Source organism: Salvelinus namaycush, chromosome 3 (assembly GCF_016432855.1).
Source record: "Salvelinus namaycush isolate Seneca chromosome 3, SaNama_1.0, whole genome shotgun sequence".
Taxonomy (NCBI): Eukaryota; Metazoa; Chordata; class Actinopteri; order Salmoniformes; family Salmonidae; genus Salvelinus; species Salvelinus namaycush.
This window is the reverse complement of record NC_052309.1, coordinates 85,495,760-85,609,764: the sequence shown is the minus strand read 5'-3', so window position 1 is coordinate 85,609,764 and position 114,005 is coordinate 85,495,760. Positions and strand designations below refer to the sequence as shown.

The following is a 114,005-nucleotide window of genomic DNA, read 5'->3' as shown; positions in this document are numbered from 1 at the left end:
ACACACACACACACACACACACAATTCAGTCCCATTCAAAATCCATAATCCAATTTCTGGTCCCCACAAGTATAGTTAAACACATCCACACACGCACACACACTCAGGCTTATCTCTGCCTGGGGATTCATTCCAGGTTAATATATCTGTCTATGTTGCATTCAGCTGATACACCCCAGACTCATCTCTCTATGACATCACCAGCACCCAACAAAGGATAGTGCAGTGCCTGCTGGGAAAATAAATAAACGTTTAGAAAGTAAAACAATATGAGGCAATTAGGTAAACGACTGTATATTCTCACAGGGGGCTGTCTCAATAGTTTTATTAATGTGCTATCTTTCATCATAATTTGTGCTACTCTTGCATGAGGTAATATCTTTATTTTCCCATTATGTTGGCCTGGGAAACTGTAATACATACAAATGTCCTGAAGAGGCCAGTCTTACCATTTGGTATTTTTGGGCAAAGTTAATAGCGCTGAGTGTTTTTAGTGGGTTTAATGTTAATGTCACGTATACTCCCTCTCCAGCCTCTAGATCATCAGGCTGCTGATTATCCCGCACACCTGTCACCATGACTCATGACACTCACCTGGACTCCATCACCTCCTTGATTATCTTCCCTATATCTGTCACTCCCCTTGGTTCTTTCCTCAGGTGTTATTGACTGTGTTTTCATGTCAGTGCGGTATTTGTGTTTTGTGTTTTTTGTTTATTTATTAAAACACTCACACTCCCTGAACTTGCTTCCTGACTCTCAGCGCACTCCTAACAGTTAACCCATTTTAGTGTGTTAATATGCTCTATAAGCCTCGTTCAGATTGGTCCAGTGCTACTGCCAACTCCTTGGCACCTTGGGCTTGTGTCAAACTCAATCACAATGTCCCAAGCCATTATACAATGTGTCCTTGTGAACCACACTGTACTCTGCACACTAACCCTTGTGATTTCGGAGGAATTGCAACAGGGCCGGGCTCATTGTCAGAGAGTATATACAGTTATCACCATGGATACTTGACTTCCACACCACCTCAGCTGCATGAGAAAATACTAAATCTGCGTCCCAAAAATGGCGCCCTATTCCCTATATAGTACACTACTTTAGACCAGAGCCCTATTCCCTATATAGTGCACTACTTTAGACCAGAGCCCTATGGGTCCTATGCTGGACATATTGTAAATGTCAGAGAGCGGCCTTGCTCCCGTTGAAGCCAGGGTGTTGAGTCCTGAGGCCTGTCTCACTATGGGCATGACACCTCCAGTACAATCACACCTGAATCAAGTCATACAGGGTATAATGATTTTTTAACCAGTTAAATATAGGTCTGCTTGTTCTGACCAGATAAAGGGCTGATGATGTTTTTACCAGTTGAATCAGGTGTGCTTGTACAGTGGAACTGGCTGGGGACTAGCTGAGGACAATGGGGGTACTCAAGGAGAGGTTTGAGTTCATTCCCTTTCTTCCTCGAGCATCCATACATGTACCATGTGATGTGGGTTTTCTCATGATGCTCAGTTAGTCAGTGAGCACTGTATGTCCACACAGACAGAGATCGCTCAGACAGGGCAGGCTTATGAGGCCTGTTATATTAGCAGTTAAGACAGACCTGCACTGTGCCTCTCTATAGTCTAACATGAGAATAATGGCCTGCACGGTGCCTCTCTCTAGTCTAACATGAGAATAATGGCCTGCACGGTGCCTCTCTCTAGTCTAACATGAGAATAATGACCTGCACGGTGCCTCTCTCTAGTCTAACATGAGAATAATGGCCTGCACGGTGCCTCTCTCTAGTCTAACATGAGAATAATGTCCTGCACGGTGCCTCTCTCTAGTCTAACATGAGAATAATGTCCTGCACGGTGCCTCTCTCTAGTCTAACATGAGAATAATGGCCTGCACGGTGCCTCTCTCTAGTCTAACATGAGAATAATGGCCTGCACGGTGCCTCTCTCTAGTCTAACATGAGAATAATGGCCTGCACGGTGCCTCTCTCCAGTCTAACATGAGAATAATGGCCTGCACGGTGCCTCTCTCTAGTCTAACATGAGAATAATGGCCTGCAGGGTGCCTCTCTCTAGTCTAACATGAGAATAATGGCCTGCACGGTGCCTCTCTCCAGTCTAACATGAGAATAATGGCCTGCACGGTGCCTCTCTCCAGTCTAACATGAGAATAATGTCCTGCACGGTGCCTCTCTCTAGTCTAACATGAGAATAATGTCCTGCACGGTGCCTCTCTCTAGTCTAACATGAGAATAATGGCCTGCACGGTGCCTCTCTCTAGTCTAACATGAGAATAATGGCCTGCACGGTGCCTCTCTCTAGTCTAACATGAGAATAATGGCCTGCGCGGTGCCTCTCTCTAGTCTAACATGAGAATAATGGCCTGCACGGTGCCTCTCTCTAGTCTAACATGAGAATAATGGCCTGCACGGTGCCTCTCTCTAGTCTAACATGAGAATAATGACCTGCACGGTGCCTCTCTCTAGTCTAACATGAGAATAATGGCCTGCACGGTGCCTCTCTCTAGTCTAACATGAGAATAATGGCCTGCACGGTGCCTCTCTCTAGTCTAACATGAGAATAATGGCCTGCACGGTGCCTCTCTCCAGTCTAACATGAGAATAATGGCCTGCACGGTGCCTCTCTCCAGTCTAACATGAGAATAATGTCCTGCACGGTGCCTCTCTCCAGTCTAACATGAGAATAATGGCCTGCACGGTGCCTCTCTCTAGTCTAACATGAGAATAATGGCCTGCACGGTGCCTTTCTCTAGTCTAACATGAGAATAATGGCCTGCACGGTGCCTCTCTCCAGTCTAACATGAGAATAATGTCCTGCACGGTGCCTCTCTCTAGTCTAACATGAGAATAATGGCCTGCACGGTGCCTCTCTCCAGTCTAACATGAGACTAATGGCCTGCACGGTGCCTCTCTCTAGTCTAACATGAGAATAATGACCTGCACGGTGCCTCTCTCTAGTCTAACATGAGAATAATGGCCTGCACGGTGCCTCTCTCTAGTCTAACATGAGAATAATGGCCTGCACGGTGCCTCTCTCCAGTCTAACATGAGAATAATGGCCTGCACGGTGCCTCTCTCTAGTCTAACATGAGAATAATGGCCTGCACGGTGCCTCTCTCTAGTCTAACATGAGAATAATGGCCTGCACGGTGCCTCTCTCTAGTCTAACATGAGAATAATGGCCTGCACGGTGCCTCTCTCTAGTCTAACATGAGAATAATGGCCTGCACGGTGCCTCTCTCTAGTCTAACATGAGAATAATGGCCTGCAGGGTGCCTCTCTCTAGTCTAACATGAGAATAATGGCCTGCACGGTGCCTCTCTCTAGTCTAACATGAGAATAATGGCCTGCACGGTGCCTCTCTCTAGTCTAACATGAGAATAATGGCCTGCACGGTGCCTCTCTCTAGTCTAACATGAGAATAATGGCCTGCACGGTGCCTCTCTCTAGTCTAACATGAGAATAATGGCCTGCACGGTGCCTCTCTCTAGTCTAACATGAGAATAATGGCCTGCACGGTGCCTCTCACTAGTCTAACATGAGAATAATGGCCTGCAGGGTGCCTCTCTCTAGTCTAACATGAGAATAATGGCCTGCACGGTGCCTCTCTCTAGTCTAACATGAGAATAATGGCCTGCACGGTGCCTCTCTCTAGTCTAACATGAGAATAATGGCCTGCACGGTGCCTCTCTCTAGTCTAACATGAGAATAATGGCCTGCACGGTGCCTCTCTCTAGTCTAACATGAGAATAATGGCCTGCACGGTGCCTCTCTCCAGTCTAACATGTGAATAATGGCCTGCACGGTGCCTCTCTCTAGTCTAACATGAGAATAATGGCCTGCACGGTGCCTCTCTCCAGTCTAACATGAGAATAATGGCCTGCACGGTGCCTCTCTCTAGTCTAACATGAGACTAATGGCCTGCACGGTGCCTCTCTCTAGTCTAACATGAGAATAATGACCTGCACGGTGCCTCTCTCTAGTCTAACATGAGAATAATGGCCTGCACGGTGCCTCTCTCTAGTCTAACATGAGAATAATGGCCTGCACGGTGCCTCTCTCTAGTCTAACATGAGAATAATGGCCTGCACGGTGCCTCTCTCCAGTCTAACATGAGAATAATGGCCTGCACGGTGCCTCTCTCCAGTCTAACATGAGAATAATGTCCTGCACGGTGCCTCTCTCCAGTCTAACATGAGAATAATGGCCTGCACGGTGCCTCTCTCTAGTCTAACATGAGAATAATGGCCTGCACGGTGCCTTTCTCTAGTCTAACATGAGAATAATGGCCTGCACGGTGCCTCTCTCCAGTCTAACATGAGAATAATGTCCTGCACGGTGCCTCTCTCTAGTCTAACATGAGAATAATGGCCTGCACGGTGCCTCTCTCCAGTCTAACATGAGACTAATGGCCTGCACGGTGCCTCTCTCTAGTCTAACATGAGAATAATGACCTGCACGGTGCCTCTCTCTAGTCTAACATGAGAATAATGGCCTGCACGGTGCCTCTCTCTAGTCTAACATGAGAATAATGGCCTGCACGGTGCCTCTCTCCAGTCTAACATGAGAATAATGGCCTGCACGGTGCCTCTCTCTAGTCTAACATGAGAATAATGGCCTGCACGGTGCCTCTCTCTAGTCTAACATGAGAATAATGGCCTGCACGGTGCCTCTCTCTAGTCTAACATGAGAATAATGGCCTGCACGGTGCCTCTCTCTAGTCTAACATGAGAATAATGGCCTGCACGGTGCCTCTCTCTAGTCTAACATGAGAATAATGGCCTGCACGGTGCCTCTCTCTAGTCTAACATGAGAATAATGGCCTGCACGGTGCCTCTCTCTAGTCTAACATGAGAATAATGGCCTGCACGGTGCCTCTCTCTAGTCTAACATGAGAATAATGGCCTGCACGGTGCCTCTCTCTAGTCTAACATGAGAATAATGGCCTGCACGGTGCCTCTCTCTAGTCTAACATGAGAATAATGGCCTGCACGGTGCCTCTCTCTAGTCTAACATGAGAATAATGGCCTGCACGGTGCCTCTCACTAGTCTAACATGAGAATAATGGCCTGCAGGGTGCCTCTCTCTAGTCTAACATGAGAATAATGGCCTGCACGGTGCCTCTCTCTAGTCTAACATGAGAATAATGGCCTGCACGGTGCCTCTCTCTAGTCTAACATGAGAATAATGGCCTGCACGGTGCCTCTCTCTAGTCTAACATGAGAATAATGGCCTGCACGGTGCCTCTCTCTAGTCTAACATGAGAATAATGGCCTGCACGGTGCCTCTCTCCAGTCTAACATGTGAATAATGGCCTGCACGGTGCCTCTCTCTAGTCTAACATGAGAATAATGGCCTGCACGGTGCCTCTCTCTAGTCTAACATGAGAATAATGGCCTGCACGGTGCCTCTCTCTAGTCTAACATGAGAATAATGGCCTGCACGGTGCCTCTCTCTAGTCTAACATGAGAATAATGGCCTGCACGGTGCCTCTCTCTAGTCTAACATGAGAATAATGGCCTGCACGGTGCCTCTCTCTAGTCTAACATGAGAATAATGGCCTGCACGGTGCCTCTCTCTAGTCTAACATGAGAATAATGGCCTGCACGGTGCCTCTCTCTAGTCTAACATGAGAATAATGGCCTGCACGGTGCCTCTCTCTAGTCTAACATGAGAATAATGGCCTGCACGGTGCCTCTCACTAGTCTAACATGAGAATAATGGCCTGCAGGGTGCCTCTCTCTAGTCTAACATGAGAATAATGGCCTGCACGGTGCCTCTCTCTAGTCTAACATGAGAATAATGGCCTGCACGGTGCCTCTCTCTAGTCTAACATGAGAATAATGGCCTGCACGGTGCCTCTCTCTAGTCTAACATGAGAATAATGGCCTGCACGGTGCCTCTCTCTAGTCTAACATGAGAATAATGGCCTGCACGGTGCCTCTCTCCAGTCTAACATGTGAATAATGGCCTGCACGGTGCCTCTCTCTAGTCTAACATGAGAATAATGGCCTGCACGGTGCCTCTCTCCAGTCTAACATGAGAATAATGGCCTGCACGGTGCCTCTCTCTAGTCTAACATGAGACTAATGGCCTGCACGGTGCCTCTCTCTAGTCTAACATGAGAATAATGACCTGCACGGTGCCTCTCCCTAGTCTAACATGAGAATAATGGCCTGCACGGTGCCTCTCTCTAGTCTAACATGAGAATAATGGCCTGCACGGTGCCTCTCTCTAGTCTAACATGAGAATAATGGCCTGCAGGGTGCCTCTCTCTAGTCTAACATGAGAATAATGGCCTGCACGGTGCCTCTCTCCAGTCTAACATGAGAATAATGGCCTGCACGGTGCCTCTCTCCAGTCTAACATGAGAATAATGTCCTGCACGGTGCCTCTCTCTAGTCTAACATGAGAATAATGTCCTGCACGGTGCCTCTCTCTAGTCTAACATGAGAATAATGGCCTGCACGGTGCCTCTCTCTAGTCTAACATGAGAATAATGGCCTGCGCGGTGCCTCTCTCTAGTCTAACATGAGAATAATGGCCTGCGCGGTGCCTCTCTCTAGTCTAACATGAGAATAATGGCCTGCACGGTGCCTCTCTCTAGTCTAACATGAGAATAATGGCCTGCACGGTGCCTCTCTCTAGTCTAACATGAGAATAATGACCTGCACGGTGCCTCTCTCTAGTCTAACATGAGAATAATGGCCTGCACGGTGCCTCTCTCTAGTCTAACATGAGAATAATGGCCTGCACGGTGCCTCTCTCTAGTCTAACATGAGAATAATGGCCTGCACGGTGCCTCTCTCCAGTCTAACATGAGAATAATGGCCTGCACGGTGCCTCTCTCCAGTCTAACATGAGAATAATGTCCTGCACGGTGCCTCTCTCCAGTCTAACATGAGAATAATGGCCTGCACGGTGCCTCTCTCTAGTCTAACATGAGAATAATGGCCTGCACGGTGCCTTTCTCTAGTCTAACATGAGAATAATGGCCTGCACGGTGCCTCTCTCCAGTCTAACATGAGAATAATGTCCTGCACGGTGCCTCTCTCTAGTCTAACATGAGAATAATGGCCTGCACGGTGCCTCTCTCCAGTCTAACATGAGACTAATGGCCTGCACGGTGCCTCTCTCTAGTCTAACATGAGAATAATGACCTGCACGGTGCCTCTCTCTAGTCTAACATGAGAATAATGGCCTGCACGGTGCCTCTCTCTAGTCTAACATGAGAATAATGGCCTGCACGGTGCCTCTCTCCAGTCTAACATGAGAATAATGGCCTGCACGGTGCCTCTCTCTAGTCTAACATGAGAATAATGGCCTGCACGGTGCCTCTCACTAGTCTAACATGAGAATAATGGCCTGCAGGGTGCCTCTCTCTAGTCTAACATGAGAATAATGGCCTGCACGGTGCCTCTCTCTAGTCTAACATGAGAATAATGGCCTGCACGGTGCCTCTCTCTAGTCTAACATGAGAATAATGGCCTGCACGGTGCCTCTCTCTAGTCTAACATGAGAATAATGGCCTGCACGGTGCCTCTCTCTAGTCTAACATGAGAATAATGGCCTGCACGGTGCCTCTCTCCAGTCTAACATGTGAATAATGGCCTGCACGGTGCCTCTCTCTAGTCTAACATGAGAATAATGGCCTGCACGGTGCCTCTCTCCAGTCTAACATGAGAATAATGGCCTGCACGGTGCCTCTCTCTAGTCTAACATGAGACTAATGGCCTGCACGGTGCCTCTCTCTAGTCTAACATGAGAATAATGACCTGCACGGTGCCTCTCTCTAGTCTAACATGAGAATAATGTCCTGCACGGTGCCTCTCTCTAGTCTAACATGAGAATAATGGCCTGCACGGTGCCTCTCTCCAGTCTAACATGAGACTAATGGCCTGCACGGTGCCTCTCTCTAGTCTAACATGAGAATAATGACCTGCACGGTGCCTCTCTCTAGTCTAACATGAGAATAATGGCCTGCACGGTGCCTCTCTCTAGTCTAACATGAGAATAATGGCCTGCACGGTGCCTCTCTCCAGTCTAACATGAGAATAATGGCCTGCACGGTGCCTCTCTCTAGTCTAACATGAGAATAATGGCCTGCACGGTGCCTCTCTCTAGTCTAACATGAGAATAATGGCCTGCACGGTGCCTCTCTCTAGTCTAACATGAGAATAATGGCCTGCACGGTGCCTCTCTCTAGTCTAACATGAGAATAATGGCCTGCACGGTGCCTCTCTCTAGTCTAACATGAGAATAATGGCCTGCAGGGTGCCTCTCTCTAGTCTAACATGAGAATAATGGCCTGCACGGTGCCTCTCTCTAGTCTAACATGAGAATAATGGCCTGCACGGTGCCTCTCTCTAGTCTAACATGAGAATAATGGCCTGCACGGTGCCTCTCTCTAGTCTAACATGAGAATAATGGCCTGCACGGTGCCTCTCTCTAGTCTAACATGAGAATAATGGCCTGCACGGTGCCTCTCTCTAGTCTAACATGAGAATAATGGCCTGCACGGTGCCTCTCACTAGTCTAACATGAGAATAATGGCCTGCACGGTGCCTCTCACTAGTCTAACATGAGAATAATGGCCTGCAGGGTGCCTCTCTCTAGTCTAACATGAGAATAATGGCCTGCACGGTGCCTCTCTCTAGTCTAACATGAGAATAATGGCCTGCACGGTGCCTCTCTCTAGTCTAACATGAGAATAATGGCCTGCACGGTGCCTCTCTCTAGTCTAACATGAGAATAATGGCCTGCACGGTGCCTCTCTCTAGTCTAACATGAGAATAATGGCCTGCACGGTGCCTCTCTCCAGTCTAATATGTGAATAATGGCCTGCACGGTGCCTCTCTCTAGTCTAACATGAGAATAATGGCCTGCACGGTGCCTCTCTCCAGTCTAACATGAGAATAATGGCCTGCACGGTGCCTCTCTCTAGTCTAACATGAGACTAATGGCCTGCACGGTGCCTCTCTCTAGTCTAACATGAGAATAATGACCTGCACGGTGCCTCTCTCTAGTCTAACATGAGAATAATGGCCTGCACGGTGCCTCTCTCTAGTCTAACATGAGAATAATGGCCTGCACGGTGCCTCTCTCTAGTCTAACATGAGAATAATGGCCTGCACGGTGCCTCTCTCCAGTCTAACATGAGAATAATGGCCTGCACGGTGCCTCTCTCCAGTCTAACATGAGAATAATGTCCTGCACGGTGCCTCTCTCCAGTCTAACATGAGAATAATGGCCTGCACGGTGCCTCTCTCTAGTCTAACATGAGAATAATGGCCTGCACGGTGCCTTTCTCTAGTCTAACATGAGAATAATGGCCTGCACGGTGCCTCTCTCCAGTCTAACATGAGAATAATGTCCTGCACGGTGCCTCTCTCTAGTCTAACATGAGAATAATGGCCTGCACGGTGCCTCTCTCCAGTCTAACATGAGACTAATGGCCTGCACGGTGCCTCTCTCTAGTCTAACATGAGAATAATGACCTGCACGGTGCCTCTCTCTAGTCTAACATGAGAATAATGGCCTGCACGGTGCCTCTCTCTAGTCTAACATGAGAATAATGGCCTGCACGGTGCCTCTCTCCAGTCTAACATGAGAATAATGGCCTGCACGGTGCCTCTCTCTAGTCTAACATGAGAATAATGGCCTGCACGGTGCCTCTCTCTAGTCTAACATGAGAATAATGGCCTGCACGGTGCCTCTCTCTAGTCTAACATGAGAATAATGGCCTGCACGGTGCCTCTCTCTAGTCTAACATGAGAATAATGGCCTGCACGGTGCCTCTCTCTAGTCTAACATGAGAATAATGGCCTGCACGGTGCCTCTCTCTAGTCTAACATGAGAATAATGGCCTGCACGGTGCCTCTCTCTAGTCTAACATGAGAATAATGGCCTGCACGGTGCCTCTCTCTAGTCTAACATGAGAATAATGGCCTGCACGGTGCCTCTCTCTAGTCTAACATGAGAATAATGGCCTGCACGGTGCCTCTCTCTAGTCTAACATGAGAATAATGGCCTGCACGGTGCCTCTCTCTAGTCTAACATGAGAATAATGGCCTGCACGGTGCCTCTCACTAGTCTAACATGAGAATAATGGCCTGCAGGGTGCCTCTCTCTAGTCTAACATGAGAATAATGGCCTGCACGGTGCCTCTCTCTAGTCTAACATGAGAATAATGGCCTGCACGGTGCCTCTCTCTAGTCTAACATGAGAATAATGGCCTGCACGGTGCCTCTCTCTAGTCTAACATGAGAATAATGGCCTGCACGGTGCCTCTCTCTAGTCTAACATGAGAATAATGGCCTGCACGGTGCCTCTCTCCAGTCTAACATGTGAATAATGGCCTGCACGGTGCCTCTCTCTAGTCTAACATGAGAATAATGGCCTGCACGGTGCCTCTCTCCAGTCTAACATGAGAATAATGGCCTGCACGGTGCCTCTCTCTAGTCTAACATGAGACTAATGGCCTGCACGGTGCCTCTCTCTAGTCTAACATGAGAATAATGACCTGCACGGTGCCTCTCTCTAGTCTAACATGAGAATAATGGCCTGCACGGTGCCTCTCTCTAGTCTAACATGAGAATAATGGCCTGCACGGTGCCTCTCTCTAGTCTAACATGAGAATAATGGCCTGCACGGTGCCTCTCTCTAGTCTAACATGAGAATAATGGCCTGCACGGTGCCTCTCTCTAGTCTAACATGAGAATAATGGCCTGCACGGTGCCTCTCTCTAGTCTAACATGAGAATAATGGCCTGCACGGTGCCTCTCTCTAGTCTAACATGAGAATAATGGCCTGCAGGGTGCCTCTCTCTAGTCTAACATGAGAATAATGGCCTGCACGGTGCCTCTCTCTAGTCTAACATGAGAATAATGGCCTGCACGGTGCCTCTCTCTAGTCTAACATGAGAATAATGGCCTGCACGGTGCCTCTCTCTAGTCTAACATGAGAATAATGGCCTGCACGGTGCCTCTCTCTAGTCTAACATGAGAATAATGGCCTGCACGGTGCCTCTCTCTAGTCTAACATGAGAATAATGGCCTGCACGGTGCCTCTCACTAGTCTAACATGAGAATAATGGCCTGCAGGGTGCCTCTCTCTAGTCTAACATGAGAATAATGGCCTGCACGGTGCCTCTCTCTAGTCTAACATGAGAATAATGGCCTGCACGGTGCCTCTCTCTAGTCTAACATGAGAATAATGGCCTGCACGGTGCCTCTCTCTAGTCTAACATGAGAATAATGGCCTGCACGGTGCCTCTCTCTAGTCTAACATGAGAATAATGGCCTGCACGGTGCCTCTCTCCAGTCTAACATGTGAATAATGGCCTGCACGGTGCCTCTCTCTAGTCTAACATGAGAATAATGTCCTGCACGGTGCCTCTCTCTAGTCTAACATGAGAATAATGGCCTGCACGGTGCCTCTCTCCAGTCTAACATGAGAATAATGGCCTGCACGGTGCCTCTCTCTAGTCTAACATGAGAATAATGGCCTGCACGGTGCCTCTCTCTAGTCTAACATGAGAATAATGGCCTGCACGGTGCCTCTCTCTAGTCTAACATGAGAATAATGGCCTGCACGGTGCCTCTCTCCAGTCTAACATGAGAATAATGGCCTGCACGGTGCCTCTCTCTAGTCTAACATGAGAATAATGGCCTGCACGTTGGCTCAGCCCCCTTAGTTACACTAAGCCTTGTAATCCACTGGCCTGATACACATTTCATCCTCAAATGCGTTTTCACAATGTGATATTGTGAATGTGTGTAACACTGTCTGTATTGATGAGGCTAATGTGCAGTAGCAGCAGTAGTAACCTTTGTCCAAGTGAATGTGCATCTCTGGGAGTTGTCCACTGTTGTTGTGTATAGGGCTGTGTTTAAATGTTTTACCCTGTCTTTTCTGGGGTTTTAAATCCAGCTGTTTAGCTTCAGAACACTATATATTATGTCTCGAACTTTAGTAGATATGAGCCTTCAGAAATTCTTCCCAAATTTTTAATAACTTTACTGGCCAACATCTACTGTCACATTCCAAGAATACCAGGATGCAACACACACACACACACACACACACACACACACACACACACACACACACACACACACACACACACACAGACACTCACACACTCACACACACACACACACACACACACACACACACACACACACACAGCAGCATACCATCAGACATGACCTTGATGTTGGAACATACAAGGAAAAATAACATTCAACAAATAGCCATGCTTCCATCTGTCCAGTTGTGAAAACAAACTAGAGTGAAACAGTGTGAAAGTTGAATGTGTTTGTGAAGTTTTCCTTTGTTCAGTGTAACAGTGTTAGTCTTTATGGTGTTTGTGAAGTTTTCCTTTGTTCAGTGTAACAGTGTTAGTCTTTATGATGTTTGTGAAGTTTTCCTTTGTTCAGTGTAACAGTGTTAGTCTTTATAGTGTTTGAAGTTTTCCTTTGCTCAGTGTAACAGTGTTAGTCTTTATGATGTTTGTGAAGTTTTCCTTTGTTCAGTGTAACAGTGTTAGTCTTTATAGTGTTTGTGAAGTTTTCCTTTGTTCAGTGTAACAGTGTTAGTCTTTATAGTGTGAACTTGAACACACTGACTGCCATAATCAACTAATGATCTGGCACGTCTTTAATGAAGATAATGTTAGGTCATCAGTCATGACTTGGTCAGTGGTTTCTGATTAGATCTATGTGACAGTAGGCCTATGTGACATACAGTTGAAGTCGGAAGTTTACATACACCTTAGCCAAATAATTTTTTGCACAATTCCTGACATTTAATCCCAATAAAGATTCCCTGTCTTAGGTCAGTTAGGTTCACCACTTTATTTTAAGAATGTGAAATGTCAGAATAATAGTAGAGAGAATGATTTCTTTCAGCTATTATTTCTTTCATCACATTCCCAGTGGATCAGAAGTTTACATACACTCAATTAGTATTTGGTATCATTGCCTTTAAATTGTTTAACTTGGGTCAAACATTTTGGGTAGCCTTCCACAAGCTCCCCACAATAAGTTGGGTGAATTTTGGCCCATTCCTCTTGACAGAGCTGTTGTAACTGAGTCAGGTTTGTAGGCCTCCTTGCTCGCACACGCTTTTTCAGTTCTGCCCACAAATTTTCTATGGGATTGAGGTCAGGGCTTTGTGATGGCCACTCCAATACCTTGACTTTGTTGTCCTTAAGCCATTTTGCCACAACTTTGGAAGTATGCTTGGGGTCATTGTCCATTTGGAAGACCCATTTGCGACCAAGCTTTAACTTCCTGACTGATGTCTTGAGATGTTGCTTCAATATATCCACATAATTTTCCTGCCTCATGATGCCATCTATTTTGTGAAGTGCAGCAGTCCCTCCTGCAGCAAAGCACCCCCACAACATGATGCTGCCACCCCCGTGCTTCATGGTTGGGATGGTGTTCTTCGGCTTGCAAGCATCCCCCTTTTTCCTCCAAACATAATGATGGTAATTATGGCCTAACAGTTCTATTTTTGTTTCATCAGACCAGAGGACATTTCTCCAAAAAGTATGATCTTTGTCGCCATGTGCAGTTGCAACCCGTAGTCTGGCTTTTTTATGGCGGTGTTGGAGCAGTGGCTTCTTCCTTGCTGAGTGGCCTTTCAGGTTATGTCGATATAGGACTCGTTTTACTGTGGATATAGATATGTTTGTACTTGTTTCCTCCAGCATCTTCACAAGGTCCTTTGCTGTTGTTCTGGGATTGATTTGCACTTTTCGCACCAAAGTACGTTCATCTCTAGGAGACAGAACGCGTCTCCTTCCTGAGCGGTATGACGGCTGCGTGGTCCCATGGTGTTTATACTTGCATACTATTGTTTGTACAGATGAACGTGGTACCTTCAGGAATTTGGAAATTGCTCCCAGGGATGAACCAGACTTGTGGAGGTCTACAATTTTTTTTTTCTGAGGTCTTTGCTGACTTCTTTGGATTTTCCCATGATGTCAAGCAAAGAGGCACTGAGTTTGAAGGTAGGCCTTGAAACACATCCACAGGTACACCTCCAATTGACTCAAATTATATCAATTAGCCCATCAGAAGCTTCTAAAGCCATGACATAATTTTCTGGAATTTTCCAAGCTGTTTATTAAAGGCACAGTCAACTTAGTGTATGTAAATGTTTGACCCACTGGAATTGTGATACAGTGAATTTTAAGTGAAATAATCTGTAAACAATTGTTTGAAAAATTACTTGTGTCATGCACAAAGTAGATGTCCTAACCGACTTGCCAAAACTATAGTTTGTTAATTAACAAGACATTTGTGGAGTGGTTGAAAAATGAGTTTTAATGACTCCAACCTAAGTGTATGTAAACTTCCGACTTCAACTGTACATACATTTGAGATGGACCCTGTCTTGAGAAATCCCTGGCTTTCAGATGCACATAACACCATGGTCAGGTTGTAGTCTACAGTACACTGGTTTTATAACATCGTGGTCAGGTTGTAGTCTACAGTACACTGGTTTTATAACACCAGGGTCAGGTTGTAGTCTACAGTACACTGGTTTTATAACACCATGGTTAGGTTGTAGTCTACAGTACACTGGTTTTATAACACTATGGTCAGGTTGTAGTCTACAGTACACTGGTTTTATAACACCATGGTCAGGTTGTAGTCTACAGTACACTGGTTTTATAACACCGTGGTCAGGTTGTAGTCTACAGTACACTGGTTTTATAACACTATGGTCAGGTTGTAGTCTACAGTACACTGGTTTTATAACACCATGGTCAGGTTGTAGTCTACAGTACACTGGTTTTATAACACCATGGCCAGGTTGTAGTCTACAGTACACTGGTTTTATAACACCATGGGCAGGTTGTAGTCTACAGTACACTGGTTTTATAACACCATGGTCAGGTTGTAGTCTACAGTACACTGGTTTTATAACACCATGGCCAGGTTGTAGTCTACAGTACACTGGTTTTATAACACCATGGTCAGGTTGTAGTCTACAGTACACTGGTTTTATAACACCATGGCCAGGTTGTAGTCTACAGTACACTGGTTTTATAACACTATGGTCAGGTTGTAGTCTACAGTACACTGGTTTTATAACACCATGGTCAGGTTGTAGTCTACAGTACACTGGTTTTATAACACCGTGGTCAGGTTGTAGTCTACAGTACACTGGTTTTTATAACACTATGGTCAGGTTGTAGTCTACAGTACACTGGTTTTATAACACCATGGCCAGGTTGTAGTCTACAGTACACTGGTTTTATAACACTATGGTCAGGTTGTAGTCTACAGTACACTGGTTTTATAACACCATGGTCAGGTTGTAGTCTACAGTACACTGGTTTTATAACACCATGGTCAGGTTGTAGTCTACAGTACACTGGTTTTATAACACCAGGGTCCGGTTGTAGTCTACAGTACACTGGTTTTATAAGGAAGCTTTATTCATGACTTTTTACACTTTTTTTCCCAGAAAAATGTATATTTCTTTGGATGTAATCTGACCAGGTAACAACCAAAAAGACATGTGACCCATGACGTGTTTATCTTCTCCTGATAAATACATTGTTACTAGTTGGTTGCAATTTGGTCATATAATGTCTTCTCAACTAGTTTTCAACCACAAAACGTCATTCAGATACTTTTGAAAATGTTGGTAGACAAAGATGCTTTACAGTTGTACATCATTGAGAGAACAGAATTGAATTTGCCCTTTTCAGTAATGGAATTATTTCCTGCTTATTTAGACCAGTAAGCAGCCTCATGATTTAATGTCCTAAAACAAAGACCTTTCTTTACACTCTATCAGCAACCGTGACATTTACATAATATTTACATAAACATCCAGTTTACACAAGACTTACTGAAGCATCCTCTTTGCATCTGTTAATGTGGATCAAGGAGAGGATGAGTATGAGTGCAACAGATTTGCAGTTTTGCCTACGGTTAAGAATGTCAGAATCCTAGTGCATTTTGGTATGAATAAGGTAAGGGCTCTCTTCCTATCGCTTGTCTTTGGGTTTATGCAGAGCTTGAGGGGTGAACTGCTTACAGTGAATTGGATCATTGTTGGAACCGGTCAACAACCACACACAGAGTAGTACATTGTCATCATGTCTATCTCAAGTTGGCATTTAGGAGCACAACAGGGGCGTTCAGTGAATATCCCCCAAAGGAGGATTCCCATACTGTGGCTCAGTGATGACCAACATGGGACAAAGGTGGTATTTGGACTTTAAATGAACAACAACTTCAAAATGCTTTATAGCATTGCTAGATGCTTCACAAGTAATTTACAAGTAAAGTGATACTAGAAAATGATGTTTTGTTTTAGGTAGAACTCAATATGTGTTTAATTCTAGAGTGTGGCACATGAGTGGTCCCTCTCCCATGTAAGCTTATTCTCAAACTGAGATGCTGAAGAGAAAATGGCCGAGCCCCGGGCCTAGGGCCCATAGACACGTCTGTAGATGTGAAAGGATCAGACCAATACACGCCGTGTGGTTGTAGCCCTGCCTAGTCCTCTCATAGACTTGGTGTACATTTACTGAATGGCTTGTAGGCCTGTTCTGAGTCATGTAGTAGAACTAGACCTTGTAGGCCTGCTCTGAGTCATGTAGTAGAACTAGACCTTGTAGGCCTGCTCTGAGTCATGTAGTAGAACTAGACCTTGTAGACCTGCTCTGAGTCATGTAGTAGAACTAGACCTTGTAGACCTGCTCTGAGTCATGTAGTAGAACTAGACCTTGTAGGCCTGCTCTGAGTCATGTAGTAGAACTAGACCTTGTAGGCCTGCTCTGAGTCATGTAGTAGAACTAGACCTTGTAGGCCTGCTCTGAGTCATGTAGTAGAACTAGACCTTGTAGGCCTGCTCTGAGTCATGTAGTAGAACTAGACCTTGTAGGCCTGCTCTGAGTCATGTAGTAGAACTAGACCTTGTAGGCCTGCTCTGAGTCATGTAGTAGAACTAGACCTTGTAGGCCTGCTCTGAGTCATGTAGTAGAACTAGACCTTGTAGGCCTGCTCTGAGTCATGTAGTAGAACTAGACCTTGTAGGCCTGCTCTGAGTCATGTAGTAGAACTAGACCTTGTAGACCTGCTCTGAGTCATGTAGTAGAACTAGACCTTGTAGACCTGCTCTGAGTCATGTAGTAGAACTAGACCTTGTAGGCCTGCTCTGAGTCATGTAGTAGAACTAGACCTTGTAGGCCTGCTCTGAGTCATGTAGTAGAACTAGACCTTGTAGACCTGCTCTGAGTCATGTAGTAGAACTAGACCTTGTAGGCCTGCTCTGAGTCATGTAGTAGAACTAGACCTTGTAGGCCTGCTCTGAGTCATGTAGTAGAACTAGACCTTGTAGGCCTGCTCTGAGTCATGTAGTAGAACTAGACCTTGTAGGCCTGCTCTGAGTCATGTAGTAGAACTAGACCTTGTAGGCCTGCTCTGAGTCATGTAGCAGAACTAGACCTTGTAGGCCTGCTCTGAGTCATGTAGTAGAACTAGACCTTGTAGGCCTGCTCTGAGTCATGTAGTAGAACTAGACCTTGTAGGCCTGCTCTGAGTCATGTAGTAGAACTAGACCTTGTAGACCTGCTCTGAGTCATGTAGTAGAACTAGACCTTGTAGGCCTGCTCTGAGTCATGTAGTAGAACTAGACCTTGTAGACCTGCTCTGAGTCATGTAGTAGAACTAGACCTTGTAGGCCTGCTCTGAGTCATGTAGTAGAACTAGACCTTGTAGGCCTGCTCTGAGTCATGTAGTAGAACTAGACCTTGTAGACCTGCTCTGAGTCATGTAGTAGAACTAGACCTTGTAGGCCTGCTCTGAGTCATGTTGTAGAACTAGACCTTGTAGGCCTGCTCTGAGTCATGTAGTAGAACTAGACCTTGTAGGCCTGCTCTGAGTCATGTAGTAGAACTAGACCTTGTAGGCCTGCTCTGAGTCATGTAGTAGAACTAGACCTTGTAGGCCTGCTCTGAGTCACGTAGTAGAACTAGACCTTGTAGGCCTGCTCTGAGTCACGTAGTAGAACTAGACCTTGTAGACCTGCTCTGAGTCATGTAGTAGAACTAGACCTTGTAGACCTGCTCTGAGTCATGTAGTAGAACTAGACCTTGTAGGCCTGCTCTGAGTCATGTAGTAGAACTAGACCTTGTAGGCCTGCTCTGAGTCATGTAGTAGAACTAGACCTTGTAGACCTGCTCTGAGTCATGTAGTAGAACTAGACCGTGTAGGCCTGCTCTGAGTCATGTAGTAGAACTAGACCTTGTAGACCTGCTCTGAGTCATGTAGTAGAACTAGACCTTGTAGGCCTGCTCTGAGTCATGTAGTAGAACTAGACCTTGTAGACCTGCTCTGAGTCATGTAGTAGAACTAGACCTTGTAGGCCTGCTCTGAGTCATGTAGTAGACCTAGACCTTGTAGGCCTGCTCTGAGTCATGTTGTAGAACTAGACCTTGTAGGCCTGCTCTGAGTCATGTAGTAGAACTAGACCTTGTAGGCCTGCTCTGAGTCATGTAGTAGACCTAGACCTTGTAGGCCTGCTCTGAGTCATGTAGTAGAACTAGACCTTGTAGGCCTGCTCTGAGTCATGTAGTAGAACTAGACCTTGTAGGCCTGCTCTGAGTCATGTAGTAGAACTAGACCTTGTAGGCCTGCTCTGAGTCATGTAGTAGAACTAGACCTTGTAGGCCTGCTCTGAGTCATGTAGTAGAACTAGACCTTGTAGGTCTGCTCTGAGTCATGTAGTAGAACTAGACCTTGTAGGCCTGCTCTGAGTCATGTAGTAGAACTAGACCTTGTAGGCCTGCTCTGAGTCATGTAGTAGAACTAGACCTTGTAGGTCTGCTCTGAGTCATGTAGTAGAACTAGACCGTGTAGGCCTGCTCTGAGTCATGTAGTAGAACTAGACCTTTCAGGGCCGCCGAGTGGCGCAGCGGTCTGAGGCGCTGCATTTCACTGCTAGAGACATCACTACAGACACCCTGGTTCGTATCCAGCCTGTATCACAACTGGCCATGAATGGGAGTCCCATAGGGCGGCACACAATTGGCCCAGAGTCGTCCGGGTTTGGCCGATGTAGACCGTAATTATAAATAAGAATGTGTTCTTAAACAGACTTTACTAGCTAAATAAAGGTTACATTAAAAAAGAATCCACATCTCCACCAGTTTCTAGGGGTTGTTTCAGGATGGGACCAACATCTTCTTCACACCACCTCTCCCAGTTGATCAGACCAGAGAGAGGGAATAAGGAGAAAGTAGACGGCTCTTTCCCAATTTGTCTTCCATTTGTCTTGCATCCTCTCCTTACATCACATTGGAGGAGAAGGTCCGAGGGGAGGGACCTTTGATCTTTTCCTCCAATGTGGTTTATGAAGGAGGCAAGAAGACAAATTGGAAGAGAGTCTACCTGTCATTCCCTCTCTCCCACTTCCCGTCTCCCAAGACTGCTCAAACAGCATTCCTCCTCTTGGGCTTAGTGTTTAAACAGGCCAGGACATGCTCATACCATATCTGACTCACTAACTGCAGTGCCGCAGACGTGCTGGGGTTGTGACAGAAGTCATGCTCATCTTTACCAGAATTACCACAGTATAGTATTGATGTTTAATGAAGATGTCAGCTGACTGCTCCAAGCCCAGTAAACCTCTGTAGAGCTACAGAGAAAAAGCTGCCACTTCTTCTTACCAATATTGCTAAGACCAGTTGAGTAACAGTAGGAAACAGGTTTAATGCATTGTAAGACTTGTAATAAGCATGTATGGCCCCTTTATCATAATCATTTGGGCTCCTGAGTGGTGCAGCGGTCTAAGGCACTGCATTCCAGGCTGCATCACAACCGGCCGTGATTGGGAGTTCCATAGGGCGGCGCACAATTGGCCCAGCATTAGGGTTTGACCGGGTTAGGGTTTGGCCAGTGTAGGCCGTCGTTGTAAATAAGAATTTGTTCTTAACTGACTTGCCTAGTTAAATAAAGGTTAAATAAATAAATAAAATAAATAACAGCCATTGCAGTGTAGATAGATACAACATATTATAAAGGCATTATGAAGGTTCGTACCCTATATGTATATACAGGAGTAAAGAATTACACCCAAGTGTTACAAAAAGTTGCATTAATGTTATAGAATGTGTTGTGCAACTGAACTGTGTTATGGCACAACCAGTTTGTAAGAGTAATTAGCCTATAGTATCGGCTGACTGTCAGTGAACCTATGATGAGATGTGAATGACAGCATAGGGCCTAGGGCAGGGGCGGACTGGGACCAGAAATCGGCCCGGGCATTAAATCACGCTGGAGTCTGACAATTTTGGGACGGTTTCTGCGTCTGTGCTCATTAACCTATTGAATTCACTAGTTAATTTACTAATTGAACTAATAAATAACTTAAAATACTGTATACTGTATCTCTCTTTGGCATAATACTGCCACAAACAAAGGCCTACATTATAAGTAGGCTAACAATGAAAAAGTAATTTCTTTACTTTCCATTCAAGTCCCAGATAGTTTGTGTTCCTGTTTATTGTCTCATTGGATTCTGAGGTAGAGTTGCTGTATTCTGAAGTCGGCCTATGTGACCACACACACACACTCACACACACACACACACACACACACACACACACACACACACACACACACACACACACACACACACACACACACACACACACACACACACACACACACACACCTCCAATTTGAGTCTGACGGATGTGGTGGAGTGTTGAAGGCAGCAATATTGCACAGATTGCCAATGTACTGCACTATTTGTGTGTCAATCTCTTTCCCTGCCCCCACCACCACTCAACTCTGCTGCCTGTTTTCCTCCCAACAACAGCAAGGTGTGTGTGCGCTTGTTTTAAACTGAGATCAGGCGGCCCAAAGCAACAGGTCGGAATAGAGTGAAATAGTAATGGCGTCTTTTTGTTGGAAATAACTCCGTCATGGTTCATTGAACAAAGCCTATGGGGAAATGAATGGCATTTTTGGATAAACACTGAAAATAAGGTCTGTCGTTAACACAGGTTTAGGAGATCTTATACGTTTTGTTCAAATAAAATCAAACTTTATTTGTCACATGCGCCGAATACAACATGTGTAGGTAGACCTTACCGTGAAATGCTTACTTACAAGCCCTTAACCAACAGTTCAAGAAAGAGTTAAGAAAATATTTACCAAATAAACTGAAGTAAAAAATTATAAAAACACAATAAAATAACAATAATGAGGCCAGATACAGGGGGTACAGGTACTGAGTCAACGTGAGGGGGTACAGGTACTGAGTCAATGTGAGGGGGTACCGGTACTGAGTCAATGTGAGGGGGTACAGGTACTGAGTCAATGTGAGGGGGTACAGGTACTGAGTCAATGTGAGGGGGTACCGGTACTGAGTCAATGTGAGGGGGTACCGGTACTGAGTCAATGTGAGGGGGTACAGGTACTGAGTTAACGTGAGGGGGTACAGGTACTGAGTCAACGTGAGGGGGTACCGGTACTGAGTCAATGTGAGGGGGTACCGGTACTGAGTCAATGTGAGGGGGTACCGGTACTGAGTCAATGTGAGGGGGTACCGGTACTGAGTCAATGTGCGGGGGTACCGGTACTGAGTCAATGTGAGGGGGTACCGGTACTGAGTCAATGTGCGGGGGTACCGGTACTGAGTCAATGTGCGGGGGTACCGGTACTGAGTCAATGTGCGGGGGTACCGGTACTGAGTCAATGTGAGGGGGTACCGGTACTGAGTCAATGTGCGGGGGTACCGGTACTGAGTCAATGTGCGGGGGTACCGGTACTGAGTCAATGTGAGGGGGTACCGGTACTGAGTCAATGTGAGGGGGTACCGGTACTGAGTCAATGTGAGGGGGTACCGGTACTGAGTCAATGTGCGGGGGTACCGGTACTGAGTCAATGTGCGGGGGTACCGGTACTGAGTCAATGTGAGGGGGTACCGGTACTGAGTCAATGTGCGGGGGTACAGGTTAGTCAAGGTAATTTGTACATGTAGGTAGGGGTGAAGTGACTATGCATAGATAATAAACAGCGAGTAGTGTAAAAAACAAATGGGGGGGGGGGGGGTCAATGTAAATAGTCCGGTGGCCATTTGATACATTTTTCAGGGGTCTTATGGCTTGGGGGTAGGTCCTGGATGGCAGGAAGCTTGGCCCCAGTGATGTACTGTGCCGTACGCACAACCCTCTGTAGAGCCTTACGGTCAGATGCCGAGTAGTTACCATACCAGGTGGTGATGCAGCCGGTCAGGATGCTCTCGATGGTGCAGCTGTAGAACTTTTTGAGTATTTGGGGACCCATGCCAATGTAACTGATGTGAAATGGCTAGCTAGGTAGCGGTAGTGCGCGCTAGCAGCCTTTCAGTCGGTGACGTCACTTGCTCTGAGACTTGAAGTAGTGGTTCCTCTTGCTCTGCAAGGGCCGCGGATTTTGTGGAGCGATGGGTAACGACGCTTCGTGGGTGACTGTTGTTGATGTGTGCAGAGGGTCCCTGGTTCGCGCCCGGGTCGAGAGGACGGACGTAAAGTTATACTGTTACACCAAATCTTTTCAGTGTCCTGATGGGGAAAAGGTGTTGTCGTGCCCTCTTCACGACTGTGAAGACGGGACTAAGCACACACCCCTGACGGGCCCCAGTGTTGAGGATCAACATGGCAGACATGCTGTTGCCTACCCTTATCACCTATGAGATAATCTTCATCAGCTAAAGTCACTTTTTGTGAATTTTGACACATTTATGTAACAAAAAAGCACACACAAAGGCTTCATAATTCATTAAGTTCATGTTAACTGACTGATATTATCTCATAAAACAAAACGTATAAGATCTCCTCAGCCTGTGTTAACCTCGGACCTTATTTTCGGCGTTTATCCCCCCCTATTATTTCCCCATTCATTTTTCCCGTAGGGATGTCTGAACAAAACAGAGGTATCTCATTTCCGTCTTTTAGGACTACACGCTGGCGAGCCGTATTATACCAAGGACAGTACAGTATGAAAATAGGCAGAAACCTCTTCTCCAATAGAAATCCCCGATCACACTTGTAGGCGAAGTTGGGGAAGTCATGGGGAAGTTGGCTAGCCAAGCTCATGCCCATATTCGTGTCATCGGGTCTAACGGTCGTCTAACGCCGAACTGCGCATGTGCAGGGCGTCAACTCATTGGCACTCCTTCGATATTAAGTTGTTTTTGACAACGATTAAAACGTGTCAGTACGTCACTTTCACGAGGTTGGAGTAATAGCATGTTCAACTACTTAATATATTCGTTTGCATCTATGTTGTGCCTTTAGATTGCGAGAAAATTAACAAAGTTAGGAAGATGTTTTCCCTTCTCTCATTGACTTCTCAAACCCCAAAACTCGGCCTGGTCTGTTTCACAAGCGTTCCCTGGGTTTAGAAGCTCTGTGATTATACTGCGTATTACGCAAATACAGGACGTGCGTGCCATTTGCCGCGCCTCTTCCCGAACAGAGTCACTGCTGCGCAGACACAGATTGGCTTGTCAAAGTCCTCGAAACCACTCCCTTCAACTGCTAACTCCCTTCCTTTGAATAGCAACCCATCAGATACCGTGTTTTATAGACGTGATTCCAGTACATAATAGTAAAAGTTATTACATTAACGGTTTAAATACCATTGGTTTTGTATCCGCAAGGTGAGCGGTGAAAACTTTGTGAAGCACCCACTCATTTGGAATAGCCTACTAGACCGAAAAATGGTTCTCAAGTCGGAAGACGGAGTCGGTAAGTTATACTAGATAGTGAGAAAAATATTATTCTGATCTGAAATGTATCCGCAAAGTTTGCTCACTTGTTGTCAATAGATAGCCGATTCAATTATGTGTTTTACGAAATGATTCAGAGAGCTGTAAGTTGAGTAAGTTTAGTAAGCTGTAAATTTAGTCTGTAATGAGCTTTGGTGGTGAGCGTGAGAACTCACCCACAAAATGTCTTCTACTCTGAGTCGGCGATGGGATGGCCTTGCTTACAATGTTTACTTACTAAGCTGACTAAGAAACAATCCTCCCGGAAAGCCAAGGATTTCCACAGTCCTGAAAACAGATTCCATGCAGCCTACTATTCTAAGGAAAGTTGTTGGGGTTATGATCATGTACATTGTCAATAGATTTCTGCATGATTCCGTTTACTATATCAGTTGTCGCACACATTTGTTATTTTGAGGTTATGTTATTTATTGGCTATGTATTATTTAATTTAGAGGCCTTCAATGTATTACTACAATAATAGTAGAGGGACAGCCTAATTTTTCCTGAATAAAAAATGTAGGCTTATTTCCATGCTTGACACATTGTAACATTAGTTACAGGGATGCATTGTAAAACACATAATGCGTTGTGAATCTATAGATTACCAGCACATCTGATGTATTATTCTGGTGGAACAGGATCTTGTTGTTCAACTGTTGGGTCCTTGTGTTTAGTGTCACTTCACAGTGAATGAACCACTATAAGGGTCTGTTCACTAGCAACAGGTGTTTGACTGCAGTCGTGCAGTTTCATCACCAACGTAGGCAGTTGGCACATCCAGAAAACACTTAGCAAGAGCCTGAAGTGATCTTATATCTGTGTAATAATGCTCAGTACTTTAGTAACAATATTGCATTCATGTTTTTGTTGTCATAGTAATTGCTTTGTAATGGAGTTGGGTAGTTTTAGTAATTACACAAGAGGAGTTAGGATTATTCCACCTGGGTAATAACGAAACAGCTCCATTAAATGCTGTTACTAATAAATCACAATGTCACACAATGTTAATGCAATGTTATTACAAGAGCAATCACAGTTTTAGAATGCTTCTTTCTTTAAGCAAGGTCCCCCTCTTATTAGGCTAACAATTTCCATTAGTCATAACCATTAAATGTGTCATTTTCCTATAAAAGACCCTGTCGCCTTTGATGTATGTAGTGGAAAGAGTAGGCCTTCATGATGCCTGTATTGTTTAATGTTCTTTTCATCTATGGTTTGGTGAGACTGTGGGTAGTTTTAATTTGCATTTTTAGCCCACTTCACGTCCTTGTTAATCCTGTTAGAGAAACTGTGAACTAGAGGTCGACCGATAATGATTTCTCAACGCCGATACCGATTATTGGAGGACCCAAACAATTATTGGAGGACCAAAAAAAGCTGATACCGATTAATTGGCCGATTTCTGTATGTATAAATTTGAAATAATGACAATTACAACAATACTAAATGAACAATGAACACTTTTATTTTATTTTAACTTAATGTAATACATAAATTAAATCAATTTAGTCTCAAATGAATAATGAAACATGTTGAAATTGGTTTAAATAATGCAAAAAAAAGCAAAAAAAAGCTGGTGGTTCCTTTTAACATGAGTCTTCAATATTCCCAGTTTAGAAGTTTTAGGTTGTAGTTATTATTAGGAATTATAGGAATATTTCTCTCTATACCATTAGTATTTCATATACCTTTGACTATTGGATGTTCTTATAGGTACTTTAGTACTGCCAGCCTAATCTCGGGAGTTGATAGGCTTGAAGTCATAAACAGCGCTGTGCCTCAAGCATTACTAAGAGCTGCTGGCAAACTCAGGAAAGTGCTGTTTGAATGAATGCTTATGAGCCTGCTGCTGCTCTCTACCATCGCTCTGTCAGACTGCTCTATCAAATATTAAATCATACACTTAAATATAATATAATCAACACACAGAAATATGAGCCTTTGGTCATTAATATGGTAAAATCCAGAAACTATCATTTCGAAAACAAAATGTTTATTCTTTCAGTGAAATACGGAACCGTTCCGTATTTTATCGAACGGGTGGCATCTAAATATTGCTGTTACATTGCACAACCTTCAATGTTATGTCATAATTATGTAAAATTCTGGCAAATTAATTATGGTCTTTGTTAGGAATAAATGGCCTTTCAACAGTTCTCAACGAGCCAGGCGGCCCAAACTGCTGCATATACCCTGACTCTGCGTGCAATGAACGCAAGAGAAGTGACACAATTTCCCTAGTTAATATTGCCTACTAACATTAATTTATTTTAACTACAAATGCAGGTTTAAAAAAATATATACTTGTTTATTGATTTTAAGAAAGGCATGATGTTTATGGTTAGGTACATTTGTGCAAAGATTTTGCTTTTTCGGCAATGCGCTTTGTTAAATCATCACCCGTTTGGCGAAGTTGAAGTAGGCTGTGATTCGATGATAAATTAACAGGCACCGCATTGATTATATGCCACGCAGGACAAGTTAGTTAACCTAGTAATATCATCAACCATGTGTAGTTAACTAGTGATTATGTTCAGGTTGATTGTTTTTTATAAGATAAGTTTAATACTCGCTAGCAACTTACCTTGGTTCCTTGCAGCCACAAGGTCCTTTTGATGCTGCACTCGCGTAACAGGTGGTCAGCCTGCCACGCCGTTTCCTTGTAGAGTGCAATGTAATCGGCCATAATCAGCATCCAAAAAGGCAGATTATCGATTGTTATGAAAGCTTGAAATCAGCCCTAATTAATCAGCCAATTTCGATTAATCGGTCGACCTCTACTGTGAACCCCTCTGACTGACTGAACACCTCGGACTGACTGACTGACCCCCTCTGACTGACTGACCCCCTCTGACTGACTGACTGAACCCCTCTGACTGACTGACTGAACCCCTCTAACTGACTGAACCCCTCTGACTGACTGAACCCCCCTGACTGACTGAACCCCTCTGACTGACTGAACCCCTCTGACTGACTGAACCCCTCTGACTGACTGAACCCCTCTGACTGACTGACTGAACCCCTCTGACTGACTGACTGAACCCCTCTGACTGACTGACTGAACCCCTCTGACTGACTGACTGAACCCCTCTGACTGACTGACTGAACCCCTCTGACTGACTGACTGAACCCCTCTGACTGACTGACTGACCCCCTCTGACTGACTGACTGACCCCCTCTGACTGACTGACTGACCCCCTGTGACTGACTGACTGACTGACCCCCTGTGACTGACTGACTGACTGACCCCCTGTGACTGACTGACTGACTGACCCCCTCTGACTGACTGACTGAACCCCTCTGACTGACTGACTGAACCCCTCTGACTGACTGACTGAACCCCTCTGACTGACTGACTGAACCCCTCTGACTGACTGAACCCCTCTGACTGACAGTGTGCCACACGCCAGCTGATCTAGTTACATTATGGAATTCACAACTAAATGTTTGCCACCTAGATATCTTCTAACTGTTAAGTCAACTGTCTAGAATGTGCTAAATGCTCTGCAGTTGTGCATTTGGTTTGATCATTTAGTAGCTAGTTATCTGCTAAGTGGTTAGCTTCTTGCAATCAAGCTCCTCTTGGTAAGAGCAGAGAATCCCCTCCGGATCAAGAGCCTTGCTAATATTAGTTTTGTGAGTGAACTAAATAGGGCATCGGGTACCATTTGGACTCTCTGTCTCTAGGCCTGGTTACTGTGCTGATAACACTTCCCCATGAGTGGCCCCTTTCTCTCTGGCAGTCACATTGGACGCAGGTGGGCTCAGCGGAACCAAACCATCTCTTTCCTTCCTCTTCTCTCTCTCGGTGTCTCTCTCTCTCTCTCTCTCTCTCTCTCTCTCTCTCTCTCTCTGTCTCTCTCTCTGTCTCTCTCTCTGTCTCTCTCTCTGTCTCTCTCTCTGTCTCTCTCTCTGTCTCTCTCTGTCTCTCTGTCTCTCTCTCTGTCTGTCTCTCTCTCTCTCTCTGTCTCTGTCTCTGTCTCTCTGTCTCTCTCTCTGTCTCTGTCTCTATCTCTGTCTCTCTCTCTCTCTCTCTGTCTCTCTGTCTCTCTCTCTCTGTCTCTCTGTCTCTCTCTCTCTCTGTCTCCTTGTCTTCTCCAGTTCTAGAACAGGTAGCAACAGGTTTAATGTTTGTCATAACAGCAGAAGTTACTGATCAGTGCTGTTGATGGGGGCCCTCTGCTACAGCCTGTAAAGGCTGCAGTACTGCTGCTAACAGTCAGTTTTGTTGTGACCTCTGTAGCGAAGCATTTCAAGAACTCTGAAAATGTGCCATTCAAATGTTGTGGCTAGGCTGCCCATGCTTTGGTTGTGTAATTGTAGGAACTTGATTGGTTTGGGCTGTGGGAGAGGGAGATTAAAGTGAAAGGATGTTTTTTGATCCATTACATATTGAGCTGTACATGCTAGAGTGCCTACCCACAGTATTCACTGATGGGATCTCTATTGTGTGATCGGTAATGTGACTGGAATAATAGATTACTCTGTGTGTGTCTCCGTGTGTCTCTCTGTGTGTGTGTGAAAGAGAGAGTATTAAAGGGAGCAGGAGAAAGAGAGACCATAGGAACAATGTTAGAGATGGAAGCTATGTGATGATGCTGTCCCAGACAGCTGTGTGAAGCATCGTTGGTTGGCTTTGGGGTCAGTCTTACTAATGGCTATAGTCTGGAGATGATGCCTATCAGCCTATGTTCCATTATACTAGCAAACAATACACAACACATGTCTTGATCCTACGTCATTTGCAAGTGTGGATAGTGGAAAACAACAGAGGTCCTGCTCCTCTTAGACTGGAGGGTGGAGGACTGTGGTCATGAAGGAGGAGGAGGTTGGGTTGGGGTGCACTTTACCTTTCCCACGGTCAGGGCTTTGACTGACGCTCACTCTGCGCTTTCTCTCTGCCTTAGAGCTGTGAGAAACAGCCACAACAGGAAGCCAGCAGAGCTCCCAATGAGCCTGGCAGGAAGTGACGTGTGTGTGTGGGGGACCACACACACACACACACACACACAGACACACGGCCCGGGTGGGTGGGATAGTGTGTGTGTGTCTGTCTTGTGTGACAACCACTGTGTGGTCCATTATGTGACCACCACTGTGTGTGTGGCTGGCTCTGTGTCAGCTACTGGTGTTGACGGCCTATAATGCCAGTGGGGATGTTGACAGTATGACGAGGCATGAGGGGCTTCAGCATCATAGAGCAAAGATGGCTATTGTAGATACATAGAATTATCCGTGGTGACGTTTCCCCTTGGTACAGATCTAGGATCAGCTTCCCCTCCCTCAACCCTAACCTTAACCATTAGTGAGGGAAGTGATCAGTGTGTAGGTCAACTTCACCCTGCTCCTTCACTCCCACCACTACCAGGATATCAGGATGTTTATGTTGTATGTGTTGCTTTAGCAGAGAGGCCCAGTCTACTGCTGATCCCCCTGTACCAGAGTAGAGCACCGGTTCAACTGCTGCTCCCCCTGTACCAGAGTACAGCACCGGTTCAACTGCTGATCCCCCTGTACCAGAGTAGAGCACCGGTTCAACTGCTGCTCCCCCTGTACCAGAGTAGAGCACCGGTTCAACTGCTGATCCCCCTGTACCAGAGTAGAGCACCGGTTCAACTGCTGCTCCCCCTGTATCAGAGTAGAGCACCGGTTCAGCTGCTGCTCCCCCTGTACCAGAGTACAGCACCGGTTCAACTGCTGATCCCCCTGTACCAGAGTAGAGCACCGGTTCAACTGCTGATCCCCCTGTACCAGAGTAGAGCACCGGTTCAACTGCTCCTCCCCCTGTACCAGAGTAGAGCACCGGTTCAACTGCTGATCCCCCTGTACCAGAGTAGAGCACCGGTTAAACTGCTGATCCCCCTGTACCAGAGTAGAGCACCGGTTCAACTGCCCCTCCCCCTGTACCAGAGTAGAGCACCGGTTCAGCTGCTGCTCCCCCTGTACCAGAGTAGAGCACCGGTTCAACTGCCCCTCCCCCTGTACCAGAGTAGAGCACCGGTTCAACTGCTGCTCCCCCTGTACCAGAGTAGAGCACCGGTTCAACTGCTCCTCCCCCTGTACCAGAGTAGAGCACCGGTTCAGCTGCTGCTCCCCCTGTACCAGAGTAGAGCACCGGTTCAGCTGCTGCTCCCCCTGTACCAGAGTAGAGCACCGGTTCAGCTGCTGCTCCCCCTGTACCAGAGTAGAGCACCGGTTCAGCTGCTGCTCCCCCTGTACCAGAGTAGAGCACCGGTTCAGCTGCTGCTCCCCCTGTACCAGAGTAGAGCACCGGTTCAGCTGCTGATCCCCCTGTACCAGAGTAGAGCACCGGTTCAACTGCTCCTCCCCCTGTACCAGAGTAGAGCACCGGTTCAACTGCTCCTCCCCCTGTACCAGAGTACAGCACCGGTTCAACTGCTGCTCCCCCTGTACCAGAGTAGAGCACCGGTTCAACTGCTGCTCCCCCTGTACCAGAGTAGAGCACCGGTTCAACTGCTGCTCCCCCTGTACCAGAGTAGAGCACCGGTTCAACTGCTCCTCCCCTTGTACCAGATTAGAGCACCGGTTCAACTGCTGCTCCCCCTGTACCAGAGTAGAGCACCAGTTCAACTGCTGCTCCCCCTGTACCAGAGTAGGGCACCGGTTCAACTTCAGCTCCCCCTGTACCAGAGTACAGCACCGGTTCAACTGCTGCTCCCCCTGTACCAGAGTACAGCACCGGTTCAACTGCCCCTCCCCCTGTACCAGAGTAGGGCACCGGTTCAACTGCGCCTCCCCCTGTACCAGAGTAGAGCACCGGTTCAACTGCTCCTCCCCCTGTACCAGAGTAGGACACCGGTTCAACTGCGCCTCCCCCTGTACCAGAGTAGAGCACCGGTTCAACTGCTCCTCCCCCTGTACCAGAGTACAGCACAGGTTCAACTGCTGCTCCCCCTGTACCAGAGTAGAGCACCGGTTCAACTGCCCCTCCCCCTGTACCAGAGTAGAGCACCGGTTCAACTGCGCCTCCCCCTGTACCAGAGTAGAGCACCGGTTCAGCTGCTGCTCCCCCTGTACCAGAGTACAGCACAGGTTCAACTGCTGCTCCCCCTGTACCAGAGTAGAGCACCGGTTCAACTGCCCCTCCCCCTGTACCAGAGTAGAGCACCGGTTCAACTGCGCCTCCCCCTGTACCAGAGTAGAGCACCGGTTCAACTGCTCCTCCCCATGTACCAGAGTACAGCACAGGTTCAACTGCTGCTCCCCCTGTACCAGAGTAGAGCACCGGTTCAACTGCCCCTCCCCCTGTACCAGAGTAGAGCACCGGTTCAACTGCTCCTCCCCCTGTACCAGAGTAGGGCACCGGTTCAACTGCTCCTCCCCATGTACCAGAGTAGAGCACCGGTTCAACTGCTCCTCCCCCTGTACCAGAGTAGAGCACCGGTTCAACTGCTCCTCCCCCTGTACCAGAGTAGAGCACCGGTTCAACTGCTCCTCCCCCTGTACCAGAGTAGAGCACCGGTTCAGCTGCTGCTCCCCCTGTACCAGAGTAGAGCACCGGTTCAGCTGCTGCTCCCCCTGTACCAGAGTAGAGCACCGGTTCAGCTGCTGCTCCCCCTGTACCAGAGTAGAGCACCGGTTCTGCTGCTGCTCCCCCTGTATCAGAGTAGAGCACCGGTTCAACTGCTGCTCCCCCTGTACCAGAGTAGAGCACCGGTTCAACTGCTGCTCCCCCTGTACCAGAGTAGAGCACCGGTTCAACTGCTGCTCCCCCTGTACCAGAGTAGAGCACCGGTTCAACTGCTCCTCCCCTTGTACCAGATTAGAGCACCGGTTCAGCTGCTGCTCCCCCTGTACCAGAGTAGAGCACCAGTTCAACTGCTGCTCCCCCTGTACCAGAGTAGAGCACCGGTTCAGCTGCTCCTCCTCCTGTACCAGAGTAGGGCACCGGTTCAACTTCAGCTCCCCCTGTACCAGAGTACAGCACCGGTTCAACTGCTGCTCCCCCTGTACCAGAGTAGGGCACCGGTTCAACTGCTCCTCCCCCTGTACCAGAGTACAGCACCGGTTCAACTGCCCCTCCCCCTGTACCAGAGTAGGGCACCGGTTCAACTGCGCCTCCCCCTGTACCAGAGTAGAGCACCGGTTCAACTGCTCCTCCCCCTGTACCAGAGTAGGACACCGGTTCAACTGCGCCTCCCCCTGTACCAGAGTAGAGCACCGGTTCAACTGCTCCTCCCCCTGTACCAGAGTAGAGCACAGGTTCAACTGCTCCTCCCCCTGTACCAGAGTAGAGCACCGGTTCAACTGCTCCTCCCCCTGTACCAGAGTAGAGCACCGGTTCAACTGCTCCTCCCCCTGTACCAGAGTAGAGCACCGGTTCAACTGCGCCTCCCCCTGTACCAGAGTAGAGCACCGGTTCAACTGCGCCTCCCCCTGTACCAGAGTACAGCACCGGTTCAACTGCGCCTCCCCCTGTACCAGAGTACAGCACCGGTTCAACTGCTCCTCCCCCTGTACCAGAGTACAGCACAGGTTCAACTGCTGCCCCCCCTGTACCAGAGTACAGCACCGGTTCCCAGCTGCTGGAACCTGTATACATGTGTGAGCTGATCTCCATCACTAGGCCTATACAGCACACCTACTATATAAACCACCAGCTCCTCTCTCTGCCTTGTGCTGACCATGACAGTCACACACACACACACATGCACGTAGGGGCTTGCATGGACACACATATGCAAGCACACACGTACATGCGTATGAACACACACACACCTTTAGAAGTTTCTTTCTCATATAGGTCAGCTAGAGTCATTTCCCCTGGCCCAGTTGAAACCACATGGGCTGGATCATGAGACCACGTCTCTAGCTAGTGAGTCAATCTGTATGATCCTGTCAACCATAAATGGACACTTCATATTCATCTCCAGCACCACCACAACATCAACATATGTGAAAGTGGCACGTTTCTATGTTTTGTAGTAAAACAGATAGAGGAAGATAAGAGTTTCCAATGACATCATCACGCCTACTCACAATTGGTCAAAATCACACGATGCACACCGATGATGTCATTGGAAACACTCATCTTCCTCTATCGTTTTTACTACAAAACATAGAACCGTGTCATCAGATGAATATGAAGTAGAAACCTGGTGAAGTTTCCCTTTAAGGGAGAGCTCCTAGGGGGCTAATGACTAGCTATTGATGATTTCGGTCCCAGAAGAGTCTGTCTTGTGATCATATAAACCACTGTAGGAGCCTTTATATCAACGTTGGGATGTTACTTTTTTCATCATCTCAATGTGTATAGTAGAGGTCGACCGGCATGCCCGATTAATTAGGGCCGATTTCAAGTTTTCATAACAATCTCTAATCGGCATTTTTGGACGCCAATTATGGCCGATTACATTGCTCTCCACGAGGAGACTGCGTGACAGGCTGACCACCTGTTACGCGACTGCAGCAAGGAGCCACGGTAAGTTGCTAGCTAGCATTAAACTTATCTTATAAAAAACAATCAATCTTCACATAATCACTAGTTAACTACACATGGTTGATGATATTACTAGGTTAACTAGCTTGTCCTGCATTTCATATAATCAATGCGGTGCCTGTAAATTTATCATCGAATCACAGCCTACTTTGCCAAACGGTTGATGATTTAACAAAGGCGCATTCACGAAAAACAGCACAATCGTTGCACGAATGTACCTAACCATAAACATCAATGCCTTTCTTAAAATCAATACACAGAAGTACATTTTTTTTAACCTGCATATTTAGTTAAAAGAAAGTCATGTTAGCAGGCAATATTAACTAGGGAAATTGTGTCACTTCTCTTGCGTTCATTGCACGCAGAGTCAGGGTATATGCAGCAGTTTGGGCCGCCTGGCTCGTTGCGAACTAATTTGCCAGAATTTTACATAATTATGACATAACATTGAAGGTTGTGCAATGTAACAGCAATATTTAGATGCCACCTGTTCGATAAAATACGGAACGGTTCTGTATTTCACTGAAAGAATAAACATTTTCTTTTTGAAATGATAGTTTCCAGATTTGACCATATTAATGACCAAAGGCTCGTATTTCTGTGTTTATTATAATTAAGTCTATGATTTGATATTTGATAGAGCAGTCTGACTGAGCCGTGGTAGGCAGCAGCAGGCTGGTAAGCATTCATTCAAACTTTACTGCGTTTGCCAGCAGCTCTTAGTAATGCTTGAAGCACAGCGCTGTTTATGACTTCAAGCCTATCAACTCCTGAGATTAGGCTGGCAACACTAAAGTACCTATAAGAACATCCAATAGTCAAAGGTATATGAAATACTAATGGTATAGAGAGAAATATTTGACGTATCATAATTCCTATAATAACTGCAACCTAATATTTCTTTACTGGGAATATTGAAGAAGTGGGAATATTGAACCACCAGCTTTCATATGTTCTGAGCAAGGAACTTAAACGTTAGCTTTTTTACATGGCACATATTGCGCTTTTACTTTCTTCTCCAACACTGTGTTTTTGCATTATTTAAACCAAATTGAACATGTGACATTATTTATTTGAGACTAAATATATTTTATTTATGTATTATATTAAGTTAAAATAAAAGTGTTCATTGTTCATTCAGTATTGTTGTAATTGTCATTATTTCAAATATATATATATATATAGAGAGAGAGAGAGAAATCGGCCAATTAATCAGTATCAGCTTTTTTTGTTTAGGTCCTCCTATAATCGGTATCGGTGTTGAGAAATCATAATCCGTCGACCTCTAGTGTATAGTCACTTCTTAGTCAACTTTTGGGACACGTCTTTAGGGGTTGATTTGGGATTGAGCCAGGGAGTGTGAATCAGGGACTTCAGAGCGGCTTAAGCCGACTCACCAGCTAGCACTGGTTAATATGGGAGGGCTCTCTCTTTGTCTCTGTCTTGCTTTTTCTCTCTCTCTCGCTCTCTCTCTCCGTCTCTCTCGCTCTATCTCTCTTCGTCTCTCTCTTCGTCTCTCACATACATTCTCTCTCTCTCTCTCACTCTTGCACTGACTCTCACTCTCCATCTCTCTCACACCCATTCTCTTTCTGTCTCAGTCTCTCTCTCTCCTCTCTGCAGTGGAAAGCAACATGGAGCACTCTGCACATATACTGTACAATAAAAGTTATTATCGTTGTGTGATTCGAGCCTGAAAAAGAGTTGAATTGCTTTGATTCTAGATTCAAATTCAGGAAATAACTAACCCACCTTGTACAAAATCATTGTAGCCAAACCAAAGTGAATCTAGAATCAAAGCAATTCAACTCTTTTTCAGGCCCGAACAGCATTGTCTTGAAAACCTCACCTTAGACAACAGTGACTAGGGTCTGATTTCAATGATGGACTCTGTTGGCATAGAGGAACAAGGTCACTGCCTACGTCACTACCGGATCAGCTCGAATACACTAGTCAATAGTATCTTCGCTAGATGGAGATCACAGAGGTTATTTTTAATGCGTGGCTAGTTTGCATCAGCTACCTTCACGAAAACAACAGCAAAGGTTTTGCCTTCAAACTCTGGTTTCAAATCATGACGTTCTGGCATGTCTGCCTCGTGATTGGTTGCCTAAAGAGTCCGTCATTGAAACCAGACCTGAGTCACTGTTGCCCAGGCTGGGGTTTTAGAGACTACAAACAGGACAGGTGAAGGCCTAAGTCTTTTCTTTACACTATGAGCAGAGTTCTCCATGTTGTATTCCACTGCAATCTATATCACATTACCCGGCATTCTCAAACACTATCCACCTTTTAAAGTGATACATCACCTTCTAAAAACAATCCATATCACATTACCCGGCATTCTCAAACACTATCCACCTTTTAAAGTGATACATCACCTTCTAAAAACAATCCATATCACATTACCCGGCATTCTCAAACACTATCCACCTTTTAAAGTGATACATCACCTTCTAAAAACAATCCATATCACATTACCCGGCATTCTCAAACACTATCCACCTTTTAAAGTGATACATCACCTTCTAAAAACAATCCATATCACATTACCCGGCATTCTCAAACACTATCCACCTTTTAAAGTGATACATCACCTTCTAAAAACAATCCATATCACATTACCCGGCATTCTCAAACACTATCCACCTTTTAAAGTGATACATCACCTTCTAAAAACAATCCATATCACATTACCCGGCATTCTCAAACACTATCCACCTTTTAAAGTGATACATCACCTTCTAAAAACAATCCATATCACATTACCCGGCATTCTCAAACACTATCCACCTTTTAAAGTGATACATCACCTTCTAAAACCAATCCATATCACATTACCCGGCATTCTCAAACACTATCCACCTTTTAAAGTGATACATCACCTTCTAAAACCAATCCATATCACATTACCCGGCATTCTCAAACACTATCCACCTTTTAAAGTGATACATCACCTTCTAAAAACAATCCATATCACATTACCCGGCATTCTCAAACACTATCCACCTTTTAAAGTGATACATCACCTTCTAATAACAACGTTGTTTTATTATTATTTTCGACTTACTAACGTTGTTGTCGTTTCATCCAAACTACTAGCTAAATTATTATTATTATAAAGCTGCATTATTGTCTGAAAGGTGAAGTGAGAGTCTGGCTGCTCCCAAATGGCACCCGGGCTTATATAGTGCTCTACTTTGGACCAGGGCCCGTAGCTCTCTGAGACTGGGCTTCGAGGTAGTAGCTCTCTGAGACTCTGGGCTTTGAGGTAGTAGCTCTCTGAGACTCTGGGCTTTGAGGTAGTAGCTCTCTGAGACTGGGCTTTGAGGTAGTGGCTCTCTGAGACTGGGCTTTGAGGTAGTGGCTCTTTGAGACTGGGCTTTGAGGTAGTGGCTCTTTGAGACTGGGCTTTGAGGTAGTGGCTCTTTGAGACTGGGCTTTGAGGTAGTGGCTCTTTGAGACTGGGCTTTGAGGTAGTGGCTCTTTGAGACTGGGCTTTGAGGTAGTGGCTCTTTGAGACTGGGCTTTGAGGTAGTGGCTCTTTGAGACTGGGCTTTGAGGTAGTGGCTCTTTGAGACTCTGGGCTTTGAGGTAGTAGCTCTCTGAGACTGGGCTTTGAGGTAGTGGCTCTTTGAGACTGGGCTTTGAGGTAGTGGCTCTCTGAGACTGGGCTTTGAGGTAGTGGCTCTCTGAGACTGGGCTTTGAGGTAGTGGCTCTTTGAGACTGGGCTTTGAGGTAGTGGCTCTTTGAGACTGGGCTTTGAGGTAGTGGCTCTTTGAGACTGGGCTTTGAGGTAGTGGCTCTTTGAGACTGGGCTTTGAGGTAGTGGCTCTTTGAGACTCTGGGCTTTGAGGTAGTAGCTCTCTGAGACTGGGCTTTGAGGTAGTGGCTCTTTGAGACTGGGCTTTGAGGTAGTGGCTCTCTGAGACTGGGCTTTGAGGTAGTGGCTCGCGGAGACTCTGGGCTCTCTGAGACTCAAACCACAGGCTCAAACCGCAGGCTCTCTGAGACTCTGGGCTTTGAGGTAGTGACTCTCTGAGACTGCGCTTTGAGGTAGTGACTCTTTGATACTCTTGGGTTTGATGGAGTGACTCTCTGAGACTCTGGGCTTTGAGGTAGTGCCTCTCTGTGACTGGGCTTTGAGGTAGTCGCTCGCTGAGACTCTGGGCTTTGAGGTAGTGACTCTCTGAGACTGGGCTTTGAGGTAGTGGCTCGTTGAGACTCTGGGCTTTGAGGTAGTGACTCTCTGAGACAGGGGTTTGATGAAGTGACTCTCTGAGACTCTGGGGTTTGATGGAGTGACTCTCTGAGATGGTGAAGTATGTAGCTGTGACTCAGACTGGTTACAGACGCCCAGACTCATAGGCCTGAGTCACAACAAGAGCTCATGTAGCCTAGTGCCCACCCACTGTCCCTCTAGAGATGGTAAGAGATGACTTCACAGAGTCACTAGTCAAACAACGACATTATGCATTCACTTTCAAGCACCATTCCTCTTGTATTCATTAATGTATTCTTCATCTCAGTATCACAGAGTAGGAGGTTGTCATAGCTACGGAGATTGTACTTTGATAACTGTCAGCACAGTGTAATGACATCATGGAACATACATTCATACATAACAGTCATGTTTGTTGTGTTGAAAGGCTCCATATTTATCTGAGGGTCTCTTGTTAAGATCTAAATACCACTCTGAGCTTGGTATGCCTGAATACACTACCTTCTCAGAGGCAGAACTGTGTATGTGTGTGGTTCAGTGTGTGTGTATGGTTCAGTGTGTGTGTGTTTCAGTGTGTGTGTGTGGTTCAGTGTGTGTGTGTTTCAGTGTGTGTGTGTGGTTCAGTGTGTGTGTGGTTCAGTGCGAGTGTGTGTGTTTCAGTGTGAGTGGGGGAAGAGACGGAGACAGGCGGAGGAGAAGAAATGAAAAAGAAGAGAAGGAATAGAGGATGGCCACTGGGTGGAGCCTCTATGTTAATGATAGCCATGGCAGAGGAGAGAGAGAGAGGGACTGAGCAAGAGGGGAGGGAGGGATGGGGTGGGAAGGACAGAGAGAGAGAGAGAGGGGTGCGTGAATAAGTGTTTCTCTCCAGATGGACTGTGGCAGGCTGTGTGCTTGGAGCAGGCAGGCTGCGTAGTGAGTTCTGTGTGGTACAGTAGGGTAGACAGACAGCACCTCTTTCTCCTTCTCTCTTTCTCGTCTGCTGGAGGAGCCGGCTGCCTCTCTCCTTCGCTGGCCATGCTGTCGCTAGGCTTAACAGCCCGGACTAGCTGATTGAGGAGAGGTGCCCAGGGGACAGGAGAGGTGCCCAGGGGACAGGAGAGGTGCCCAGGGGACAGGAGAGGGGGAAGACAGGAGTTTTTAAGACAGAGATTACATACTTTTAAGGATTGTTCACCCAGGTTAGTCATTTTTGATTTGTTACAATGTGATTATTGTAATTATTAGCTGTCAGTAGCATTTCATTTAATTCATTGCGTCTGTGTGGGGTGTGTTTGTGTACACTTTTCCTTTTAAAGCAAATACGCAATTGAACTCTGTACCATTTTAAAGTGTGTGTGTGTGTGTGTGTGTGTGTGTGTGTGTGTGTGTGTGTGTGGTGTGTGTGTGTGTGTGTGGTGTGTGTGTGTGTGTGTGAGAGAATGCATTCATTTGTGTGTGCATGTGTTCGCATGCGTCTGTTTTCACACACACACAAACACACACACACACACACACACACACACACACACACACACACACACACATTTTCATTGCTGCAGTAATAACATCTGCCAGATAATGCATCTAAGTCAGATCAATACTATCCTGTTATGAGCACTGAAATACTGTCTGATGAAGGATGGACCTGCTACTCAATACAATACAATACTATCCTGTTATGAGCACTGAAATACTGTCTGATGAAGGATGGACCTGCTACTCAATACAATACAATACTATCCTGTTATGAGCACTGAAATACTGTCTGATGAAGGATGGACCTGCTACTCAATACAATACAATACTATCCTGTTATGAACACTGAAATACTGTCTGATGAAGGATGGACCTGCTACTCAATACAATACAATACAATACTATCCTGTTATGAACACTGAAATACTGTGATGAAGGATGGACCTGCTACTCAATACAATACAATACTATCCTGTTATGAGCACTGAAATACTGTCTGATGAAGGATGGACCTGCTACTCAATACAATACAATACTATCCTGTTATGAACACTGAAATACTGTCTGATGAAGGATGGACCTGCTACTCAATACAATACAATACAATACTATCCTGTTATGAGCACTGAAATACTGTGATGAAGGATGGACCTGCTACTCAATACAATACTATCCTGTTATGAGCACTGAAATACTGTCTGATGAAGGATGGACCTGCTACTCAATACACTACAATACTATCCTGTTATGAACACTGAAATACTGTCTGATGAAGGATGGACCTGCTACTCAATACAATACAATACTATCCTGTTATGAGCACTGAAATACTGTCTGATGAAGGATGGACCTGCTACACAATACAATACAATACTATCCTGTTATGAGCACTGAAATACTGTCTGATGAAGGATGGACCTGCTACACAATACAATACAATACTATCCTGTTATGAGCACTGAAATACTGTCTGATGAAGGATGGACCTGCTACTCAATACAATACAATACTATCCTGTTATGAGCACTGAAATACTGTAATGAAAGATGGACCTGCTACTCAATACAATACTATCCTGTTATGAGCACTGAAATACTGTCTGATGAAGGATGGACCTGGTACTCAATACAATACAATACTATCCTGTTATGAACACTGAAATACTGTGATGAAGGATGGACCTGCTACTCAATACAATACAATACTATCCTGTTATGAGCACTGAAATACTGTCTGATGAAGGATGGACCTGGTACTCAATACAATACAATACTATCCTGTTATGATCACTGAAATATTTTGTGGGCTTTTTTGAGTCATTTATCTAGGTAGGCTAATAAAAGGTTCAGTTAGCATCCAGGCTTTTTTGACCAGGTTGTAGAACGGTGGTTAGTTCAGGTTCTGCTGCGTTATACCAGAGCATCAGATGATACCACAGAATAACATGGTCTGTAGGTTTTCTTAGGACAGTGGTGGTGTTGTGTTGTCAGGGGGAATTCAGCTCTGCTTTAGTTTTGGTCAGAACTGTTAGCCTGGTCCCGGATCTGTTTGTGCTTCATAGCCAGCTCCTATCGTCGCATGGTCTCCTACGGTTCTACAGCATAAGCAGGTCTGAGACCAGGCTAGGCGTTGTTCCTGGGACTGAGAAAATGAAAGCCCCTAGAGCCATGGATACGGAACTTTCCTTGTCCTGGCTGTTCTTCTACAGCATGTGAGCAGAGTTGAGCGGTCGGAAATCCCGCTCCTCACTCATGGAGTGGTGCTTGCTCGCTTCACGTCCTTTCCAACCGCTCCATTAAATCCCGCTCCTCACTCATGGAGTGGTGCTTGCTCGCTTCACGTCCTTTCCAACCGCTCCATTAAATCCCGCTCCTCACTCATGGAGTGGTGCTTGCTCGCTTCACGTCCTTTCCAACCGCTCCATTAAAAACCGCTCCTCACTCATGGAGTCCCGTCCAGTCCCGTGTGGCTCAGTTGGTAGAGCATGGCGCTTGCAACGCCAGGGTTGTGGGTTCGTTTCCCACGGGGGGCCAGTACAAAAAAGTATGAATGTATGTACTTGTAAGTCGCTCTGGATAAGAGCGTCTGCTAAATGACTTAAATGTAAAAGGTAAATGGAGTGGTGCTTGCTCGCTTCACGTCCTTTCCAACCGCTCCATTAAATCCCGCTCCTCACTCATGGAGTGGTGCTTGCTCGCTTCACGTCCTTTCCAACCGCTCCATTAAATCCCGCTCCTCACTCATGGAGTGGTGCTTGCTCGCTTCACGTCCTTTCCAACCGCTCCATTAAAAACCGCTCCTCACTCATGGAGTCCCGTCCAGTCCCGTGTGGCTCAGTTGGTAGAGCATGGCGCTTGCAACGCCAGGGTTGTGGGTTCGTTTCCCACGGGGGGCCAGTACAAAAAAGTATGAATGTATGTACTTGTAAGTCGCTCTGGATAAGAGCGTCTGCTAAATGACTTAAATGTAAAAGGTAAATGGAGTGGTGCTTGCTCGCTTCACGTCCTTTCCAACCGCTCCATTAAAAACCGCTCCTCGCTCACAGGAAAAAACTGCTGCTCCAAATTCACTCCATTCATTAAAATCACAATTTAACTATTTTTAGTGACCACCTGGACCTACCATTCGGTTTTAAAGTATCGACACCAAACCATATGTTTTGAATGAAAATTAGTTTAGTAAACAACATGAAAAGGTGACTGTAAGAAGCGCTCATCATTTCAAATAGACCACATGTCATATTAAACAGCATATAAACACTCTAAATATGTCAGGAGCCAGACAGGGAGCCTAAGAAGGAACCAAAATGAATTATTTAGGCTGTATTATTTCACTTATTTCAAGGCTATAGTCTACAAAGAAATACATAGTGAAGCATTTGGGAGTGTGACACTGGCTGGTAGGGACATAAAGCTCTCAGCATTTAAACAACATTATGTTGTATTAAGTCATTATAGTCTATACATTACACATATAGGCTGTGACTTACTTAGAATTATTTACAAATTAAATAAAAAATGTCTTATTAGGCTCCATCTACAGTGCCTTTAAATGTATCTTTAGAAACATGTGTTTGTCCAGAGTCTGTGGCTTCAGGCTCATGTGATGGTGCCGGTAGAGCAGGCCAGCAGTGGAGAACATCCTCTCAGACCTTACAGAGCCACTGGGGATGCTAAACACCCTTCGGTCTGCTCTTGCCAGGCTGGGCAGAGATGCGTAGTTGTTTTTTGTCGGTAGGCGTAAAGGATTTTGGGTAAAATAACCCTATCAAAACAGAACGCTTCTTGAAAGAGGTAATGCCAGGCCTACCTGGCCAAAATCAATAATGGCCTATTTTATAGATAATAGAACTGAAATGTTATAGGTAACTACCCACCTAGTTCCTTTCTTTTAGCATGAGCACGTAGTAAGTACACCATCATGCTTTAGGGATAACTGTCTTTTCAGATTCCACAATGATTCTTTAGTTGTGGACACTACATCACCGCACTCCCTCTCTTCTTTAGTTGTGGACACTACATCACCGCACTCCCTCTCTTCTTTAGTTGTGGACACTACATCACCGCACTCCCTCTCTTCTTTAGTTGTGGACACTACATCACCGCACTCCCTCTCTTCTTTAGTTGTGGACACTACATCACCGCACTCCCTCCCTTCTTTAGTTGTGGACACTACATCACCGCACTCCCTCTCTTCTTTAGTTGTGGACACTACATCACCGCACTCCCTCTCTTCTTTAGTTGTGGACACTACATCACCGCACTCCCTCTCTTCTTTAGTTGTGGACACTACATCACCGCACTCCCTCTCTTCTTTAGTTGTGGACACTACATCACCGCACTCCCTCCCTTCTTTAGTTGTGGACACTACATCACCGCACTCCCTCCCTTCTTTAGTTGTGGACACTACATCACCGCACTCCCTCTCTTCTTTAGTTGTGGACACTACATCACCTCACTCCCTCTCTTCTTTAGTTGTGGACACTACATCACCGCACTCCCTCTCTTCTTTAGTTGTGGACACTACATTACCGCACTCCCTCTCTTCTTTAGTTGTGGACACTACATCACCGCACTCCCTCTCTTCTTTAGTTGTGGACACTACATTACCGCACTCCCTCTCTTCTTTAGTTGTGGACACTACATCACCTCACTCCCTCTCTTCTTTAGTTGTGGACACTACATCACCGCACTCCCTCTCTTCTTTAGTTGTGGACACTACATTACCGCACTCCCTCTTCTTTAGTTGTGGACACTACATCACCGCACTCCCTCTCTTCTTTAGTTGTGGACACTACATTACCGCACTCCCTCTCTTCTTTAGTTGTGGACACTACATCACCGCACTCCCTCTCTTCTTTAGTTGTGGACACTACATCACCGCACTCCCTCTCTTCTTTAGTTGTGGACACTACATCACCGCACTCCCTCTCCTCTTTAGTTGTGGACAATACATCACCGCACTCCCTCTCCTCTTTAGTTGTGGACAATACATCACCGCACTCCCTCTCTTCTTTAGTTGTGGACACTACATCACCTCACTCCCTCTCTTCTTTAGTTGTGGACACTACATCACCGCACTCCCTCTCTTCTTTAGTTGTGGACACTACATTACCGCACTCTCTCTCTTCTTTAGTTGTGGACACTACATCACCGCACTCCCTCTCTTCTTTAGTTGTGGACACTACATTACCGCACTCCCTCTCTTCTTTAGTTGTGGACACTACATCACCGCACTCCCTCTCTTCTTTAGTTGTGGACACTACATCACCGCACTCCCTCTCCTCTTTAGTTGTGGACACTACATCACCGCACTCCCTCTCTTCTTTAGTTGTGGACACTACATCACCGCACTCCCTCTCTTCTTCAGTTGTGGACACTACATCACCGCACTCCCTCTCTTCTTTAGTTGTGGACACTACATCATCGCACTCCCTCTCCTCTTTAGTTGTGGACACTACATCACCGCACTCCCTCTCTTCTTTAGTTGTGGACACTACATCACCGCACTCCCTCTCTTCTTTAGTTGTGGACACTACATCACCGCACTCCCTCTCTTCTTTAGTTGTGGACACTACATCACCGCACTCCCTCTCTTCTTTAGTTGTGGACACTACATCACCGCACTCCCTCTCTTCTTTAGTTGTGGACACTACATCACCGCACTCCCTCTCTTCTTTAGTTGTGGACACTACATCACCGCACTCCCTCTCTTCTTTAGTTGTGGAAACTACATCACCGCACTCCCTCTCTTCTTTAGTTGTGGACACTACATCACCGCACTCCCTCTCTTCTTTAGTTGTGGACACTACATCACCGCACTCCCTCTCTTCTTTAGTTGTGGACACTACATCACCTCACTCCCTCTCCTCTTTAGTTGTGGACACTACATCACCACACTCCCTCTCTTCTTTAGTTGTGGACACTACATCACCACACTCCCTCTCTTCTTTAGTTGTGGACACTACATCACCACACTCCCTCTCTTGGTCCTCATCTTTGTAAGTCACCCTGATTTCACACCTTTGTGTTTTATCAGTTTGTCCTTTGGGAAAGTCGCTCCAAAATGGGCCCGCTACACTCCCCTCTCCTCTGACGTACTCTGTTCTACACACAGGGGATCTGAGATAATCCCACGGACTCTTCCCACAGCTTCTGTGTTCTCCTGCCATCCACCCATTCACTGTCCCACACCTCCCTAGACAATCACAGAGCCTGTTCTCCTGCCATCCACCCATTCACTGTCCCACACCTCCCCAGACAAACACAGAGCCTGTTCTCCTTCAGCCTCCCCCTTCCTCCTCTCCTCCTCCCCCCTACCACCTCCTCACCAGGTCAGGTTGAGACTGAGTCCATAGTGTCTCTGTGTGGTCCATAACTGATGATATCATCATCGTGGTTCTGCCCGGTCCTGTGCTGAATGACAGGGTGAAGTAAAGGGAAGTGTGTGTGTGTGTGTGTGTGTCTACGAGAGGTGACCCAGGTCAGCATAAAGGTCAGTGGGCTGTAGGTAAGGAGGAGGCTGTGTCTTGGGCTCCGTGCTCAGTGCCTCGTTGTCTGCATCACTGACTGGCTGACTGACTGGCTGACTGACTGGCATTCCTTTACAACTCACTGCTGCTGTTCTGCCTTGTAAAGGGGGTCTTGTCAGGGGGTCTGTGTGCGTGGATGCTTGCATGTGTTGGAGGGGGCCACTCTTCCAAAATATATGAAGGGGAGGGAACAGGGAGTCTATAGCTGCACCACTGAAGAGATCCAGTGAGATGTGGAGATTAAAAAGCAATGACCAGTCTCTTTATAAATCACCTGTTCAGGCAGACAACAGCTCTGGTAAATGAGATCCCATATCAATAGTAGCTAATAGTGTGCTGTGAGTGAGTCTATCTATGTATCTGTTTAAATGCATTGTGTTTCACCATGAAGTGAAGCATGCTGGACACTAGGCTCCCTGATTGGTTTAGGCAATTCTATAGAGACATGTCTTTTGGTGGGGAGGGGAACTGAACTGGACATTAGCTATGCTTTTATCTGGGGTGGATGGATGCTCTCTACTCTCCCCTTCTGCACAGGCCATGAGGTAGAGGGGGATGACAGGCAGACAGACAGCCAGGCAGGCAGGCCAGACAGACGGACGGACGGACGGACGACCAGGGCTCACTGTGGTTACATTGCATTTTGGAGACAGTAGGAGTAAGGGGGGAAAGAGAGAGGAAGAGGGTAATCAGGTCTAATGGAACTCTGAAAGGCCAGATAGGTGCTGCTGGTTCAATGGAAAATATAATGATTCAGTCCCAAATGGAACCCTATGCCCTTTAAAGTGCACTATTTTTGACTAGGGCCGATAGGCGTGCACTATGTAGGGAATAGGGTGCCATTTGGGATGCACAATTGGAGGAGAAACACGAAGCAGAAACACAAAGCAGCATAATGGAAGGAGTCTATTCCTGGAACACTTACTGATTACTACACATCCTTCCTGGAACACTTACTGATTACTACACATTACTACACATCCTTCCTGGAACACTTACTGATTACTACACATTACTACACATCCTTCCTGGAACACTTACTGATTACTACACATCCTTCCTGGAACACTTACTGATTACTACACATCCTTCCTGGAACACTTATTGATTACTACACATCCTACCTACACACTTACTGATTACTACACATCCTACCTACACACTTACTGATTACTACACATCCTACCTACACACTTACTGATTACTACACATCCTTCCTGGAACACTTACTGATTACTACACATCCTTCCTGGAACACTTACTGATTACTACACATCCTACCTACACACTTACTGATTACTACACATCCTACCTACACACTTACTGATTACTACACATTTCTACACATCCTTCCTGGAACACTTACTGATTACTACACATCCTACCTACACACTTACTGATTACTACACATCCTACCTACACACTTACTGATTACTACACATCCTTCCTGGAACACTTACTGATTACTACACATCCTTCCTGGAACACTTACTGATTACTACACATCCTACCTACACACTGACTGATTACCACACATTACTACACATCCTCACTACACACTGACTGATTACCACACCTTACTACACATCCTCACTACACACTGAATGATTACCACACCTTACTACACATCCTCACTACACACTGAATGATTACCACACCTTACTACACATCATCACTACACACTGACTGATTACCACACCTTACTACACATCCTCACTACACACTGCATGATTACCACACCTTACTACACATCCTCACTACACACTGACTGATTACCACACCTTACTACACATCCTCACTACACACACACATGGATTACTACACATTACTACACATCCTCACTACACACTGACTGATTACCACACCTTACTACACATCCTCACTACACACTGACTGATTACCACACCTTACTACACATCCTCACTACACACTGACTGATTACCACACCTTACTACACATCCTCACTACACACACACATGGATTACTACACCTTACTACACATCCTCACTACACACTGACTGATTACCACACCTTACTACACATCCTCACTACACACACACATTGATTACCACACCTTACTACACATCCTCACTACACACTGACTGATTACCACACCTTACTACACATCCTCACTACACACACACATGGATTACCACACCTTACTACACATCCTCACTACACACTGACTGATTACCACACCTTACTACACATCCTCACTACACACACACATGGATTACCACACCTTACTACACATCCTCACTACACACTGACTGATTACCACACCTTACTACACATCCTCACTACACACTGACTGATTACCACACCTTACTATACATCCTCACTACACACACACATTGATTACTACACCTTACTACACATCCTCCCTACACACACTGATTACTACACATTACTACACATCCTCACTACACACACAATAGTACAGTATTTGCTATATTCACATGTCTTTTTCATAACTATGTTAGGCTACACCCAGTATTCACCCAGTCAGCACACAGCTGTTGCCCTCTTGTAGGGAACACAATCAGTGGAGTTTCCATGTGTCTGATATGGTTACAGTAAAGCCTATCAGAGCATTAGACAGGTGTTGTGGTGCTGAGAGAGAGAGACTGTGCTCATCTGGGTTGGGTTGGGGTGTACTACCCACTCAGTACCCCTCTAGGTGGGTACAGGCAGTGGTATCAGGGTACATACGATTTCTGTCCAACAAGAGAGCGCCACTGCCCCAGGAATGTGTCCTATGTAGTGAGAGGGACCTGAGACTGAACGAACACAGCGGCTTATTTTGGCCGTCACGTTTTTGAGCTCAACCTCCAAACTAGGTCAAATCAGATCAGGGGAGAGAGAGAGATTTCCTCTGAGCCGTCCTTTGGACTTTTAATTTCCTGATTTCCTGAGGAGATTCTCCAGTGATCTGGAAACCAGTCGTTTGGTATCTCTCCTTCCAAGATGGCAATCTGAGAGGGGGAGAGAGAGATGAACTGGGTTGTGGTCCAGAGTGTTGCACATGCAGGAAGTTGTGAAATACTGAGGTTTGTGTACGTTACATATAACACCGCAGACTCATTTACCAAACTGCTCCCCAACATAGCAGCTAAAACTCTGTCTGACTGGACACAAAATCTATTGGGAAATTAAACAACGACCCACGTAAATGGGTCAGTTATAAGTCAGGGTTCATTTAGGCTCAGTGAGAATGAGAGCTGAGGCTCAGCCGCTAGCTGTGGCAGGTCAAACCCCAGATTAGTGTGGACCAGCACCAGACATCTGACCTCTCTTTAGAGGCCCTTTGTCATTCTCTAGATTGTCTATAGTAGGTTTAACTCCAACCCTGTTCCTGGAGAGATACCGTCCTGTAGGGTTTAACTCCAACCCTGTTCCTGGAGAGATACCGTCCTGTAGGGTTTAACTCCAACCCTGTTCCTGGAGAGTTACCATCCTGTAGGGTTTAACTCCAACCCTGTTCCTGGAGAGCTACCATCCTGTAGGGTTTAACTCCAACCCTGTTCCTGGAGAGCTACCATCCTGTAGGGTTTAACTCCAACCCTGTTCCTGGAGAGCTACCGTCCTGTAGGGTTTAACTCCAACCCTGTTCCTGGAGAGTTACCCTCCTGTAGGGTTTAACTCCAACCCTGTTCCTGGAGAGCTACCCTCCTGTAGGTTTTAACTCCAACCCTGTTCCTGGAGAGTTACCGTCCTGTAGGTTTATGTGTCCACCAGCCACCATAGTTGCTGGAACCGGTATGAAAAAGAAAATGTGGAAAGATCTGAGCCAGCACAGTACGGTTTGGGTTGGCCCTAAAGTGTGAAAGAGACATCTGATGTCTGAGCCAGTACGGTTTGGGTTGGCCCTAAAGTGTGAATGAGACATCTGATGTCTGAGCCAGCACAGTACGGTTTGGGTTGGCCCTAAAGTGTGAAAGAGACATCTGATGTCTGAGCCAGCACAGTACGGTTTGGGTTGGCCCTAAAGTGTGAAAGAGACATCTGATGTCTGAGCCAGTACGGTTTGGGTTGGCCCTAAAGTGTGAAAGAGACATCTGATGTCTGAGCCAGTACGGTTTGGGTTGGCCCTAAAGTGTGAAAGAGACATCTGATGTCTGAGCCAGTACGGTTTGGGTTGGCCCTAAAGTGTGAAAGAGACATCTGATGTCTGAGCCAGCACAGTACGGTTTGGGTTGGCCCTAAAGTGTGAAAGAGACATCTGATGTCTGAGCCAGCACAGTTTTCTTCGGCTGGACACTGTTTATCTCCCTACCTTCCTGTGAGCCACCCAGAGGCCCCTGATGTTGCTGTGGCCAAGTTATTTGGACTGAAAATATCCAGTCAACAGAGTTAGTTTCTACTGGCTGTTCTACCTGGTAGATAGTGTTACTGTTTTATTATGGAGAGTTTCAGAGGAAACATAATGGGTTGTGAGAGTGCTGACACAGCGCCAAGCACAGCAGGGGTGAACAGTAAGCCTGAGGTGTGTGTGATTCCCCTGGATGGACTGCTTCCAGGCAGTACTAGGCCCTAGAAAACAGGATGTGGGCGGTGTGTCTCCCTCATCCCACGCAGACACACACATTTCACACACTCGCTCTGTCAGGCCTCTCCCTCTGGTTGGCTACTGTGAGACTGAGATTGGCTCGTTCACTGGTTTCAAAATGTTGATGACTATCATCACGCTGACCTCTGACCTCTGGCGATGTATTGAACTGTTCCAGTAAATGCAGGACTTTTCTGAGATACAGAGAGGGGAGATTCTGAATTCTCCACCTAATGATGAATGTAATGCTATGTCACTTTGTTATCTCATGCATATGTAACAGCACCTCTCTTCATCTCCCACTCTCATGTCTCTCGGTTTCTATTGTTGCACATTGTGTGTGTGTGTGTGTGTGTGTGTGTGTGTGTGTGTGTTTGAATGGTAAATCTATTGTTAAACTGGTTAAATCAAGATGTAGCCTATTCACAATACAGGGGAATGCATATTCAATAGGAGTGAGTGCATGCATGGAGGTGAGCTTGTTTTGGCTGATTTCATGGGGCTACAGATGGCAAATAATCTGTTTCCCCTCCAATTGGGACTCATTTTATTGTACTGATAAACAACATCTGCATAGAAGTAGCTTATTTTATAAACGTGTGCGCTCACTCTTTAACCAGTAATGACATCATTCATGAGGCAAGGGGGGGGGGCAGCCGCAGGCCATATCAGAGAGGAAGAGGTGAAGTGAGAGGTCTCACTCTTTAACCAGTAATGACATCATTCATGAGGCGGGGGGGGGGGGGGGGGGGGGGCAGCCGCAGGCCATATCAGAGAGGAAGAGGTGAAGTGAGAGGTCTCACTCTTTAACCAGTAATGACATCATTCATGAGGCGGGAGGGGGGGGGGCAGCCACAGGCCATATCAGAGAGGAAGAGGTGAAGTGAGAGGTCTCACTCTTTAACCAGTAATGACATCATTCACGGAGAGACGTGAGCGAGAGAGAGGAATTTAAGTGAATGAATAAAGTTTTGATGGCGGTCACCTTTGAATCAGTGGAAATCAGGATGTTTTGCGTAATGGTTAGCATATTATCAGGAACATGGCACTAGCGCTAGTGAATTGATGTTGGCTTCAGCTGTAAGCGAGCACGGAAAGTTAGCCTTCAACGCTGGAAGCTACCGCTATCTTCTTGCATTGTGAAGTTTTCTAGCCTGTATGGATATAATCATTTATAAGTAATTTAACAATTTCTACATGCTGTGTCACATTATTCAAGTGTGTTCAAGTGATGCAGCCCAGACTCCCAGTGCAGGCTGAGTGGAGATCTAACATGATGCAGTCCAGACTCCCAGTGCAGGCTGAGTGGAGATCTAACATGATGCAGCCCAGACTCCCAGTGCAGACTGAGTGGAGATCTAACATGATGCAGCCCAGACTCCCAGGCTGAGTGGAGATCTAACATGATGCAGTCCAGGCTGAGTGGAGATCTAACATGATGCAGTCCAGGCTGAGTGGAGATCTAACATGATGCAGTCCAGACTCCCAGTGCAGACTGAGTGGAGATCTAACATGATGCAGCCTAGACTCCCAGTCCAGGCTGAGTGGAGAGCTAACATGATGCAGCCCAGACTCCCAGTGCAGGCTGAGTGGAGAGCTAACATGATGCAGTCCAGACTCCCAGTACAGGCTGAGTGGAGATTTAACATGATGCAGTCCAGACTCCCAGTACAGGCTGAGTGGAGATCTAACATGATGCAGTCCAGACTCCCAGGCTGAGTGGAGATCTAACATGATGCAGTCCAGACTCCCAGTACAGGCTGAGTGGAGATCTAACATGATGCAGTCCAGACTCCCAGTACAGGCTGAGTGGAGATCTAACATGATGCAGCCCAGACTCCCAGTGCAGACTGAGTGGAGATCTAACATGATGCAGTCCAGACTCCCAGTACAGGCTGAGTGGAGATCTAACATGATGCAGCCCAGACTCCCAGTACAGGCTGAGTGGAGATCTAACATGATGCAGCCCAGACTCCCAGTACAGGCTGAGTGGAGATCTAACATGATGCGGCCCAGACTCCCAGTACAGGCTAAGTGAGGAGCTAACATGATGCAGTCCAGACTCCCAGTCCAGGCTGAGTGGAGAGCTAACATGATGCAGCCCAGACTCCCAGTGCAGGCTGAGTGGAGAGCTAACATGATGCAGTCCAGACTCCCAGTACAGGCTGAGTGGAGATTTAACATGATGCAGTCCAGACTCCCAGTACAGGCTAAGTGGAGATCTAACATGATGCAGCCTAGACTCCCAGTACAGGCTGAGTGGAGATCTAACATGATGCAGTCCAGACTCCCAGTACAGGCTGAGTGGAGATCTAACATGATGCAGTCCAGACTCCCAGTACAGGTTGAGTGGATATTTAACATGATGCAGTCCAGACTCCCAGTGCAGGCTGAGTGGAGATCTAACATGATGCAGTCCAGGCTGAGTGGAGATCTAACATGATGCAGCCCAGACTCCCAGTGCAGACTGAGTGGAGATCTAACATGATGCAGTCCAGACTCCCAGTACAGGCTGAGTGGAGATCTAACATGATGCAGTCCAGACTCCCAGTACAGGCTGAGTGGAGATTTAACATGATGCAGTCCAGACTCCCAGTACAGGCTGAGTGGAGATCTAACATGATGCAGCCCAGACTCCCAGTACAGGCTGAGTGGAGATCTAACATGATGCAGTCCAGACTCCCAGTACAGGCTGAGTGGAGATCTAACATGATGCAGTCCAGACTCCCAGTGCAGACTGAGTGGAGATCTAACATGATGCAGCCTAGACTCCCAGTGCAGACTGAGTGGAGATCTAACATGATGCAGTCCAGACTCCCAGTACAGGCTGAGTGGAGATCTAACATGATGCAGTCCAGACTCCCAGTACAGGCTGAGTGGAGATTTAACATGATGCAGTCCAGACTCCCAGTACAGGCTGAGTGGAGATCTAACATGATGCAGTCCAGACTCCCAGTACAGGCTGAGTGGAGATCTAACATGATGCAGCCTAGACTCCCAGTACAGGCTGAGTGGAGATCTAACATGATGCAGTCCAGACTCCCAGTGCAGGCTGAGTGGAGATCTAACATGATGCAGCCCAGACTCCCAGTGCAGGCTGAGTGGAGATCTAACATGATGCAGTCCAGACTCCCAGTACAGGCTGAGTGGAGATTTAACATGATGCAGTCCAGACTTCCAGTACAGGCTGAGTGGAGATTTAACATGATGCAGTCCAGACTCCCAGTACAGGCTGAGTGGAGATCTAACATGATGCAGTCCAGACTCCCAGGCTGAGTGGAGATCTAACATGATGCAGTCCAGACTCCCAGGCTGAGTGGAGATCTAACATGATGCAGTCCAGACTCCCAGTACAGGCTGAGTAGAGATCTAACATGATGCAGCCCAGACTCCCAGGCTGAGTGGAGATTTAACATGATGCAGCCCAGACTCCCAGTGCAGGCTGAGTGGAGATCTAACATGATGCAGCCCAGACTCCCAGGCTGAGTGGAGATTTAACATGATGCAGTCCAGACTCCCAGTACAGGCTGAGTGGAGATTTAACATGATGCAGCCCAGACTCCCAGGCTGAGTGGAGATCTAACATGATGCAGTCCAGACTCCCAGTACAGGCTGAGTGGAGATCTAACATGATGCAGTCCAGACTCCCAGGCTGAGTGGAGATCTAACATGATGCAGTCCAGACTCCCAGTGCAGGCTGAGTGGAGATCTAACATGATGCAGCCCAGACTCCCAGTGCAGACTGAGTGGAGATCTAACATGATGCAGCCTAGACTCCCAGTACAGACTGAGTGGAGATCTAACATGATGCAGCCCAGACTCCCAGGCTGAGTGGAGATTTAACATGATGCAGCCCAGACTCCCAGGCTGAGTGGAGATCTAACATGATGCAGTCCAGACTCCCAGTGCAGGCTGAGTGGAGATCTAACATGATGCAGTCCAGACTCCCAGGCTGAGTGGAGCTCTAACATGATGCAGTCCAGACTCCCAGTGCAGGCTGAGTGGAGATCTAACATGATGCAGTCCAGACTCCCAGGCTGAGTGGAGATCTAACATGATGCAGTCCAGACTCCCAGTACAGGCTGAGTGGAGATCTAACATGATGCAGTCCAGACTCCCAGTGCAGGCTGAGTGGAGATCTAACATGATGCAGTCCAGACTCCCAGGCTGAGTGGAGATCTAACATGATGCAGGCTGAGTGGAGAAGGCACAGTGCTTTTGCTCTATTAAGGGAGACATTGGCTGCGCTGACAGACTTGATCCGTGAGACACATTTGACAGTAGTACCTAAAGTTACAAAAATGATTATACTGAACCATTTTTCATGTTCTAGTATGGAAAAAGTAGTGAAGTGTGGGTTTACCATGCAACACTAGAAGGGACAAAACAACAAGACAACAATTGGACCTGGGTACTCCTACTCAATATGGCTGACATGATACAGGAAACTCTTTTCTAGGGAGCTTTGTGTCAGGAGGACAGTAAAACTGTTTCTTCACACTGGTTTCCAGACACACACACACACACACACACACACACACACACACACACACACACACACACACACACACACACACACACACACACACGCAGACACACACACACACGCAGACACACACACACACGCAGACACACACACACACACACACACACACACACACACACACACACACACACACGCAGACACACACGCAGACACACACACGCAGACACACACACGCAGACACACACACACACACACACACGCACACACGCACACACACACACACACACACACACACACACACACACACACACACACACACACACACACACACACACACGCAGACACACAGCTCTGCTGCTTCCCCTACTGTGGCAGCAGGGGGAATCTTTAATGTTCGTTATATACCAGTGGCCTGATCAGTGACAGTCAAACAACAGCAATCACAGGCCATATTCCCCCAGTATCCCGACACAGTTCCTCTCAGCAATTAGTTCAAGTGGAAGGGTTTTCCCAACCCCCCCTCTCTCTTAGGGTGTTTCCCAAATGGCAGAGTATTTCATTTATAGTGCACCACTTTTCAGTAGGGCCCAGGTCTTTATAGTGCACTATAAAGGCTATAGGATGCCATTGGGGACACCTGCTTATATTCTGAGAAGGGAAGTGAGTGTGACATGGCACTGATGTCACAACAGGAACGGACTACTCCCTCATGTGGTTTTCTGATGTGAAGCAGAGTGTTTGACCTGCAGCTAGGGCTGTGTTTCTGCTACGGCCCTGAATAGCCTGCCATTTAAATGTCTGGGGAAGAGGATAGCTATAGTGTTATAGGAGGAAGGCCATAGTTAAGGGATGCCTTGCTCTCTCTCTGTCTCTCTGTCTCTCTCTGTCTCTCTCTCTCGCTCTCTCTTTCTCTCTATATATATCTCTCTCTCTTTAATTCGTTCTCTCTCTGGGTCTTGTGGTGTTCTTCTAACTGTCCCTACCAGTCAAGACAGGAATGCAGTGGGTGGTTGTGTATGTTGTTTCCCCAGATGCATCCACCCAGTATGACTTCTCTGTCAGGATGAGGACTTCATTTCCTGTTGTGTCTGTTAAGCACACAGCACTGCTGTGGCTTTACTCAGCGTGACATTCACTTGGACAATCCATGGAAGATGAGGCCCATGAAATGTAACACGCCATGAAGTAAAATCTGCCCTATTGGATAGGATTCCTACCCGGCCTATCAGCAGCAGCAGTGTGTGTGTGCGGTGTGTGTGTGCGCTGTGTGTGCGTGTGTACAGTATGTAAGGCCAGGTATCAAATACATACTTCGTCTCAAGGAGATTCTGACTGCCTGCATAAAGAAATAAAAGGCCATTCTAGTATTTATTTAGCTGTGTGTCTAACAGACATGGTCAATGTCTTAGCCTTGGCAGGTGATAGACAGACAGACAGACAGACAGACAGACAGACAGACAGACAGACAGACAGACAGACAGACAGACAGACAGACAGACAGACAGACAGACAGAGAGAGAAAGCAGGTGGTTGTCATGGATACTTTGAGAGTCTAAATCCCTCTCTGGTCCTGGGCTTGTTAGTCTTCTAGTGAGCCCCACCGGGGTCAACCACAGCCCATGATCTTTGACCTATGAACCTCCAGCTTATGATCTCCTGGGTGTTGATGCAGGAGAGGGGTCACCAGCGGGTGCTGTTCACACCCCCATAGAGAGAGGCCGCGGGTACAGGGAGCACCTTATCGTCTGTGTTTCAACAGGAAGTTGATCCATTGGGTTTGAGAGACTCAGACATGGATGATGGATTGTTGAGGAAAGTGTGTTGTCTCAACATGTATGAAATGATTTGAGCTGGGCTGAGTCAGTGTCTGGGTTTCAGATGGGTTCAGAATCCTCTGTTACAGGGTCCTGTTGTTGTGTTGTGATGGTGTCACCTTTGGTTAGTGCTGTATAGACATGACTCTCTCCTTGACTTTCAATGGCCCTGACACACACACACACACACACACACACACACACACACATAGAGCAGCCCAATCATTCAGGACAGCTTGCTCCTCCCTCAGTCCTTGGCCCGGGGAAGCTAATAATAACCGTAGAGGCAGTGACAGTGCTTTGAGATATGCCACGCTACTGCTGGCCTGGCACTGCTGGCCTGGCACTGCTGGCCTGGCACTGCTGGCATGGCACTGCTGGCATGGCACTGCTGGCCTGACACTGCTGGCCTGGCACTGCTGGCCTGACACTGCTGGCCTGACACTGCTGGCCTGGCACTGCTGGCCTGGCACTGCTGGCCTGGCACTGCTGGCCTGGCACTGCTGGCCTGGCACTGCTGGCATGGCACTGCTGGCATGGCACTGCTGGCCTGGCACTGCTGGCCTGGCACTGCTGGCCTGGCACTGCTGGCCTGACACTGCTGGCCTGACACTGCTGGCCTGGCACTGCTGGCCTGGCACTGCTGGCCTGGCACTGCTGGCCTGACACTGCTGGCCTGGCACTGCTGACCTGGCACTGCTGGCCTGACACTGCTGGCCTGGCACTGCTGGCCTGGCACTGCTGGCCTGACACTGCTGGCCTGGCACTGCTGGCCTGGCACTGCTGGCCTGACACTGCTGGCCTGGCACTGCTGGCCTGACACTGCTGGCCTGACACTGCTGGCCTGACACTGCTGGCCTGACACTGCTGGCCTGACACTGCTGGCCTGACACTGCTGGCCTGGGCTTGTATTTGACTTGGACTGAGCTGGTACACACATACCAGAGGAGTATGCAGTATAGAGCATGTCTAGTGTGACCTGGAGGAGCCACAGACCATTACAGAACCTTTGACTTCATCCTGTTTGTTGCCCTTTGTGGTGTTGGTGGTGGATGTGATGTCACACGTGAGGCGGCGTGGTTTGTTCTCCCCTGTCTAAAATCATTTGGCTTCAATTGATTTCATTTTGGGCCCTTGGTGGTGTTGTAGGGCGGCCTTTACAACCCACTTGTAAATGAATCTGGGGAAACACTGTCTTATTGCTTCGCTGTGATGTGCTGTGGACTTGACTGTTCTTGGAGTGTTTGTAAACATGGTGGGGCAGTAGGCTTCCGGCAGGCTGCTCTGTACTGCTGGGAAACCTCAAGTCTTTCTCTTGGAGTGTTTGTAAACACGGTGGGGCAGTAGGCTTCCCGCAGGCTGCTCTGTACTGCTGGGAAACCTCAAGTCTTTCTCTTGGAGTGTTTGTGAACATGGTGGGGCAGAAGGCTTCCGGCAGGCTGCTCTGTACTGCTGGGAAACCTCAAGTCTTTCTCTTGGAGTGTTTGTAAACATGGTGGGGCAGAAGGCTTCCGGCTGGGAAACCTCAAGTCTTTCTCTTGGAGTGTTTGTAAACATGGTGGGGCAGTAGGCTTCCGGCAGGCTGCTCTGTACTGCTGGGAAACCTCAAGTCTTTCTCTTGGAGTGTTTGTAAACATGGTGGGGCAGAAGGCTTCCCGCAGGCTGCTCTGTACTGCTGGGAAACCTCAAGTCTTTCTCTTGGAGTGTTTGTAAACACGGTGGGACAGTAGGCTTCCGGCAGGCTGCTCTGTACTGCTGGGAAACCTCAAGTCTTTCTCTTGGAGTGTTTGTAAACATGGTGGGGCAGAAGGCTTCCGGCAGGCTGCTCTGTACTGCTAGGAAACCTCAAGTCTTTCTCTTGGAGTGTTTGTAAACACGGTGGGGCAGTAGGCTTCCGGCAGGCTGCTCTGTACTGCTAGGAAACCTCAAGTCTTTCTCTTGGAGTGTTTGTAAACACGGTGGGGCAGTAGGCTTCCGGCAGGCTGCTCTGTACTGCTGGGAAACCTCAAGTCTTTCTCTTGGAGTGTTTGTAAACACGGTGGGGCAGTAGGCTTCCGGCAGGCTGCTCTGTACTGCTGGGAAACCTCAAGTCTTTCTCTTGGAGTGTTTGTAAACACGGTGGGGCAGTAGGCTTCCGGCAGGCTGCTCTGTACTGCTGGGAAACCTCAAGTCTTTCTCTTGGAGTGTTCTCCCCCTGACTGGCTTCTAATGTAAGCTAAGGCCAGGATGTGCAGGAAACCATATCTTCTTCTTAGCTTTCAGTGTTTTTGTCGGTTATCGATTGTCTTACTTCCAAAACAGACCTCTCACCCTCTCCTCTAGTTATTTCCTTCTCTCTCTTCCTCTCTTTCTCCTCGTTCTTTCTCTCTAGGCTCCCAGACCCTACTCAGAGCCTTCCATCTCTTTTTGATAGGTTAGTCTCATTACCCTGCCTAAGGGAACAGGTAGGCTACAGTGAGAACGATAGGGCCCAGGAAGGTGTGTTCTGTGAGTATTTTGGGATAACCCAAACCTAACCTCTCTCTCTCTCTGTCCCCACAGTGCCAGACGACCTTACCCCTGAGGAGCAGCATGAGCTGGAAAACATCCGCCGACGCAAGCAGGAGCTGATGGAAGACATTCAGGTACGCTGTGTGTGGGGAGGAGGAGAGAGGTGTGTGTGTGTGTGGGGAGGAGAGAGGTGTGTGTGTGTGGGGAGGAGGAGAGAGGTGTGTGTGTGTGGGGAGGAGGAGAGAGGTGTGTGTGTGTGTGGGGAGGAGAGAGGTGTGTGTGTGTGGGGAGGAGGAGAGAGGTGTGTGTGTGTGGGGAGGAGGAGAGAGGTGTGTGGGGAGGGGGAGAGAGGTGTGTGTGTGTGGGGAGGAGAGAGGTGTGTGTGGAGAGGAGGAGAGAGGTGTGTGTGTGTGGAGAGGAGGAGAGAGGTGTGTGTGTGTGGGGAGGAGGAGAGAGGTGTGTGGGGAGAGGAGAGGTGTGTGTGTGTGTGGGGAGGAGAGAGGTGTGTGTGGAGAGGAGGAGAGAGGTGTGTGTGTGTGGGGAGGAGAGAGGTGTGTGTGTGGAGAGGAGGAGAGAGGTGTGTGTGTGTGTGTGGAGAGGAGGAGAGAGGTGTGTGTGTGTGTGGGGAGGAGAGAGGTGTGTGTGGAGAGGAGGAGAGAGGTGTGTGGAGAGGAGGAGAGAGGTGTGTGTGTGGGGAGGAGGAGAGAGGTGTGTGGGGAGGAGGAGAGAGGTGTGTGTGTGTGGGGAGGAGGAGAGAGGTGTGTGTGTGGGGAGGAGGAGAGAGGTGTGTGTGTGGGGAGGAGGAGAGAGGTGTGTGGGAGAGGAGGAGAGAGGTGTGTGTGGAGAGGAGGAGAGAGGTGTGTGTGGAGAGGAGGAGAGAGGTGTGTGGGGAGAGGAGGAGAGAGGTGTGTGGGGAGAGGAGGAGAGAGGTGTGTTTGTGTGGGGAGGAGAGAGGTGTGGGGAGAGGAGGAGAGAGGTGTGTGTGGGGAGGAGGAGAGAGGTGTGTGTGTGGAGGAGGAGAGAGGTGTGTGTGGGGAGGAGGAGAGAGGTGTGTGTGGAGAGGAGGAGAGAGGTGTGTGTGGAGAGGAGGAGAGAGGTGTGTGTGGAGAGGAGGAGAGAGGTGTGTGTGGAGAGGAGGAGAGAGGTGTGTGTGTGTGGGGAGGAGAGAGGTGTGTGGGGAGAGGAGGAGAGAGGTGTGTGGGGAGAGGAGGAGAGAGGTGTGTGTGGAGAGGAGGAGAGAGGTGTGTGGGGAGAGGAGGAGAGAGGTGTGTGTGTGTGTGTGGGGAGGAGAGGTGTGGGGAGGAGGAGAGGTGTGTGTGTGGGGAGGAGGAGAGGGGTGTGTGTGTGGAGGAGGAGAGAGGTGTGTGGGGAGAAGGAGAGAGGTGTGTGTGGGGAGGAGGAGAGAGGTGTGTGTGGGGAGGAGGAGAGAGGTGTGTGTGGGGAGGAGGAGAGAGGTGTGTGTGGGGAGGAGGAGAGAGGTGTGTGTGGGGAGGAGGAGAGAGTTGTGTGTGGGGAGGAGGAGAGAGGTGTGTGTGGGGAGGAGAGATGTGTGTGGGGAGGATGAGAGAGAGGTGTGTGGGGAGGAGGAGAGAGTGGTGTGGGGAGGAGGAGAGAGGTGTGTGGGGAGGAGGAGAGAGGTGTGTGTGGGGAGGAGGAGAGAGAGGTGTGTGGGGAGGAGGAGAGAGGTGTGTGTGGGGAGGAGGAGAGAGGTGTGTGTGGGGAGGAGGAGAGAGTTGTGTGTGGGGAGGAGGAGAGAGTTGTGTGTGGGGAGGAGGAGAGAGTTGTGTGTGGGGAGGAGGAGAGAGTTGTGTGTGGGGAGGAGGAGAGAGGTGTGTGTGGGGAGGAGGTGAGAGGTGTGTGTGGGGAGGAGGAGAGAGGTGTGTGTGGGGAGGAGGAGAGAGGTGTGTGTGTGGGGAGGAGGAGAGAGGTGTGTGTGTGGGGAGGAGAGAGGTGTGTGTGGGGAGGAGGAGAGAGGTGTGTGTGGGGAGGAGAGAGTTGTGTGTGGAGAGGAGGAGAGAGGTGTGTGTGGGGAGGAGGAGAGAGGTGTGTGTGGGGAGGAGGAGAGAGGTGTGTGTGGGGAGGAGGAGAGAGGTGTGTGTGGGGAGGAGGAGAGAGGTGTGTGTGGGGAGGAGGAGAGAGGTGTGTGTGGGGAGGAGGAGAGAGGTGTGTGTGGAGGAGGAGAGAGGTGTGTGTGGGGAGGAGAGAGTTGTGTTAAGATGTATTGAGGGTTACATCAGTATCAAAGCATCTTCCAGTATCATAATGTGTTCCAGACACACACTGATCCTTAGTTTTCTAAAGTACAGTAGAAGTCTGTTGGTAGGATTTGTCTCTCCCTTCCAAACCTGTTAATTCATCACCCCCAGTGCTCCATCCCTGTCATGTGAAACATACCACATTCTCCAGTCAGAGAGGCATGGTTCTTCTACATCAGAATATTTCTATCTGAGCGTTCCACAACGTTGTGCCCTGCTGAACGCAGCCCTGCTTTGGAGGGGTGGAGGTCTTGGGGGTGTAGGGGGGGGTCTAGGGGTGTAGGGGGGAGGTCTTGGGGGTATAGGGAGGATGCTTCTCAACCCTTTTTCTGTTGCCCCAGCAGGCCCTCTGTCTGTCCTCTCCTCTGCTTTTTGATGAAATATTGACTTGACTTGCCAGTTAGCTCTACCCCTGCCTTAATCCTCCAGATGCCCCTCACTGCAAAGAGACTGAATATATCCTCCAGATAGTATGGCCCATGAAGAATGTGGCATTTCCCCCCACAAAGTGCAGGATCCCCTTTAGTAACCTGACTATCTTGAGATGGAGCCTAGCTAGTTGTATGTGTACTATTTAGTGGTTGACTGGGAGTGTGAGCAGTAGGGGGACTAACAGTAGATTAATAGGGCAAGAAAAGTCAGACCTGGGTCAAATAGGATTTGTTTTCTTTCAAATACTAGGAGTGTTTGATTGAGCAAGGAATTTGAAAGACAAATACTATTTGAACCCAGGTCTTGGAAGAACGTTAAGAGCTGTAAAATGACTAGATAATTTCATTTGGTGTCACTCCTCACACACCCAGCCAGAATGGGGTTAGCTAAGTTCCCATGAGACAAGCAGAGTCCTTCATCCACCCTTCATCTACTGTGTCAGTCAATGAAGCTCATATCAAGGCAGGGAGGTTAATTAATACATGTGTTTCTTGCACTAAAATGTAACGTTGCCTCTCCATGGCATCTTTCTTTTCATTTACCTTTATTTATCCAGGCTAATCTTACCAAGAGTGCAAAGCACTGGTGACCTCTGTGGTGTGTCTGGTGACCCCGGTCATTCTCAGTAACATGGTCCTTGTGACACTCTAGCATCCCCTGGCCTGGCTGGCTGTGATGACAACACAGGAGGACGAGCGATCTCACGCCTTCTCTTTATTAGCTGTGTGTGTCCCCATGCCATCATGATGTAGTTTCCCCCTCCAGTCTCCACTAGAGGTCGACCGATTATGATTTTTCAACGCCGATACCGATTATTGGAGGATCAAAAAAGCCGATACTGATTAATCGGACGAATAAAAAATTTTTAAAAAATGTATTTGTAATAATGACAATTACAACAATACTGAATGAACACTTATTTTAACTTAATATAATACATCAATAAAATCAATTTAGCCTCAAATAAATAATGAAACATGTTCAATTTGGTTTAAATAATGCAAAAACACAGTGTTGGAGAAGAAAGTAAAAGTGCAATATGTGCCATGTAAGAAAGCTAACTTTTAAGTTCCTTGCTCAGAACATCAGAACATATGAAAGCTGGTGGTTCCTTTTAACATGAGTCTTCAATATTCCCAGGTAAGAAGTTTTAGGTTGTAGTTATTATAGGAATTATAGGACTATTTCTCTCTATACGATTTGTATTTCATTAACCTTTGACTATTGGATGTTCTTATAGGCACTTTAGTATTGCCAGTGTAACAGTATAGCTTGCGTCCCTCTCCTCGCTCCTGCCTGGGCTCGAACCAGGAACACATTGACAACAGCCACCATCGAAGCAGCGTTACCCATGCAGAGCAAGGGGAACAACTACTCCAAGTCTCAGAGCGAGTGACATTTGAAACGCTATTAGCGCGCACCCCGCTAACTAGCTAGCCATTTCACATCGGTTACACCAGCCTAATCTCAGGAGTTGATAGGCTTGAAGTCATAAACAGCGCAATGCTTGAAACACAGCGAAGAGCTGCTGGCAAAACGCACGAAAGTGCTGTTTGAATGAATGCTTACGAGCCTGCTGGTGCCTACCATCGCTCAGTCAGACTGCTCTATCAAATCATAGACTTAATTATAACATAATAACACACACAAATACGAGCCTTAGGTCAATAATATTGTCAAATCCGGAAACTATCATCTCGAAAACAAAACGTTTATTCTTTCAGTGAAATACGGAACCGTTCCGTATTTTATCTAACGGGTGGTATCCATAAGTCTAAATATTCCTGTTACATTGCACAACCTTCAATGTTATGTCATAATTACGTAAAATTCTGGCAAATTAGTTCGCAACGAGCCAGGTGGCACAAACTGTTGCATATACCCTGACTCTGCGTGCAATGAACGCAAGAGAAGTGACACAATTTCACCTGGTTAATATTGCCTGCTAACCTGGATTTCTTTTAGCTAAATATGCAGGTTTAAAAATATATACTTCTGTGTATTGATTTTAAGAAAGGCATTGATGTTTATGGTTAGGTACAGTCGTGCAACGATTGTGCTTTTTTCGCAATTGCGCTTTTGTTAAATCATCCCCCGTTTGGCGACGTTGGCTGTCTTTGTTAGGAAGAAATAGTCTTCACACAGTTCGCAACGAGCCAGGCGGCCCAAACTGCTGCATATAACCTGACTCTGTTGCAAGAGAAGTGACACCATTTCCCTAGTTAAAAGAAATTCATGTTAGCAGGCAATATTAACTAAATATGCAGGTTTAAAAATATATACTTGTGTATTGATTTTAAGAAAGACATTGATGTTTATGGTTAGGTACACGTTGGAGCAACGACAGTCCTTTTTCGCGAATGCGCACCGCATCGATTATATGCAACGCAGGACACGCTAGATAAACTAGTAATATCATCAACCATGTGTAGTTAACTAGTGATTATGATTGATTGATTGATTGATTGTTTTTTATAAGATAAGTTTTAATGTTAGCTAGCAAATTACCTTGGCTTCTTACTGCATTCGCGTAACAGTTCCTAGGCCATCATTGAAAATAAGAATGTGTTCTTAATTGACTTGCCTAGTTAAATAAAGGTGTAAAAAAAATGATCGGCCAAATCGGTGTCCAAAAATACCGATTTCCGATTGTTATGAAAACTTGAAATCGGCCCTAATTAATCAGCCATTCCGATTAATCGGTCGACCTCTAGTCTCCACCCTGTTTCACCCTCGTATGGGGCCCTGACTGGTGACTGCCAGTCTGGCCCTTCACCATCCCACCCTCCTGTCAGCTGTCAGAAAAGGCAGAATCGGCAATATCTCCATTAATCTCCCAAACATAACCCCAAAATAATCAAATGTCCTGCTCCCTACTCCATGTGTATGGAGGGCATTCACCAATGTTCCTCCCTTTTAATGTGGTTTGTAAAGAAGAAAGTGTTTTGGAAAAAGAGAGACCTGCTGCTGGGCACGTACACATCCGGTTGAGATTAGATTAGAGTGGTTAGTGTCAGTATTGGTTAGGGTTATGGGGAGACTGCATGGTGGCAGCAGTGGGCACAGACTGGGCACTGATGGGTCTGGAGGAGAAATAGAATGTTCTGGAACCTCACAATCTGTCCTGGGACAGCAGACTGAGTGTAATGCTCTGTGTGTTTGGTCCTAACCCCCCTCCTCTCTCTAATTTCCAGCGTCTGAAGAATGAGACAGCAGACTGAGTGTAATTCTCTGTGTGTTTGGTCCTAACCCACTCCTCTCTCTAATTTCCAGCGTCTGAAGAATGAGACAGCAGACTGAGTGTAATGCTCTGTGTGTTTGGTCCTAACCCCCTCCTCTCTCTAATTTCCAGCGTCTGAAGAATGAGATAGCAGACTGAGTGTAATGCTCTGTGTGTTTGGTCCTAACCCCCCTCCTCTCTCTAATTTCCAGCGTCTGAAGAATGAGACAGCAGACTGAGTGTAATGCTCTGTGTGTTTGGTCCTAACCCCCTCCTCTCTCTAATTTCCAGCGTCTGAAGAATGAGACAGCAGACTGAGTGTAATGCTCTGTGTGTTTGGTCCTAACCCTCTCCTCTCTCTAATTTCCAGCGTCTGAAGAATGAGACAGCAGACTGAGTGTAATGCTCTGTGTGTTTGGTCCTAACCCCCTCCTCTCTCTAATTTCCAGCGTCTGAAGAATGAGACAGCAGACTGAGTGTAATGCTCTGTGTGTTTGGTCCTAACCCTCTCCTCTCTCTAATTTCCAGCGTCTGAAGAATGAGATAGCAGAAGTGACCAGTGAGATTGAGAACCTGGGTTCCACAGAGGAGAGGTGAGTGTGTAACAGTATGGAATCAGGTTTCCTTAGGGTTCCTTAAGGTTCTTCAGGGTTCCTTAGTTTTTTTTAAGGTTCTTCAGGGTTCCTTACCATCTCCTATCTCTGACAGTCCAAATTGCTTTGTTGTTTGTATTCCATTAACTTAGCAAATGACTGTTGTTAAATATTTATACCTTAATGTCCAGATAGTACCAACCCTCTTCCCCTCCCCAAAACACCACGCACACACATGCACGCACACACATGCACACCGCCACATACATACACACACTGACTAGTGCTTTTAAATGTTTGATCAGCCACGCCCACCGTGATGGGGGGGGCTATTCAATAATGCAGAGGTGTTTGGGTAGAACAGACAATGGAGGGTCCCTAGGGAGGGAAGAAGTGAAGGGGTACTTTGGAGTGTGGGCCGTGGGGTACTCAAGTTGAGGGGGATCCCATTCCACCACCCACTTCTTTTTCAGACATGCACTTTTGTTTGCTCTGACCATTTACTAAGTTGTATAAAGAGCTGGAATTCAGAATCATCTGAGTCTTTATCTATCCATGTGTCAAAGACAATCAGGTGGGCAAACTGGTGTTTTTCTTTCTGTGAATAACCAACTCCTGTAGCTTTGGAAATGGGCCGTGGTTCAATAGTGGTCTGTTATAACTGACGCTGGGGAGAACTGTAGTTCCCAATGACAATAGCCAAAGGAATGCTGGGGGAAATAATGAATCAAAGAGGAAGTCTGGTGACCTTTGGCTAGCCGGGGCAAGGTGACGTAAGCATGGTGACAGTGAAGACGGAGTAGACTTTGACCTCTCGACACTCCAGGTCTGAGAAATGGGCTTTTCCAATCATGCTTATTGTTGAGTCACCATTTCATCTTGAATGTTGTCATCAGTGGCCCATTGGAGCAGTTTTAACTGCCAAGCTGATGACAAAATGTTCAATTCATGAAAGTATTATTTTAATTAATAAGTGAATGAATACATAATATTGACCCAATGTGAGATGAGTAAATAGATCATGGAGATCAATGTGTGTGATTTGAAATGAAAAGACAAATTCCAATCTACTTTTTCACTCTTTAGACGAAGTTTATATTTACATGGCATCACACAAACACTTATTCTTGGGGCTGGTTTCCCAGACCCTGATTAAGCCTAGTGCTGGACTGAAAAGCATGCTCAATGGAATATCTCCACTGAAAGTGTTTTGTAGTGCAGGACTAGCCTTCATTGGTATCCAGGAAACCAGCCCTGGCAGTATCACAGATGGGGAATACAATAATAATGTATCTCTAATTCATTTCATATTAATCAAATGGCTACCTGGACTATTTGCATTGACCCCCTTTTTTACACTCCTGCTACTCTCTGTTTATTATCTATGCATAGTCACTTTACCCCTACCTACATGTACATATGACCTGAATTACCTGGACTAACCTGTACCCCCTCACATTGACTCAGTACCGGTACCCCCTCACATTGACTCAGTACCGGTACCACCTCACATTGACTCAGTACCGGTACCCCCTCACATTGACTCAGTACCTGTACCCCCTCACATTGACTCAGTACCTGTACCCCCTCACATTGACTCAGTACCGGTACCACCTCACATTGACTCAGTACCTGTACCCCCTCACATTGACTCAGTACCGGTACCCCCTCACATTGACCCAGTACCTGTACCCCCTCACATTGACTCAGTACCGGTACCCCCTCACATTGACTCAGTACCGGTACCCCCTCACATTGACTCAGTACCGGTACCCCCTCACATTGACTCAGTACCTGTACCCCCTCACATTGACTCAGTACCGGTACCCCCTCACATTGACTCAGTACCTGTACCCCCTCACATTGACTCAGTACCTGTACCCCCTCACATTGACTCAGTACCTGTACCCCCTCACATTGACTCAGTACCGGTACCCCCTCACATTGACTCAGTACCTGTACCCCCTCACATTGACTCAGTACCGGTACCCCCTCACATTGACTCAGTACCGGTACCCCCTCACATTGACTCAGTACCGGTACCCCCTCACATTGACTCAGTACCGGTACCCTCTGTATATAGCCTCCTTATTGTTATTTATTGTGTTACTTTTTTCTTTTACTTTAGTTTATTTAGCAAATATTTTCTTACTCTGCATTGTTGGTTAAGTTCTTGTAAGTATTTCACGATACTCCTGTTGTATTCCGCGCATGTGACAAATACAATTTGATTCTATTTGATTTAATGTTGCAGGAAAAACATGCAGAGGAATAAGCAAGTGGCTATGGGCCGAAAGAAATTCAACATGGACCCTAAAAAGGTGAGTATCAAATAGACCAGGGCTGGTTTCCCAAAAGGTGAGTATCAAATAGACCAGGGCTGGTTTCCCAAAAGGTGAGTATCAAATAGACCAGGGCTGGTTTCCCAAAAGGTGAGTATCAAATAGACCAGGGCTGGTTTCCCAAAAGGTGAGTATCAAATAGACCAGGGCTGGTTTCCCAAAAGCATCGTAGCACGAACATCTTCTTCATTCTATTGAAACTAAATGCACAAAGATGATCTTAGTGCTACGATGCTTTTGGGAATCTCAGCCCAGGGTTATTCACATCTTATCCTACGAGGTCCGGACCCTGCTGGTTCTTTGTTCTACCTGATCATTATTCCACCCACCGGGTGTCCCAGGTCTAAATCAGTCCCTGGTTAGAGGGGAACAAGGAAACAAAGCAGTGCAACTGACTTCCAGGTTCAGAGTTGAATTGGAGGGAAATAGACATTCTGAATGTGTCCTGTGGGTTTGATATACTTGTGCTGTTCCAGGTTGTGGGTTTTTTGCATTACCACTGAGTCAACTCTCAGGTCTGACAATGTGTGGAGAAGTGTTTGACATTTCACGAACCACAATAACAATTGTAGTGACCTTAACCAAACGCCTAGCAACCTCATCAATTAGGAGGTTCCATCCTCTTGACATTATGGTATGGATCGTACCCGTGTTTGAATCCCGGTCGGGGTTACCCCCGATTTAGCTAAAATATGATTTCAATCTTTTGATATGCGCTGTACGGCTACAAACAATACGACCAGGAACGCCCCCGTTGTAACGAGGGTCTGACACGGGGTGTATGTTGTATTTTCTCAGGGGATTAAGTTCCTGATTGAGAACGACCTGCTTAAGCACACCAGCGATGACATCGCCCAGTTCCTGTACAAGGGGGAGGGGCTAAACAAGACCGCCATCGGAGACTACCTTGGGGAGAGGTCAGTGGGGGGCAAGATGCATGCTACGTCTCTTTATGTGGTTGTGTCGGGGGGTGTGTGTGTGTGTGTGTGTGTGTGTGTGTGTGTGTGTGTGTGTCATGTCTGTGTGTTTGTGTTTCTGTGTGTGTTATGTGGTTCAGAAGGACGTCACTTCTTTCCTGTCAAAGATGTCCCATTTCCAGATCACATACTTTCCTCTGTCAGGTCAGGCACATCCCCTTTCCCCCAACGCCCTTTTCCCCCAACGCCCTTTTCCCCCAACGCTCTTTTCCCCCAACGCCCTTTTCCCCCAACGCCCTTTTCCCCCAACGCCCTTTTCCCCCAACAGCCTTTATTAGATCCACATCTAGACCCTCAGACTTCGAAACAGAGACGTTGATTCCTTCACAGTCCGTCTGACTTTGATTTCCACTTCATCCATTCTAAATAATGTTAAGTACCTAAAAATCCTCGAATGTTGGCTGAAGCTGAAAAAACTGTCAAAGTTGAGTCTCTCCTGAAGAAATACCATCTTTTATATTAATTCAAAGCCACATAACAGGCAACACCCAATGGCTGTGCGTTGTGTGTGTTATTACCCTGGGTGCATTGCCTACCTTATAGTGCTACGGCCTGGGTGTGGTCGGCTAGTCGACAAGCCATACCAGGAAGTGGAGAGCTGAGTTGTGTTTATTAGGGCATGAACACCACCCAGATATCGTCATGGATGCTCTGCTCTGTCCAATTGGTATGAAGAGATTTCTGATTCCAGTGGGGGAGGGGCAGACTGTGTGTGTGCTCTCCCTGATTGGTCAGGAATCCCCCAGGGCAGAGCTGGCTTTGACCCTGTCAGGGATAGGTCCTGGGAGGCCTCCTGTCTATCTCAGGGGGAGTATCACTAACTCCAAAGGCCACAGATGTCAAGAAGAGTGATGTCATGATAGAGGTGTCACCTTGTGTGTGTGTGTGTGTGTGTGTGTGTGTGTGTGTGTGTGTGTGTGTGTGTGTGTGTGTGTTCCTCCCCCAGTTTTTATTGATTGTGTGAGCATATACATACGTGTGTATGTGCGTGTGTGTGTGTACGTGCATTTGTGTGTCTGGCTGTGTGTCTAAATGTCTGTGTGTTTGTCATTTTTTGTGTCTGTGTCTCAACACTCAAATAATTGAACAATGATTTCAGAAAATCATTACTAAACATATTCTATTATTTTCCCTGCAGAGATGAGTTCAACCTCCAGGTCCTCCATGACTTTGTGCAGCTCCATGAATTCACCGACCTGAACCTGGTCCAGGCCCTGAGGTAAGAGCCTCCCAGTGGGGCTTTATAACCCATTGTCCTATAGTTACCTAATGTTGTCATTATCCTCCTGAGATAGCATTGTCCTGTAGTTACCTAATGTTGTCATGATCCTCCTGATATAGCATTATCCTATAGTTACCTAACGTTGTTATTAACCTCCTGATATAGCATTGTCCTATAGTTACCTAACGTTGTCATGATCCTCCTGATAGAGCATTGTCCTGTAGTTACCTAACGTTGTCATTATCCTCCTGATATAGCATTGTCCTATAGTTACCTAACGTTGTCATGATCCTCCTGATATAGCATTGTCCTGTAGTTACCTAATGTTGTCATTATCCTCCTGATATAGCATTGTCCTGTAGTTACCTAACGTTGTCATTATCCTCCTGATATAGCATTGTCCTATAGTTACCTAACGTTGTCATGATCCTCCTGATATAGCATTGTCCTGTAGTTACCTAATGTTGTCATTATCCTCCTGATAGAGCATTATCCTGTAGTTACCTAACGTTGTCATGATCCTCCTGATAGAGCATTGTCCTGTAGTTACCTAACGTTGTCATTATCCTCCTGATATAGCATTGTCCTATAGTTACCTAACGTTGTCATGATCCTCCTGATATAGCATTGTCCTATAGTTACCTAACGTTGTCATGATCCTCCTGATAGAGCATTGTCCTGTAGTTACCTAACGTTGTCATTATCCTCCTGATATAGCATTGTCCTATAGTTACCTAATGTTGTCATTATCCTCCTGATATAGCATTGTCCTGTAGTTACCTAACGTTGTCATTATCCTCCTGATATAGCATTATCCTGTAGTTACCTAACGTTGTCATGATCCTCCTGATATAGCATTGTCCTGTAGTTACCTAACGTTGTCATTATCCTCCTGATATAGCATTGTCCTATAGTTACCTAACGTTGTCATGATCCTCCTGATATAGCATTGTCCTATAGTTACCTAACGTTGTCATGATCCTCCTGATAGAGCATTGTCCTGTAGTTACCTAACGTTGTCATTATCCTCCTGATATAGCATTGTCCTATAGTTACCTAATGTTGTCATTATCCTCCTGATATAGCATTGTCCTGTAGTTACCTAACGTTGTCATTATCCTCCTGATATAGCATTATCCTGTAGTTACCTAACGTTGTCATGATCCTCCTGATATAGCATTGTCCTGTAGTTACCTAACGTTGTCATTATCCTCCTGATATAGCATTGTCCTGTAGTTACCTAACGTTGTCATTATCCTCCTGATATAGCATTATCCTGTAGTTACCTAACGTTGTCATGATCCTCCTGATATAGCATTGTCCTGTAGTTACCTAATGTTGTCATTATCCTCCTGATATAGCATTGTCCTGTAGTTACCTAACGTTGTCATGATCCTCCTGATATAGCATTACAATGCAGTTAGCCCGGTTAGCCAATGTGAGGGAGCACTGGTTGGTCGGGCCAATTGAGATAGTATGTACATGAACGTATAGTTAAAGTGACTATGCATATATGATAAACAGAGAGTAGCAGCAGCGTAAAAGAGGGGTTGGTGGGGGGGGCACACAATGCAAATAGTCCGGGTAGCCATTTGGTTACCTGTTCAGGAGTCTTATGGCTTGGGGGTAAAAACTGTTGAGAAGCCTTTTTGTTCTAGACTTGGCACTCCGGTACCGCTTGCCATGCGGTAGTAGAGAGAACAGTCTATGACTGGGGTGGCTGGGGTCTTTGACAATTTTTAGGGCCTTCCTCTGACACCGCCTGGTATAGAGGTCCTGGATGGCAGGAAGCTTGGCCCCAGTGATGTACTGGGCCGTACGCACTACCCTCTGAAGTGCCTTGCGGTCAGAGGCTAAGCAATTGCCGTACCAGGCAGTGATGCAACCAGTCAGGATGCTCTCGATGTTGCAGATGTAGAACCTTTTGAGGATCTCAGGACCCATGCCATATCTTTTTAGTCTCCTGAGGGGGAATAGGCTTTGTCGTGCCCTCATCACGACTGTCTTGGTGTGCTTGGACCATTCTAGTTTGGTGGTGATGTGGACACCAAGGAACTTGAAACTCTCACCCTGCTCCACCACAGCCCCGTCGATGAGAATGGGGGCGTGCTCGGTCCTCCTTTTCCTGTAGTCCACAATCATCTCCTTAGTCTTGGTTATGTTGAGGGATAGGTTGTTATTCTGGCACCACCCGTACAGAAACAGGAGATAGCCTATCCTCCTGTCTAGGGTGTGTACTTGTACATCAAGCTGCCTCACTACAGAAACAGGAAGTAGATGGTTTAGCGTCCTGTCTATGGGGTGTACCTGTACATCAAGCTGCCTCACTACAGAAACAGGAAGTAGATAGACTAGCGTCCAGGGGGTGTACCTGTACATCAAGCTGCCTCACTACAGAAACAGGAAGTAGATGGTTTAGCGTCCTGTCTATGGGGTGTACCTGTACATCAAGCTGCCTCACTACAGAAACAGGAAGTAGACTAGCGTCCTTTCCAGGGAGTGTACCTGTACACCTGCTTCAGTCTACAGAAACACGAGATAGACTCCTGCTCCTATGAGCTGTTCCAGCTAGTATTAGCCAAGACGTGTGGAAGGCTACTTACTTCCTTACACACTGATACCAGCCCTAACATACTGTAATACAGCACTTCACAGAATAGTTATTAGATAGTAGTTGAGCTGTTACACCACCACCAATGTTAAAATGAAGACACACTAAGAAAACCCATCTACCAAGACAGAAGAGAACTGCAGGGCTAAATTAGTATGGCTACAACAAGTTAGCATCTGTCCCAATTGGCAGCCTTATTCCCTATAGAGTGCAAAACTTTTGACCGTTTACATCTTGGTCATTTAGCAGAAACTCTTAACCATAGCGACTTCCTGTCAGTGCATTTCACTGAGTTAGATAAAGCAAACAGGAGTTGTTCTGGCTCAGACAAGGCTTACTTACTTTACATGAGAAACAATGGTCCCACTTTCACACCCTCATCAGTAGATAACAAAGGCTTTTAGTCATCTAGATATGTGTATCAACCTACTGGTCAAAAGAAGTGCACTACGTAGGAAATAGAGTGCCATTTGGTATTTAGCCAAAGTTAGTAGTTGATAGATGGTATTGCTGACTGACCTCTCTTTCTCCTCCCCTGACAGACAGTTCCTGTGGAGCTTCCGGCTGCCTGGCGAGGCCCAGAAGATCGACCGCATGATGGAGGCTTTCGCCCAGAGATACTGCCAGTGCAACCCTGGCGTATTCCAGTCCACAGGTAGGACCACGGGCTTGGACCTCAGTACCAGGCATGTAGTGAAGGGTCAAGGCGATTTACACTAAAGCATTGTTAGCGCTAGGGTTACCACCTGTCATGGTGATGACAAATACTATTCAAAGTCATTTAAAATACTCAATCTGCGCTTGATTGAGCTTGCCTGGCTTTATGGACCAATAGAATAGTCCCAATACTCCAAACCCCTCCCACCTGGTACTCTAGACAGACAAAAGCAAACACTAAAAGTATTTGAAAAATTTCTAATAGCATGTGAACCCAGGCCTGGTGCGGTGTGTGAACCCAGGCCTGGTGGGGTATGTGCACCCAGGCCTGGTGCGGTGTGTGAACCCAGGCCTGGTGCGGTGTGTGAACCCAGGCCTGGTGCTGTGTGTGAACCCAGGCCTGGTGCTGTGTGTGAACCCAGGCCTGGTGCGGTGTGTGAACCCAGGCCTGGTGCGGTGTGTGAACCCAGGTCTGGTGGGGTATGTGCACCCAGGCTTGGTGCGGTGTGTGAACCCAGGCCTGGTGCTGTGTGTGAACCCAGGCCTGGTGCTGTGTGTGAACCCAGGCCTGGTGCGGTGTGTGAACCCAGGCCTGGTGCTGTGTGTGAACCCAGGCCTGGTGCGGTGTGTGAACCCAGGCCTGGTGCGGTGTGTGAACCCAGGCCTGGTGCGGTGTGTGAACCCAGGCCTGGTGCGGTGTGTGAACCCAGGCCTGGTGCGGTGTGTGAACCCAGGCCTGGTGCGGTGTGTGAACCCAGGCCTGGTGCGGTGTGTGAACCCAGGCCTGGTGCGGTGTGTGAACCCAGGTCTGGTGCGGTGTGTGAACCCAGGCCTGGTGCGGTGTGTGAACCCAGGCCTGGTGCGGTGTGTGAACCCAGGCCTGGTGCGGTGTGTGAACCCAGGCCTGGTGCGGTGTGTGAACCCAGGCCTGGTGCGGTGTGTGAACCCAGGCCTGGTGCGGTGTGTGAACCCAGGCCTGGTGCGGTGTGTGAACCCAGGCCTGGTGCGGTGTTTACGTGAAGGGGGTTTGGTGTGTTCACAGGGACATCATGTCCATGGCAGACGGCTGCTTGTTACATGGATGCAGATGGATGTGAATAATTCATGGTCTTCTCTCTGAGACAAACGGGACAGATAATGGAAAGTGCTACTGCTGTGTCAGCCAGCCTCTGACCACATTGTCTCTCTGCGCACGCCTGCATACACGCATGCACACACCACACACACATGCATGCACACACCGCACACATACACACATGCATGCACAAAGTCACGTTCTCACACACACACACACACACACACACACACACACACACACACACACACACACACACACACACACACACACATACACACACACACACACTGAGAGACACACACACAGCGCGACACACACACACACACACTGAGCGACACACACGCTGAACGACACACACACTTAGCGACACACACACACACACTTAGCGACCAACACACTCTTTCATGCCGGTCCACCTCACTCTCGTCCTTAACATGGTCTATGTCTCTCTCTCTGAATCTAGTCCCCTGTCCTTTAAGCTCCAGTAATTTACATTTTTGATCCTATTGTCCCGGAGAATCTTGTCAGAAGTTGTCATGGTATCACTGCGAGCACTGCAGCTGACCATCAACCACTCGGGTATAAATTGTGTGTGGGAAAAAAATAAACATCCACTCCTATATTCAAGTGTCCAATAACAGTGTTTTGGTTGTAATGGAGACAGTACCTTTTGTTTCTGGGACTGTGTCCAGGCATCTATCTGTATGACAATGTTGGAGTCCCAAATTGCAAATGTGTGCCTGAATGCTTGTGTGTGTCTGTATGTATGTGTGTGTCTGTATGTATGTGTGTGTCTGTATGTGTGTGTGTGTGTGTGTGTGTGTGTGATTTCCTCCAGACACCTGTTACATCCTGTCGTTTGCCATCATCATGCTGAACACCAGCCTCCACAACCCCAACGTGAAGGACAAGCCGGCGGTGGAGCGCTTCATCTCCATGAACAGAGGAATCAACGATGGAGGAGACCTTCCAGAGGACCTGCTCAGGGTGTGTGAACAGAGACATCAACGAGGCCTCTCCATCTCTCTGTCCATCCCTCCATCTCACTCCTGATTCCATCAGATCTCCCTGCCCCAGGGGTCCTCTACCTTCCTCTCCATCTCTCTGTCCATCCCTCCATCTCACTCCTGATCCCATCAGATCTCCCTGCCCCAGGGGTCCTCTACCTTCCTCTCCATCTCTCTGTCCATCCCTCCATCTCACTCCTGATCCCATCAGATCTCCCTGCCCCAGGGGTCCTCTACCTTCCTCTCCATCTCTCTGTCCATCCCTCCATCTCACTCCTGATTCCATCAGATCTCCCTGCCCCAGGGGTCCTCTACCTTCCTCTCCATCTCTCTGTCCATCCCTCCATCACTCCTGATCCCATCAGATCTCCCTGCCCCAGGGGTCCTCTACCTTCCTCTCCATCTCTCTGTCCATCCCTCCATCACTCCTGATCCCATCAGATCCCCCTGCCCCAGGGGTCCTCTACCTTCCTCTCCATCTCTCTGTCCATCCCTCCATCACTCCTGATCCCATCAGATCCCCCTGCCCCAGGGGTCCTCTACCTTCCTCTCCATCTCTCTGTCTCTCTCTGTCCTCAAGTCTTAGTGTTATACTCTCCTCCCCACAGAACCTGTATGACAGCATCAAAAACGAGCCCTTCAAAATCCCTGAGGACGACGGGAACGATCTCACACACACCTTCTTTAACCCAGACCGGGAGGGCTGGCTGCTTAAACTGGGTGAGCGGGACCAGACGCTGAAATAACCTTAAGAACATTTAAATAACGTTGAAGCATTGAACTAATGTTGAAATAACTGTTGTACAGTTAGAAATCCCAAAGGTCTGTATCCTCTCCAATCCTCACCAATATTACTGTGCCCATCGATAACTGTGTTTATGACTGTCTACCATGGTAAGGAAGGTGTGATGGATCAGACTGAAACAGAGGTCTACGTACTGACCAATGGGCCCATCTTGATCAGACTGTGTGTGTGTGTGTGTGTGTGTGTGTGTGTGTGTGTGTGTGTGTGTGTGTGTGTGTGTGTGTGTGTGTGTGTGTGTGTGACGGAGTGGGATTGTGTGTTCAGTCCATATACAGTATTTGAGGGGCCCCTGCCCACCCCCAATGCATTATGGATGAGGCCCTGAGATCAGACATGTGGAGGGCTTTCAATAATGCACGACTAGGCATATTCATACACTCACTCACACATAGACGTACACACACTCATACCTACACATGATACACAGACAGACGGACAGATGCACATTGTGTAGATAGAGGGACAACCTGTACAGTGGAGTATAAACCAGTGAACACACGACGACGAAGACAACGCTTCCTTCCCCTCTAATGTTACAATGACTCTTCCAGGACATCCCAATGATCAGTCTTCCAGCAAAGAGAACCACATTATGTCCTGTGATCTAACCGAGACGTAGGGACTTCCTAATTCTCCACCCTGTCTGCTTCCCAGTGGATCTTACTGTTTGGATGAATTCACAATGACTCTGATATAAATTCACAATGATCTGGGCCATGTTCATTAGGCACAAAATATTTTGCAACAGAAAATGAACATATGCGTTTCTTATTGGACAAGTCCAGGTAGTGCCTCACTGTTTCGTTCCATTTTCTCCCATTTGATGCCTAATGAACAGGACCCTGAACTGGAATTGAAACCCTTAATCAGTGTGAGTCTTTCCCACCCTTCCATTAACATGAAGAATTTGTGTGGAAGATGAAATAATTGGCCTGAAAGAACTGGGATCCTAGAGGAGGTGCTGTGCAATGCGTTGCTTTACACAAGTTGGCACCAGTGTAACAATGCATTGAACTCAAATGATTTGGGGTGAGCAGAAGCCCCCTCTGGTGGTTGTTAATGTACTGCAGGATAACTCCTCTTAACCCAGAGCTTTATATTGAGAAATATAAATATTAATCTAAATAAGACTGATCGGTTTTCATAAAATCTAATAATATAACCATGTAAACTGATGCATTTAAATATCAAAATACCTTTTTGAAGGCCTGTTCCTCCGAGTGCCAACATTGTAAACCAGTGCATCGAGCCAGTCCTTCAATCAGATGAGCAAGAAGTGGTGCTATGATTTCTTTTTATAATTTAATTTGATTTTTGTTTTCTTTTTCTTCCTCGTTTGTTTGTTTGCTCCATGATTTTGGCTGTTGTCTTTCCTCAGGAGGTATGTACATCTGCTCTTCCCAAAAACTAGTTCATCTTCTCAGCTCTTCGGTGCTTTCGGTGGTCCGCCATTGCTTCCGTTCTCCTTAATTTATTTCCGTTCTACGCTTTGAACGTTTTTTTTTGTTATTTGTGTATTTTGTTGCTGTTGGGTTTCCTTGTTCCGCCATCATCGACTGAATCTAGTATTAATTGTATGTTTGTATGTTTGTTGGTCTTCCATTGAGCTGGTGGTTTGTCCACGTGCTTCTCTCTCTCTGTATTGGTCGCCGGGCGGTTGCTAGGTGCTTTGCCTGGTTAGGCCGCTCGGGGAACAACATGGTGGCCATTTTGTTTTGTGCCCGCCGTAGTGAAGAGTTTGACCTCTCTGTTATGCTGTGGTGATTTACCTTTTCAGTCTCCGTGTTTTGGCGGGCTGCAGTATTCCTCTTTCTAGAGAGAGCACGACAAAGGGTTTGAAGACAGATCTACGAATCTAAGTAGTTTTGAATTAGCAACCAATTAGCTACCATTTAGGAACCTATTGAAAATTGACCAGCATTTTAGATTGTGAATATTAAATCATGTCAGAACTCTCCTTCTCAGAAGTTCTGGCTGACAAGAACAATGTCTGCTGTTAGCTCTTTAATGGGATCATATGAGGGGAATACTGCAGCTACACCAACTGGCTCCAGCTCTGCTCTCTCCGTCATGCTGATAATGGACCTGAAGGGTGATGGTGTGGCTTTGGTCTGGTCTGGCTTTGGCCCGGACTGGCTTTGGCCTGGGCTGGTGTGGCTTTGGTCTGGCTTTGGCCTGGTCTGGCTTTGGTCTGGCTTTGGCCCGGTCTGGCTTTGGCCTGGCCTGGCTTTGGTCTGGCTTTGGCCCGGTCTGGCTTTGGCCTGGCCTGGCTTTGGTCTGGCTTTGGCCCGGTCTGGCTTTGGCCCGGTCTGGCTTTGGCCTGGCCTGGCTTTGGCCTGGCTTTGGCCTGGCCTGGCCTGGCCTGTCTTTGGCTTGGTGCAGACATGGGTTCAAATAACATTTGTTTTCTTCCAAATACTTCAGCAGCGCTTGATTGAGCTTACCTGGCACAATGGAACCAAAAGTGCAAAACCCTCCAGGCAGGATCACTCAAACACTCAAACTATTTGAAATAAAACTACTGTGATCCCAGGTCTGGTCTGGACTGGTCTCGTCTGGTCTCGTCTGGTCTGGTCTGGACTGGTCTGGTCTGGACTGGTCTGGTGTGGTGTGGTACTGGACTGGTCTGGTGTGGTGCTGGACTGGTCTGGACTGCAGTGAGGTGGGTGTGGGGAGAATGGAGAATGGGGGATGTGTGTTGAGAAGGGGAGGTTAGGAGGGGAGTGGGGACTAGGTGCTATCTATGGAACAATGCATAAGTGCACTACATGATTAGTGTTTAGAATATAGGCTACATTCTAGCTAGTGTGTTTAGGAATAGAGATTGAATCATCTGATAGGACCAAGGAAAGCACATTTTACTTGTCATGTAAATGATGAGGTCCTTCTCATCAATTTAAAAGGAATTTTGACAACCAAGTTGCCCCTGTTAATGCCAGTATGATACAATTATAAAATCAATTTTATCTGACTTGAAGCTGGTGGTTGAAAGAGACTAGTGCTGAAAATGTCCTGGGTCATGTTCAGTGGGGCACAGCATTGCAAAACAAAAATCTGCTTTCTTATTGAACAAATTCAGCTGTTACAGTACCTCACTGTTTCACTCCATTTCAAAACATTCTCTCATTACTAAACATGACCCAGGTCCCTCCTAACCTTCACTGTTCTGACCCCCCTGTGCATGGGCGATCGCTCCTCCTCCACTCCACCCCAGCCCGGTAACCCCCTGACCTGCCGGCACCGCCCAACAAAAATCTCCTTGGGCAAAGCCGCCTTGTCTGGGACATTTTTTGCCAGGGTCCTCGCTCTCTGAGTGACTAACAGGAACTGAAGTGGTCAACCAATCATCAATCAATCACAATCTCCTCCAAGCCAATCAACTGTCATATCATCAGCTGTGAGATTCTGCCATTTGTCTCTACATGACTCTGTCTGTCAAAAGTGTCGTTTCAACATTCATATGTCACGTTCTGAGGACAAGATGACGATAACACAGTGACAAAATGGCGGCAAGGAGAACGTGTTTGTGGTCATGTTCCAATGTCCATACTAGCCCACTACTTAGAATACCTGCTCAATACCACAGGAGGTTGGTGGCACCTTAATTGGGGAGGACGGGCTCATGGTAATGGCTGGAGCGGAATCGGTGGAATGGTATCAAACACATCAAACACATGGTTTCCATGGTTTCCAGGTGTTTTATGCCATTCCATTGGCTCCGTTCCAGACAATATTATAAGCCTTCCTCCCATCAGCAGCCTCCATTGTTTCATACTAAGAAGTGTGCTGGTATGTGGATATCGGGACAGCGAGTGTGCCCTCTCATGACCTCTGTAGTGTGATAGATGATCATATACATTAGCATCGCTGCTATATGATCAATACAAGTGTGTCTTTTCTGACCTGTTGTGATCAACACTTCTGTTAGGTGGTGTCCACAACACTGCTCTTCTGTCTTGGTAGATGGGTTTTCTTAGTGTCTTCATACTAACATTGGTGGCGGTGTAACAGCTCAACGACCTTGGCACTTTCAGTAGGGCCAGACATTGAACAGCCAGACATGCATTTATGTCATCATGTTGATTTGTCTTTAATCAAAAATGGTGTTTTCTCCTGGAGCATGTAGGTGTGTGTCCTTGTACACGTTGTATCCATACCATTTAGTTTTGATGGAGGGTATTTAGACTTAGAGGAGGCAAAAGGGGGTCCCTTAAACGGACAGAAATATTGTCAAGAAATGACCTAATTTGACAGAAAGGTGTCTTCAGACAATAAATTGACTGGTGTTTATATCATATATCACTGTGAATACGGCCAATGTTCAAGACAAAACTCTAATGTGACATGACATTAGCAACATATCTTCCATAGTGTATTTAACGACTTGCCCTTTACTAGTTAAAACAGGAAGTTCCAGCCAGAGATGCCCATAGAGTGAGTAGCCTACTAGCATATCTCCAGGCTAGCTCCAGTTTCCTGCCCCCCCTGACACTGTTTATCAGCATCTCTTCCTCCCAGCGTGAGCTAGCTGCCATCTGCTGCTGTGATCAGGTTTCTCCCTAACAGGAAGTGGGAGTGGCGGTGGGGTCGGGGGTCTGCCACAGATCACTGAGCTGCTGAGTTAACCAGAGACACCCCGCCAGGTGTGAAAGAGGCAAAGGATTTGAGCCAATTGTTAGTAGTACTATTTCACATTCCCCATAGTGGGATCTCATTAACTACTATTTCACATTCCCCATAGTAGGATCTCATTAACTACTATTTCACATTCCCCATAGTAGGATCTCATTAACTACTATTTCACATTCCCCATAGTAGGATCTCATTAACTACTATTTCACATTCCCCATAGTGGGATCTCATTAACTACTATTTCACATTCCCCATAGTAGGATCTCATTAACTACTATTTCACATTCCCCATAGTAGGATCTCATTAACTACTATTTCACATTCCCCATAGTAGGATCTCATTAACTACTATTTCACATTCCCCATAGTAGGATCTCATTAACTACTATTTCACATTCCCCATAGTAGGATCTCATTAACTACTATTTCACATTCCCCATAGTAGGATCTCATTAACTACTATTTCACATTCCCCATAGTAGGATCTCATTAACTACTATTTCACATTCCCCATAGTAGGATCTCATTAACTACTATTTCACATTCCCCATAGTAGGATCTCATTAACTACTATTTCACATTCCCCATAGTAGGATCTCATTAACTACTATTTCACATTCCCCATAGTAGGATCTCATTAACTACTATTTCACATTCCCCATAGTAGGATCTCATTAACTCTTGGAGGTCTAACTTTTAACAAGTGTTTGGTTTTATATCCCAGCTATTGATCTCCTTTAGAGGTTGTCTACTCTGAGAGGCTGTTTATCTCCTTTAGAGGTTGTCTACTCTCAGAGGCTGTTGATCTCCTTTAGAGGTTGTCTACTCTCAGAGGCTGTTGATCTCCTTTAGAGGCTGTCTACTCTCAGAGGCTGTTGATCTCCTTTAGAGGTTGTCTACTCTGAGAGGCTGTTTATCTCCTTTAGAGGTTGTCTACTCTGAGAGGCTGTTTATCTCCTTTAGAGGTTGTCTACTCTGAGAGGCTGTTTATCTCCTTTAGAGGTTGTCTACTCTGAGAGGCTGTTTATCTCCTTTAGAGGTTGTCTACTCTCAGAGGCTGTTGATCTCCTTTAGAGGTTGTCTACTCTCAGAGGCTGTTGATCTCCTTTAGAGGCTGTCTACTCTCAGAGGCTGTTGATCTCCTTTAGAGGCTGTCTACTCTCAGAGGCTGTTGATCTCCTTTAGAGGTTGTCTACTCTGAGAGGCTGTTTATCTCCTTTAGAGGTTGTCTACTCTGAGAGGCTGTTTATCTCCTTTAGAGGTTGTCTACTCTGAGAGGCTGTTTATCTCCTTTAGAGGTTGTCTACTCTGAGAGGCTGTTTATCTCCTTTAGAGGTTGTCTACTCTCAGAGGCTGTTGATCTCCTTTAGAGGCTGTCTACTCTGAGGCTGTTGATCTCCTTTAGAGGTTGTCTACACTGAGAGGCTGTTTATCTCCTTTAGAGGTTGTCTACTCTGAGAGGCTGTTTATCTCCTTTAGAGGTTGTCTACACTGAGAGGCTGTTTATCTCCTTTAGAGGTTGTCTACACTGAGAGGCTGTTTATCTCCTTTAGAGGTTGTCTACTCTGAGAGGCTGTTGATCTCCTTTAGAGGTTGTCTACTCTGAGAGGCTGTTGATCTCCTTTAGAGGTTGTCTACTCTCAGAGGCTGTTTATCTCCTTTAGAGGTTGTCTACTCTGAGAGGCTGTTGATCTCCTTTAGAGGTTGTCTACTCTGAGAGGATGTTGATCTCCTTTAGAGGTTGTCTACTCTGAGAGGCTGTTTATCTCCTTTAGAGGTTGTCTACTCTGAGAGGCTGTTGATCTCCTTTAGAGGTTGTCTACTCTGAGAGGCTGTTTATCTCCTTTAGAGTTGTCTACTCTGAGAGAGACTGTAAGTCCTGAGTCGGCTATACTGAGGACCTACAGAGGAGAGGTGGGACAGTTAAAATGAGCACTCAGGTTTCAGACATTATTAAACATGATATACTGTTCTGTCTAATCTATAAGGCGAAGGGCTTTTCACGACAGAGCCGAGCCGAACCAAGCTGTACTGAGCTGGCCCGGTTATGCATCCACCATAGTTGCTGGAACCATTCTGAAAGGAAAATGTGAAAAGAACATATCGGCGCCAACAGGTCGGCACAATAATGTAAAAAGGCGATTACAGAATACCTTGGTCTTATCAAAGCCCAGTTTAGTCAACAGAACTCCTCTGTAATCTCATGCTTCTCACTCATGTAGAGTAGAATAACTGGTTGTTTAGATGCTATGGTGTGGGTTGCCGGAGGAGCATGGTACTGTACGGTGCTGGTTGTCTAGATGCTATGGTGTGGGTTGCCGGAGGAGCATGGTACTGTACGGTGCTGGTTGTCTAGATGCTATGGTGTGGGTTGCCGGAGGAGCATGGTACTGTACGGGGCTGGTTGTCTAGATGCTATGGTGTGGGTTGCCGGAGGAGCATGGTACTGTACGGGGCTGGTTGTCTAGATGCTATGGTGTGGGTTGCCGGAGGAGCATGGTACTGTACGGGGCTGGTTGTCTAGATGCTATGGTGTGGGTTGCCGGAGGAGCATGTTACTGTACGGGGCTGGTTGTCTAGATGCTATGGTGTGAGTTGCCGGAGGAGCGTGGTACTGTACGGGGCTGGTCGTCTAGATGCTATGGTGTGGGTTGCTGGAGGAGCGTGGTACTGTACGGGGCTTGATGGGGAATGTAGGGAGATAGGAGTTGTAATTCTATACCTGGTATCTGCCTGTCTGTCTATCCATGCGTCTGTCTGCCTGTCTGCTGCTCTGCCCTCTGCTGTCCGGTGCCCGTCCCTCTCTTTCGCTCTCTCACCCCTGAGTCTGGCTAACACCGTCTTTCTATTCCTCAGGGGGACGGGTCAAGACCTGGAAGAGAAGATGGTTCATTCTCACGGACAACTGTCTGTATTACTTTGAGTACACCACTGTAAGTACAACTGTCTGTATTACTTTGACTACACCACTGTAAGTACAACTGTCTGTATTACTTTGAGTACACCACTGTAAGTACAACTGTCTGTATTACTTTGACTACACCACTGTAAGTACAACTGTCTGTATTACTTTGACTACACCACTGTAAGTACAACTGTCTGTATTACTTTGACTACACCACTGTAAGTACAACTGTCTGTATTACTTTGACTACACCACTGTAAGTACAACTGTCTGTATTACTTTGACTACACCACTGTAAGTACAACTGTCTGTATTACTTTGAGTACACCACTGTAAGTACAACTGTCTGTATTACTTTGAGTACACCACTGTAAGTACAACTGTCTGTATTACTTTGACTACACCACTGTAAGTACAACTGTCTGTATTACTTTGACTACACCACTGTAAGTACAACTGTCTGTATTACTTTGAGTACACCACTGTAAGTACAACTGTCTGTATTACTTTGACTACACCACTGTAAGTACAACTGTCTGTATTACTTTGAGTACACCACTGTAAGTACAACTGTCTGTATTACTTTGACTACACCACTGTAAGTACAACTGTCTGTATTACTTTGAGTACACCACTAAGTACAACTGTCTGTATTACTTTGACTACACCACTGTAAGTACAACTGTCTGTATTACTTTGACTACACCACTGTAAGTACTGGACTGGAATTCAATGTATCTTAAATGTCTGCAACAGGCACACATAAATACATGTCTATTATGATGGATATTACAGTTGCAAGTTACAACACATTGTCCCACTGTAACCTGCTCTGTTTGTGTACTCGTTCAGTGCTCTGCTGCGTATTCATCAGTGGCAGGTAGCCTAGCGGTTAAGAACGTTGTGCCAGTAACCGAAACGTTGCTGGTTCGAAGCCCCGAGCCGAAACCCTAACCCTAATTGCTCCTGTAACCCACTCTGGATAAGAGTGTCTGTTAAATGACTATGTAAATGTCAAAAAAATATTCAGAGTAATGTCATTAACAGGGATATTCCATTCACAATAAAATATAATATAGTGTAATATCCCTTTAGTAACACCACATGTTGTAGTGGAATATCCCTTTAGTAACACCACATGTTGTAGTGTAATATCCATTTAGTAACACCACATGTTGTATTGTAATATCCCTTTAGTAACACCACATGTTGTAGTGTAATATCCATTTAGTAACACCACATGTTGTAGTGGAATATCCCTTTAGTAACACCACATGTTGTAGTGTAATATCCATTTAGTAACACCACATGTTGTAGTGTAATATCCCTTTAGTAACCACCACATGTTGTAGTGTAATATCCCTTTAGTAACACCACATGTTGTAGTGGAATATCCCTTTAGTAACACCACATGTTGTAGTGGAATATCCCTTTAGTAACACCACATGTTGTAGTGTAATATCCCTTTAGTAACACCACATGTTGTAGTGTAATATCCCTTTAGTAACCACCACATGTTGTAGTGTAATATCCCTTTAGTAACCACCACATGTTGTAGTGGAATATCCCTTTAGTAACACCACATGTTGTATTGGAATATCCCTTTAGTAACACCACATGTTGTAGTGTAATATCCCTTTAGTAACCACCACATGTTGTAGTGTAATATCCCTTTAGTAACACCACATGTTGTAGTGTAATATCCCTTTAGTAACAATATCCCTTTTGCTGTCTGTATTTTAAGCCATGTCCCACAGCAGTCCTTAACAGGTTCATCTAAACTTCCATGTTTCTGTCCTCTTAACAGGTTCATCTTCACTTCCATGTTTCTGTCCTCTTAACAGGTTCATCTTAACTTCCATGTTTCTGTCCTCTTAACAGGTTCATCTTAACTTCCATGTTTCTGTCCTCTTAACAGATTCATCTTAACCTCCATGTTTGTGTCCTATAGGACAAGGAGCCCAGAGGGATCATTCCACTGGAGAACCTCAGCATCCGGGAGGTTGAGGACAAGAAGCCTGTAAGCACAGACCCTTTACTGGTTCCACCACATAACACACACGTTTGTTTTACTCTCCTTTGGGGACCAAACAATTGATTCCCATTCAAATCCTATTTTCCCCAACCCCTGACCTTAACCCCTGACCTTAACCCTAATTGTAATCCTACACCTAACCTCTAAGCCTAAAATAGTCTTTTTTTTCTTGTGGGGACTGGCAAAATGTTCCTTGTTTTACTATCCTTGTGAGGACTTCTGGTCCCCCTTAATATGATCAGGAAGTATAATCAGGAAATAAGACCGTTATTTCACCTCCCATTCATTTGCGATTGAGGCATATAGCTGTTCAACACAACCAATGATGTTTGACATGGACAAATATTGACATGAGTTCACTTCTGAGATCTGCAAGATATGACAAACTGATTTTGGACTGATCCATCCAATCATCTCCTTCCTCCTGAAGTGTGCACCCGTTCACTACTCCCCATAAATTGGACAGCATTGGATTGGTGTAATCATGGGTTAGAGGGAGTTTCCATATTGCAGGAATTTCCTTCCAAATCCATGAAGGGAAGTGTAAAGTGGATAGCATAAATACCTAGGATAGGATAAAGTAATCCTTCTAACCCCCCCCCCCCCCCCCCCCCCCTTAAAAGATTTAGATGCACTATTGTAAAGTGGTTGTTCCACTGGATATCATAAGGTGAATGCACCAATTTGTAAGTCGCTCTGGATAAGAGCGTCTGCTAAATTACTTAAATGTAAATGTAAACAAGTGCACACTTCGGCAGAAAGGGTGAGATTATAGTTCAGTAATGTCTCAGACTAGACGTTGTCTCCCCCTGGTGGTAGTGTGGAACAGCAAATCAAATCAAAGTTTATTTGTCATGTGTGCCGAATACAACAGGTGTAGTAGACCTTACAGTGAAATGCTTACTTACCAATAGTGCGAAAAAAAAGTGTGTGTGTGTAGGTAAGTAAAGAAATAAAACAACAGTAAAAAGACATTTGAAGTAAGAGTAGCAAGGCTATATACAGACACCGGTTAGTCAGGCTGATTGAGGTAGTATGTACATGTAGGTATGGTTAAAGTGACTATGCATATATGATGAACAGAGAGTAGCAGTAGCGTAAAAAGAGGGGTTGGTGGGTGGTGGGTGGCTGGACGCAATGCAGATAGCCCGGTTAGACAATGTCCGGGAGCACTGGTTGGTCGGGCCAATTGAGATAGTATGTACATGAACGTATAGTTAATGAACGTATAGTTAAAGTGACTATGCATATATGATAAACAGAGAGTAGCAGCAGCGTAAAAGAGGGGTTGGTGGGGGGGGCACACAATGCAAATAGTCCGGGTAGCCATTTGATTACCTGTTCAGGAGTCTTATGGCTTGGGGGTAAAAACTGTTGAAAAGCCTTTTTGTCCTAGACTTGGCACTCCGGTACCGCTTGCCATGCGGTAGTAGAGAGAACAGTCTATGACTGGGGTGGCTGGGATCTTTGACAATTTTTAGGGCCTTCCTCTGACACCGCCTGGTATAGAGGTCCTGGATGGCAGGAAGCTTGGCCCCAGTGATGTACTGGGCCGTACGCACTACCCTCTGAAGTGCCTTGCGGTCGGAGGCCGAGCAATTGCCGTAGTGATCACCAGGCAGTGATGCAACCAGTCAGGATGCTCTCGATGTTGCAGCTGTAGAACCTTTTGAGGATCTCAAGACCCGTGCCAAGTCTTTTTAGTTTCCTGAGGGGGAATAGGCTTTGTCGTGCCCTCTTCACGACTGTCTTGGTGTGCTTGGACCATTCTAGTTTGGTGGTGATGTGGACACCAAGGAACTTGAGGCTCTCAATCTGCTCGGTCCTCCTTTTCCTGTAGTCCACAATCATCTCCTTAGTCTTGGTTACGTTGAGGGATAGGTTGTTATTCTGGCACCACACGGCCAGGTCTCTGACCTCCTCCCTATAGGCTGTTCCGTCGTTGTCGGTGATCAGGCCTACCACTGTTGTGTCATCTGCAAACTTAATGATGGTGCTGGAGTCGTGCCTGGCCATGCAGTCGTGGGTGAACAGGGAGTACAGGAGGGGACTGAGCACGCACCTCTGGGGAGCTCCAGTGTTGAGGATCAGCGTGGCAGATGTGTTGCTACCTGCCCTCATCACCTGGGGGCAGTCTGTTAAGAAGTCCAGGATCCAGTTGCAGAGGGAGGTGTTTAGTCCCAGGTTCCTTAGCTTAGTGATGAGCTTTGAGGGTACTATGGTGTTGAATGCTTTGGGCGGTATGCAAATTGGAGTGGGTCTAGGGTTTCTGGGATAATGGTGTTGATGTGAGCCATTACCAGCCTTTCAAAGCACTTCATAATAACACAGCTTGGGTTCATCTTAATTGTACTTCCTTGATTAAATACACACGCACGCAGGAACACACACACACACACACACACACACACACACACACCTTCTTAAACTCAGCAGTTCTGATACAGTTGTGGCATTCCTCACATTCTCTCTCCTTGCCCTCATTCTCAAAATGTTTTGGAGGAGAAGAAACAATTGGAGGAACCTTAGATCTTCTGCTCCAATGTGTTTAGAGAAGATGAGGAGGGAGGACCTGAGGAATCCAGAAAATACAATTTAATATTCGCTCTCCTCTGCGTAGAACTCCTTTGAGCTCTTCATCCCAGAGAACAAGGACCAGGTGATCAAGGCCTGTAAGACGGAGGCGGACGGCAGAGTGGTGGAGGGGAACCACACCTTCTACAGGATCTCTGCTCCCACCACAGAGGAGAAGGATGAGTGGATGAACAGCATCAAGTCAGTACTACTGCTTATCAACAAGTTATGGATGGGTTATGGATGGGTTGTGATTTTGTTATGGATGGGTTATGGATGTGTTGTGATTTTGTTATGAATGTTTTATGGATGGGTTATGGATGTGTTATGGATGGGTTATGGATGTGTTATGATTTTTTTATGGATGGGTTATGGATTTGCTATGGATGTGTTGTGATTTTGTTATGGATGGGTTGTGATTTTGTTATGGATGGGTTATGGATGGGTTATGGATGGGTTATGGATGGGTTATGGGTGGGTTATGGATGGGTTATGGATGTGTTGTGATTTTGTTATGGATGGGTTATGGATGTGTTGTGATTTTGTTATGGATGGGTTATGGATGTGTTGTGATTTTGTTATGGATGGGTTATGGATGGGTTATGGATGTGTTGTGATTTTGTTATGGATGGGTTATGGATGTGTTATGATTTTGTTATGGATGGGTTATGGATGGGTTATGGATGTGTTGTGATTTTGTTATGGGTGGGTTATGGATGGGTTATGGATGTGTTGTGATTTTGTTATGGATGGGTTATGGATGGGTTATGGATGTGTTGTGATTTTGTTATGGATGGGTTATGGATGTGTTGTGATTTTGTTATGGATGGGTTATGGATGGGTTATGGATGTCTTGTGATTTTGTTATGGATGGGTTATGGATGTGTTGTGATTTTGTTATGGATGGGTTATGGATGGGTTATGGATGTGTTGTGATTTTGTTATGGATGGGTTATGGATGTGTTGTGATTTTGTTATGGATGGGTTATGGATGGGTTATGGATGTGTTGTGATTTTGTTATTAATGGGTTATGGATGGGTTACAAAGCCCTAATTTAGATACTATTCAAAGAAAGTGTTACCCCGTTATCTCTCTTAATTTGATGTGTAATCCAAAGATACTTGTAGCTTCCTTTTGACCTCTGTTCCTTTCCACACCATTGATAATAAACTAGGAACCTGAGAAATTGCAAGGCACCCCAGATTATATTTACAGTGTAAATGAGGGAAAACTAGGTTATCCCACCAGGGGAGTGTACTGACTACCCCCCTTCTACCCCCACCCTCACAGAGCTGCCATCAGCAGGGATCCCTTCTATGAGATGCTGGCCACCCGCAAGAAGAAGGTCTCCTCCATGAAGAGACACTAGAGCTACTCAGGACTCCTCCTCTTCCCCCCGTTGAGAGAGTTTGGACCCACTCTGCTGAGACCATGAGACTTGTGTTTTCAGGCCTGGGGATGGGGTTGGGGCAGGGGCTGCAGACTGGGGGCTGGGGCCTCTTGCCTCGGTCAGCATTTCTCTGGGATAGGCTCTAGCTTTGGGATTCTACAGGCCTACCAACAGGACAGGGTGCATGCTGTTTTTTTTTTTCAGAACCAGGAGCCAAAGCCTCCCCCTCCTCCTCGTCTCCTGCTCCTGTCTCTGTGGCTGAATGCTCTCCATCTCTCTCTCAACTCTCTGCTGTGTGTATTTTGGGAGGAAGGGGGTCTATCGCTTTCTGGGTAAAATGGATCCCCTCCCTCAAAAAGACATGTGCACACACACCCATACTCTCACACACACCAATGTCGTACACTGAAGTCACACACACAAACACACACACACACACACACACACACACACACACACACACACACACACACACACACACACACCTCATCTAAACTCAGCAGGTCTGATGGAGTTGTTGTGGCATCCCAACCAAAATATTCTTACTAGCTTTCAAAAAGAAAGGTGAGATGCTTTTCTGTATACGTTAATATGATGGGCAACATGTGTGTTTGTAAAGCTTACTACTGTATATATTTCCCTCAGACTCTTCAGCTTTTGGGTTTCAGTTTTAGTTTTTGATAACGTTTTTAGAAAGACTGAGGGGGAATGGGTTATATTGCCAACCAACGATTTTTTTGAAACGAGAATAAACTTTTTTGAAGTCTTTCTGTCAAAGTTGCCTCAGGAGATTGTTACTTGGCTCTGGATCGGTCTGTATCAGGATAAACTTAGACTCTGTCCAAACTGTCACTCAGTTACTGAAGGAAGAGTTAATTTACAGAGTTTTTAAAATTAACATACTTAAATTAAAATGTTTGCCATTACATTTGCCTGTTTATATGCACATAATCTGTGACAATAATTGAACTTTGACAGCTATATTCCTCCATAGCTGTTTGCCCCTGACTCTTTGTTGTTCATATGTATCCCCAGTTGTTTGACAGCAGTTTAGACGTGCTAACTTTGTTGTAAAAACACACTGCGAAACACGGTTGTTAAACACAGTGTCGTGTTCATTAGGCACCGAAACGGAAGAACAGGGACTGAAACAGGTGGGGACTACCTTGACTTGTCCAATAAGATGTGTTCATTTTCGTTTTCCATTGCAAAACGTTTTCTGTTGTGTGCCCTAATGTACACTTCCCTGATGAGTGGTTTGCACATGGTCTTAGTGTGGGATTATGGGCTAGGGCTCCGCTATCGCTCTTCATTTCCTGTTGGACTTGGAGGTCCATTCAGGGGACTAGAGTCTGTCGGAGAGAGTGTCTGTGTATCTGTCAGTCAGTACGGGGCACAACTCAGGGGCTCACAGAGATTTGAGGTGTCTGGAAACTGAGGTATTGTCCTCATCTGCCCCATCCCTCTATTCTGTCCTCTTACTCTTTTCTCTTCTCTCTTTCCTTGTCTTTCACGCATCTCTCTTTTTCCTCTCATATTTCTCCTCTCTCTTTCTCTCTGTCTGTCTCTTTCTCTCTGTCTGTCTCTTTCTCTCTGTCTGTCTCTTTCTCTCTGTCTGTCTCTTTCTCTCTGTCTGTCTGTCTCTTTCTCTCTGTCTGTCTCTTTCTCTCTGTCTGTCTCTTTCTCTCTGTCTGTCTCTTTCTCTCTGTCTCTTTCTGTAACTGTAACATACACACAAGATCATTTAACAATAATAACATGTTATGGTGTACAACTGACTAGGTATCCCCCTTTCCCTATATCCTAGTCATTGTCATTGTCTACCTGACACTCCCAATGAAATGTGTCCTATCATGCTGCTGGTTAGCTAATTCACAAAGACAGTCTTTCTAAGTGGAGCTGGTTATTTTTACCTCATAAATGCAACAAAGATGCCCTCACCTATCTTTTTATCCCATAGGAGCACTCTTAAATGTCCTTCCTCATTTGTAGATACAGTATAAAATGCTAGAACAATCCAGGTTTCACCTTCTTCAACCCACACTCACCATCCTAAAGCATTGGAATAGCTCTCTCACTTATTTCAAATAGCTGTTGCATCCTTTACTGTACTAGGAATACAGTAATAATACCCGTAAGACAAACCATGCCTAGGAATACAGTAATAATACCCGTAAGACAAACAACGCCTAGGAATACAGTAATAATACCCGTAAGACAAACAACGCCTAGGAATACAGTAATAATACCCATAAGACAAGCAACGCCTAGGAATACAGTAATAATACCCGTAAGACAAACAACGCCTAGGAATACCGTAATAATACCCGTAAGACAAACAACGCCTAGGAATACAGTAATAATACCCGTAAGACAAACAACGCCTAGGAATACAGTAATAATACCCGTAAGACAAACAATGCCCAGGAATACAGTAATAATACCTGTAAGACAAACAACGCCTAGGAATACCGTAATAATACCAGTAAGACAAACAACGCCTAGGAATACAGTAATAATACCTGTAAGACAAACAACGCCTAGGAATACAGTAATAATACCCATAAGACAAACCAAGCCTGGGCAGTGGACTGTCCGTTCCTGGAATTGGAACACCCTGGAATGTTTGTTGGATTGGATTTGAGACAAAACACAGCTGTTGATCAGGAATGTACCACTATGCTCCATAGTGGTGGAACTACTCTGATCAGGAATGTACCACTACGCTCCATAGTGGTGGAACTACTCTGATCAGGAATGTACCACTATGCTCCATAGTGGTGGAACTACTCTGATCAGGAATGTACCACTATGCTCCATAGTGGTGGAACTACTCTCCCAGTGCAAGACCTCTTAAGTCAGCTTTGGTATACATTATTTGTTTTTAAAGTGGAATCGTACATGGCATCACAATTGCATCCAGCAAATGCAGCTTTATTTGTGCATAAAACCTTCTCTACTCTGCGATCAGTGCCTGGCTGTCTGTTATTCATGTTTTTCCTCATTTATGGAGGCAAATTCATGCCAAAAATAAAGAAGCATTGATATTGACAAATTATTCATCAGTATTAGTTTTATTTCAATATTGTTTTTTTGCCAAGAATCTGCTTCCATAGCACATAGCCCTGTTTCCCTGATTAGTTTCTCTTAGCCTCGTCTCAGCAGACTGCTTATAGAGATGACAAGGAAACAGCAAATAAAACAATCATAAAGCTAGACAGAATTTGGTTACTGGTTATTTATCAAGGTTGTATATACTTAAATGTATAGTGGGTTTATTTGTGTTTTCATGTAATTTTGGAGTTTTAATGGAGCAATATGATGTTATTAGCCATTGTTCTGTTTGTTTCATAGTGTTTGATTTTAGGTTTCTATCGTTGCCATGTAATCAAAAGCTGAAATAAAGTAAAGACAATCTTGTCACTCCGGCTGACTGACTGAGTGTGTACTAGATGGCCATTATGGACTGCAATCTTGTCAATTCATTCAAAATATCAAATGTTTGTCTTTAATAATAGCTCATACAACAATCACTCTAAAAACAGTTTGTTTTAACTTTTTTTTGTTGCATTATAATGATGACATTTTCATTTTAAGGCCTTGTTCTTAATCTATGAACAAAACCAAGGGCATTGGACAGATGTAGATTTTTGCTCCGGGTTTGGCTATTGAACAGATCCACTAGAGGGCAGCACACTGTCAGTACATATGCTGTAGAGGAGAGAGTGGAACAATAAGTCATACTGTCATAACTTCCACATAGAGGCAGCCTATTACCTCACCTATGAAGCCTATTGGCCTATGACTAATTAACAAGCAGTAGCTGGCGAACAGCAAAATACTTCAAAATGTTTTGTCATCATTACTTCCTGTAGCTCAATTGTCCTTGAGCCTATTATTTTCATAAGCTAACATTCATAGCCTTTACACTGGCACAGACTGACTGAGAAATATCAATATTTACAAGTGAATGTGTATCATATTAAATGATGCCTGGAAATTGAAACTGAATCAATAAATATGACTCTTTGCAATGGAATGGCGGCTGCTGGAAACAGCAGTGAATGAATGGCATTGTGATGGTAGAAAAAACACTGGTTGTCTCCAAGTAGGAAAAGCAGACTATTTAGGTACAAGCTGCATGTCATATGTTGCAGATTCAATACAAACACTGCATTCTGGAACTCTAGTAAAATACCCTTATTTTAACTGCCCCCAAAATGTATCTACTAAATATGTTCTGCTTGAATCGTGCAAAAGCACTGGATACCTAAATGCCCCATGTATTGTCTCCCATACAGCTTTTATGGGCATACTAACCTTTTATAAAAAAACATCCTTAAATTTAGACAAATATAGTTTTGCTCATGGGTGTGGAGAGGTATGCTCCTTTCTGTCCCAGTGCAGTCAAAAACATGATTTCCCTGTTTTATATATATTACCATACTATGATGTTGGAAAAATACTGTGAAATTGTGAAAATTATGCTAATGCTGTTTTAGTATGAGAGCGGTTTGAAAAGACCACCTGAATTTTCAGCCTGTTTTGGTGAGATGGATTTTTGGACTGCCTGGTGATATAGACCAATAACAAAGAGCATTTCAAACTTCTCTGCCAACCTCTCTGCTTGTTTTCAGGTTTCGTTAGGCTTGTCCAATTAGGCCACTCAGACCACTCCCAGACAGCCCGAGCAAAATTTTTGCTCCAGTAATTGCTATTTGCTAAGAAGCTATTTTTGTTTCTTTTGGACCATTTTAATTTTTAAAAAACTGTTAAGGTCCAAAAACTGCATCTGTTAAAGGTTCTGGTTCTTCCAGCAGGACAACAACCACAAACACACATCAAAAGCACCCTGGAATTTTCAAGAAGAAACGCTGGACTGTTCTGGAGTAGCCAATGAAAAGTTCAGATCTGAATCACATCCAAGAGCTGAAAACAGCAGTTGGTGGAGGCCATCCCTCTAACATTAAAACATTAAAGCAGTTGGTGGAGGCCATCCCTCTAACATTAAAACATTAAAGCAGTTGGTGGAGGCCATCCCTCTAACATTAAAACATTAAAGCAGTTGGTGGAGGCCATCCCTCTAACATTAAAACATTAAAGCAGTTGGTGGAGGCCATCCCTCTAACATTAAAACATTAAAGCAGTTGGTGGAGGCCATCCCTCTAACATTAAAACATTAAAGCAGTTGGTGGAGGCCATCCCTCTAACATTAAAGCAGTTGTTGGAGGCCATCCCTCAAACATTAAAACATTAAAGCAGTTGGTGGAGGCCATCCCTCTAACATTAAAACATTAAAGCAGTTGGTGGAGGCCATCCCTCTAACATTAAAACATTAAAGCAGTTGGTGGAGGCCATCCCTCTAACATTAAAGCAGTTGGTGGAGGCCATCCCTCTAACATTAAAACATTAAAGCAGTTGGTGGAGGCCATCCCGCTAACATTAAAACATTAAAGCAGTTGGTGGAGGCCATCCCTCTAACATTAAAACATTAAAGCAGTTGGTGGAGGCCATCCCGCTAACATTAAAACATTAAAGCAGTTGGTGGAGGCCTTCCCTCGAACATTAAAACATTAAAGCAGTTCGCTGCTGAAAAGTGAGCCAAATTGTCAGTAGAAAGGTGCAGCAAGCTCAATGATGGCTAGAAGAAGCATTTGTCTGCAGTTATCTTGGCCAAAGTCTGTGCAACTAAGTACTAGCTCTGGGGTGCCAATAATTTTGTCCATGCCATTTGTCTTTATAAAAAAAAAAAAAAAAAAAAAAAAAAAATGTGAGTTTAGAAAAATAACATTGTTTTTGCAGTGTTGAAAATCCAATAACAAGGTATGGAGAACCAAACTTACTTTAGAAGAAATAGGGAATTATTTAAGAAAAGTGCAAGGGTGCCAATATATTTGGCCGCAACCGTATGGTTGCCATCAGGCCATGGATGAGGTGTAACCGCTGTGAAATGGCTAGCTAGATAGCAGTGCACGCTAGTAGCGTTTCAATCTGTGATGTCACTCGCTCTGAGACCTTGAAGTAGTTGTTTCCCTTGCTCTGCACACTCGCTCTGAGACCTTGAAGTAGTTGTTTCCCTTGCTCTGCACACTCGCTCTGAGACCTTGAAGTAGTTGTTTCCCTTGCTCTGCACACTCGCTCTGAGACCTTGAAGTAGTTGTTTCCCTTGCTCTGCACACTCGCTCTGAGACCTTGAAGTAGTTGTTTCCCTTGCTCTGCACACTCGCTCTGAGACCTTGAAGTAGTTGTTTCCCTTGCTCTGCACACTCGCTCTGAGACCTTGAAGTAGTTGTTTCCCTTGCTCTGCACACTCGCTCTGAGACCTTGAAGTAGTTGTTTCCCTTGCTCTGCACACTCGCTCTGAGACCTTGAAGTAGTTGTTTCCCTTGCTCTGCACACTCGCTCTGAGACCTTGAAGTAGTTGTTTCCCTTGCTCTGCACACTCGCTCTGAGACCTTGAAGTAGTTGTTTCCCTCGCTCTGCACAGTCGCTCTGAGACCTTGAAGTAGTTGTTTCCCTCGCTCTGCAAGGGCCATAGCTTTTGTAGAGCGAAAGGTAACAGTGCTTCGTAGGAGGCAGTTGTTGTGTTCAGCGGGTCCCTGGTTCGAGCCCAGGTTGGGGCAAGGAGAGGGATGGAAGCAACACTTACAGAGGCATGCAATGATTTCAATTCAGACCTCTCCAACTGATTAAAAAACGGTTTCCACGTCATTCAAACAAAAAAATGTAACCTCATGATGTTGAACCAACGTGGAAAACGTTTGGATTTGCAAAAAGTCATCGACGTAAGGGAATAGTTTTTTTTCCATCCAACTTTTAACCTAAATCCAATGACATGCTGAATTTTGTTGTTGATTTCACTTTGAATTCACATTAGTTGACATCTGAATTAAATGTAAATCAAAACTAGATGTTTAAATGACATCTGTGCCATGTGGATTTCTCCATGCCAAAAGATTTTTCCCCAGGTGCATGAACCTATGATGAAGACAGGCTTGGTGTAATCTACGGCCTGCTTAATATTCTGTTTCTTGAAGTTCTTTCATTTGATTACATTGTGAAAGGTGTCTTCAGTGACCACACCTTTGATGACACATGGGATAGAAATTATGGAAATGTGATGTCCAGTCAATTTTGATGTGAAGTGTACTGCCCAATGTGAAAACAGTGTACTATACTGTTATTTACAGTACTGTACAAATTACATTCAAAGAAAAAAACATGAATCCTCCATTTTGTTTCTATTGGATGAACTGGTTGTTAAAAGAACTACATGGAGAAGACATCATTAGGTTGTGTTTTGGGGATTTAACCAATGAACTCACTGTATTTCACAGTAAACTTATATTTTTTGATCAATGGTTGTGTGGTGAAAGATGTCTGCAAACAAAATGAATGCACAATGAAAGGTTTTGAATGTAAGACTGACTGCATTACCAGTTTGGAGTTTTGAACTGAGAGTTTAGAAAATTCACCACATACTTGTGAAAATATTACCAAAGCAAACAAATGTACTAATTGATATTGAGATAGAAACGGCTGCATGGAGACGTTAAGTAAACAACAACTCATTGGTAGATGAATAAACTCATTGTAAGTTGCTCTGGATAAGACTGTCTACTAAAATGACTAAAATGTAAAAATGTCATAGCTGTTAAGGAAATACCCTCCTGATTAGCAATGTAGATATACCGTAAACTGTCAATTCAACAATGACAGTGTTTCATCTTTCCCTATCACACCCTTATCAAAACGGAAGCGTTCCAAGCCAGGTGTATCTTTTGAAAGACCTTTTTGTTTGCTCATCAACGTTTACTGCTTTCCATAATTGTCTTCACACAATTCAACTCTAACATTTCTTTATGACCTGTATAAAACAAAGATGATAACATTTTAGAGAAATACCAAGCCATGTGACTGATGGGAAACGAACGGTATGTTGCCACAGAGAGAGAAGAATGACAGAAGGAGAGACTAACAATGAGAGGGAGAGAGAAAATGAGAGAGCGAGATGGGGTAGTACAGCATGAGAGGGAATTCTTTGTTTTTGTAATCCTACTACCCTGTTTTCCACCTCAGGCTCTCACATATCTTACAGCACTGTGGAAACATTTCTGAGAAGCACTGTTTGTTTACCATTGTGTCTGTCCTTGGTTTTCTCCACAAGATACGGAGCAGGGAACATAGATACATAAACAATGTAAGGCATTTCACGTCAGGATGGCACATAGAACAACGTCAAGTTTCAACTTTTATTTGTCACAATCACAAGTACAGTGAAATACTAAACTTACCCAACAGTGCAGTATTCAATCTCTAAGAGAGGAAGCTGTATACAGGGTCAGTGGCAGTACCAAATATATAGTGTGTAGAGATACTGGAGTACTGCAGAATACTACAGTAGAGATACAAAGGATATTCACAAAGTATCTCAGAGGAAGAGTGCTGATCTAGCTTCATTTTTGCCTTTAAATTTGTGGTGAATAAGAGGAAACTGATCCTAGATCAGCACTACTCTGAGGGGCTTTGTGAATACAGGCCCTGGACTGGCTGGCTGTGCTGTAGGGCTTTGTGAATACAGGCCCTGGACTGGCTAGCTGTGCTGTAGGGCTTTGTGAATACAGGCCCTGGACTGGCTGGCTGTGCTGTAGGGCTTTGTGAATACAGGCCCTGGACTGGCTGGCTGTGCTGTAGGGCTTTGTGAATACAGGCCCTGGACTGGCTGGCTGTGCTGTAGGGCTTTGTGAATACAGGCCCTGGACTGGCTGGCTGTGCTGTAGGGCTTTGTGAATACAGGCCCTGGACTGGCTGGTTGTGCTGTAGGGCTTTGTGAATACAGGCCATGGACTGGCTAGCTGTGCTGTGGGGCTTTGTGAATACAGGCCCTGGACTGGCTAGCTGCTGTAGGGCTTTGTGAATATAGGCCCTGGACTGGCTAGCTATGCTGTAGGGCTTTGTGAATACAGGCCCTGGACTGGCTTGCTGTAACGTGGGGCTTTGTGAATACAGGCCCTGGACTGGCTGGCTGTGCTGTAGGGCTTTGTGAATACAGGCCCTGGACTGGCTGGCTATGCTGTAGGGCTTTGTGAATACAGGCCCTGGACTGGCTAGCTGCTGTAGGGCTTTGTGAATATAGGCCCTGGACTGGCTGGCTGTGCTGTAGGGCTTTGTGAATACAGGCCCTGGACTGGCTAGCTGTGCTGTAGGGCTTTGTGAATACAGGCCCTGGACTGGCTGGCTGTGCTGTAGGGCTTTGTGAATACAGGCCCTGGACTGGCTGGCTGTGCTGTAGGGCTTTGTGAATACAGGCCCTGGACTGGCAAGCTGTGCTGTAGGGCTTTGTGAATACAGGCCCTGGACTGGCTAGCTGTGCTGTAGGGCTTTGTGAATACAGGCCCTGGACTGGCAAGCTGTGCTGTAGGGCTTTGTGAATACAGGTCCTGGACTGGCAAGCTGTGCTGTAGGGCTTTGTGAATACAGGCCCTGGACTGGCAAGCTGTGCTGTAGGGTTTTGTGAATACAGGCCCTGGACTGGCAAGCTGTGCTGTAGGGCTTTGTGAATACAGGCCCTGGACTGGCAAGCTGTGCTGTAGGGCTTTGTGAATACAGGCCCTGGACTGGCTGGCTGTGCTGTAGGGCTTTGTGAATACAGGCCCTGGACTGGCTAGCTGTGCTGTAGGGCTTTGTGAATACAGGCCCTGGACTGGCAAGCTGTGCTGTAGGGCTTTGTGAATACAGGCCCTGGACTGGCAAGCTGTGCTGTAGGGCTTTGTGAATACAGGCCCTGGACTGGCAAGCTGTGCTGTAGGGCTTTGTGAATACAGGCCCTGGACTGGCTGGCTGTGCTGTAGGGCTTTGTGAATACAGGCCCTGGACTGGCTGGCTGTGCTGTAGGGCTTTGTGAATACAGGCCCTGGACTGGCTGGCTGTGCTGTAGGGCTTTGTGAATACAGGCCCTGGACTGGCTTGCTGTGCCGTGGGGCTTTCTGAATACAGGCCCTGGACTGGCTTGCTGTTCCGTGGGGCTTTGTGAATACAGGCCCTGGACTGGCTTGCTGTTCCGTGGGGCTTTGTGAATACAGGCCCTGGACTGGCTTGCTGTTCGGTGGGGCTTTGTGAATACAGGCCCTGGACTGGCTTGCTGTGCTGTGGGGCTTTGTGAATACAGGCCCTGGACTGGCTTGCTGTGCTGTGGGGCATTCTGAATACAGGCCCTGGACTGGCTTGCTGTGCCGTGGGGCTTTGTGAATACAGGCCCTGGACTGGCTAGCTGTGCTGTAGGGCTTTGTGAATACAGGCCCTGGACTGGCTAGCTGTGCTGTAGGGCTTTGTGAATACAGGCCCTGGACTGGCTAGCTGTGCTGTAGGGCTTTGTGAATACAGGCCCTGGACTGGCTAGCTGTGCTGTAGGGCTTTGTGAATACAGGCCCTGGACTGGCTGGCTGTGCTGTAGGGCTTTGTGAATACAGGCCCTGGACTGGCTGGCTGTGCTGTAGGGCTTTGTGAATACAGGCCCTGGACTGGCAAGCTGTGCTGTAGGGCTTTGTGAATACAGGCCCTGGACTGGCTAGCTGTGCTGTAGGGCTTTGTGAATACAGGCCCTGGACTGGCAAGCTGTGCTGTAGGGCTTTGTGAATACAGGCCCTGGACTGGCAAGCTGTGCTGTAGGGTTTTGTGAATACAGGCCCTGGACTGGCTAGCTGTGCTGTGGGGCTTTGTGAATACAGGCCCTAGACTGGCAGCTGTGCTGTAGGGCTTTGTGAACACAGGCCCTGGACTGGCAAGCTGTGCTGTAGGGCTTTGTGAATACAGGCCCTGGACTGGCAAGCTGTGCTGTAGGGCTTTGTGAATACAGGCCCTGGACTGGCAAGCTGTGCTGTAGGGCTTTGTGAATACAGTGTCACGATCGTCTATAGGAGAGAGTGAGGACCAAGGCGCAGCGCGTGAAAAGAACATCTTCTTTTATTTAGAAGAGAACAAACACAAAACGAAACCACTTTACAAACTAACAAAACTGACGAACGTGAACCTAAGCATGAACTAGTGCATACATGCAACATAGAACATCGACATAGACAATTCCCCACAAACAGCTAAAGCCTATGGTTACCTTAAATATGGCTCCCAATCAGAGACAACAATAACCAGCTGTCTCTAATTGAGACCCAATTCAGGCAACCATAGACTTTCCTAAACACCTACACTCAACCATAGACACAGCTAGACAACTATACTAAACATAAACCCAACTACTCTAAATAAACCCCCTAAACCTTACAACCACCCTAGACACTACAAAACCCACATAAATTACCCATGTCACACCCTGACCTAACTAAAATAATAAAGAAAACAAAGAATACTAAGGCCAGGGCGTGACATAACCCCCCCCCTTAAGGTGCGAACTCCGGGCGCACCAGCACATAGTCTAGGGGAGGGTCTGGGTGGGCGTCCTTCCACGGCGTCGGCTCCGGTACTGGTCGTGGTCCCCACCCCACCATAGTCACTACCCGCTTACGTAGCCTCCTCCAAATGGCCACCCTCCCCATTAACCCCACCGGACTAAGGGGCAGCACCGGACTAAGGGGCAGCACCGGACTAAGGGGCAGCACCGGACTAAGGGGCAGCACCGGACTAAGGGGCAGCACCGGACTAAGGGGCAGCACCGGACTAAGGGGCAGCACCGGACTAAGGGGCAGCACCGGACTAAGGGGCAGCACCAGGATAAGGGGCAGCACCAGGATAAGGGGCAGCACCAGGATAAGGGGCAGCTCCGGACTGAGGGACGGATCCTGGCTGGATGACTGCTCTGGCGGATCTTGGCTGGACGGCTCTGGCGGATCCTGGCTGGACGGCTCATGGCTGGCTGACGGATCTGGCTGCTCATGGCTGGCTGACAGATCTGGCTGCTCATGGCTGGCTGACGGATCTGGCTGCTCATGGCTGGCTGACGGATCTGGCTGCTCATGGCTGGCTGACGGATCTGGCTGCTCATGGCTGGCTGACGGATCTGGCTGCTCATGGCTGGCTGACGGATCTGGCTGCTCATGGCTGGCTGACGGATCTGGCTGCTCATGGCTGGCTGACGGATCTGGACGCTCATGGCTGGCTGACGGATCTGGACGCTCATGGCTGGCTGGCGGCTCTGGCAGATCCTGTCTGGTTGGCGGCTCTGGCAGATCCTGTCTGGTTGGCGGCTCTGGCAGATCCTGTCTGGTTGGCGGCTCTGGCAGATCCTGTCTGGTTGGCGGCTCTGGCAGATCCTGTCTGGTTGGCGGCTCTGGCAGATCCTGTCTGGTTGGCGGCTCTGGCAGATCCTGACTGACGAACGGCTCTAGCGGCTCCTGACTGACTAACGGCTCTGACGGCTCGGGACAGACGGGCGGCTCAGACGGCGCTGGGGAGACGGATGGCTCAGACGGCGCTGGGGAGACGGATGGCTCAGACGGCGCTGGGGAGACGGATGGCTCAGACGGCGCTGGGGAGACGGATGGCTCAGATGGCGCTGGGCAGACGGATGGCTCAGATGGCGCTGGGCAGACGGATGGCTCTGGCCGGATGAGGCGCACTGTAGGCCTGGTGCGTGGTGCCGGGACTGGAGGCACCGGGCTAAAGACACGCACCTTCAGGCTAGTGCGGGGAGAAGGAACAGGGCATACTGGACCCTGGGAGCGCACATTAGGCCTAGTGCGTGGTGCCGGAACTGGTGGTACCGGACTGGGGACACGCATCTCAGGGCTAGTGCGGGGAGCAGCAACAGGATGCACAGGACTCTGGAGACGCACAGGAGGCTTAGTGCGTGGTGCCGGAATTGGTGGTACCGGGCTGGAGACACGCACCATAGGACGAGTGCGTGGAGGAGGAACAGGGCTCTGGAGACACACTGGAAGCCTGTTACGTGGTGTAGGCACTGGTGGAACTGGACTGGGGCGGGGAGGTGGTGCCGGAAATACCGGACCCCGTCGCCCGACCAGTGCGGGGAGGTGGAATAACCCGCACCGGGCTATGTAGGCGAACCGGGAACACCATGCGTAAGGCTGGTGCCATGTATGCCGGCCCGAGGAGACGCACTGGAGACCAGACACGTTGAGCCGGCATCATGGCACCTGGCTCAATGCCCAATCTAGCCCTACCAGTGCGGGGAGGTGGAATAACCCGCACCGGGCTATGAACATGTACAGGAGACACCGTGCGCTCTACTGCGTAACACAGTGTTCGCCCGTACTCCCGCTCTCCACGGTTAGCCTGTGAAGTGGGCGCAGGTCTCCTACCTGCCCTCGGCCCACTACCTCTAAGCCCCCCCCCCAAGAAATTTTTTGGGCTGACTCACAGGCTTCCTACCGCGTCGTCTTGCTGCCTCCATTCGCCGGTATCCCTCCTCACACTGCGCCAGAGAATCCCAGGCTGGCTCCGGCACTCGCCCTGGGTCGATCGCCCACCTGTCGATCTCCTCCCAGGTAGTGTAGTCCATATTACGCTCCCATTTCCATTCCTCCTTGCGCTGCTCCTGTTGCCGCTTTTCACGCTGCTTGATCCCGCATAAGTGGTGGGGAATTCTGTCACGATTGTCTATAGGAGAGAGTGAGGACCAAGGCGCAGCGCGTGAAAAGAACATCTTCTTTTATTTAGAAGAGAACAAACACAAAACGAAACCACTTTACAAACTAACAAAATAACAAAACTGACGAACGTGAACCTAAGCATGAACTAGTGCATACATGCAACATAGAACATCGACATAGACAATTCCCCACAAACAGCTAAAGCCTATGGTTACCTTAAATATGGCTCCCAATCAGAGACAACAATAACCAGCTGTCTCTAATTGAGACCCAATTCAGGCAACCATAGACTTTCCTAAACACCTACACTCAACCATAGACACAGCTAGACAACTATACTAAACATAAACCCAACTACTCTAAATAAACCCCCTAAACCTTACAACCACCCTAGACACTACAAAACCCACATAAATTACCCATGTCACACCCTGACCTAACTAAAATAATAAAGAAAACAAAGAATACTAAGGCCAGGGCGTGACATACAGGCCCTGGACTGGCAAGCTGTGCTGTAGGGCTTTGTGAATACAGGCCCTGGACTGGCTGGCTGTGCTGTAGGGCTTTGTGAATACAGGCCCTGGACTGGCTAGCTGTGCTGTAGGGCTTTGTGAATACAGGCCCTGGACTGGCAAGCTGTGCTGTAGGGCTTTGTGAATACAGGCCCTGGACTGGCAAGCTGTGCTGTAGGGCTTTGTGAATACAGGCCCTGGACTGGCTGGCTGTGCTGTAGGGCTTTGTGAATACAGGCCCTGGACTGGCTGGCTGTGCTGTAGGGCTTTGTGAATACAGGCCCTGGACTGGCAAGCTGTGCTGTAGGGCTTTGTGAATACAGGCCCTGGACTGGCAAGCTGTGCTGTAGGGTTTTGTGAATACAGGCCCTGGACTGGCTAGCTGTGCTGTAGGGCTTTGTGAATACAGGCCCTAGACTGGCAGCTGTGCTGTAGGGCTTTGTGAATACAGGCCCTGGACTGGCAAGCTGTGCTGTAGGGCTTTGTGAATACAGGCCCTGGACTGGCAAGCTGTGCTGTAGGGCTTTGTGAATACAGGCCCTGGACTGGCTAGCTGTGCTGTAGGGCTTTGTGAATACAGGCCCTGGACTGGCAAGCTGTGCTGTAGGGCTTTGTGAATACAGGCCCTGGACTGGCAAGCTGTGCTGTAGGGCTTTGTGAATACAGGCCCTGGACTGGCTGGCTGTGCTGTAGGGCTTTGTGAATACAGGCCCTGGACTGGCTAGCTGTGCTGTAGGGCTTTGTGAATACAGGCCCTGGACTGGCAAGCTGTGCTGTAGGGCTTTGTGAATACAGGCCCTGGACTGGCAAGCTGTGCTGTAGGGCTTTGTGAATACAGGCCCTGGACTGGCTGGCTGTGCTGTAGGGCTTTGTGAATACAGGCCCTGGACTGGCTGGCTGTAGGGCTTTGTGAATACAGGCCCTGGACTGGCTGGCTGTGCTGTAGGGCTTTGTGAATACAGGCCCTGGACTGGCTTGCTGTGCCGTGGGGCTTCCTGAATACAGGTCCTGGACTGGCTTGCTGTTCCGTGGGGCTTTGTGAATACAGGCCCTGGACTGGCTTGCTGTTCCATGGGGCTTTCTGAATACAGGCCCTGGACTGGCTTGCTGTTCCGTGGGGCTTTGTGAATACAGGCCCTGGACTGGCTTGCTGTGCCTTGAGGCTTTGTGAATACAGGCCCTGGACTGGCTTGCTGTTCCGTGGGGCTTTGTGAATACAGGCCCTGGACTGGCTTGCTGTGCCTTGAGGTTTTGTGAATACAGGCCCTGGACTGGCTTGCTGTTCCGTGGGGCTTTGTGAATACAGGCCCTGGACTGGCTTGCTGTTCCGTGGGGCTTTCTGAATACAGGCCCTGGACTGGCTTGCTGTGCCGTGGGGCTTTGTGAATACAGGCCCTGGACTGGCTAGCTGTGCTGTAAGGCTTTGTGAATACAGGCCCTGGACTGGCTAGCTGTGCTGTAGGGCTTTGTGAATACAGGCCCTGGACTGGCTAGCTGTGCTGTAGGGCTTTGTGAATACAGGCCCTGGACTGGCTAGCTGTGCTGTAGGGCTTTGTGAATACAGGCCCTGGACTGGCTAGCTGTGCCTTGGGGCTTTGTGAATACAGGCCCTGGACTGGCTAGCTGTGCTGTGGGGCTTTGTGAATACAGGCCCTGGACTGGCTTGCTGTGCTGTAGGGCTTTGTGAATACAGGCCCTGGACTGGCTTGCTGTGCTGTGGGGCTTTGTGAATACATGCCCTGGACTGGCTTGCTGTGCTGTGGGGCTTTGTGAATACAGGCCCTGGACTGGCTGTGCTGTAGGGCTTTGTGAATACAGGCCCTGGACTGGCTGGCTGTGCTGTAGGGCTTTGTGAATACAGGCCCTGGACTGGCTGTGCTGTAGGGCTTTGTGAATACAGGCCCTGGACTGGCTAGCTGTGCCGTGAGGCTTTGTGAATACAGGCCCTGGACTGGCTAGCTGTGCCTTGAGGCTTTGTGAATACAGGCCCTGGAGTGGCTTGCTGTGCTGTGGGGCTTTGTGAATACAGGCCCTGGACTGGCTAGCTGTGCCGTGGGGCTTTGTGAATACAGGCCCTGGACTGGCTGTGCTGTAGGGCTTTGTGAATACAGGCCCTGGACTGGCTTGCTGTGCTGTGGGGCTTTGTGAATACAGGCCCTGGACTGGCTAGCTGCTGTAGGGCTTTGTGAATATAGGCCCTGGACTGGCTAGCTATGCTGTAGGGCTTTGTGAATACAGGCCCTGGACTGGCTTGCTGTAACGTGGGGCTTTGTGAATACAGGCCCTGGACTGGCTGGCTGTGCTGTAGGGCTTTGTGAATACAGGCCCTGGACTGGCTGGCTATGCTGTAGGGCTTTGTGAATACAGGCCCTGGACTGGCTAGCTGCTGTAGGGCTTTGTGAATATAGGCCCTGGACTGGCTGGCTGTGCTGTAGGGCTTTGTGAATACAGGCCCTGGACTGGCTAGCTGTGCTGTAGGGCTTTGTGAATACAGGCCCTGGACTGGCTGGCTGTGCTGTAGGGCTTTGTGAATACAGGCCCTGGACTGGCTGGCTGTGCTGTAGGGCTTTGTGAATACAGGCCCTGGACTGGCAAGCTGTGCTGTAGGGCTTTGTGAATACAGGCCCTGGACTGGCAAGCTGTGCTGTAGGGCTTTGTGAATACAGGTCCTGGACTGGCAAGCTGTGCTGTAGGGCTTTGTGAATACAGGCCCTGGACTGGCAAGCTGTGCTGTAGGGTTTTGTGAATACAGGCCCTGGACTGGCAAGCTGTGCTGTAGGGCTTTGTGAATACAGGCCCTGGACTGGCAAGCTGTGCTGTAGGGCTTTGTGAATACAGGCCCTGGACTGGCTGGCTGTGCTGTAGGGCTTTGTGAATACAGGCCCTGGACTGGCTAGCTGTGCTGTAGGGCTTTGTGAATACAGGCCCTGGACTGGCAAGCTGTGCTGTAGGGCTTTGTGAATACAGGCCCTGGACTGGCAAGCTGTGCTGTAGGGCTTTGTGAATACAGGCCCTGGACTGGCAAGCTGTGCTGTAGGGCTTTGTGAATACAGGCCCTGGACTGGCTGGCTGTGCTGTAGGGCTTTGTGAATACAGGCCCTGGACTGGCTGGCTGTGCTGTAGGGCTTTGTGAATACAGGCCCTGGACTGGCTGGCTGTGCTGTAGGGCTTTGTGAATACAGGCCCTGGACTGGCTTGCTGTGCCGTGGGGCTTTCTGAATACAGGCCCTGGACTGGCTTGCTGTTCCGTGGGGCTTTGTGAATACAGGCCCTGGACTGGCTTGCTGTTCCGTGGGGCTTTGTGAATACAGGCCCTGGACTGGCTTGCTGTTCGGTGGGGCTTTGTGAATACAGGCCCTGGACTGGCTTGCTGTGCTGTGGGGCTTTGTGAATACAGGCCCTGGACTGGCTTGCTGTGCTGTGGGGCATTCTGAATACAGGCCCTGGACTGGCTTGCTGTGCCGTGGGGCTTTGTGAATACAGGCCCTGGACTGGCTAGCTGTGCTGTAGGGCTTTGTGAATACAGGCCCTGGACTGGCTAGCTGTGCTGTAGGGCTTTGTGAATACAGGCCCTGGACTGGCTAGCTGTGCTGTAGGGCTTTGTGAATACAGGCCCTGGACTGGCTAGCTATGCTGTAGGGCTTTGTGAATACAGGCCCTGGACTGGCTGGCTGTGCTGTAGGGCTTTGTGAATACAGGCCCTGGACTGGCTGGCTGTGCTGTAGGGCTTTGTGAATACAGGCCCTGGACTGGCAAGCTGTGCTGTAGGGCTTTGTGAATACAGGCCCTGGACTGGCTAGCTGTGCTGTAGGGCTTTGTGAATACAGGCCCTGGACTGGCAAGCTGTGCTGTAGGGCTTTGTGAATACAGGCCCTGGACTGGCAAGCTGTGCTGTAGGGTTTTGTGAATACAGGCCCTGGACTGGCTAGCTGTGCTGTGGGGCTTTGTGAATACAGGCCCTAGACTGGCAGCTGTGCTGTAGGGCTTTGTGAACACAGGCCCTGGACTGGCAAGCTGTGCTGTAGGGCTTTGTGAATACAGGCCCTGGACTGGCAAGCTGTGCTGTAGGGCTTTGTGAATACAGGCCCTGGACTGGCAAGCTGTGCTGTAGGGCTTTGTGAATACAGTGTCACGATCGTCTATAGGAGAGAGTGAGGACCAAGGCGCAGCGCGTGAAAAGAACATCTTCTTTTATTTAGAAGAGAACAAACACAAAACGAAACCACTTTACAAACTAACAAAATAACAAAACTGACGAACGTGAACCTAAGCATGAACTAGTGCATACATGCAACATAGAACATCGACATAGACAATTCCCCACAAACAGCTAAAGCCTATGGTTACCTTAAATATGGCTCCCAATCAGAGACAACAATAACCAGCTGTCTCTAATTGAGACCCAATTCAGGCAACCATAGACTTTCCTAAACACCTACACTCAACCATAGACACAGCTAGACAACTATACTAAACATAAACCCAACTACTCTAAATAAACCCCCTAAACCTTACAACCACCCTAGACACTACAAAACCCACATAAATTACCCATGTCACACCCTGACCTAACTAAAATAATAAAGAAAACAAAGAATACTAAGGCCAGGGCGTGACATAACCCCCCCCCTTAAGGTGCGAACTCCGGGCGCACCAGCACATAGTCTAGGGGAGGGTCTGGGTGGGCGTCCTTCCACGGCGTCGGCTCCGGTACTGGTCGTGGTCCCCACCCCACCATAGTCACTACCCGCTTACGTAGCCTCCTCCAAATGGCCACCCTCCCCATTAACCCCACCGGACTAAGGGGCAGCACCGGACTAAGGGGCAGCACCGGACTAAGGGGCAGCACCGGACTAAGGGGCAGCACCGGACTAAGGGGCAGCACCGGACTAAGGGGCAGCACCGGACTAAGGGGCAGCACCAGGATAAGGGGCAGCACCAGGATAAGGGGCAGCACCAGGATAAGGGGCAGCTCCGGACTGAGGGACGGATCCTGGCTGGATGACTGCTCTGGCGGATCTTGGCTGGACGGCTCTGGCGGATCCTGGCTGGACGGCTCATGGCTGGCTGACGGATCTGGCTGCTCATGGCTGGCTGACAGATCTGGCTGCTCATGGCTGGCTGACGGATCTGGCTGCTCATGGCTGGCTGACGGATCTGGCTGCTCATGGCTGGCTGACGGATCTGGCTGCTCATGGCTGGCTGACGGATCTGGCTGCTCATGGCTGGCTGACGGATCTGGCTGCTCATGGCTGGCTGACGGATCTGGCTGCTCATGGCTGGCTGACGGATCTGGACGCTCATGGCTGGCTGACGGATCTGGACGCTCATGGCTGGCTGGCGGCTCTGGCAGATCCTGTCTGGTTGGCGGCTCTGGCAGATCCTGTCTGGTTGGCGGCTCTGGCAGATCCTGTCTGGTTGGCGGCTCTGGCAGATCCTGACTGACGAATGGCTCTAGCGGCTCCTGACTGACTAACGGCTCTGACGGCTCGGGACAGACGGGCGGCTCAGACGGCGCTGGGGAGACGGATGGCTCAGACGGCGCTGGGGAGACGGATGGCTCAGACGGCGCTGGGGAGACGGATGGCTCAGACGGCGCTGGGGAGACGGATGGCTCAGATGGCGCTGGGCAGACGGATGGCTCAGATGGCGCTGGGCAGACGGATGGCTCTGGCCGGATGAGGCGCACTGTAGGCCTGGTGCGTGGTGCCGGGACTGGAGGCACCGGGCTAAAGACACGCACCTTCAGGCTAGTGCGGGGAGAAGGAACAGGGCATACTGGACCCTGGGAGCGCACATTAGGCCTAGTGCGTGGTGCCGGAACTGGTGGTACCGGACTGGGGACACGCATCTCAGGGCTAGTGCGGGGAGCAGCAACAGGATGCACAGGACTCTGGAGACGCACAGGAGGCTTAGTGCGTGGTGCCGGAATTGGTGGTACCGGGCTGGAGACACGCACCATAGGACGAGTGCGTGGAGGAGGAACAGGGCTCTGGAGACACACTGGAAGCCTGTTACGTGGTGTAGGCACTGGTGGAACTGGACTGGGGCGGGGAGGTGGTGCCGGAAATACCGGACCCCGTCGCCCGACCAGTGCGGGGAGGTGGAATAACCCGCACCGGGCTATGTAGGCGAACCGGGAACACCATGCGTAAGGCTGGTGCCATGTATGCCGGCCCGAGGAGACGCACTGGAGACCAGACACGTTGAGCCGGCATCATGGCACCTGGCTCAATGCCCAATCTAGCCCTACCAGTGCGGGGAGGTGGAATAACCCGCACCGGGCTATGAACATGTACAGGAGACACCGTGCGCTCTACTGCGTAACACAGTGTTCGCCCGTACTCCCGCTCTCCACGGTTAGCCTGTGAAGTGGGCGCAGGTCTCCTACCTGCCCTCGGCCCACTACCTCTAAGCCCCCCCCCCAAGAAATTTTTTGGGCTGACTCACAGGCTTCCTACCGCGTCGTCTTGCTGCCTCCATTCGCCGGTATCCCTCCTCACACTGCGCCAGAGAATCCCAGGCTGGCTCCGGCACTCGCCCTGGGTCGATCGCCCACCTGTCGATCTCCTCCCAGGTAGTGTAGTCCATATTACGCTCCCATTTCCATTCCTCCTTGCGCTGCTCCTGTTGCCGCTTTTCACGCTGCTTGATCCCGCATAAGTGGTGGGGAATTCTGTCACGATCGTCTATAGGAGAGAGTGAGGACCAAGGCGCAGCGCGTGAAAAGAACATCTTCTTTTATTTAGAAGAGAACAAACACAAAACGAAACCACTTTACAAACTAACAAAATAACAAAACTGACGAACGTGAACCTAAGCATGAACTAGTGCATACATGCAACATAGAACATCGACATAGACAATTCCCCACAAACAGCTAAAGCCTATGGTTACCTTAAATATGGCTCCCAATCAGAGACAACAATAACCAGCTGTCTCTAATTGAGACCCAATTCAGGCAACCATAGACTTTCCTAAACACCTACACTCAACCATAGACACAGCTAGACAACTATACTAAACATAAACCCAACTACTCTAAATAAACCCCCTAAACCTTACAACCACCCTAGACACTACAAAACCCACATAAATTACCCATGTCACACCCTGACCTAACTAAAATAATAAAGAAAACAAAGAATACTAAGGCCAGGGCGTGACATACAGGCCCTGGACTGGCAAGCTGTGCTGTAGGGCTTTGTGAATACAGGCCCTGGACTGGCTGGCTGTGCTGTAGGGCTTTGTGAATACAGGCCCTGGACTGGCTAGCTGTGCTGTAGGGCTTTGTGAATACAGGCCCTGGACTGGCAAGCTGTGCTGTAGGGCTTTGTGAATACAGGCCCTGGACTGGCAAGCTGTGCTGTAGGGCTTTGTGAATACAGGCCCTGGACTGGCTGGCTGTGCTGTAGGGCTTTGTGAATACAGGCCCTGGACTGGCTGGCTGTGCTGTAGGGCTTTGTGAATACAGGCCCTGGACTGGCAAGCTGTGCTGTAGGGCTTTGTGAATACAGGCCCTGGACTGGCAAGCTGTGCTGTAGGGTTTTGTGAATACAGGCCCTGGACTGGCTAGCTGTGCTGTAGGGCTTTGTGAATACAGGCCCTAGACTGGCAGCTGTGCTGTAGGGCTTTGTGAATACAGGCCCTGGACTGGCAAGCTGTGCTGTAGGGCTTTGTGAATACAGGCCCTGGACTGGCAAGCTGTGCTGTAGGGCTTTGTGAATACAGGCCCTGGACTGGCTTGCTGTGCTGTAGGGCTTTGTGAATACAGGCCCTGGACTGGCAAGCTGTGCTGTAGGGCTTTGTGAATACAGGCCCTGGACTGGCAAGCTGTGCTGTAGGGCTTTGTGAATACAGGCCCTGGACTGGCTGGCTGTGCTGTAGGGCTTTGTGAATACAGGCCCTGGACTGGCTAGCTGTGCTGTAGGGCTTTGTGAATACAGGCCCTGGACTGGCAAGCTGTGCTGTAGGGCTTTGTGAATACAGGCCCTGGACTGGCAAGCTGTGCTGTAGGGCTTTGTGAATACAGGCCCTGGACTGGCTGGCTGTGCTGTAGGGCTTTGTGAATACAGGCCCTGGACTGGCTGGCTGTAGGGCTTTGTGAATACAGGCCCTGGACTGGCTGGCTGTGCTGTAGGGCTTTGTGAATACAGGCCCTGGACTGGCTTGCTGTGCCGTGGGGCTTCCTGAATACAGGTCCTGGACTGGCTTGCTGTTCCGTGGGGCTTTGTGAATACAGGCCCTGGACTGGCTTGCTGTTCCATGGGGCTTTCTGAATACAGGCCCTGGACTGGCTTGCTGTTCCGTGGGGCTTTGTGAATACAGGCCCTGGACTGGCTTGCTGTGCCTTGAGGCTTTGTGAATACAGGCCCTGGACTGGCTTGCTGTTCCGTGGGGCTTTGTGAATACAGGCCCTGGACTGGCTTGCTGTGCCTTGAGGTTTTGTGAATACAGGCCCTGGACTGGCTTGCTGTTCCGTGGGGCTTTGTGAATACAGGCCCTGGACTGGCTTGCTGTTCCGTGGGGCTTTCTGAATACAGGCCCTGGACTGGCTTGCTGTGCCGTGGGGCTTTGTGAATACAGGCCCTGGACTGGCTAGCTGTGCTGTAAGGCTTTGTGAATACAGGCCCTGGACTGGCTAGCTGTGCTGTAGGGCTTTGTGAATACAGGCCCTGGACTGGCTATGCTGTGCTGTAGGGCTTTGTGAATACAGGCCCTGGACTGGCTAGCTGTGCTGTAGGGCTTTGTGAATACAGGCCCTGGACTGGCTAGCTGTGCTGTAGGGCTTTGTGAATACAGGCCCTGGACTGGCTAGCTGTGCCTTGGGGCTTTGTGAATACAGGCCCTGGACTGGCTAGCTGTGCTGTGGGGCTTTGTGAATACAGGCCCTGGACTGGCTTGCTGTGCTGTAGGGCTTTGTGAATACAGGCCCTGGACTGGCTTGCTGTGCTGTGGGGCTTTGTGAATACATGCCCTGGACTGGCTTGCTGTGCTGTGGGGCTTTGTGAATACAGGCCCTGGACTGGCTGTGCTGTAGGGCTTTGTGAATACAGGCCCTGGACTGGCTGGCTGTGCTGTAGGGCTTTGTGAATACAGGCCCTGGACTGGCTGTGCTGTAGGGCTTTGTGAATACAGGCCCTGGACTGGCTAGCTGTGCCGTGAGGCTTTGTGAATACAGGCCCTGGACTGGCTAGCTGTGCCTTGAGGCTTTGTGAATACAGGCCCTGGAGTGGCTTGCTGTGCTGTGGGGCTTTGTGAATACAGGCCCTGGACTGGCTAGCTGTGCCGTGGGGCTTTGTGAATACAGGCCCTGGACTGGCTGTGCTGTAGGGCTTTGTGAATACAGGCCCTGGACTGGCTTGCTGTGCTGTGGGGCTTTGTGAATACAGGCCCTGGACTGGCTTGCTGTGCTGTGGGGCTTTCTGAATACAGGCCCTGGACTGGCTTGCTGTGCCGTGGGGCTTTGTGAATACAGGCCCTGGACTGGCTTGCTGTGCCTTGGGGCTGTGTGAATACAGGCCCTGGACTGGCTTGCTGTTCCGTGGGGCTTTGTGAATACAGGCCCTGGACTGGCTTGCTGTGCCTTGGGGCTTTGTGAATACAGGCCCTGGACTGGCTTGCTGTGCCTTGGGGCTTTGTGAATACAGGCCCTGGACTGGCTGTGCCATAGGGCTCGGTCAGCATTCCCTAACACTCCAAGCCAACAGGACAGGCATAGTGAAATACCTTCCCATACTATACCACTACATGCAGTCATCCACTTGGCTTTGGCCCACGTCCAGTAGGGGCTGTGAGTGATTGTGCAATGAGAGGGTTGTGAATGTACAGATGTAGGATCTTAATTTGATCACCCTGTTGCAGGAGAACTTTCCTGAAATGCAGGACATTTAAAACGTATAGTGTATTTGAGGTTTAAAAGGCTTCTGAAATTTGTCATTTCCACTTTGACATTTCAGACTTGATTTACCCTTACAAGAAATATATCATCCCCTACAAAAAAGTCCATTAATTACAATCCACATAATAATTCACATTTCCTGTTGCTGCAGTGGCAAACTGGCTCAAATGAAGATCCCACACCTGTATGATGGTGTGGTTGGGCTGATGAGGGGGAATGAGACTGAGCACACTGCAGGGTAGTTCATTAAGGTACACCGTAGAAAAAAGTTTCAAAGCGTTTTGCAACGGAAAACTAAAACAAACCATTCTTATTGGACAAGATCAGATAGTACCTCCCTGTTTCACTTCATTCTGGACCCTTTTTTCTCAGTTTCGTACCTAATGAACACCGCCCACATCTCTCAGGCATTCAGTCAGTCAGGGCCAGCGGGATCAACCGTCTCCTCCTCTCCTCTCCTCCTCCTAAGTGGAAACATGTGAGGCCAGTCAGGCTTCAATTAGAGCCAGACGGTTTCCCAGAAGCACAGCTGCCTCCCCCTGCCTCCTCGGCCCCACCGCGACGGGAGAGGGGCGTCTGGGCCGCACCCCACAGTGCCCCGGGCAACAGGCCCTGACCTCATATGGCCCTGGCCCGTCAGGCAGGAGAAAAAGCCTGCCGTATAGACTCAGATAGGCATGTATATTCCCACGTCAACGCTCCTACAACTACACAAACTCTCTCCTTTTGTTAAGGGCTGTCTTTCCAGTTGTAGCTGTAAACTCAAGTAACTGTGGTGAGGTTAGCCTGGGTATGCCAGAATGCTTTGAATTCAACATTGTTTCACTTTAGAGCATGTGCTCCTAGTATGGGCACACACCCCAAATGGAACCCTGTTCCCTATTGTCCACTACTGGAAACCCTGGTCAAAAGGAGTGCACTACGTAGGGAATAAGGTGCTGTTTGGGACACCGTCATGGGCT

General features: G+C 47.4%; 1 protein-coding gene across 2 annotated transcripts; it reads left to right on the top strand.

The window, feature by feature from the left end:
- The first annotated feature begins 23,551 nt into the window (after positions 1-23,551).
- Positions 23,552-89,845, top strand: LOC120041481 (cytohesin-1). 2 transcript variants are annotated; one of them, XM_038986418.1, is made up of 13 exons: positions 23,552-23,798; positions 58,384-58,466; positions 64,768-64,832; positions 67,087-67,153; positions 67,973-68,091; positions 69,290-69,370; positions 72,527-72,639; positions 74,558-74,706; positions 75,335-75,446; positions 83,020-83,096; positions 85,020-85,088; positions 87,724-87,878; positions 88,969-89,845. In XM_038986418.1, the coding sequence occupies exons 1-13, from the start codon at positions 23,771-23,773 to the stop codon at positions 89,045-89,047; spliced, it is 1,197 nt and encodes a 398-aa protein (XP_038842346.1). In that variant the 5' UTR covers positions 23,552-23,770; the 3' UTR covers positions 89,048-89,845. The 2 variants fall into 2 exon arrangements, with proteins under 2 accessions (XP_038842346.1, XP_038842347.1); XM_038986419.1 differs by lacking the exon at positions 23,552-23,798 and adding an exon at positions 38,432-38,685 and having other exon boundaries at positions 75,335-75,447; positions 83,018-83,096.
- Positions 89,846-114,005: the final 24,160 nt, after the last annotated feature.

Coding starts and splice junctions, on each gene's coding strand:
- LOC120041481 (XM_038986418.1), top strand. CDS start 23,771: ATGGTTCTCAAGTCGGAAGACGGAGTCG. Junction 67,154..67,972: donor TCAACATGGACCCTAAAAAG/GTGAGTATCAAA, acceptor GTATTTTCTCAG/GGGATTAAGTTCCTGATTGA. Junction 75,447..83,019: donor GGGCTGGCTGCTTAAACTGG/GTGAGCGGGACC, acceptor TCTATTCCTCAG/GGGGACGGGTCAAGACCTGG.